Raw genomic sequence first — 144,179 nt, 5'->3', positions numbered from 1 at the left:
ATTGAAATTGTACAAGAAAAGGAATGACTTGCTGGAACAAGGTACTCTAAAATAGGGTTTCTTTCTTTTTCCACTCATGACCCTTTTTCACCTGAGAAATTTTTACATGCTCCCTTCTTGAATGTGAGTCAATGTGTTTCAGGTAGTGTTCATGCATGTACAATGCAAAATATGCATGTTGTATGTTCAGAACTTGCAGTGAAATTGCAAGATGAAATACAAGGTAGCACTACCAGAAACACCTTGGATTCATTATGAATTTGATTTTGAATTAATTGTTCATCATTGCATTCAGATTTTTTATGACCCTCACATTCCGTTAACATGGAGTTATGTTTGAAACTGGAAGGGGTTTTTAAAATCATTAGCCTAAGCCTTTTGAGAAAATTGAGAAGAGAGGTAAAATAAATACAACATCACATAACTAAATGACATAGTTGGGGATTTTATGTGAATCTTTAAGAGATGAAAAACCCAATAAGGAAAATTAGCTTTCAGAAAAAACTTGGAAAGACATACATGAAATGAGTGTCTGAGTGAAGTGAGCAGAACCAGGAGAACATTGCATACAGTAATAGCATGATTGTGTGATGATCAACTAGGACAGATATAGTTCTTCTCAGCAATATCTGAGATAATTCCAGTAGATTTGGGATAGAAAATGCCATCTGCATCCAGAGAAAGAACTATAAAAGCACATTATTTTCACTTGTTTGTGGTTTTCCCCTTTTGTTTTGATTTTTCTTTCACAATATGACTAATATGGAAATAAGTTTCAAATGACTGTAATTTAACCTATATTATATTGCTTAGGGAAGGGGGAGAAGAGGGGGAAAAGTTTTGAAACTCAAAATCTTACAAAAAATGAATGTTTAGAACTATCTTTATATGTAATTGGGAAAAATTACAATTAATTTGAAAGGAAGGGGAAGAAGAAGAAGAATTAGTCTTAGTCAAGATTAGGAATCTTCCTCTGTGAACCAATAGGAAAGAAGGAGGGATGATACTGAGAAGGGAGGGAAGTTTAGGGAGCTTCTTATAGATGACTTCCATCTTAGTTAAGTAGGATGCTCAATTATCTTCCTGTTAGTGCATCCCTATCTAAAGCATGGGGGTGGCAAAATGAATAAATAGAGTAATAGGGTTCATCTTCCTAAGTTCAAATTGGGTCCCAGATACTTAATAGCTGTGTGAAACTGGGAGGGTCATTTAATTCTGTTTGCCTCAATTTTCTCATCTGTAAAATGAGCTAGAGAAAGAAATGGCAAACCATTCCACTATCTTTGGGGTTATGAAAATGACTGAATATCATCATTGTTTTTACACATAGCAAGTGCTTAATATAAGCTTTTCATCCATTTGTTCTCTATATTAAGAGGTCAGATAGAGAACACAGTGGAGGCCTTGAGGACAGGAGAGGAACTTACAAGATAATAAATATAAAAGCCCTTTGTAATCTAAAACACTGTATAAATGTAAGCCCTTCATGACCTGTTATAGCTCGCTCATGGTTGGCTCATGTCTATTTGCAGTTAGCTACTGATTTCTTGTAAAAGAAATGAATTGTGAAACAGCCCTGAAGAAATAAGAGCACGGTGTTTTCCAAGTCAGAGATTGTACCTCCATTACCAAAGTAAGAACTTTCTTGGGTCTAGCCCTAGACCATGGGATAACACTCATTTCCTGAGCTATACATTGTAAGAGTATACACTGGGCAGGGCAGAGCATTTCCTTTACCTTACTGCAGTGGCTCATACGTTATTCATGAACTTCAGACTTTCATTGCTTTTTATGGCATCCCAGAGCTTATCTTTCCTGCTCTGCCATAGAGCCCTTTCCAAGACTGCAGTGGCTGCCTCTCGAGCAGTCAGCTGTCACACATTGATGCCTGATGAAGAAGCATATGGACTTGATGTCTGCCTGGAATTCACAGGGGATCAGCACCATCTCCCATTAGCTTTTTTCTTTAAGTTCCAGGCTTCTTACTAGAGCACTACTATTTTGTTATTCATTTGTTTGTTTGTTTATATTTCTATTTTTTTAGCTTTAATTAAACTACTAGTTTATTCAATTACTAGACCAAAGTGGGTTAGTGATAATTCCAACTAAAAGATGTGTAAACAGAATTCTTTGTTTCTGGCAAGTGGGATTAAAAAGAAACATGATTAAAAGTCTGGTATTCTCTGGAGCCAAGCTCAGCTGATTTAATTGTGTGTGTGTGTGTGGGGGGGGGTAGAGTGAGAGATGGGGGAGGTAGAAGAGGATAGGTTAAGGCTAATTTGTTTTTAGATGTCATTTTATCATCTCTTAAAGTCTTTGGTGAAATAATAGGCTTTTATCTAAATAGAAATGTTACTGGCATGCTGCTGCAGAGGGAGGCTGGAGTCCAGCCCTCTAGCCAAAAAGGGTGTTACTTTCTCATCTTAAGATGCAGACATGCATCCAGAATTCCATTCCAGTGTACAAGTTTCACTTTTCAGGACTTTAAGCCGAATCAGACATAACTGATTGAAGCAGACTTTTAGGCAGATTTCAGTGGGCATGAAGAGAAGGGGAGGAAGACAGGTGCCACAGGGCAGACAATAGTCCCATCACAAAGGATGCAGTGCATGGTTATATTGTGAGTGGACTGTCCCCTCTTTGAAAGTAGGTGCTTGGCCTCCAAAAGTCTGCAAGGAGAGCCTCAGGAATAATTTTTTTGAAGGGGGGAAGGAATTGAGAAGCAATCAGAATAAGCATGATTCTTCAGGTAAAAACAAACAAAAAAACCATGGAAATAAATTCCTCACCACTAGGAAGAAGGTTCTTACCTTTTCTAGCTTCCCCAACATATTGGCACATATTGGAGTAGAATATATACTATTCATGGAATGCTGTGCTAGTAAATAAGATATTTAGAAAAGTCAGTGCCATATAATCAGCTCTGGATTTGGAATCAAGAAAGATCTGAGTTAGAATTCTACCCCAATTACCTACTAGTGTGATTATGGCCAGGTCATTTCACTTTTCTGAGCCTCAAATTTCCCATCTGTAAAATGGAGATGATAATAATACTTGTGTATTGACATCCACACCATGTCAAGAGATCTACAAGGAAGTTTGGGTAGATCCTATTGATTATATAAGGAAGAACATATAAATTGCATAGAATGGCAGATATAGATGGATTGCAATTTGCATTATTGGATGGAATCAATGATGTCATCAACTTTAGAAGTTTCATCAAAATACCATCCTCCTGGGATTGTTGTGAATGAAGTGCTTTGTTAAGTATTGAAATACTATTATTAGAGTTGTTAGTGTTATTTAGTTGGGAGCATGTCATAATGTAATACCAGAGAAATAAAGGCAAGTAGAGATTGGTTTTTAATTTTTAATGTGGAGAGTTTGTTAACTAACCAAATGGGATTATTGTCCAAAGCAGATAAACAGAGGCAGAGAGCTTATTTAGGGTTTTAGCTAACAAGAGTTTGTAAACCGAATATATAACCTGAGCATACAATTTTATCTTAATATATAGCAGCTTTAGGGGAAACAAAGGCAGATGGGGGGGGAGGGCAAGGACACTGGGAAGATGGACCAGTCGTAATTCTAAGAAAGGATCATAACTTAAACCTGACTGGATAGGGATCAAGATAAGAAGGTCAAGGACAGGAGACAGCAGAGAATGGGGCAATTACTCAAAAGGAGGGGGAATTATCCTAGCAAGATCAAGATAATGCACCTGGACATTTACTATACAATGATATGTAAAGGAGAGGGGTTGGAGCTTCAAGATTTTCTGGGCTCTTTTTAAACTAAATTTTCTCAGTTCTAATTGCAAGGGGGGGTCGGCTATGGCTTATTATCCAGGGTTCAACAATAGTCTGATTCATAGATAACAATCTCTTAAGCCCTATATTGGGAGACAAATGCCTATGAGTAACACAAGGCTCCACTAAAGAAAGTGCTTAAGGTAAAGCTAAAGATCAAAAAAGAGAAAAGGGGAGAAAATAAAATGTAATATGAAATAAGAAATGGACAGCCCTCTGGGATTTCATTTGTTTGTTTTGGGAAAGGAAAAGACAACTGAGCTGGGAACCAATTCACTCTTACCGGTAACCTTCTGATCTTTGATTAATCAACCAATCATCAACAAGCATTCCTTAACTACCTGTTAAGCATCTTTAGGACTCCATGAATTGATTTTCAGGAGAGTGGAGACAAGTGACACAAATGGCTTGTAGCAAACATCCTTTGATTCTGGGAGTTCTAAGTCATTCATACCCCACTTCAACCCCACTCTCACTTTAATAGTTGCAAGTCTTCAAGGAAATGAAAATTAGGTCTCCTTCACAAAGTTTTAGGGGAAGGGGAAAAAATGGCTTACTTAACACCAAGGTAGATACCACAGAAAATAGTTGCAATGAATACTAATTGAAAATTCCAATTCTCAGAAGACAAAATTCAAACAAAAAAGTCATTAGTGAAATCAATGACTTAAAATCTCTTGGCACAAAAGCTCAACCTTAAATTACAGGATTAAGTAGAAATCTTGAATCAGAGAGGCAATTTTAATCTCATAGATATCACTGAGACTTTACTGGGAGGAAATCCATGGCAGGAATATGGAATAAGTTATATCTTATTCAAAAGAAACAGGTTAGATAAAAGGTGAATGGCATAGCATTTGTGTTTAGAAAGTATATTCATATAAAGCAAACTAGGAGCTTGGGTGAGGAATGGTGGAAAACTGTTGATCATAATAATAGAAGAAATAATGGAAGTATTGTTTGTTATTGGAGTATACTACAGACCACCCAGACAGAAAGATGATATAAGTGAAAAGTTCTAGGAAAAGAGGGAAAACTTAGAATGAAGGAATGATGTAGTAATGATGGGGGACCTAGTTATCCAGACAGCTCTTGGAGTTTAACAAAATCAGAATAGATGATTGTGTTTTGACTTAGCTTAAAGATGATTTTATTATTTTAAATGGAGAAGGACTAAGTAGGGATAGAGATGGGGTGGATTCCATTCTGGGACTGATGTTTACTTATTAGTTGCTGGGATGAAAAAGAAATGAGACTCTTAGAGGGAAGTGACTATTCTCTCCTAGAGTTTATGATTGAATCAGAGAATAAAGCCAGCCAAAATCAGACATGAGCATTAGACTTTTAGAGGACAGATATTGAAAGATTCAGGGGACGGATGGGTTTTAAATTCCAGGAGAAAAGGAGGTACTGAGAAACTTTCAGAATTAAATTTTGCTTAAACAATTAAGAGAACATGCAGTGAACAATTAAGACTACAGAGGACTGATGATAAAGCATACTACCTACCTCTTGAGAGTGGACTGAAGGTCCAAAGAGATAGAAATGAAGATTTTGAACATGGCAAATGAGTGGGTTGATTATGCTTGAATATGCTTATTTGTTTTAAGGATTTTTTTTCTTCTTTCTTTTTCTATTTTTCTTTTTTTTTTGGGGGGGGAGGGGGTAGAGGCTTGGGAAGGGAAAAAAGGAAGAAAAAGTTCTGCCAAAATAAAAGAATAAACAAAAGAGTATCATTGAAGCATTTTTCAAAATGCATAGAAGAGAACAGAGAGAAGTTCAGAGGAAAACAGATAAAAACAGCTTTGGATGTCAGATGTTGAATTTACTAAAATAGGGATTTGTGATTTCATCTGTAATCCTCTTTTTCCATTCTACTTTGTATATAGAAATATTTTCCTTTTTTTGGTATTTATTAGATTCATAATAAAAATTACCTTTTAAAAATATATGAAATTATGAAATCACAAAGGGAAACATCTGAAGAGAAAGAAATAGTAGTTGACTGATGAGTGTTGTGGATACATAAGGAACTCATCAACTAAGATAGGTTTTTAAAAGATATGTACAATGTTTAACATATATTGAATTTCTTGCCATCTAGGGGAGGGGGTGGGAAGGAGGGGAAAATCTGTATACATACACAAGTCTATGCAAGGGTCAATGTTGTCAAATTATCCATGCATATGTTTTGGAAATAAAAAAAACTTTATTAAAAATTTTAAAAAGAGAAAAGATAAGTACAAAGGATGGAAAAAAACAAGGAAAAATCATAAGTTGAATAAAAAAATATGTCATCATATTGGAAGAATAATATTGGAATATCAAAAAGGGAGAAGAAGTTGTCAACATTGTAACTTAGATTTTAGCAAAGCATTTAATAAGATATCTCAAACTAGAAGAATGATGGAGAGAACACTCATTAAAATACAGTTGAACGATACGGTTAGATAGAGTTGGAAGTAAATATTTAACTGAATTCACTCAGAGAATAGTTATTGATGATTTGATGTCACCTTGGCCAGAGATATTCATTGCAGTATCCATGGAATCTATGCTTGACCTTAGGTTGTTTAACATTTTTTTATTGATGACTTGGTCAAATTGCATAGATGGAATGTTTATTGATTTTTCAGAGGATATCAAGGTAGTGAGAATAGTCAGTATTGGATGGAATGAAAAAGAAATGAGATTCTTAGTCAGAATTCAAAAACATCATAACAGACTAGAGTAACAGACAGAATCTAGTAAGGTGAAAGTGAACATGAATACTCAAACTGGCTTGAAGACCTGATTGTTAAGTCAGCATTTATACCTTCAGGGCTTAATTTGTTGTCTCCTTAGATACCTAGATCAAAGCTTCTTAAACTGTGGGTTAAGACCCCATATGGGGTGGTATAACCAAATGTGAGGGTCACAAAGAATTTAACAGTAAAAGATTTTAGAATGCAATAAATAAAAAATTCAAAATCAAACACCTAATGAATCTGAGGTGTTTTTGGAAGTGCTTGCCTGTGTTTCTTTGGGCAATTTTCAGTGAAACTTTGATTCTGAACACACAACATGCACACTTGGCACTGTGAATGAATGGCACAAAGAATGCCATAAACACTTCAGCTCAGATTTGGACCAGGATCATGTAAAAGTTTCTCAGGGGAAAAGGGGTCATGAGTGGGAAAAGTTTAAGTATCTCTGGCCTAGATTTAAGAAAGTGCTAGGGAAATGTTAATAATGAAAATTAAATTTAAAAGTATGTCACATGTGTAGGAATATATAGATACATATGTACATGTGTGACCCATTATAAATACATAGATGTCTAGAGGTTTGCATTCAGCTCTGGGATCAACAGTTTAGAATAGACATTGTTAAGCTGGAAGAGATACAAAGGAGATCAATTAGGGTCCATACCATATTAGCAGTAGTTAAAGAAATTAGGAGTGTTAGGCTTAGAGAAAAGAAAATTCACTAGGGAGGGACATGATCACTTTCTTCTAGTATTTCACACAGATGGAACAATGAATGAAAGTTGAATAGCAGCAAATTTAGGCTTGATATAAAGAACAATTAGTTTTAACTGGTACCAAAATAAACTATCTTCTAAGGGAATAAAGTTTTAAAATTTCTTTTTAAAATTTTATTTTATTTTTAACTTGTGGAATAAAACAATCATTTCCATAACATTGTATAATAAAAAAGGTGATTGCTCATGCAACTGCAAATATATTATCTATCATTGCTTTTCCTTTTAAATATATAATAAACTTATCGTGTAAATTTCTTTTTTTCTTTTTTCCTTTCATTTTTTCCCTTTCCTTCTATTTTAAAGATGGCTACCAACCATTAAACACAAATAGGGGTATGTGTGTGCATGTTTGTATATATGTGTATGTATTTGTATAGATACATATACATATATTATTCCATATATACTTCTATTTATCAGTTCTTTCTCTGGATACAGTGTCTTTCTTCATATGTGTTTTATAGTTAATTTGGGCATTTATAATAGTCAAAATTACTTATTGCTCAAGTTTTTCGTGAAACAAACAATATTGCTGTATACATAAATATATATATATGTAAGTATATATATATATTTTTTTCTTGATTCTATTCATTTTGCTCTTCATTACTTTGGGCAAGTCTTTCCATGTTTTTCTTCTCATAGAATAGTAGTATTCCATCACAGTCATAAACCACAACTTGTTCAGTCATTCCCCAATTACAAATTTTTTTTTTAACACAGAAAATGGAAAATGCTGCTGTGGGCTGTGGGGATATCTTTATAGATACAGGTTGGACTAGAAGGTAGCTATGATCCCTCCAAACTGGAAGGAGAGGGTATCATTGGAAAGAGCAATTTGCTGGGAAAAGAAAACGTATCAATAATTATTTTTAAAATGGAAATAGAAAGGGCCTACCACCCAAAAAAAGTTTCACAAAAAATGCCATTTCTAGTAGAGCTCATTATAAGGCTCCTAGCTGTTACTAATGATTCCTTCTCAACTTGCCATTCACTTGCCTTGAGGAAATGGAATCCTTACCACAACCTACTTCTTTGTCCACTCCCAGTCTTTGCAAAGTAAATGTCCAACTGACAGTCAAATATACAGAAAGTGGTCAGTAAAGCTCATTGCATATTCTTTCCTGGGGCTCAATAGTCTTTTGAGTCAAGGCTATCAGAGACTGCATCTTAGCATGCATTTCTTCCCACACAAAAGCCTCTTGTTCTTCCAGTTTCAAGTTAACTTCTTTTATGATTCATAATAATCATAGAAAGAAAAAAATAGTAAAAAATAAAATTAGTCTATGTAGTCTTGAATCTGACTTTTGTAGGAAACATCAGCTGAGTTTTCTACTTGGGTTGAATCTTACAACCTGGAAAAATTCCCTGGCCCCAGAGCAGATTTTGTTCATTAGTGGAAGAAAAACAATTTCCTTTTTTCAGCCTGAGGCACTCCCCAACTTGAAAATGATGCCAAATAAACTTGCTCCAGCTTTATCTCCAAACATCAAGGTCCTCTGAGGCCCAACCTCCCAAGGGGTAGTTCAAATTTGACACTAGCATGGGTGAATGGGAAAGCAGATGGTGGGTAAGCAAATGGAATTATGTTATTTAAAATTGGTTTAAAAAACTCCATTCCCCTATTCTGAAGCAGAGTTCCCTGTCTAATTATAGAAAACAAATGAACAATAACCACAACATTTATTTTCAAACAATTTGGAAACCCTAAAATAGGGACTGTATCAGTTAATTATTAAGATGGCACAACTGAAAAAAGATTTCCACTTTTTTTTATCTTGAGAACTGAGTCCAATAAGTCTCTCCCCAAATATCATTTCCTTTAACTTCAAGTGAACTTCTATGCTAATTAATAAGAGGAGCACATTGTACCAATCAAATTCCCAAAAGAATATTTTATGGAGCTAGAAAAAATAGTGAAATTCATATGGAGGTTTAAAAGTTAAGAATCTCAATGATAATAATACAAAAGTAGAAAAGAGAGAAGTCTGCAGTAGCATATCTCAAACTGTCTACAAGGCAGTAATCATTAAAATGTTTTGAAAAATAGATATCAGTCGGTGGAGTGGATTAGGTATACAGCATACCAAAGTAAACAAACACATTAGTGTGGTATTTCATAATATTAAAGACCCCAGTCACTGGGGGGAAAGGATTCACTATTTATAATAACTCCTGTAAAACTAGATAGCAATCTGGCAGAAAATGGGTTTAAATCAGTATCTCATATCATATACCAAAAAGGGTATATGGTCTATATATAAAAGATCTTATCACAAACAAATTAAAGAAGGAAGAAATAATCGTTGGATATATGGATAGGGAATTAAATAAATGTGACTAAATAAATGATGGAGAGGGTCACACAAAATAAAACAGACAATTTTAATTATATAAAATTTTAAAATATTTGAGCAACCAAATATCATGTAGTAAAATTAAAAGAGAAACAGGCTTCTAAGGAAACACCGTTGCAACAACTTTTCTCTGATAGAGGTGTCATTTTCAAGGCACATAAGTAATAATTCAAATTTATAAGACCATTTTTTGTTTATTAATGTACTTGTTTCAGTCTTGTTAGAACCTAAGTATTTGAAATAAGATAAGATTTTGCCCTTTGTTTCATATGGGTTTTTTGGTTTGTGGTTTTAAATTTTGTACTTAAACAAAACAGTTTTAATAAGCTTCAATTATCTTAAGTATTAATTTATTGTAGAATAGCACTTATAACATCTTCGCCATTAACAAACAATACCTCCTGGAGAACCTTAATCAAATAGATATTAAAGGATACTACAAAAGATCAAAAAATTATCAAATATGTGAAATTGAAAAGCTTTTTGTGAACAAAGTTTTTTGGAACCAGGATGACGAGAAATTGTTGACTGGGAAAAATCAATTATCTAGGATAAGAATCTGATATCTGAAACATATCATTAATTAATACAAAATGAAGACCAAGAACTCTGATGACTAAATGGTTTAAAAAAACATGCATAAACAATTTTCAAAAGAAACTATTCCAAACTATTGACAACCATATGAAAAACTAAATTGCTACTAAATGAAAAATACACATCAAAACAACTCTGAGGTTTCACTTCAACCCAACATTTTGACAAAGATGATAAAAGATGGAAATAGTCAATCCTGGATATAGGCATACTCTTGATAAAATAAGTATTTATCCAATCATTCTGGAATTATTTGGAATTATGTGTTTTTAAAAAAAGAACCCAAATGTCCATACCCTTTTCAAAAGGATTCAAAGATAGACAGACAGATCCATATAAGGCAAGATACTCATGACTACACTTCTATGATAACAAAGAACTAGAAACAAAATGATATCCATGGATTGGGTATATGCAAATAATAGGAACTAAATAAAATGGAATATTATTGCATAATAAGAAAAAATAAATAGGAAGAATTTTAAGGGACATAGTTTCCTATATGAACTTATATGAATAGATCCAGAGTAAAATAAGAAAAATTGGGAATACAATACCTGCAATATTGCCTCTGTCTTCCCTCCAGGAACTTCTAAATAAGTCCTATGTGGTCTGGCAAAGAAATTAGCTAATGTTAATTTATTTCAAAACTTTGCTTTAATGATTGGTGTCCTCAGTGAATTTTCATTATTTTCAACTTCATTGAAGTCAAGATTAGCCAACATTCAAAAGTATAAAAAAGCTAATCAACATACCATAAAAGTTTTCTAAATTTTTAAAAAATGGTCTTGAAAAGCAAGAATCTCAAGTTGAAAATCTGATCAAATCAAATGTTTAAAGACTTTCCATTTAATAAAAGAAAAAATAGCAAACTTAATGCTTTTCCTAGCAACATATTGCTACAAAATGTAATTCAATACATGAACTTACATCTTTTATCAGACAGAAATAATGATGAAAATGTTTTTAAAGATCATTCTGATTTATGAGAAGCATCTACTTGGCCTTAGGAAAAACTAATTTCACCATAAATGGTAGTGAAAAAATATTTCATTAAAGTGAGTTTTAAAACATGAAATTATTTGAATGATTTTCAAGATTTTGTTAGTAATAACAACAAATACTTTTCCAATCCCTGAAACTATACAAAAATGTTAAAAAGATAGTCAGCACTATTAAGTTAGTATTGCCAAAACTGAAAGAAATTTCAGTGTAATGAAGATAATTTTTACTAGGGAAAGAAATAGTTTAAAAATAGATCACATATCAGATTTAATGATAGTACTTTAAAAAAAAGATGATGCAATTTTATTTGTCAAATAATTATTGAATTTCAACAAAAGCTTGGTTATGAATACCTCTATGTTTAAGTCCTTTGCCTTTTGCACTATCTCTAATACTGTCTTGCTAAGCTTCAATTGTGTTGATTGGATCCATAATAAATTTATGATTTTTATAATTTTGAAATGAGTTATCATCTCACTATGTAATTATAAATGAATTCTCACTGTAGCAAGGCAATTCGTTTATCATTTCCCAATCAATTTGCTATTCTCTTTACCATATTTTACCAATTTTTTTCATCTCTCCTCAATTCTACAGAATCTCTCGCTTTTGTTTTACTACACTGAAAAAAAAATGAGGTCATTTGTCAAGAATTTTTTCTTCTCTCTTCCTTATCTCATATCACTCAGATATCTTCTCCCACCATCTCTTCCTTCCCTCCAATATAATATAAAGAGATGGCTCTTTTCCTTCTTCAGCCAAACCCTTCAATTTATATCTGTACATTCTGTCCTCTTCTGTCTTTTCTTAGAGATTGCTATTATCTCCTCTCTCTCTTTCTCTGATCTTTAATCTCTCCCTATCTACTATGTCCTTCTCTACTACCTACAAATATACACATCTCCTTAATCCTTAAAAATAAAAATAAAAAATCCAACTCACTTCATCCAGCTATCAACCATTCCTACTGGCTGCCATCCTACACATCTCTTTTTCCCTTCTCAGCTAAATGTGAAAAAAATCAGTCTACTCTAAGAGCCTCTACTTTTCTCTTGATTTTAATCTCTTTGCAATCTGGCTTTAAACTGCATTACTCAACTGCAGCAATCTTCAATACTGCCAATGATCTCTTAATTGCCAGATCTAATCTCCTTTTCTGAATTTCCGTCCTTGATTTCTTTGTAAGTGGGGACTGTATTCCTATCTTTCTTTGTATCTTACTGCTTGATGATTTGACATAAAGTAAGGATTCACTAAATCCTTGGTTGATTGACTGAAAATTACTACACTATGTAAATGAAAAATATAACAACTAGAACCTCAAAATAAATGTTTTGAATTGTAATGGTTAAGGTTGCCCCTCACAGAAGAGATGAGAAAGTGTACCTTTGTTCCTAGAATGTAGAAGAACGTATGTGAGGGAAAGAGTGGAACTTTGAGTGTAGAATAGTACATAAAATGTCAAACATCAATAATGAATTGATTTTGCTTAACTTTTATTTCTCTGTTTTAATGATCTAGTGGGGATAGACCAGAAAGACTTATTCAGAAAAGAATGGTGTAAAAACAAAAGAAATCGATTGAAAAGATAAGACGAAATAAAAACAAACTTTTCAGTGCATGTATTTTTTTTCATACTTATATCTGAGAGCATTCACCTAAGAGACTATTGATATTATCTGGCTAGGCATTTTTCCATTCTGTTTTCATTTCATTTCACATATATCAGTCACATTTCATTAGCCTTATGTAACCTGAGAAGTTGTCTCTCTTGGCCCTGACATTCAAGGTCAAATATTCAGCAGGCTTACTCAAGGTTACTCTGCCTCTGTAATTAGGGTGCCTGAAGAATATGGCTTTGTCTATATGGAATCAATTCTAAAGACCTCAAAATTAAGTTCAAATGAACAATGATGGCAAATTAGATGAGGAGAATTAGTCACCAACTCCAACAGCTTATTACAAAGGCTTTTCAAAGATGAGTAAAGGGTGTTCCTTGGAGCAGAACCCAAGAAAATGCCATCCTTTAGAAGGAATGCTTTAGCCAAACAATGCTACCAGAAGTACAGTCTGAATGGGATGGGGCCCTTCAAAAACATTAGCCTTGGGGACTAGAAGTAAACTTATAGAGTTTTTCTCTCTTGATCAACAATTATTTGTTGGAGAAAATTATTTGAATGAGAGGCATGGTGTCCACAGTGAAAAAAAGGTAGATTTTAGAATCAGGAATACTTGAGATGACATCCTATCTCTGATATTGGCTATGTGATTGTGGCCAAGTCACTTAGCTGGCTGGCTCACCATGCTACTCTTTAACATTATAATTTACAGAGGAGTGGACAATCTATATCAAATGAAGTGGTTTCCACACTGTGGGTATACCACACCAGGGAAATCGTGTCTATGTCTCCCTAACCCTCTCCCTCAAATTGTGGTACATGCTTGGCATAGAGTAAGCATTTAACAAATGCTTTTTTTATTCATTCTTTTTTCACTTATTTAATACTAGTGTCATAAAATATCGTTCCTTAAAACCATATCTATTGAGCCTTGAACAGGAACTTGTGATAGGTATTATGACAAATGCAGATGACTATGGCTTCAAGTTTTCAAAATAAATGGATATACAAGAACACATAAATGTAAAGTTCCTTGATAATAAAAGACTAAAGAAGTTTGATAAATACTTAAGATCTTAACTTAAAAAGGCCAAGGTCTCCCGTTTCATCCAGGATCATCTCTAGTCTTCCTGATTTAGATCTGACCATTGGACCCAGATGCTCTGGTGGGGAAACTGAGGCAGATGACAGTGCCCAGCCTTCTCTCACTTAAATCCAGTTCACTTACTTATCATGGCATTCCCTTCCTGATGTTGTGCCCTCTTCCAGAATGAAGGGCAAACAACAATAAGGTGAGTCTCTGATACCAAGTCCTATGGGAGTGGTAAATCTTATGAATCTGGCAAGGTTTCATGGAAAAGGTGAAATTTACAACTCTATACCACTGGTACTTTATCATTTATACCATATTTAGCATTCTACTCACTAAAGTCCATGGTGTGGGGATCACTGAAATCTTGAGACCAAATGAGAGACTTATCCAGATATGTCTTTTACCTTATTTCTTCAGTATCAAGCAATATAAGAAGGTTACATGTGTGAAGAAAAGCCTATCCCCTATACCCTATATATGGGTATAGAAAGAATTAATATCAATGAGAGGAGTTCCTTTGCACTAGATTTACTTTGGTCCAAGTTTCTCTCTACTTGGTAGAGGATTTAAAAATTTTTAATTATACTACATAGCTCTCAGATTGACTAAGATGACAGGATAAGATACTAATGAATGTTGGAGGGGATGTGGGTGTAGTTATGAATAAAAAAAGCTTTAAAAATAAAAATATTAAATTATTCACATGTGGTATTTTATAAATATTACACATTGATAAATATATTTTTTCCTCATCCCATCAATATTCTTATCTTGAATAAAATTATCCACAAATTGAATAACCTGTAAATAATCCCCAAAGAAAACCACTTATATTTTAGGTGTGTTTAGATGTATAATAGATGTATAATAAGCATGTTATAATAAGTATATAAATGTGTTAATTTCACAAAATCAAAAAGCTTTTTAAAAACCATAGTTAAAAGAAAAAAAAACATCTTGTTCTGTCTTTCTACTATCCATGACAAATAATCTTTGTAAGGTTTCTTAGGTTCCATGGAGGCAATAGTCTCTCCCCCTTCCTGGCTACACTCCAGGACACTAAAGGAGCTGGAGTTCCTTTCATTTTTGTGATAGGTAGAAGAGCACACCTCACCTGAGATCTCCATTGGGATAGCTCTCTAACACATGATGTCTATTCTGCCACTAGAAGATTTTCTTTGAGCTTCCCTATTGTCTGTTCTTCTATGCATTCAGTTAAGGTTATGTACAGAATTATAAGAAGTCAATTTTAAGAAGTAGTAATTTAATTAATAAGAATAATCAAATGAAAAAAGAGCTGTCCTATTTAATGGGGGCATAAATACTTTTTTTACATCTCTCCATGGATATATCATACCCCTATTGGAAATATATAGGGAATGAAGTATATTGACTTTAGCAATTCCCACCTACCTAATTTACTTAAATGAGAAAGGGAATATGGGGGACCAAGTAAACTCTGGAGATATTCTGTATCTGTAGCTTCAATTTCCTTTTCTATCAAATTATGTTTTTGAAGGTCTCTTCTGCTCCTAACACTTAATTTAGAAAGGAATTAAATAAAGGTAGAGGGAAAAAACAAACTATTTCTTCCTAAATGTTTGTCTTTAGTGGATAGGAAACAGACTAGTATTGAAAACAGAGGGAACAAATATAATCTAATTTTTACAGGGATGAATAGTATATAAATTGCTACCGTACAAACTGTTACAAATGCTAATGACATTCCAGCTGTCTCTTCATCTCATAAACCTTTGGTGCCCTCCCTTCCTTGCCTCTATATTTGTAGTTTTTTATAGTTAGGAGGCTCTTCCTCCTTTTCAAAGTCATCCTCGGTACATGTGTCCTCCTGTCTTTTCTGGTAGATTGTCCCCTCAATTATCCTCTCTAATCTTTCATCTTTCTCAACTGCAATCTCTCTTTTGAACCTTGTTGTGCATTACTTCTTTTCTTAGACTTCCTTGTCCCTCTATCCTTCCCTCCATTCCTTATGCATGTCCCATCTCTGTACCTCTGTATTTCTATATTCACCCCAAATTTCTTTCCTCCTCACCTTTACCTCGTAGAATCTCTTCCCCCTTAAGATCCTGCCCAAGTACCACCTTTTGAACAAAACCTTTCCTGATTCCCCCAGATACTGGTGACTTCCCTCTTTAACTAGCTTGATTTAAGCATCTCTTTTAATTTGTATTCATTCTGTATACTCTTACATATCCAGCTTTTCTCTCTTTTGATAAAATGTAAAGATACATGAGAACTGAGGATGTTCTCTGTATCCTCGATGCTCTATACAGTGCTTGTAACGTTGTAGGGACTTAAAATACTTTCTGACTGATGTGTGTGCCTCTCTTTGAATGTTAGTAGGACTTAATATTTATATATTGCTGAATGTTTATCACTAACATAATACAAAGGACAGCTAGGTGACGCTATGGTACACAGAGTGCTGGACCTGAAGGAGGAAAACTCATCTTCATGAGTTCAAATCCAGCCTCGGATACTTACTAGTTGAGGGGTCCTGGACAAGTCACTTAACCTGGTTTGCCTCAGTTTCCTCATCTGTAAAATGAGCTGGAAAAGGAAATGGCAAACAAATTCAGTGTTGTTGTCAAGAAAATTCCAAATGGGGTCACAGAAGAGTCGGACATGACTGAGAACAACTGAATATTAACAACAAACATGGTACATGCCCCAGAGATGGGCTGGAGTCAAGTTTAAACCACCTCTCAAAAACTGATTGTTTAATATTCTGTGTGAGCATATACACTTAAGAAGCTGGCAAAGGACACAAATCAAGACTTGCTTTATTGTTTTGTTGATTTTTAGATTTAAGCAAATGATGGATAAGAAGTTAATAATATAGATTAAACTTTAAAATATGTTGTACACACATGTGGTTTTCCCCCCTCTGAAAGAGGAAGAATTTATATGTATTTATTTATATATTGATATCATTCATGTATTTCTATACTTGTGTATATCTGCCAGGAATTGTGCTAAGTGCCTTACAATTATTATTCATTTGATCTTCATAACAATCCTTTGAAGTAAGTGCTGTTTTATCCCTATTTTACAGTTGAAGAAACTGAGGAAAATAGGGGTATATGAGGTCAAATTTGAACTCAGGTTTTCTACACTCCAGGGCTTCCATCCACTATTCTACCAGTTGCCTCTGGAAAGTCAGTTGTTAAATTCCTCTACTTTTCCCAAGTCACATAATTTTGGTACCAATGGGCAAGCAAAAATGCTATTGTATGTGTATGTGGAGAGCACATTTATATAGATGTGGATATATAGTTACAAGTTTGAATTTACTTGTAGGTATCTTTATATAGTAACATCTATTTCCTTTCCTTCTAAAGTTTTAGGAAGGATGTGTTCAAGACCCACCTCGGACACAAACTTGACCCTGGTCAAGTCACTTAACTTTTTAATATCCCAGGCACTCTCCCAGATTATAAATTGCACTAAGAGAGGGAATTTTCTCACTTGGAGCTCCTAACACCAGTGAAATAACAGACCAAGAAAAGTATAATCAATATAATTCAATATGTAATCAATATAAGTATGATAAAATACAATGGAAATGTAATAAAATATCAGAATGATTTTTTCATTAGAATTCTTTGTGGCTTACCCAGAACCATGCAGCTAGTTAAATGTTTTAGAGGCAGGATTTGAATCCAGGCCTTCCTGATTTCAAGCTCTGGTCTCTACCGTATATATATAATATATGTGTGTAAAACCAAATTTCTTGTTGCATAGTAAGAATTAGATTCCGAAGGTATAAGTAACCTGGGTAGAAAGACAATAGTGCAAACATTTTACACTCATTTCCCAGTGTTCCTTCTCTGGGCATAGCTGTTTCTGTCCTTCATTGATCAACTGGAACTGAATTAGATCTCTATGTTGAAGATTTCCACTTCCATCAGAATACATCCTCATACAGTATTGTTGTTGAAGTGTACAGTGATCTTCTGGTTCTGCTCATTTCACTCGGCATCAGTTGATGTAAGTCTCTCCAAGCCTCTCTGTATTCCTCCTGCTGGTCATTTCTTACAGAGCAATAATATTCCATAGCCTTCATATACCACAATTTACCCAACCATTTTCCAATTGATGGACATCCATTCAACTTCCAGTTTCTAGCTACAACAAAAAGGGCTGCCATAAGAGATGATTTCTTAACCAAATAAGAGAGAGACAATTATGAAAGATACAATGAGATAAATTTGATTAGATGAAATTGAAAAGTTTTGTACAAACTAAATCAATGCATCTAAGATAGAAAAGAAAGCAATTGAGTAGGGAAAATCTTTATATAAAATATCTCTGATAAGGATTTGTGATCCAACACACACACACAACTAACAGAATTGTATAAATATAAATCCAAACTCCATTGCCCAATAGTGAAGTAGTCAAAAGATAAGAATGATCAGTTCTCAAAAGAATTAATAAACATGTGAAAGAACATATAGGTCACTGCTAAGAAGAAAAAATAAAAATAACTGTAGTGTTACATTGCATACTGAATATATTGGTAGAGATAATCAAAGATGGAAATTGTCCTGTTTGGAGGAATTGTGAAGAGACAAATACAAAATGCATTTTTGGAGTTATGAATTGATTTAATTTTTCTGAAAAGCCATTTGGAATTATGTATAATAAAAAAGTAATGAACATTTCTATACTCTTAGATACAGAGATCTAGGTATATAAAGAGATGGTCATCAAAAAGAAAAAAACACTTTTTACAACAAAATATTTTGCTTTTTCAGAAAGCAAGATAACATCATAGTGCATAAAGCACTGGATCTGGAGTCAGAAACATGTGAATTCAAATGTGAACTCAGACACTGTATGACCCTTGGCAAGTCACATAATCTCTGTCTGCCTTAGGAAAAAGAAAAGAAATCTACATTGTAATTTTATTAGGTATTTTGAAATAATAGAAAGTTATACATGATAGATTTACAGTTACATGTACAATCTTTTTTATTATACTGTGTTCTGGAAATGCTTGTTTTATTTAGAAAAAAATTTTAAAAAGGAACAACTATCACAAAATAATTGAAAATTAATGTTTTGAAATGATAAAAGAAAAAAACAAGTCCCATTAAAATATATAAGAGGATATCTCCCTACCACTCTTTTGCATAGATCACAGGCTATGGGTATGAAATATTGCATATATATGTAATATACACATAATATATATGTATATATACATATACATTAAATTTTTTAATGTGTTGGTTGATATTGCTGAATGTTTTTGTCTTCTTTTAAAAAATCTTTGTTGCAAAAGATGATTTTCTGGGAGAGGAAAGATAAAAAGATGATGATGATGTTAAAAACAAAACATAGCAATAAAATCTTATTTTACAAATTGTAAAAGACACAAAGGACTCACAGAAGCCCATAAACAAATCAAGAAGCATAAAATATTCATTCCATTATACTCCCCAGAAGGAATATACACTATAGAGGGCTGCTGAACTAATTCTTTCCAATCAATTAAAATCCATACTCTCTAAGTAACTCATGGCAATAATAGGAATGGGGTTAGAAAAGTTTATATTTTCTTTCCTTCTCATGGTATAGCTGTTGTTCAGCCCTTAGAATCATGTAGTTGGGAATTTTTTTCCCTTTTCAGGGCTGTTACCCAAATGTTCTACTTCAGCATCTCATAAACTTGTGAACACCCATGAGATAACTACAAAACTGGTGCTATGTAGTAAATATCCTTTCTCTGGCTAGAAAACTAGCTATATTCCAGGTCCATTCTGCTAAGGGAATCCAAATCCTCCCTCCCTTTACACAGGAGATTGATGTTCAGGATTAATTCCTTTTAATTCCCTTCTCAGACCATATATAATTTCATATCTACCACTGACATGTCTGTGTTAAGATACCATGATTGCTCTGTAGAGGAAAAGAAAACAAAATTCTCTCTCCCTTCCTCTACTCCAAAAGGCATAAGGGGAAGAAGGAGTTTTGAAAAGCAAAAGGGAGCAGTATCTGCTGATCTCTTGATTTAATAGACCATGGAGCAGAGTAGTCACTGAGTCTGTGTAGTTGGGTCTTGGTTTTTGGGACAAATCAAAGGAGTTCTTTGTTTCTTGTCGGCAAGGAGGCAGCGTGCCCATTTACTTCTTATGGAAAATGGCCTTTGGATGCCTGTAGACAAAGATCTATCCCTTGTAATCACATCAGGTTGATGGGGAAAATCATCCAATTAAAAAGAGGTTCCACTCTTACCAAAAAAAACACTGTAATTACTTATCTGTGTATATCCCTCTCTTCCCAAAAAGGCTGTGAGTTTTTGGAAACAGGAACTATTACTTTTGTCACTGTATTCCCTTTTCTATCACTGAACCTTGTATATAGTAAGCAATTAATTAATGTTAATTTAATTTAATGCATATAAGAGGTAGTTTAGTATAGCAAAATGCTGAACTTCAGCCAGGACCAGTTAGGCTTAAATTTGTATCTGAGTATGCAAGATGTATATATCTTTTTGTTTATCCTCCGTTCTAAAAGAGGACCAGACATCAAGGAGATGATTCTATGATACATAAGTGACTTGGATTTAAGTGAGTGAGGGCTGTGCAAGGTCCCCTGCTTCACTTTACCCTCCAGAACCATCTGGGTCCAGTGGCCAGATCAGAACAAATGGATGTTTACAAACTGGGATAGGCCACTTCTCTCTTGTTTCAGATGATTTTCTAAGACTTTCATCCCAAATTTAGACATATCTGGCATATAGTGAGTCCTTAATAAATGCTTCATCCATCTATTGATCTCCGACTATCTAGACATAAATGATTTGAGATATGATTTTGTAAAAGGAGTTCTTATATTATGAGATAAATACTTATGAGTGCTGAATTTAACACTTATCACATTCTGTTTTGTTATTTGTATCCATATCATCTTCCTAAGTTCAAGATCATATCTAGCAGGCAGGGAACACATTGGACACCCAATATTTGGGAAATAATTCAAAGAAGTGGAAAGTATACTAATCATCATGCTAATCTTGGAATTGGAAGAACTAAGACTGCAATTCTTTGTGGATGTGTGATGTAAACAAGCTGTTTGATTTCTAAGAGGCTTTATTTCCTCATTTGTAAAATGTGGATAATAACATTTGAATTACCTGCCTCACAGTCAAGTGCTTTTAAAAGTTATAGTGCTATAGAAATGAATTATTATTATTATTTGCATGTAGGTTTTTTTTTTTTTTTCTTAATGGTGATTCTAACCAAGGAGGAAACAAACCCTAGTGGAAATGGAGAGAAAAGAAGGCAGAACACTGAAGATACTTACTGGGATGTCAGTTTTTTTCCCCTTATTTTTATAAAACAATAAAGCTTTTTACCTTGCCTCCCTCTTCATTTCTGTTAAGTTGCTTTTTCTTTGTTCTGATATTACTGAAGATCTGAGGTACTTGGCCCAAGAGAATTTAATAGACCAGATGCTCATCTATCTAAGATGTTTTATGGCCTTGCTTGGAAATCTCCAGCTAGGATTCTGTGATTTGCATAATAAAGAGACTAAGGAGAAAAACCTGGCCCTAAGAGTGGGAGGGTGAAGGAAGCAAGGCTTTTTCCTTATTCCTGGCAGCTTTATTGTCTGGTCATTCATTTACAAGTGACGCCAGCTTTAGACAAATCTGCATTGTCATACCAGTTTCCAAAAAGAGGAAATATTGTTTTCTCTGCATATCAAGCCCAGTTTGGGTAGGAATGGTTTTTCTAGTCTTTAAAGTTACTTCTGGATTTGGGAGTAGTATTGTAGAGGAAATAATTACCCTAGATACTGACCTTCTTGCAGTCTGATGATGTCTATCCCACTTCTTGAGGGTGTAGAAAAGAAGTACTGAGTTTCATATAGTGAGAGATTATCTGCTTGTCAACTAAGGAAAGCAGAAACTCCAATACAAGCCACTTCTAGTTCAGGTAGCTGGTGATAATGAAAATTATGACAATTATAGGTTTCCTTTAAGCTCAGTTTTCGTAAGTCAGATCTGTGCTTTGAAGATACACTCTTTTTCTTGAGAAATCTTGTGACATGTCCTTCATGTGTTGCAATATTATCAGCTTGCTGTTAAAAATAATGATATCTCCCCCCTTGTTTAGTCGTCTCTCAGATCCTCAATCAAATTCCTGTTGAAATATAAATGTTATAAACAGTGGTTCAATTGGGAGGGGGAGGGAATTAGGCAGTTCTTGAAGACTATATGTGGTTCTGCATCAGCAGAGACAAACTGGGCATACATTTCTTGGATCACATAAAACACTTTAGAAAAATACTGTTATGTTATTGAATAGTCAGGGGTTTAAAGTTAAGAGAATAGATTGGGAAGACTTTGATAGACCAATCTTGTATTGACCTGCATCAAATCACTTGATCATATAGCAAGCAGTATTCTGAAAAGGAAATAGGTATCAGTGACTGAGTTTGCTTTTCCAATGCAATGTGCAGAATTGACAGAATGTTGAGCTGCAGTGATCTAGGGCAATTCTCTCATTTATACATGAAAAAACTCAGGAATCAAACCCAATTCTTCTGAAACCAAGTTTAATACTCACTAAAGAAGAAAAAGCAGAAAACTGAATGAAAATGAGAAAACATAATGATGATCATTTCTGAACAGGTAAAGAGTCACTGATGGCATAATTAATTATTCAGAATTCCTTTGTTTACTGTGGGTATTGAGATTCCCTTCTTTCTAGTAGTCTAGACCTAATACATAGATAAGACATTATTCAATTAGTGGTATCCTATGAGGAAATTTCACTAAATAAATAAATGAATAAATAAATAAAACAAATAAATGAAAATGCATTTGTTAAGCACTTATATTAAGTACAAATACAAAGTAACCTAGTAAATCCCTTTAGGGAGTTCATATTCTAATAGGGGAAGACAACCTTAGCAGTAGTGGACTGGTAAAAGTTGAAGTCTAGGGAGTCTTGTAGGATTGTGAGTTAATTCATAATGTAATCAATGACATACTTTTTCCAGGAATAATGGTAGCAAGATATTCCTAATTTGATTAATAAGTTCAGAGCAACAAATAAAAAGATGAGGGGAGGGGGTAAAGGAAAATATCATGCAGTGGTAGATGGTATGGGAAACATATTCTGGTCTCATAGTCTTGGTCTAGGGTCAAGACTTGGGATACAGTGGGCTAGTTGAATTTGCTTTACCATTCAAGCCCAGTCTCATGGTGATGTAAAACGATGGGATCAAACAAATAGTAAAGGATTCTTGCAGGTGGTATATTAAGTCAGAAAACCACATATTAGTGTTATCTGCATTGCATTTTATTTGTTTTTATTTTGCTAAAAATTTTCCAATAACATTTTAATTCGTTTTAGCCCTCCTGGGGAGTTTTTCTGATTACCTGAATTTGATCCCTCTGATATAAGAATGCCCACATCAACCACTTGATAAAGAAAATGTCAATAAATCATCACATATCTATTTTACCTTCAATAAAAAGGGAAGATTCTATGGCCAAAAAAAAATAAAGATGAATAGGGGTGGGAATTGAAGTATGGAAAGAATTTCATTTTTTAGAGAACAGAAAATGGCTATGATAGAACATTCCTTGTCCTTATTTTTTGAAAAATAACTCTGTACGTATTTATTCAGAGGAGATATGAAGTGGAAAGAGCATTGAAATGAGAACTAGAAGATGTAAATTCATCTCTTGTTTGATATAAATTTAAGGAGATTAGTTAGGCAGCTAGGTGGTGTAGTGTAGAGTGCCTGGCCCGTAGTCATGAAAACTCATCTTTCTGAGTTCAATCTGGTCTTACTAGCTACATGATCTTGAGCAAGTAACTTAACCCTGTTGGCCTCAGTTTCCTCATCTGTAAAATAAGATGGAAAAGAAAATGGCAAATCTCCAGCATCTTTACCAAGAAACCCCCAAATGGTTCCCAAAAAGTCAGGCGTAATTGAAAAATAAGTTAACAAGTGCCTCTGGTCAGGAGCTCTTAAATAGGGGTTAACAACACCCTAAAGTATCTATGAAGAGATTTCAAAGAGTCTGTGGAGCTGGATGGAAAAAACAAATCGTATGTTCATTTCAAAATCACTGATATCCTAAACATTTTATTTTATGTTTTTAAAAGCATGTTGTAGAGATCCATAGGCTTCTTTACATTACTCAACAGGTCTGTATCATGCATAGAATTTAAGAATTTTTAGTCTAAAGGATCTCTAAAGGCCCTTTTTGAATCAAACACCTTATGAAAATCAGAATTTCTCATTCTGACCTTGGTTCAATAACATCAAGAAAGCATTTTTCTTCTTGGTAGCTTAGAATCAATCTTTGCCCACATTCTAAAAGCCCTAAATCTTCTGAGCCCAGATTATTACCAAGATCATATTAAAAATATTCTTGGCATGTCCCTAGAAGAGGGAACTATAGAGTACTTGAACATGAGTAAAAATATTGCCCAATTTTGAAGTGTAGCTGGAATTAGTGCCCTCCCCAAATGGGTCACTGGTCTCCGCTCACAACCTGCCAGTTAGTTTGATTGGATAATGGGCCTGGCTTAGGTCAGGAGCTTTGAAAATCAAGAGGAAAGAAATAGGGATTGTCTAGGGTACTTTGACTGCAAGATAGGTAACTAGAAGTTTACCTAAGGTCAGCATAAGTCTGGTTTGAGGCTCAAGAGACCAAATCATCACTAGATTTTTGTCAGTGTAGGTTCAAATCTCAACTCTGTCACTATTTTTGTGACTGTGGCGGGGGGGGGGGGGTCTCCCACCTCATCTTCCTGTGTTTCAGTTTCCTCATCTATTAAATGAAAATGGGGGGACTAAATAAGACTCTAAGCGATGGACTAGCCTTAAAGTCTGTGATTCTGGATTTCCAGTGGTCCAACTGAAATAAAATTAAAGAAGTTTCAGTAGAGAAGAGAGGAAAGGAAGGGAGATAATGGTCTTATACTTTAAAGATATCACCATAATAAATAAAAATGAATGTTAAGGGCATAAAATTTCCAGGAATGCAGGTAGTTTAAATATTATGATCCTCATTTTAGAGATGAGGAAACTGATATTCAAGAAACATTCTGGTCCTTTGGATCATTTTAGTTTTCTCTTTCTGAACTGCTTCTAACTTGATTGTGTCTTTCTTGAGGTAGTGCAAAAAGAACTGTAGCCAGTTCATCATCAAATACTGTATGAAGAAATACTATCCACACAGTATATTTTTTAAAATTTAATCTAGAAATTGGTAAGACAATCTACTTAGGGATGTTTAATAATTCATTCATTCAACAAATGTTTATTAAGCAAGTACTTCTCTGAAGTATACTAACCACTGGACTCTTTAAGATTCTGATGAAAACATTTGGCTAACTCTCCATTAATTCATTTGATATGTGTAAAGTTTACATTTCAGGGCAATGTAACATTTGGGAATGTAACTTCCTTCTCAAAATGATTTTTATTTCTCCCTGAATGTCAACATTATGCAAATAATATATATACAAAGTGTATTTTGAAAGGATAAAGTTATTTCTACCAGCTGGGGAAGACAAATTGAGGGAAAAAGGAGAAGTAAAATTAGTCCTGAAATTGTGGTGAAACTAAGATTTTCAAAATTTCAAAAAACTTCTATAAATCATAAAGATTAAGGAATCTGGACATGTTTAGAATTTTAAGAACACCATGTATGGTGTTAAGATCATTGGACTTGGAATGGTCAAAAGTCATTTGCCAGCTGTCCCTTTTTAAACAATCAGAGGATCATAGAATCTTAGAATTGTAAGGGGTCTTAGAGGCTGTCTATTCCAAGATGAACACTGATCTTTTATGTAGTAGGTCTAATCAATGTTCAATCATTCTTTTTGTGAAGAACTATAGTGATAAGGAATTCACTACCCACTGAGACAGCCCATTTTACTTTGAGGCAGCTCTAATTATATGTAAGTTGTCCCTTATAAAATTCAAATTCTGTACCTTTAGGATTTCTGGTCATTGCTTCTAGTTTTGCCTTCTAGGTCGAGGTAAATAAATCCCTCTGAGAAAGTAGCTATGCTGCTAGATGCCAGATTGATGGGGGAAAGGAAGAGGAAAAAAATTATTTTTTCCAACTCCAATTTTAAGAGGGATAAGCAGTTGGGTTCTTCTTGAACTGCTGCCTCTCTCTTCAACTAACTCTAACTTTTAAATTTTCTCAACAATCCATATCTCCATCATTTGTGACTGTAGTAATTCTGCTGCAGCAAGGGAACCAGAAAGTCCCCTTGCCCTTTACACTTGAATATTATGGTTTTGAGTCCCCCTCATCTTATTGGTCATCTTCCTCTGTATATTACCTTGCTTTTCTTCTCTAAAATGTGCCTTTCATAATTAAACACCATATTAAAGATTTGACCTGAGACAACAATAAGATTGTCAACTCTCAATCTGTACATTATGTTTCTGTCAATGCAGCTAAAAATAGTGTTAATTTTGAGAGTCTTAATGTTGATTCACACTAAGCTCCTTATCTACTAAAACCTTGAAATCTTTTCACATATACTATTGTTTGGGTCCACCTCCTCCATCCTACATTTCTATAGTTGATTTGTAACCCAAGCATAAAATTTTGCAAATATTCATGTGAAACTTAATGTTAATAGATTTGTCCATTGTTTTAGTCTTTTAATTTGTTTTGGTAAGCTGATCTTGTCTATTGAGCTAATTATCAATTCCAGTTTAATTTCATCAAAACATTTGGTGAACATCCAATCTATGCCTTTACCAAAGATTGTATAATTAATACTAAACAATACAGGACAAAAGAAAAAAAAAAACCAGATTCCTGGAGTATTTCACTAGAGGTATCTTAGGTTTAACTATTAATCAAATTTTGGAGGTCTGGTCATCCAGCCAGGTGCCTCATCCAACTGTCTTGTCATCCAGTCTATATCTTGATGTGTTTTTTCTCAAGACTACCATAAAAGATGAGGGCATCTAGTTGGTTGTTGTCCTTTCTTCTTTTTTCCTGAGGCTGGGGTTAAGTGACTTGCCCAGGGTCACACGGCTAGGAAGTGTTAAGTGTCTGAGACCAGATTTGAACTTGGGTCCTCCTGAATTCAGGGCTGGTGTTCTATCCACTGCACCACCTAGCTGCCCCCTGTCCTTTGTTCTTAAAGAAGACCAAAATAACATCACAATGTTAGAGTCAACTATGTCCAGCTGAAGCTGATCAGACTTAACACTAGCTTGGAATATTTTGCCACAAGTGGGGTATAAATAGTTTATATGAGCAGTTGGAGTAGATACTCTAATTTTGCACATCACAGCAGTTTTTTTGGAATTACTTCAACTCTGTTTTGCTTATAGAGCACAGCATCTTCTCTGATGAGGGCATGTGTGCCATGCTGAGTGGTCTTGTGCCAGTGTCTCTCATGGCATACAATCAATTCTAAGTGGAAGCAAGTTTTTGTATAGTGTGTGTGTGTGTGTGTGTGTGTGTGTGTGTGTGTTGACTTCAGAGTGAGATCCCTGCTTGCTGCAATAACCAGGCCAAAGTTAGGTAAGCAGACAATTTTAAGGCACCTTTTTTAGCCCCTTCCTCACATCCAGGGATAAGCAGTGTGATGAATCCTTAAAAGGCTGCTCAGACACCTAGGTGACTACTGAGTCCCACTGCTGCTTTCAGTGAGAAGACAACTCTATGGTCTGATCCGCCTGTGTGCAGGGTTGTGACTCTAGCTCCCAGTGTATCTGCACCTGATGCTTCATCACTTGCCCATTGTCATAGGATTTTGAGATAGCTAGAAATGGTAAACTGGTGTGAGTGATGAGTGATGTCTTTTGATTTATGCCAAAAAATTCATGCAACTCTGCCTCACTAAGAGTATCTAGGTGACACAGAGCACTGGGTTTGGTGTCAGCAAGATCTGAGTTCAAATTCAGCCCTATATACATATTAGCTATGTGATCTTGGGCAAGTAAGTTCACCTTGTTTGCCTCAGTTTCCTCATTTGTAAAATGAACTGGAGAAGGAAATGGCAAACCACTACAATGTCTTTGCCAAGAAAATCCCAAATGGTGAGCCATGACTAAAGTGATTGAACAACAACCATAAAATATTAGAAATGTCTTGTTATATAATTTATCTATGGCATCCCCTAATCTAAATGTTTAGTAATGTGGTGAGGTGGGGGGAAGTGACAAGATTAGTTTGGTATCTCTTGTGACTGAATCCATACTAGCTCTTAATGATCTTTGCTCCCCAGTTTTTAAGGTTCTCACTAATCATTCTTAAGTTAAGCTTACTCACGAGTTTATATAGGTTTCAATTATTTACCAGTTTGGTTTATAATTCTCATTCTAAAAACCATTCTCTGCAGCAATAATAATTCAAGCAAACAAGCATTGAAAAGTTCTGTCTTTGGGGCAGCTAGGTGGCACAGTGGATAGAGCACCAGCCCTGAAGTCAGGAGAACCACAGTTCAATTCTGGTCCCAGACATTTAACACTTCCTAGCTGTGTGACCTTGGGCAAGTCACTTAACTTCAATTGCCTCAGGGGGGAAAAATTGTTATTTACCTTATAGAGAGAGCCATCTACACCCCAAAACAGGACTGTGGGGACTGAATGTAGATCACAACATAGTATTTTTACCCTTTTAGTTGTTGTTTGCTTGCTTTTTTCTTTCTCATTTTTTCCTTTTTGATCTGACTTTTTTTGTGCAGCATGATAAATGTGAAAATATGTATAGAAGAATTGTACATGTTTAACATATATTAGAGTACTTGTCTACTGGACAGTATAGGGAAAAGAAGGGAGAAAAAGTTGGAACACAAGGTTTTATAAGGGTGAATGTTGAAAACTATCTTTGAATAGTTTTTTGAAAATAAAAAGCTATTATTAAAAAAAAAAACTAATCCTCCCCCAAAAAGTTCTGTCTTCTGCCATTTATTCCTCCTAAGCATCAATCTTATGCCTTATTTGATCTCTCTTATCCTTGTATGATTGAAAAATTCCTTTTGTTAGCCTAATGTATTGTCAACTTAAGTTAATTTGGGGCCTTAGCATCCATTACATTATAATATTGGGCTGTTTTTAATCTTTCTTTTGCTTCTACCTTTTAAAGTTTTTTTTTCCTTTTTAAGTTTTTAAGAATCTAACTGGGTTAGTAATTTTTAAGAATCTAACTGGGTTATTGAATTCCCATTGTGTCTTTAGAAAGCTTCTGCTCTTTGGAGATCATTAGAGACATTTCTGTTCTTCTATTTGAAGAATTTTGTTCTTCAGAGTATTCCATCTTTTTGATTTTCCATTAATAATTTCAATCCATGGGATTCTACCTAGTCTTTCCCTGAAATCTTTGAAATCTGCCATTGCCAGATTTAGTGCATATGTCTAATTGTACATAGTCTTCTCTTCTCTATCATGAACGATAAGATTCTGTGATCACTTCTTCCCAAGAGACCTTCTATTTTCACTTTGGCAACCATTTCTTTCACAGTGGTCAGTATCAGGTTCAGAATAATTTTTCTCCTCATGGTTTGCCCAAGCTTTTGAATAATGAAACAATCATCAAGACAAGTCAAAAATTTATCAGCTCCTCTTTATTTTTAGAATTTTGATCTGCAATTAGCAAGCCATTTACAGACATGTAGTCTCATTTTCTGTAGATAAAAAAATGGAAATAATAGCATTATTTATTTTACCCAGAAGTTGTTAAAAGAATACTTTCTCAGTTTTAAACTTTTATGTAAATATGAACTATTTTTTCCCTGAAAGGTTTTGTGTGTATATATGTTGTGATCATATCTCATTCCTTCTAAATCAATCTTATTTTATTAAAAAAAAAAAACTCATTTTATTAGGTCTTTTTAAATGGGTCACTCATGATATTACTTAGTTTATATTCAAAACTCCAATTACTGTATATCTCAGAGTACAAATCACTTTGATTTATCAGACAACCTAAAATTTCCTCTATTGAAATTCAGCATTTGACCCACAGTTAATTCTTCAGTAGAGGGACCCTCAACAGCAGAATAACTGGTATTATTGAGGTTCCTCTTGCTTAACATATGGCTCAGCAGCTGGCCAGAAAAAAGCTCTATTAGCTACAATGACTATAATGTATATTGCATAGTTCTTTGTAGATTTGCTTGGGCTATCTCATTTGAGCTTCACAATAACCCTGCCACAGGCAGAGCAGATATCATAATCTTCCTTCTACAGGTAAAAACCAAAGCAAAGATAGATAATGTCATATGACAGAAGAACAGAATAGAATCCAGGTCTTTTCTCCCTTACTTCAGTCATTTGGTTCTATACTGCTTTCTGGAGGGAACTATATGAAAATGAGAGGTGGTTATTTGCTTCTATGTCCAATGTATTAAATCAACTCCAATATAAGAAAAGCTAAAAATAAAGACAAAATAAAACATGAGATTGAAATCAATTATTAACTGTCTCTTATATGGAAGGTACTGTGGTTGATGCGAAGGATGCAGAGAGAAAATGAAAGGTTGATTTATATGCTTTAATGTATGAGAACATACATGAAGCCTGAATATTGTAAATCAAAAACAGAATGGGCATTGTCTCCCCTGTTTTACTATAAATGAAGCTGTTGGTTTTTACTCTCCTGAGGACCAAAGGTCATCCATTGCACCCATCCCCCACCTCCAAGCCTCCATTCACTCTTGTTTCTCTTGACATTAATAGGAGCTGTAAGCACATAGTGAGGATGGAACCCTGCCGCTGGCATTTGGGAGTCAAGCTGGAGATGGGCAGCACTATTTCCAGTTGGACATCATTTAGGCAGCAGTCAAACAGACTTCCTTTATGTCTGCATGTGTTGTCGCTGAGAGTCAAACTCTGACTATCCCAGCGTATTTAGAGGCTGCCAAATATAAAATGGCTTTGCTAGGCAGAAAGGGCTATGCTTTCGTTAGGGTAAAATCATAGAATTTTAGTGCTGGAAAGAGCCCATGAGATCATCTAAGCCTCACTGCCCAGCAAGCACATCGAGGGCTCTGCACAAAATAGGCACTCACTAAATGTTTAATAATGATGTAAGATTGATCTTGTCTATTTTTCCCAACTTCTGCAGATAGGAAACTAAGGCTCAGAAAAAATTAAATGAGTTAACCAAAATGTAATGGAAAGAATACCAGATTTGAAATGAGAAAATATGGGTCTGAGTTCCCTTAGTAGCTAATCACTTAATAGCTACGTCAATCATTTAAATTCTCTGGACCTCATTTTCCTCCTCTGTAAAATGAGGGGGCTTAGATATTTTCTAAGGCTTCTTTTTCTCCGAATTGCCTATAAGAAGCATTATCATTATCATCACTAGTGCTTTAAGGACTGCAAAGCAAAAAAAAAAATAAATAAATAAAAAATAAAAAAGTTTATATATGTTATCTCATTTGATCTGTAAAACAATCTTGTAGGGTAGATTCTCATTTTACAAATATGGAAACTGAAGTGGAGAGAAGTTAAGTGACTTGCCTAGATTCACACATTTAGTAATTATCTGAGCTGGAATTTGATGTTATGTCTTCCTGCTTCCAATTCAAATACCACTGACTATGTATCAAGCTGCTATAGCATCAGCACTTGAATTCTGGTTCTCTAAAAATCTAATGATTTTTTTTCATACTCGTTTCCTTTTCAAAGGGAAACTGAACATTAATGAAGTGTTTTTCCCCCTTTTTCTTCTACTACAATCTTCTTCCCCCTTTAGGGTGCTGTCTGTGGCATTTTCTGCATTTTTTCCCATCTTAGGTCACTTTCAGATGCTCCTTTCTGGTTCACTATTTCTTTAGTTCTTGCCTGGGAAGACCCTGAGTGCTTCAGCAATAGTGAATGATTTTTGTTAACCTTACTCTGACCATAGCAGTGATCAATAGATGTCACTGACTGCTGAAAACTACAGGTGCAATGGGGTCCATTTTACATGTCAGGAGAACCACAATACATGGATCCAAGAGTTAGAGCTGGAAAAGGAGCTCCTAAATGGTGATCTTCATTTTTCTTTTTTAACAGTAAGAGACACTGAGGCCAAGAGAAGTAAAACTATTTGTCTGAAACCAGGTAACTCCTAAGTGAGAGGCAAGACTTCAATGTCGGTCCACGGATATCAAATCCAGGGGGTCACGCCATTTATATTCATAGTCGGAAAGAGAAAGTGAGGAAAACAGTCCTACTCTTTCCATATTAAAGCACACAAAGACCTATGCAAGTCAATTGCTTTATTTCCAGCTTCTCTATCTCAGGGGAATCGTTCTTTCTAGTTACTTTCAGGCATCAATTCAAAGACGGAAGGCTGAGTTACTGCTAAAGATCTCTCTCTTTCCCCGGCGGCCTACTTGTTCCATAAGTACGCCGAGGATCCCCCAAGTTCAAAATTAAAGAACAGGATCCTAAGAAAACACATGTTTGGACTTTACCTAGGAAAGTTGATACTTATAGAAAAGGTCAGGAAATAACATAATAAGGTGACTGGTCCAAAAAGCTCCAAAACAGGAGCAACAGATATAAATTTGTGAAGTTGGGTAGGACGAGCAGTTCATATAAATTAATTAACTCACTGTGGAAGCCTAGTATTATTAATATTATCATTATTCTTGGAGCTTAAAGGGACCGAATCTGAATCCTCATATGGAAAGAAACATGCGGCATCCAAGAAAACTTAGGCAAACAGTTGCTATGGAGTTTTTTTATTCTGGATTATTCACAACACCTACAGTCAAAGCTATATTCAGGCAGCTTAGCACCAGATTGAGTACTGCAGGCACTGCCTTGACATTCAGAAAGAGGCTTCTATTTCTGGACGACTATTGGGTAGCTCAAAGTAGCTGCAAAGTCCCATGGTTTCAGGAAAGTACGTTTTCATTCTATGGAATTCTAGAATCTCAAGAGTCAGAAGGGTCCCTTAAAAGATCTATCCCAACCTTAACCTGCAGGCTAAATTTCCACGTCTTTTTTTGCATCTCCTTGGTTTTGTTTTCATAATATTTCTCTTTTCCCACAACCTCTAGGAAGCACCGGAGCCAAAAGTCATCGGTTTGCCTTAGACAGCTACTCTTTGGGAACCGTTTAATTTAAAACTCCAAGGCCTTCTGGCTTTCGACAGTGCTGGGGTTCCCAAAGTGAGGGAAAACGTAATCGGAACTGCTGGAGAGGAAACTGCACTGGAGACGACAGTCAGGGTTGAAAAACAGCAAGCGTCAGAGAAGCAGAGCTGGAATGTCGAACGCGTAGTTATCTTTAAGAGTTTTAAGTTCTGACATCAGAACCAAATTATGAAACCCTTTAGATCTCTCTTCATCCGGTTTGGAACTCTACGCCTGGGGTGGGATCTGGAAGTCAGAGGCGGATTCTAGGTGGTGTCTAGGTCCAGGACCGGCCCGGGGTGGGAACTAGGATGAAGGGGGGAGCTGCGTAGAGAGAAAGAATCTTGAAAGGGAGGGGCCCTGCAGAGAGGAGGGGAGAGGAGGAGGAAAGAAGGGGGATGAAGGAGAGAAAGGGGAGAAGGGCTTAAAGCTCATACTGGGACTTCCCTCTGACTGGGCGCACTGGGGAGGGAGGCAGGTAGCGAGCCTGAGGTGAGAAGAGAAAGAGCGAACACTTTGGGGGACGCTCCTCTGGACCCAAGAGGAGGTTTCAGTATCTGGAGCTGGAGGCGGGGGAAGTGTAGGGAGGGGAGGGGAGGGAAGGCAGGAGGAGGAGGAAGGAGGCTGGGAGGAGGAGCCGCTGCCTCCGCGTCAGAGAAGCCTCGCACTGCCCAATGGCTCAGACCCCAGAGTGAGCCGCTAGCAGAGGAGCGAAGCCGCGGACCTACGCCGCGACTGGCAGGGGAGCTTTCCGTTCCGGGCTGTGCGGGCCAGGCGCGACCATGTCGGAGAAAGAAGCCGGGAGCGATGCGGGGCCCAGAGGTGAGCTCCTCCGCCGCTCTCGTACTTGGCTGATGGGGAGAATCTCACCTAGGCGAGCGCTGCCGCAAGGGCACGGGTGGGTGGGAGGGAAGAACGGAGGGAGCAGCCTGCGGCCGGCCAGCCCTCAGGGGCGTAGTGGGTGGAGCTGGAGCATTGTCAGCATCCCCTTCGGACTGGAGGCCCCCACGTCCGCACCTCGGGGGTCCCTCACTCTTGCTCGCCAGCCTTCCATTCAGGTTGAAGGCTTGGAGAGGTTGTGGACGGGACTGGGGGCGGGAGCAGCCTATCCTAATTCAGGCTGGGGTCCCTGCTAGCGTGGGAAAATAGAAGCGTACCGTTATCCTCCTTTTCTATCCTGCCGCTCCCCGGGCTCTTCCTGGAGCCTGGACCTGGGAGGCGCGGAAAAAGGAGACGCTCAGGCCAGTCTTTGGGCTCTCCAAGCTTTGGGGCTGGGACGGGGGAGCCCGGCTCTGGGAGGCCGAGCCAGGTCTGTCAGGATCCCGGCCTGTCACGTGCTCGCTTCCCTTCTGAGGAGACTCTGCAGCAGGGACCGCAGTCCCCCACCCCGCCCCCCTCCTCCCACGCGAGAGCCCTGGGGCTTCCTCCCCGTGCACTCCTCCTCCCTGCCCTAGCCGGCTCCACTCGGCTTTTCCTGACGCCGCGGGATTGCACACAGCACATGCGACTCCCAAAGGGAGGCAATGCAGCAGACGAGCAGAGATCCAGGAGGAGGGGAAAATGAGGGAGGGAAGATCCCGCGCCCAGTTCCTCACCCCTGAGTCCGGGATGTTCCCGCGCGTCCTCCTGGGTGGGGGCTCGATTCCTGGCAAAGCACTAGCGCGAGTAGCGAACCTTGCCCCGAATGGGCGTTTGCAGTGATTCATGACAGCTCTCTTATCCACCCTTCACCCACCCCTACGCGCACCTCTGGGCTCCTTAACCTCCCGGGAGCCCGGGGAAGTGAGGAAAGACCCAATAATATACTCTCTCCCAGCCATCAATAACAGTTTGTAGCAAATTCTAGTTACCTTTAGCCACACTTTTTTTTTTTTTTTTTCCAGATCCATCTTCCAGAAGATTAAAAAAGGAGGACGGGGAGGGTAGTGCAGCAAGGGACAGTCAAGAAATGTTAGAAGTCTAACAGTGAAAGGAAAAGTGTATTACTCTACATCCCCTTTCCTTTGTAACACTTTCTTTCTTTTTTTCTCCCCTCACTTCCTCCCTTCATCCTTCCCCATGTACCTGCACACTTTGAGTGTACCAGAAATCTATTTCCAGATGTGTCTGATCTGTTCTGGGCAGTTCAGAGAACGTTGTAAGGACTTGACCCTTTCCTGATTAGGTCTAAGTGTGTGTGATGGGGGGAGGGGAGTCCTTGGGGTGAGGGTGGGACTATGGGACAAAGTGATTGCTGGACTGCAGTGCTCATTCAGCAAAAGAGGCAGATGGCTTCCATTTTGGAAAGATGATATACAGTGGAAGAGGTCTCTTGGCATAGTAGATGGAGAGCTACTCTCAAAGCCAGGAAGAGCAGGGTTCAAGATTAATCTCTTGACATATATTGGCTGCATTACCTTGGACAAATTACTTAGTCTCACAAGGCTCACTCGGGATTAAAAATTGCAATGAAGGTACTCACTTGCATTGGTAAAGGGAGTTCCTTCTCAGTTAACATTAAAATCACAGGTACCAATCTTTGTCTCCTAATGAATACCACATTTTATTGGGGAGATGATTAAAATCGGTGAGGACTAGGAATTTTTTTCTTTTAGCTTACTGTATTCAAAGTGAAGTCTTACTCTTTGGGAATACTTGGACAGAAATTAGAATTGGATATTAGCCTTTATGTAAATATATTTAAATATATCTTTACATATATGTATGTATTTAAATAGTTTTCAGGGGAAGAAAACTCATTTCAGATCTCATGCTTGAAATCAGTCTTTTTGACTTGACATACCTATCAAAATGCAAAGTAACTAAGTTTTCTTTTCTTTCCTTCCTTCCTTCCTTCCTTCCTTCCTTCCTCCCTTCCCTCCTCCCTTCCTTCCTCCCTTCCTCCTTTCCTTCCTCCTTTCCTTCCTTCTTTTCTTCCTTCCTTCCTTCCTTCTTTCCTTCCTTCCTTCTTTCCTTCTTTCCCTCCTTCTTTCCTTCCTTCCTTCCTTCCTTCCTTCCTTCCTTCCTTCCTTCCTTCCTTCCTTCCTTCCTTCCTTCCTTCCTTCCTTCCTTCCTTCCTTCTTTCCTTCCTCCTTGCCTTCCTTCCTTCCTTCCTTCCTTCCTTCCCTCCTTCCTTCCTTCCCTCCTTCCTTCCTTCCTTTCTTCCTTCTTTCCTTCCTCCTTGCCTTCCTTCCTTCCTTCCTCCCTTCCTTTCTTTCTGGAGAAAAAAACAACTATCCAGATGCTTCATGGTAGGGATAGTGCATATTTTTATACAGTTAATTACAAGTTTATTATCGTGTAATGATGAAATTAAATGACTATGATTTAAAGAAAATCCAACTAGGACATAGTTATACTTTAAAAGGACATGCAATACCAAGGAAATGACAGATCTGTCAAACTCCCAAATGCTGTCATCTTTCCTATTCTCCCAGGAGCACTCAACCTGTCAGGGAGATAGGAGGTTGAAGGAAATAGATTAATATCCTGACTTAATGATTGGTTAACAGCAGAGAACACCTTCAATCTATAAATAAAACCTCATGGCAGACATTCTGCCTACCCCAAGCTTGCTCACACCTGCCACCCTAGCCCATTGTTCCTGCAAATGGAAGAAGTAGCACAGCATTGCAGTAGCTGATGTAGTAGGAATGGGAGGATCCCGGCACCAACTCTGATGAGAAATAGTTTGCATAGAGCAGACTGGAATTTGGTCCAAAGAAAAAACATCCCAGAAATCCATTGCTCTGCACAAACTAAGTGCTTGTTGAACTTAATTTAACTAACCTGAGTTCTCTACAGAGTGTTATTTTATTCTTCAACTCCAGTTCAAATGGAAAGGAATATAGTTGAGGCAATATACCAAGTTGTGTTTGCCTGAACAGCACTAAAAACTAGTTTGGGAAATTTTCCCTCAACTTCCTTTTGACTGAACAAGCTGATTTGGGAGAAGTCATATACAAATAACTTGAATTTTCATATGTGAAAAAATTTTTGTCTTGCTTATAAGCTCCCTTTACCAATGATGAATATTATAAAGACATGAAAGGCATGATATATAGCCATTGTTTTTCCTTGCATATAATTTTGCAATGTGTAACAGATTCCATCCATTCCAGAATCTGACTGCCTTTAGGTTCTTTGAATCATAAATTTTTGAGCTTATAGATTAAGAAAGGTCCTCAAAGGCCATTTAGTTAAACCTCTTGATTTTGAAGATTAGGTTATTGATGCCAAGAAAAGGTAAATGACCTGACCAGTGTCACATTGGTGGTAAACATCTGTGATAGAATTTGAATCCAGATCCTCTTGACTCCAAAGCCCCAGTGTTCTTTCTGCTGTGCTAGAGTCATGAGATAGATATGCCAGGAAAAAAATAATACCCCTTAAGCATTTTTCATATCATTTAATATCCAGTGGTGTCTAAAGAATCTTCACAAAGGTATCATTTATTTCCTCGTCAGATTTCCTAGCACTCTCTGCTGCTTGTTAAACTTTTTCATATTCCAGTTTGTAGAGGTTATGTGTTTGTGATTTTTCTTTACTTGCTCATAAGCTCTTCAAGGACAGTCTTTTGTATATTTGTATTCACCTTCAGTACATAGCCCAATGAGTTCATGGTGAGCACTTAAATGCTTATTGAATGAGTGGGTGAGTGTTTAGATGAAGATAAATAAAGTAGTGGGCATGAACAAAGAAAATGGCTTATAAGATGGCTCTTACAAATCAGGTATCAAGTCGATATTAGTAATAATAACTTTTAGAATAGAGGCTGTTGTATAAGTAGAGCTAGGATTGAAGTAATTGAATGAAGGGAAAGGAATAATAACTATAAATTTTGAGGACAATGGAAGGATGAGTTTGTTGGGCAAAGAAATGGTTCTTTAATGGGCTGAAGGTGTGAAGGAAAAGAAGGAATATGGGATAGAGCCTAGCGGTGAGGAAGCAAACTGACTGTCCAGAAAAGGCTTGTGCTAAGTGTTCTAAGAATATAAGCCAACTGGAATGGTGGATGGGGGACCACAACTCACACCAATTCAAGTCAACAATGGAAGTGGAAGGGATGTCAACACCACTCAACTATTGCAAATTATACCTCTAGTTGTAGTTGTTTATTCACTCCCTGCCAACCTATGGCTTAGTTACATCATTTAGAATTAGAAACATCTAAGGAAACACTGTGGTAGGATTGAGAAATCATTATCCCTTGACTTCTCTGTTTCTACAGTCTATGTTCATTTAATAAACAAAGTTTATTAAGAACTACTGCTACAGAACACTTGTGTGCACTTTGAGGAATACTTTGATAAATCAGGAATCCTTTTCATCAAGGAGTCTATAGAATAGCTGAGGAGGATCATGCATTCTACTTTGAAAAGTTAAGCAATAATAAGTTGGTATGTGAGAATTATCCAATGAATAGTTTTTAGAGGAGGAAAGTATTGCTCTTGCCAAGTTTATCCATACCTATGTTTAGGATCATTGGAAGAGACTTTAGAGATGATCCAGAATGAACCACTCATTTAACAGATGAGTAAACTGAACCTTGGGACTTGCTTGAAGTCACATAGGTAGTGAGCTGCAGAGTTGGGATATACGTTAGGTTCCCTGAATTCAATTCCAGTGTTCTTTTCAATTCATGAACAAAAGGTATGGTTTGAGCTGAAATTTAAAGACATGAAAATGTTTGAATTGGGGATAGTGAGGGAAGATGGACACTTTAGATAGTAGAAACAACATGATCATTGAAGTTGAGAATAAGTAAAAATAATCTAGGAAAATATATTCAACAATCTTACTGCAGCGGAGGGTTCATTTAAGATGGTAGTTGAAGATAAAGTTAGAAAGATAGGTGAATATAAAGTGATTGTGGTCTTGAAAATCAGAAATAGGAGGTTAGACTTTATATTGATAATTGGGCTGCCATTGAAGATTTCTATGCAGAGAAGTGATGTGAGGTAAGCAATATTTTAGGAAGCTTATTTAGTGATGGTGTACAAGTCAAGGAGTCAGAGCATGTGGTTAGGAGGCTTCTTTGGGTGTAAGATTAAGGATAGGATGAGGGTGAGAAAGTGAGAATAGAAAGAAAAAATGAATATGGAAGACAGTAAGAAGAAATAGGCAACATTTGTTTATATTGACTATGTGAAGAGAATAAAAGGAAAATTAAGTAAATCTGTAAGACTCTGCTTAGAAAGTGGTGGTGTCATTAAATGAAATATGGGTAATAGGAGAGAAAGTTAGTTATAGAAAGAGATAATGTGTTCCATGCCAGACCTGTTAAATTTGAATTGACTTTTGAATACCCAGTTAGGTCCTGCAAGCAGTCAGAAATGCAAAATTAGAGCAAGTTCTAGATTCAAAACTGGGACATCATTAATATAGGTAGGATAGATAGCTATAATAGGGGCTTTTCATGACAGTATATAATAAGAACAGCAGAAGAGAGAACAATGAAACTTGACACATCCATCATGAGGAGGATGAAGGAAACTACTGGAACATTTTCACAAAGTTGCATTTATCTGGAAACATATTTCAGTTTATCAGGATTTTTTATCCCTCCATTAGTGACCTGCAGACCAACTCCTAGCCACTTAAATGTTCTGCGGCTACATCACTACTGGGTCAGAGAGAAATGACAGACCTTTAGACTATGGTCAAACTAACCTGTAATTTCTGTAAATTCAGGCACTTAGGAATTGACATTGTTTTTGGCAAAGAATAGCTATGGTACTAAAACTCATGTGTATCAGTAATTCTTTAGGAGATGCTATTTTGATTCCAAATGTGCTTAAGTGAAAACTTCAAACTCAGTAAGGCAAAATGTACCCTTCTATTTATTAAAGCTGCAAATAATTAAGATCACAGAGTTGAGTAAGTAACTCTTAATGAAGTAATGTCATAGCTGAGTGTTCTTTCCAAGTGTAATCTTAATATGCTAGTGATTGTGGCAGTAGTTCAGTTGATGGGTTAGACCATTAGAGGGTTGAGAATGAAAAGATTAAGGAAGTCAAGAACAAAGTTTAGAAATAAAACTGATCATATTGAAATGTGTATGGCTCTTTCTTATTTTTTTCTACAAGTTCCTTCAATTCTTTGATTTAGAGAATTACAAAATTTCAGAGTTAGAAAGGACCTTAGAGAGTCTATTGAGTCCCACTCATACTTGTTTGAATACTTTCTGTATCCCCAAGTAGTTCTCTATCCTTCCTTTGAAGACATCTAGTGAGAAAGAACACATTACCTCCTAAGGTAGCCATGCCACTTTTGAAAAACTCATAATTATTAATAAATATTTCATTATATCTAGTTGAAATCTATTTTTCTTCAACTTCTACCCTTTGATCTTAGTTCAGTCTTCAGGAGCCAAACAAAACAAATCTAGTCCCTCTTTCACGTGACAAACCTTCAATTACTTGAAGATATTTTCCTCATCTCACCTAAGTCTGCCTTCTTAAGGATAAAAAATCCCTAGTTCCTTTAATTGTTTCTTTTTTAAAACATAATCCTAAGGTCCTTCACCATTCTATATGTCTCCTGTTTGTCTTTGTTCCTCCAAAATTGTTCCAGACCAAAACATAGCACTACAGATGTGATTTGACCCAGGTTTATGATCATCCATTGTGTTCTGGACACTTTGACCTTCAATGTAGCCTAAGATTCCATTATCCTTTTTGGCTGCTATGTAGCACTGTTGATTTAAATTGAGCTTATTATACCCTGCCCCCAAACTCCAAGGTTGTTTTTAATATGAATTATTGCTTAATCATGACTCATTCATTATATTTGTGAAGTTGAATTTTTTGAACCCAAAGTATAAGATTTTTCATTTATTTCTTGTCGTTATAAGGTTTAAATTAAGATTCTTTCCTGTTGTCTTATTTATGAATTCAGCTTGTCAGCCAGCATTGGCTGCCCCTCCCAAATTTATCATATGCAAATTTGATAAGCACTTCCTTGACTGAAGTCATGGATAAAAATGTTAAACAACACAACAAAGGTAGGTGAACTCAACTTAAAAATATCATTTATATACATTTAAACTAGTTACTTAAAACTATAATTAGTTGGATAGCTCAGATTTCTGAGCCTATATTTATATGAATTATCCAGATAACTCTCGTTGCCTGAATTAATTTCCTTTGCCATTCAGAGTCATGAGGTAATACCCAATTCTGTTGACTTTGTATATTCATAAATAGCTTTGGTCTACTTTCTTTGGGAGAGTGCAAGTATAGGATACCATCTTCTCTTCTATCTCATGTCCTTCTCTGGAAGCTGCTTAATTGTGCATATGGATAATTTACTTGGATTTCTTATCATTACTCCTAAAAAGCATCGAAGTGATAGTTGGAGACTCACTCTATCATCTATAAGTGAATATCATAGAATTTCGTATGCCTGTTGAGAGCAGAAGTGAACAGAGAAAGAAGGGTACATGATTTTAGCCAAAGGCAACATAATGATCAACATTGTGGACTTAGAAACAGAAGGTGAATTCAAAGGACAGTATGCAGAACAGAGGTGGAAGACACTGTAATAAGAAATAAGTAGAGAAACATTGGCAGGAGGCAACACTGCAGAAGAATTCAGCTTAGTGTCCATCAAAACACACATCTGGCTTAATCCAAGAATGGTCTCTGACCACTGATGGTCTTAGCAATGACCCTCAGGTAGATGTGGTAAAATATTAATAGTTTTTCTATAATGGAATCATGCTTTGTGTGATATCAGTAATTTCCATGTGACATTTAAAACAGTGCAAATGCCACCTCATTAGAGGCTAACTAGAAGTCCTGTCAGGCTTTTCATAAATTCTGCTGGGTTTTTGTTTTTATTGTTTGTTTTTGCAGTGATATCTGGAAAAGGTTGACTTGGTAGGATTCACCAAGGTGAACAAAGTTCTCGCTGCTCAAGGAAAAAAATGAAGAGAATCTCTTGATCTTCACTACCTAGAAGAAAGGAGAGGAATATTGAAATAGTAAAAGATTCCACACCACAAAAATATAAGACTCTTGCCATCCTTTGGTTTTTAAGTGGATAATTATTGGTTGTCCACTTTAGCTTACAGAGAAGGAGAAGATTGTTTCTGGTGTTAAAATGATCTTTCTTGCTTTAGGTAAACAGCTAATCTCAGTTTAACTGAGGCAATACTCAATCATTGATAAAAGATAGGTAAGAAATAAGGCAGAGAATGACCTCTTTTACCTAGTCAAGAAAGGAATGACTGATTTGAACTAGAATATAGTTCATTCATTCAGAATCTAGCCCTTTATCCAACATACCATGCATGCTGCATGAATCAATCATGGAGTTTTCTGAAACAATTCAACAATAATATCCACTGACATATCACTTTCTTGTGTGCATAGCACTAGACCCTTATTACTGGGTAGCAAGTGGTATAGTAGATAAAAGAGTAGGGACTGGAGTCAGGAAGAACTGAATTTAAATTTGACCTCATACATTTACTAGCTGTATGACTCTGGACAAGTTACTTATCCCTGTTTGCCTCAGTTTCCTCATCTGCAAAATAAGATGAAGAAGAAAATGGCAATATTCAGTATCTTTGCCAATAAAATCCCAAATAGGGTCACGAAGATTTGGACGTGACTGAACAACAAATGCATTCATCATCTTTTTGAGCATCACAACAATCTTATGAAATAATCACTGTATACAGATATTATTATCTCTATTTTACAGATGAGAATATGGAGGCTCAGGAACGTTCCATGACTTACAAACTAATCCAAACTAATAAATATGACAGGTGAGATGATAAATAAACTCAGGTTGCTACTATTTCCAAGTCTCAGCCCCTAGTATCAAGAATTAGAAATACTCTAGATATTTCTCTCTCTTCCCTCCCAAACCCAGGGTATTTATTCCCCCAACATAAACCCATATAATAATAAACTAAATAGATTAGCTAGAAGTTATCTAGACCAGCATCTCACCACATGAAGGGCTTCTTTCCTAGTTATTCAGGGTCTGTCTGAATAGTGAAATGGACCAGTCATTTATTTCTTTGGACAGCTCTAATTGCTAGAAATTATACTAAGTCTTATATTGAGCTGAATTCTGCCATCCTGAAACTTTGATTAATTTCTCTTACTTCTTCCCTCTGTAGCTGTACAAAGTATGTTTCATTCCTCTTCCTCACTTGGGCAGTCCTTAACTAGCTGAAGACACATTGATCATGGTTCTGCCTCAGTTTTTTCTTTTCCAAGCCAATCATCTCCAATTCCTCAGAAATTGCTCACATTGTGCTTTTTATCTTTCAGAAGAGTGTTCTCTGAATTTCTTCCTTGTCAGATATTTCCAGCTCTGTCACATCTGCTCACACTTCCTGCCTTTAAAGTGAAATGAGGTCTTGGTGCAGCTGTAGAGCATGGAATGTTTGCCAGACATTTTCTGTGTGTTTCTCATCAGGGAACCTCTAAATACAGCTGAAGTTTGAACCTTCATCCTCCATCTCCTTCTCGTCTCTTTCTCATAATCATAAAATCCTCAAGTGGGATGATAACTGCAGGGATCATGTTGGGCATTCTTGACCCAGACAGATAAGTATTGAGCTCTATCTTAGACATCTTCATTTAATTCTTTAGTTTCCCTTAACCTGTTTCAGGCTTGGAAAAGTTCTTTTTTTCATATTTGCTGTACTTCATCCAGTTACCAAGTTCAATTTCTTCAAGAGTTATAAAATTTTCAATTGTCTTTCTCCCATAATGATTCCTTCTTGTTTCAATCTTTTTTAAGAACTTCACTTGCTGGGTGGTTAGTTTATTATCCTTTATCAGAATTTCCCTATCTGAATGAAAAGGAAAATCTACCTTTCCCTCAAAAGGTACTTAAATGATTTTATTCATATATATACATATATACAAATATTCATTATTCATACATATATATGTATACCTACATACACACATATTTGTATATTGTCTTCCTTTATATTATGTAAGATCATTAATAGTAGCCACTGTTTTTTACTTTTCTTTGCATTCCCAGCACTTCCTCCATCGTATGCAACTTAATTAAGTACCTATTGATTGACTGACTAATTCATGTCTTAGTGTCTTTGTACATTACCAAGTTCTTTTCTTCCTCTCCTTTTTCTTCTTCTCCCTTTTCTACCTCCTTTTTTTCTTCCTCTTCCTCCTCCTCTTTCTTCTCAATAGCTTTGCCTTGCTTAAGATAGTTAGCAGTTTATTGATATGTTGATTCATATTCTCCAAATTGATTTAAAAGTCATTATTTGAAAATGCAGCTTATTATATAAATTATTTATGTATGTATGTATATGGAACATTAGAGATGTAAGGCACCACAGAAGTCAGGATTCTAGTCTAACCTTTCGATTTAAAAATTAAGAAATCAAGATCCAGAGCAATGTGATTTACTAAAGCTAGACTTTATATAGCACTTTAAGGTCTTCAGAGTGCTATACATAGGAAAGAGGGAAGAAATAGAGGAAGGAGAAAGGAAGAAAGGGATGAGAAGAAGGCAGAAAGAAGGAAGGAAAAGAGGAAAGAAGGAAAGAGAGGAAGGCAGGAAATAAGAGGGAGGAAAGAGGGAATAAAGGATAAAGGAAGGGAGAATAGAAGTAAAGGAATAATGAGGAGGGACAGAGAGGAAAGAGGATAGACAGAGAGGAAGGAGAGAGTGGAAAAGGAAGGAAGGAAAGAAGGAAGGAAGGAAGAATAGAATGAAGGAAGAAAGGAAGAAGAGGAAAAGACTGATTATGTGCCCATTATGTGCTAGATTTTGTACATAGCACTTTACAAATATTTTAATTAATCCTCACAACAAGCATGAAATAGATACTATTATACCCATTTGCAGATGAGTCAACTGAGGCTAGGAGAAGTTGAATGGCTTACCTAGGGTCACACAGCTCATAAGAGTCTGAGGTAGCATTTGCACACAGGTCTCCTGGATTCCAAGTCTAGCATTCTATCCACTGCCCTGTTTACTACCCAGCTCTCCTGACCCCCCCAGTGCATTGTTCTTCCCACAGCCCTAGACTGTCTCTTCTTTATCACTCATAAAGCTGGATTGGTTTCCTTTCATTTTGACTGCTACAGTGGTAGTTCTTGTTTCCTGTATCCTGATACATGGTAAAATGTCTATTTTTAAAATGACAATAATAGTATCAGAGTCACTTTTATGCACATATATATGGTGAGTGAAAAATCATGTCCAAATTCTTACTCAAGCATTTTTAATGTAAGAAAGTGTTTCTGACCAAACTTATTTTTTATTAAAGCTTTTTATTTTCAAAACATATATGTAGAAAATTTTCAACAAATTTTATCTGGGGTCTCAGAAGTAGTTATGAAGCAAATGCAAATATAGGTAATTTAAGAATATATTTAGCCAGATACAAATGGAATAATAATCTCAAATTTGTCTTTATGATGATAATGTTATATAAATGATTCTCCTCATTTTGTTTACTTAACTCTGAATCAATTCATTCAGGCCTTTGCAGATTTTTCTGAAGCTGTTCCTTTCATTGTTTCTAATTGCATATTGGTATTCTATTAGATTATATGCTATAATTTGTTCAACCATTTCCTCATTGAGGGATGCCTCCCCCACCCTTCTAGTTTCCAGATCTTTGCCACTGCAAAAAGAGATGCTATAGCCATTTTTTAAGCATATGGGTGTTTTTCCCTCTGTCTTTAGGATTTAAGCCTAGTGATATTATTTTTAAGTAAAGAATATTCAAAGTTTAATAATTTTTAAAATACCCTCAAATATGGGACCTTCATTAAGTTGTGAGTTCCCCATCATTAGAAGTGTTCAAAGAGAGTGGATTATCAGTTGTTAGAGATGGTGCAAAAGGTTAGATGCATAGGCTAATCTTTCACCTCCTAGTGCTGGAACTCTATCTTTCCAGAAATCAGCAAGAGTCAGGATCACTAAACGTCTTTATTCTAGATCTTTACCTTCGCCTCCAACGCCCGGTCACGAGTGCAAGTGAGCGTGAGTTCCACCACCCAAGTTTCTCTTGCTCCTCCCACACAAGTCACTTCCCTCTCTTTGTCTCACCAATCAAGTCAGCACAGAACAGCTGGGGAGGGTCAACCTTAAACAAGTTAATAGGGAACCGTCCAATTGGCAATTAGTCTCACGTGCTTCATCATCCAAGTGCATTGCTCAGTTCTAGCCCTTTACATCTCCCGCTTTCTTTTGTTTTAGATCACAGGAGGTCGCGCCATCCCTGACCTTTCAGGGAGATGAGAACCCCAAAAAGGACGTGATCACGCCCCCCCTGACTTCTCAGGAGGGGAGATGAAAGCACTAAAAAGGAGATAATCACGCCCTCCCTGACATCTCAGGAAGGGAGATGAGAAGCACCAAAGAGAAGTGGGGATTTGCTAGCGGGTTTCTGGATTGAAGGGCCTTATTAGAGACAAGTATGCACAAACCCATCAGCATGGGAGTTATTACACAAGCACATAGCAATAACGCAGAGGCTATTAGTGGTGACTCTCCCCACAGTCAGTGCAGACTCGATGTGGTGTAACAAACAGGAATTGTACATGCAAATAGTGACATAACAAACAATATAAATCAACATGGTATTGTAAGAGATTTCCAGAAGTCCTAGAAGGAGGGTATGTAGACACCAGACACACATACCCCTTCTTCAGCAACCAAGAAATAGTCCAAAACCAATCTATTGTCCATTGCTTCACTGTTAGGGAATCCAATGATCCCCACAAGTTTTTGAAATCCCACATCAGTCTTTTTATATGTTAGGGAATCCAATGATCCCCACAAGTTTTTGAAGTCCAGCAACAGTCTTATGATGCCTCAGAGAATCCAATGATTCCTGAGGACTTTCATTCCTACAATAGTCTTATGATGCCTCAGAGAATCCAATGATTCCTGAGGACTTTCATTCCTACAATAGTCTTATGATGTCTCAGAGAATCCAATGATTCCTGAGGACTTTCATTCCTACAATAGTCTTATGATGCCTCAGAGAATCCAATGATTCCTGAGGACTTTCAGTCCTACAATAGTCTTATGATGTCTCAGAGAATCCAATGATTCCTGAGACTTTCAAGTCCTACAATAGTCTTATGATGTCTCAGAGAATCCAATGATTCCTGAGACTTTCAAGTCCTACAATAGTCTTATGATGTCTCAGAGAATCCAATGATTTCTGAGGATTTTCAAGTCCAACAGTTTTTGATGTCCATGGGTCAAACGCCATAACTGCCAGGTTCTTTCAGTGGTGGGCACAGTCAGCAACGGAACCACCCGATGTTTCTTGGGCCTTCTCCTTCGTTTCAAGGGTCTGCTCTGTCTCTCTCCGATGGACAAGGCGAATACGGCTCGTTGGCACCCATCTGATTCCTTCTCCATCTGTAGAGATACAAGCAAACCCTCTCCCCCAAGCAGTTAACCTATCTGGTCCCTTCCATTCACCACTTTCTGGGTCTCTCCACATCACTTGGCGATTATCTAAAGACAGTGGAGCTGCTCGCACTGGACACTGCCCTTCCGGTGAGTTATAAAACCTGTCTGCTGGAGCCAGTGCATCTTTGTCAAAAATTAAAAAATTAATGGTATAGAGAACTAAATTTAGAAGTTCTCTAGGGTTACCCGTGGCTCCCCCTTTCTTTTGTTTTTGGAGGAGTGTCTTAATATCTCTGTTTCTTCTCTCTACTATTGCCTGCCCTTGAGGATTAAAGGGTATGCCCGTGGTGTGTAAAATCTTATACTGTGCACAAAAGTGTGTAAAATGTTTAGATGTATATGCAGGTCCATTGTCTGTTTTTATTGCTTGTGGCACGCCCATAATTGCAAATGCTTGTATAAGGAATTCAGTGACCACTCGGGCTGTCTCTTTTGCTGCTGGTATTGCAAATGTGAATCCTGAAAAGGTGTCTACCACGACATGGATAAAAGATAGACGACCAAAAGATTTATAATGGGTCACATCCATTTGCCAAATTTCATTAGGTCTCAAACCACGAGGGTTCTTCCCTGGAGGGAGTGTAGGAGCATGGAAAGGAAGGCAAGCTGTACAGGCTTTTACTATGCTCCTAGCTTCTTCTCTTGTTATTCCAAACTGCAAACGTAAAGCTCGGGCAGCCTGATGATATTTAGAATGAGACTCTTGTGCTTCTTGAAATAAAGGAGTACTGGCCAGCATGGTTAGAAGGCTATCTGCCTTTGAATTACCATCAAAAATAGGACCTGGAAGTCCACTATGGGAATGGACATGCAAAATATAAATCTTACCTGGATGCTTTCTCACTTGCTCTTGAAGCTCTTTAAAGAGCTGATATATATTGGAGGCTACAAATTTTATTTGGGCTGTGGCAATTCTTTGTACCACACCTACTGAATAGGCTGAATCAGATATTATATTTATGTCTCCCGGATAATAAGCAAGAGCTAGAATGATTGCATACAATTCATTCTGCTGAGTGGACTGAAAAGGAGTTCTGATTACTCTCTTTATAGTTAAGTCACGAGAATACACAGCGCAAATATTATGTTTGGATGCATCTGTAAAGATAGTTGGTCCTTTAAGAGGAACTTTAGAAACCTTTTCTTCAAGAATCCATTGCCAATTATTTAGCAGTCTGGTTATCTTTAATGGAGACCCGTGTGCAAAATTTGGAGCCATGGCTAATAAAATTTGCCACTCTGGGATGGTTTCGCAGCACACATTAACTTGTGCATTAGTATAAAAGGTATATATCTTATCAGGTCTTGTCCCAGATAATTGTACTGCTCGTTTAATGGCCTTTAATAAAATTCTAGCCACAAGCACTGGGTAAGGAATAAGGCTTTGTTCTGGTTGTGCTGGGAGGTTCACCCACTCTATCACACTGTCTCCTTGATGAAGGACTGCTGTGGGGGCCTCTTGTGTAGCAAAAACTGATATTTCCAAGGGTTTTTGAGTGACTCTTTCAACCACATTGGATAAAGCCAGTTCAACTTGTCTCAAAGCCTCTTGAGCTTCTTTTGTAAGCTGGCGTGGTGAATTTAAAGCACTGTCTCCCCTTAAAATGTCATATAATGGTTGCAATTGACAGGTAGTCAAGCCTAGCACGGGACGCATCCATTGGATATCTCCTATCAATTTCTGGAAGTCATTTAAGGTGTTTAGCTTCTCTGTTCTTAAGGAGAGTTTTTGTACTGTAAGCACCTTAGGATATACTTCATATCCTAAATATTGAAAAGGAGCATGTCTTTGAATCTTTTCTGGAGCTATGTGCAATTTATAATTCCTTAGTGTTTCTATGGTTTTTTGTAGACATGCTTCTAACATTTGTTCCTCAGGTACACATCCCAATGTATCATCCATGTAATGTAATAACATTACTTTTGGAAATGCTTTTCTTACTGGAGTAAGAGCAGCAGCAACATACATTTGACACATAGTAGGGCTGTTTTTCATTCCCTGTGGCAAAACTGTCCATTCATATCTTTTATAAGGCTCAGCTAAGTTAACGCTGGGCACTGAAAAGGCAAATCTTTTCATATCCTCCTTATCTAGAGGGATAGAATAGAAATCCTTAATGTCTATAACCCACAGAGGCCATTCTCTAGGCAACTGAGTAGGAGATGGAAGTCCAGGTTGAAGAGTTCCCATAGTTTCCATCTGTTCATTTACCTTTCTTAAATCAGTCAACATCCTCCATTTTCCAGATTTCTTTTTTACAACAAATACTGGGGAATTCCAAGGACTTAGAGAAGGTTGTAAGTGTCCTTGATCAAGTTGTTCCTGTACTATATCTAGTAAGGCCTGAATTTTATTGTTATCTAAGGGCCACTGTTCTATCCACACTGGTGTATCAGTTTTCCACTGGATAGGAACAGGTGAAAGTGTTGGCAGGCCTTCAACAGCAGCCCTGCCTAAAAAACCGAAGTACTCATTTTTAACCCTAATTGTTGTAAAATGTCTCTTCCCCACAGATTGATGGGGATTTTTTCAACTATAAAAGGAGTAAAAACTCCTGTTTCACCTTCAAATACCCATCTTAAAGGGGTAGCACTAACTTCAGCTGCTATTGATCCTCCTACCCCAGACATGTAGGTATCTGCCTTAGTCTTTGGCCAGTGACTGGGCCAGTTGGCACCTCTAATGACTGTGCGATCTGCACCTGTGTCCACCAGTCCTTCTAATGCTATGCCATTTATATAGATGGTGAGCATAGGTCGGTCAGCTGTCACAGCTGCTGTCCAGTATATTCCTGGGTTTTTCTGCTTGGAGTCCGAACATGGGTGACTGTCACCAGGTTGCTTATTAGGAGTCTGTATCAATAAACCCGATGCTACTACTTCCCCTGGTTGATAAGTCACACATTGTCTCCCTGTGTTAGTGACTGGGATATTATCTACACATTCCCCAGTTTCCCACATCAGTGTATGAATGAACACTGTCTTGTAAGTACTCTCAGGAGGTGAAATAGTCAAGCCTACTGTGCCTGGAGGCAAGGGATCCATAGGTTGGAGAGGAACAGATTTCACCTCTCCAGGGGGTATCTCAATTGTCCCAGCTGCATACAACTCTATCCTCCCTAATTGTAGTCCCTTTCTCCCATCATGTTGCTTCCTGGCTGACTGATTGTGTAATCCCTTTCTCCCCTCAGATGGCTTCCTGGCTGATTGATCATGTCTGGGTATTGGACTTGGAGGCACTCTCTGGGTGTGGCATCGGCTGCCATCATGCCCCAAGTGTTTTTTGCTTGGGGCCCTGGAGCTGGGCCCCTCATCCCGTTTCCCTGAATCAGTCTACACTCTGAGGCCCAATGGAGTCCTCTGTTGCATTTTGGACATGGGGTTTTGGGTCTTGTTCTCCCAGCCTGTCTTCTCACTCTGTCTCTGTGCCAACATTGAGCTTTCAGATGGCCTACTTTACCGCATTGAAAGCATTGACGAGTCTCTCGGGAAACCCCTTGCCAAAAGGGATCCTGTCTCCCCATGTTGGGATCTTGGGAAGTCTGCACCATAGCCTGGCTATAAAAGGTATTTGTGCCCATTGCGGCACAGCGTCTTATGATCTCCTCTAAAGGAGCATCCTTACGTAGTCCTAGTATAATCCTTCTACAAACCTCATTGGCATTGTCTCTAGCAAGTTGCCTCACCAAAGTGTCTGTTACTTCATTTTCACCATTTGCCTGTATGACAGCTGTCTGCAAACGTGCCACAAAATCAGCAAAAGGTTCATTTGGTCCCTGTACAATTTTTGTGTAGGTCTCACCCTTGTAGTTTTTACTGGGGAGAGAAGCCCATGCTTTGATAGCAGCAGCAGAAATTTGCTCAAATGCTGTTATGGAGTAATTAATCTGTACCAAAGCGTCTGCATAAGAACCTATACCCATTAGTAGGTCATAGGTGATGGAAGTATTAGCTGCATTTTGACTATTTTGTTGGGCTTGAATCCTACAGAGCTCAGTAAATTCAGAAAGCCACAACAAATTTTGTCCAGGTTCTAAGCACACTTTTGCAATGACTTTCCAGTCACTAGGGGTTAAGGTTTCATAAGCCAAATTGTGTATTAACATTTTAACATAATCTGATGTAGCCCCAAAGACAGTGCAAGATTTTTTCAGGTTTTTAAGGACATCCATATTAAAAGGAGCATATCTTCTACTCTCTTGACCTGCAGAATTACGCTGTTGAATCACGGGAAAAATTTGAAGTTTGAAATCATTATCTACTTCTTTTCCATTTTCAATTGCTTCAATAAGCCCTCTTTCTAATCTACTTACAGGAGTGGGCAGTTGTTGGGAGGGGGGGCTCTGTGTGGGAGGAGGGGGGGGCGCTGATGAGGTCACCGCCCCTCCCACTACTCCTCCTCCCTCCGTCCCTGAAGGTGGAGTGGATGTGGGCTGATCAATAATCTGCTCTCTAGGTGGGGTTGAAATTTCTTCAGGACAATCAGAGTCTACACCCTCAGATTCCTCATTCAAATCCCCTTGCCCTCTGGCAATGTCCTGAGTTTGCCTATCTTCTATCTTTTGTTCCTCACGCTTCCTTCTCTGAGCCTTTTTAGAACTCTTCCTTCTTCTAAACTCTTCTTGATAGCTTAAGTCTAATAGAATCAAGTTGTATAGGTAAAATACCTCTGGGAAAATTTGACAATTCCCATTTTTTGAGTAAAATTCTTTCATTTCAAGTCCCACTAGCTTCCATTTATCTATACGTAGTTTTTCTTCATTTAAGAACCAAGGGGACGTGCGAATCAATGAGTGTATGAGATTATTCATTTGTGGGATGGGAACAAGTAAACTTTTCTCATCAATTATCTTAATTATATCCTCTATAGCATTGCTAGATGAGGCAGGGGCTGGGGTTGGAGCAGGGTCAGCTGAGGCCCAGGATTTACCTAACATCTGCCCCATCTCAGTTACTAGAGATTGCTGATTTAGTCCTTAACAAGGTAAGTTCCTTATTTCTATTAGAATACTCACCTAATCTCCTGGTCACAGGAGGACTTCGGTGGAAGTAGGGTGCCAGCCACACGTTGGACGCCAAATGCTGGAACTCTATCTTTCCAGAAATCAGCAAGAGTCAGGATCACTAAACGTCTTTATTCTAGATCTTTACCTTCGCCTCCAACGCCCGGTCACGAGTGCAAGTGAGCGTGAGTTCCACCACCCAAGTTTCTCTTGCTCCTCCCACACAAGTCACTTCCCTCTCTTTGTCTCACCAATCAAGTCAGCACAGAACAGCTGGGGAGGGTCAACCTTAAACAAGTTAATAGGGAACCGTCCAATTGGCAATTAGTCTCACGTGCTTCATCATCCAAGTGCATTGCTCAGTTCTAGCCCTTTACATCCTAGGTTTCTTTTAATTTTCTGAAACAATATCTATGGATGCTTTAGGGTGGTTACAGCCCTGTTTATCCAATATGTCACATTTCTAGCGTATAGCAAGATATGCATTTTACTAACAAAAGAATACAAAATAAAGTTTCAAAATAAATTCTAACTGCAACTAAATAACTGAAGATTATTTTAGTAGGTGACTAGAGCATAGATTACATAGTTTGTTTTGTATGTGTGTGTGTGTGTGTATGTCAAGAGTTAAATGCAGTTTTCATGCCTTTTCCATACTCTAATATTACTATTACAATATTTTGATCATTGGAAAAAACCTCCACCCCCTCACCTCCTTTCCCTACATAGATTCCTGCTAGTCTTTCAACAGGGAATATTTTCCTTTGTTTTTTTGGTGTACTAGTCATAAATTCCATTTCAATTCAATTCAGTTCAACATTTGTTAAATGCCAACTATGTGCAAAGCCCTGGAGTTGGGCAGGAGACAGGAGACTGCAATGATGAATAAGAAACTCTGCTCTCAAGCAGTCAATGTTCTAGTAGGCCTGATTACCAGTGAAGACTTTATCTTTTACTGGGGCTGACAGGAAATCAGTGAGAAGTTGTCTGGGTTATATAGGTCTTTGGGACTTGTTTTTGTTAGGCAGTACAGGAAATAGACCCTGTTCTTCCAAACTGGAGATTGCATCAGTGTTCAGGATTTGCAATATTTTCCTTGAAAATGAGAGTAGTTTATATTCACTTATAAACATAAAGTGGGGAATTAAGGAGAGAAAATATCAATCCATTTTCCTCTGATTTTTACTTCTCATTCTTTCCCTCTTGAATTCCTTCACATCCTTTAAAGATTGTAGTAAGCTTTCTCTTAGGCAGCTAGGTGGCTCAGTGAATAGATCTCTGGGCCTGGAATCAGGAAGGTATGAGTTCTGATTCAGCCTTAGACATTTACTAGCTAGGAAAGACACTTAATCCTGTTTACCTCAGTTTCCTCATCTGCAAAATGGACTGGAGAAGGAAATGGCAAACCACTTTAGGATTTTTGCCAAGAAAACCCCAAATGGGATCATGAAGAGGCAGGCACAATTGAACAATAACAAAGCCGTCTCTTACGCACTTTTCTCCTTGTATCTCAGATGGCACTTTATTTGGCTCCTTCATAAAGTGCTTATCATTTGTCATAGTTATTTCTGACTTTGTATCTTAAATCCTAGTAGACTAGAAGCTACCTAAAGGCAGGAATTATATTTTATCTAAACTTCGTATCTAGAACAATGTGTACCCTGGGACTTATACATGTTTGTTGAATGAATAAATGGATGAAAGAATAAAAATTGGGGCAGAAGACTATTTTGCTTTTTACTCACTATTAATGACTTTGTTTAAACAAATCTTTTTTTTCTCTGTATGTATAGTATGCTCTTTTGTATGGGTGCAGAAGAGCCAATCTTATGATTTGGTAGGATAGATGGTTACTATTGTGATATAATTTTGAAGGGTAGACAATTAAAGGATAAAAATTTTTCTTTTGCCCACATGATTTTAGAGGATAGTCATTCATTTAGGATATTTAAAAAAATATACATTTCCTTCTTCATAGAATTTAAAACTGGAAAAGACTTCAGAGATCATCTACTATCACTGTTCTCAAAGTGCAATCTACCCTCTGCAGGGAGGTCTCCAAGTCTCATTGAGGAGGTGGGAGGCCGTCACCTGCCAACTAGTGTATATTAAATGCCTCATTCAGGAGATCTGTGATGTCAAAACTATTTCATAACAGCACTTTAATGTTATTTTCCTATTAAAATGCTCCTCAATTTCTCAAATACATATCTCTGTGAAGCCGGATTTCCTTTTATATTTCAAGCAAAACAACATACCACAACATATTGAATGCAGAAGTAGATATGAGAATTCAGCTGTCTTCAATTAAGCATTAAAGAGATTTGCAAAAGTATATATAAGAATCATACTTTTCTTGCTAAAACTTTTTTCCAGAAAATGTAGTAATTTTTCATAAATATTATCATGTTGTGGGTTTATTATTTTAAAATAAATTATTTAAGATATTTAAGTTTTAGTTTCTAATAAGATAAACCATTTGTATATTATATATGATTTATGCACATATATATGCCATATAAAAGCCTTTGAGGACCTGAAAAATTTTTAAGAGTATAAAAGGATCCCAAGACAAGAAGTCTAGGAATAGTGGACATATCCAACTCCATCATTTAAGAGATAGAAGCCCAGAAAAGTCCAGATTAACAAGTAACAGAGTCCACACTTGAAGTTGGTTCCTTTGACTTGATTCATTACTCTTTTCATGGGCTCTTAACTTTCCCTGGGCTCTGTGAACTTCAATGGGGAAAAATCACATATTATTTCAATATAATTGGTTTCCTTTATAAATTTATATAATTTACTTTCTACACTTAAAAACATTTTTTCCAAGAAGAGGTCCCTCAGTATTAGACTTAATGAGATTGCTAAGTAGTCTATATCAGGAAAAAGATTAAGAAATGCCCGGAACCATTGGTGTCCTCTTTAAAAATGCAAATACAATGGGAGGGGATAACACTTTAAGCTTTTAAGGGCTTGGTGTGAAATAGTCTTTATCTCAGTGTGAAGTAGAATCCCATAGGAACCAAAATGTGGAAAAGATCTCTGGAGATCCACCCTCCTTATTTCAGGAGAGAGCCCTGAATTGAAGTTGAGGATTTTTGCCCAGAAGAGCAGGATTAGAAACTGAGGCATTTTCTAAACTGTCTCCCAGCCCAGGGTTTGTTTTATTAGGTTGCTTTTTAGCTGAGTTTTTGGCACCAAGGGAATAGAACGTTTTTATTCGGAAGGCAGGAGGACAGGGACGGTGTATGTTGGGGGGAGGGGTGGGTGGCAGTGCCCAGACATTAACCAGAAATGGTAAATGTCAGGAAGGGGACAGAGAAGTGGGGGTGCTCTGGGCAGCCTGAGCTGCCAGGGTTAAGAAGATGAAGTATTATGGGGAGCTGGGAGGACTTCACCTGCCGAGTAGTATATGTTAAATGCTTATGATGAGCCATGCACTGTGCAGTCTCTCACATTTTTACCTGGGACAGAATCCACTGCCCCACCTTATCTTTATAAATAATTATTCAGAATAGTTACTTAAAATTAAAATAATAATTTAATTAATTTAAATTTTAATTTAAAATTAAAAAAAAAAAAGCTTAAAATAGAAAGAAGGCAGTGAACCTCACCCCATCTTCATTTTCTGCAGCTCTTTCTGGGCTTACTTAGCATATCAGGCAGCTAGGTTGTACTATGGATAGAGTGCAGATCCTGGAGCCAGGAAGACTCATTTCACTGTATAGAGACACTTACAAATTGTATGCCCTTGGACAAGTCACCTAACCGTATATGCCTTAGTTTCCTTATGTGTAAAATGATCTGGAGAAGGAAATGGCAAATCATTTCACAATCCCCCAAATGGGATCATGAAGGGCACAAGCATGTGCCATGTCTCAGAACGAGGTGGTTCAGCCTCAAGAAGCTACCAGTTTGTCAGTTTTCTATATGACAGTGTTTGTCCATTTGGGACTTTAGAGATGATCAGATCCAGTCTCCTAATTTTACAGATGCAGAATCTGATTCTCTGGCTTATCTAACATCACAGCTAGTGAACAGTATAGTTCTCCATGCTTCGTTATACGCTGCTCTCTACCCACCCCTAATTTGGTAAGAGTTTTCCAAAATGTGGCCTCTTTCTCTCCAATTAAGAGAGGCCCTTTCAGGGAGGACATGAAGCATTGGCCAAAATTATTGGATATTTTCCAAGTACTGTTCCAACATAAATACATAGACTTTTTAGATCAAAGGCAACAAAAGCAAAACTAACACAGGGAGTTTGCTCTGACCAGATGGGGATAGAAGAAGGGGAGCAGAGGGCCCTGAGCAGGCAGCAGAATAAAGATTGATCACTGGCCATTCCTCCCTCATCTTCCCGCCAGTACTCACACACACACACACACACACACACACACACACACATTCTCTCTTCTTTTTCTTCTTTTATTTTTCCTCTTCCTTTTTCTTCTTTTTGTTCTCCTCCTCTTCCTCCTCCTCCTCCTCCTCCTCCTCCTCCTCCTCCTCCTCCTCTTCCTCCTCCTCTTTCTTCTTCTTCTTCTTCTTCTTCTTCTTCTTCTTCTTCTTCTTCTTCTTCTTCTTCTTCTTCTTCTTCTTCTTCTTCTTCTTCTTCTTCTTCTTCTTCTTCTTCTTCTTCTTCTTCTTCTTCTTCTTCTTCTTCTTCTTCCTCTTCTTCTTCCTCTTCTTGTTCTTGTTTTGTTTTTCTCCTCTTCTTGCTCCTCCTTCTCCTCTTCCTCCTTCCCTTCCTCTTCCTCCTTCTCCTTGCCATCATCCTCTTCCTTTTCCTTCTGCTCTTCCTCCTTTCCTCTTTCTCCTCTTCCTTCCTTTCCTCCTTCTTTTCCTTCTCTCTTCCTCTTTTTCCTCCTCCTCCTCTTCGTCCTTTTCTTTCCCTCTCCCCTTTCTCTTTCTCAACACTTTTCTCTTCCTGTTATTCTACAGGGGTCTTGGTCCCAGAAAGAACACTTAACTTCATTCCTACTACTAAATGTCTGAGGTATCCCGATGAAGTGGCTTGGGAGAGCTTACTGATCACTATCTTGTCCCCTTTGACCTTCTGATTTAATGGAAAAATATATTAAACTTGGAAGCATACCATTTACATGTATGACATTGGACAAGTGACTTGATCTCTAGAAGACTCAATTTTCCAGAATGTAAAAGAAAGAGATTCTTTGATATAATAGAGATAATGCTGGATTTGGAGCTCCAGTTTTCTCAGCTATGAAATGAAAGAGGGAGTAAGGAACAAGTTAGATTACCCTATGTAAACTAATGTTCAAATGTGTGATACTAGATAATTTTGAAGATTTCTTCCTTCTCTAAATCTATTACCCTATGATTTTATGATCGCAATTTATGACAGCAACTGTTTTATGCATTGATTTGTTACTTAAAATTGGTTTGTTTTTATGAAAGTGTACATTTTTTGAAAATTTTATTTGAATAAAATTCAAACTAAGAAAAGTATTTTTGAACCCATCCCTGAAATCTGTGGACCTCTTATCTAGACATTTGGCTTGTTCTCTTTTCCTGCCTGTTATCATGTTTCACATTTGTTTCAGCTGAGTCCATTGCATTTGGCATTCCTGAGTGTCACTGTTTGACTGACTTACTTTGGCTTGATTGAAAATCTAACCTTTTCCATGTTTTGCTGACTCAGGAAGCTGGCTTGGTTTGCAGATGATTGCTATCCAGTACACTCCCTCTCCCACCCCATTGACAAGGAAGCAACTGTGGTCTGATGCAGAAAGTAATCTTTAAATGACCATGGCTGACCCACCTTCTTCCTGATCTGGTTGGACCACCAGCTTGTATGAGTTCCTGTTAACCACACTAATCATATCTTTCCCTTATGTTTTTTGGTTCCTTTGACCTTGCCCCAGAATATTCATTTTCCTCTTTTCTTAAGTTAAAATATAAATTATTTTTTGTAGATTGTTTTATGAAAAATAGGAATATGTGACTTTGGAGGGAGGTGTAAAAAATTATTGCTATATAAAATTTGGAGATGATTGCATCTGATCTTTCAGATGTCCTTTTCTGTTACTCATTTAAATGCAAAATCCATGAAAGTGCGTAGCCATCATGTTTTCTTAATCATGTTGTCTAGTTCCATGAACATGGGTGTTCCTTAAGAAATTCCTTTAGCATTTATCAAGCACCTACTAATGTTAGACATTTAGTAGAAACAGAGGAAGGTGACAGTGGATAAAAAGCCATACTCTGGCTTAGGAAGACCTGAGTCCAACTTCAAGTCAACTTTTCTTCTAAGGCCTCCGCCAGTAACTCTCTGACACTCTGTCTTGCAGAATAGTTGTTAAAGTGTGTGGTAGAATTCATAGGAATTCCTAACTCCAATCAATGACAATAATAACAACGATGATAATAATGATCTGATGATGATGTTAATGCTGATGCCAGGAATTATATTTGGTCATTGGGGATACAAAGATAAAAATGAAAGATACTTCCATTTGATAGAGAATAAAATTTTTAAATTTTAAGCTCAGGGACAAATGTTACAGTTGTCCCCCAAAATAAAAATCCAAGAGGAGATAGTAAGTATATAATCTCTTCCTCAGAAATCAGGTATTCTTGAGAATACAAGGGAAGAGAAACACTTATTCTTACTTATTGGATATATTCCTGGAAGGGGGGGGATTGTATTAGGTAAAAATTTACATATAAATTGCCTGTTTTTCATTGCCTTACATTATGAAAATAGGGTGTATCCCATTAGAGAAACTGATCACAAGATGTTTGTGAATGCAGCAAAACTTCAAAAAAAAATTAAAGCAAAATAAAGCTTCTCGTCAAATAAAATAACTTGAGTGATACAATTTAAAAATGAAAATTCTTAGGTTGAAAACATGTAGTACAAATTTCTGTAGCAAGAGGACCACCTATCTCATACTGTGAAAAACACCCTGGATTTTTCAAAGAGGCATCCCCAAATAGCAGCCTCTTTGTGCTTCCTCTTTTCCCTAGAGAGTTTCCTCTAGAACTAATCACAGCATTAGCTTTTTGGAAAAACTATTTATGTTCACAACTGGGACATTTTCAGTAAGCATTGGCAGATATGGCTGCTATTGCTAATATGCATTAAATAAGTCATGCTAATGTTATTTCAAATTTATTCCACATTTTGAAAATGTGTAAATCTGAAAGCTTTTTTATACAATTTAGAAAAATTAGAATCAGAAAGGTCTTTTTAAGAGATTAAGTAGTTCAAACTACTCATTTTATGCATGAAGAAGGTGAGATCCAGAGATGAAAAGAGATTTTTTTCCTCTTAAAGTTATACAGTTAATACCAGTATTATGTAGCTATATAAGATCTACAAGGCATTTTCCATATATCATCTCATTTGAACTTCACAGCAACCCATTGGGATAGTTTGGAGAGTATCATGATTCCATTTTGTAGAGGAAGAAGCTGAGATTTAGAGATACTAAAGAACTTGTTCACAGTCACACAGTGAGAGATTAGTGTGGGGAGGATCTTTTCTCTATCAGTGCTGGCCTGATAGAGGAACTGGACTTTAAAAGAATGAAAAGATTTCAGGAAGGGAGTGCATGTCACAGAAAGAATGTTATACATGGAGACACAGAGATAAGAAAGGACAGGAGGAGACTTCATACAATCCAGTTTCATGGAATAAAGACTAAGAAATAATTCTGGAAAGGAAGTCTGGAACTACATCCTTTTGCTGTCCAGTTTTCAGTAATGTCTACCTCTTTATAACCCCATTTGGGGCTGGCAGAGATACTGGAGTGGTTTATCGTTTCCTTCTCTGGCTTATTTTAGAGATGAGGAAACTGAGGCAAGCAGGGTGAAGTGACTTGCCCAGAGTCACACAACTAGAACTAGATTATGGAGGACTTTAAATGCCATAATAAAGAATCTATTTTTAAAAAAGTTTCTCAATCGTATTTTTCTCAAATACATGTGAAATTATTTTCATCATTCATTTTTGTAAGATTTTATGTTTCAATTTTTCTCCCTTCCTCCCTTACCTCCCCCCTCTCTAAGACAGCAAGTTATGTATTATAGATTAACATGACTTTTTTCTCCCTAAAAACAAGAAGCACTAAAGATTTTTATGTGGATTAGATTTGTTCCTTAGGAAAAAAATACTTTGACAGTAATAGATTGAAGGTAAATGAATGAAGGAATGAGTGAATGAATGAATGAAAAAGCACTTATTAAAAACATATATGTGTGTGTACATATTATACACACACACACACACACATATGTGTGTATGTATCTAAATATAAAGGGAGTTTTCATCTGAGATGTCACAGTGATAGTGATGATGATGGTTTGACCCATAAGGCAATCTACTGACACATCCTTTCCAGAATCGGTGGTAGCTTTACACAGAACAAGAAGTGGAAATTGGGGGATGGGAAAGTAGTATGCTGGCCACATAGGAAGTAAATCATGGTCAGAGCTAGAGAGAGCTGGATTCAATGAACTAGCTGAGTTTGCATTCCGTCACTCACTATTCAAGACAGCTGAGCCCCAAAGACAATAGATTAAAGATAGAAAAGTCTGGTGGAGGTAGGGAGAACAAATTTAATGATGGGGGGATGGTAGGGAGGGAGATATACAACATAGGAAGAATATGTGCAAAGGAAACTATATACAGGATTAACAGGAAATAATTAACAGAGGGAAGGTATCATAATTAAGAGGCACAGGGAAATCTTGTAAAAGATGAGATTTTAGTTGGGACTTTTGGAAGCTAGGGAAACCTCTAGGCAGAGAAGGGGTGGGAGAACATCATACTGCATGTAGGGGACAGCCAGAGAAAGCATCCGGAACCAAGAGATGGAGTGACTTGTTTGTGGAAAAGCCAGGAGGCCAGTGCTATTGATGATCATCAAAGAGTATGTTTCAAGGAATAAGGTGCAAGAAAACAAAAAAAAATGGTAGGAGAGGGCTGGGTTATGAAGGGCTTTGAGTGTCAAACAGCATTTTGCATTGCTTCTGGAAGTCACAATAGTTTATTGAATTAGGATGGTGACAGAGTTGGACCTATGCTTTGGGAAACTCACATTAATGGCTGAACGAAAGATGGATTGGAGTAGAGGCAGGCAGGTCCCCTTCCCCCTCACTAAGCCAGGATATTGCAGTAATCAAGATAAGAGATGATGAAGGTCTGGACTGGAAGGATAGCAGTGTAAGAGGAGAGAAGAGGGTATATTCAAGAGATGTTGCAGAGGTAAAAATCAACAATCTTTGGCAATTGCTTGGATATGGGAATGAAAGATGGTGAGAAGTCCAGGATGACTGCTAGGTTGCAAGCCTGAGGGGTTGGAAGGATGGTGTTGCCTTCTATAGTAATGGAGAAGATAAAAGGAATGGAGGATTTGGGGGGAAGGATAGTGAGATAATAATTCAGTTTAAAATGTCTTTTGAACAGTTTGAGATATCTGAAAGACACTTGAAGATGTGAGAATAGAGGTAAACAGAAAATTTGGGGCTTAATTAGTAGATTTTGGAATCATCAGCATAGAGATGGTTCCAAGGGAATTAGTGAAACTATCAAGTGAAGTATTACAATTGGAGAAGAGAAGAGGTTTCAAGATGGAAACCTAAAGGACTACCCTGTAGTTCAGAAGGTGTGATCTGTATGAGCATCCAGCAAAGAAACAGAAGGAAAGGTAGGAGGGGTAAGAGTAGAATGAGAAGAATTAATATCCTGGAAACCTAGAGAGAGGAAAGTATCAAAAAGAAAGAGATCAAAGAGAATGAGAATCAAGAAAAGATCATTGGATTTGGAAACTAAGAGATTGTGAGCAGTTATGTGGGCCAAGAATCAATAAGGCCTGAGTTCAAATGCAGGCAGAGGAATAATTGGAGAAGACAGGGGAGAAATCAATTGGAGGAGGAAACATGTTGGAATCTCTCAAGCAAGTAGAGGTGAAAGGCTACACCGTACCATCTGAGATGGGGATGAAGGAGGAGATAGTAGCACAAGGCATTGAGTGATAATTGAAGATGAGGAGAAGGGGAGAAGATGGAGCTCACAACAAAGAATGTATTTTTAGTGTAATATATGAGGCAAAATTTTCAGCTGAGAAGATAGGGGGTGGGGAAGAAAAGTCATGGGAAGTTTGAGGAGGGATGAAAAAACTCCATTGTCTTTAATGGAGAAAAGAATATTATAAATATTTGCACATCTTCTCTATCTTTGATCTGTTAGCTCTTAAGGTTGGCTTTGCTTACTTGGACCTCTTGGCTAAATTTTCTTCGAACTGTTTCTGTATTAGGAAGCAAAACTTCTCATAATCACTTCTCTGTCAAATTTTACAAAGAAGTTGATGTTACAAATTTGTGTTGCCTTTGCTGTAATTTTATCCTTGGCAATTAACTCATGTGTTTGCTGAACAATATGGTTTGGAGACTTTTTGCTTTCCTCATTATAGCAAATGATATTGTATAAAATATTTGTAATTTTTATTGCTTTTTTTTATCAATTTTTGATTTTCAAGAACAAAAAACTATTTAAATAAGTCATTGGAGTTGTTTTAATAGTATGCCATAGCTTTTTCTTATTTTTATTCTTTTTTCTGACTTTGTATTAATTTTTTATTTGCTTTAACAGATCAGTGGTCCAACTGAACATAGGCAGCTGATTCACATTATTAGCATATCACTTGTTATCTTTAAAAAATATAATTTAATATTTTGGTTAGTAAAAAATCTAGTTTTTTCACCTGTCTTGAAACATCTACATATATTTATAATTATATATATGTGTGTATGTGTGCATGTATATGCATACATATATGTACATGTGTGCATATATATACATATATGTATGTAAAATAAAGACATATCCACATATTGTAATATGTACAATATTGTAACAAATAGGTACATTCAAATTCCTGCACTGACCCAGTCAAAAAATGTCTCAGTCTATAGTATCATTTATCAGGATGTTTCATGTTTCATCATGTTTTATCACGGTTCCTGAGGAATTGTGGATAGTAATTGTCTTGCATTAAGTAATTGTCTTGGTTAAAGACTTCAAAAATCTTTTAAAAGTTATTTGTTTTTACAATATTGTTATTGGATATATTCCTCTACTTTTTTACATCAGTTTACATAAATCATCCCAAATTTCTCTGAAATCATCTTTTTCTTCATTTCTTATAACACAGAATTATTATATTACAACCATTTACCATAATTTATTCAACAGTTTCCATACTAATGGGAACCCTTTAGTTTTCTTGTTATTTTTTCCCCACACAACAAGGGTTATGGGTCATTTTCCTTTTTCTTTGATCTCTTTGGAGTGTCTAAATAAGGATTTCATTGGGTTAAAGAGTATTCATTGTATAGTAACTTTTGGGGCATTGTCTTAAATAACTTTCCAGAATGTCTAGACCAATTCACAACATCATCCACAGTATATAATATATCTACTTTCTCTCAATCTATCCAACGGTTGTCATTTTCCTTTTTCTTCAACTTAGCCAACCTGATAGATGGAACCTCAGTTTAATTCAAATTAAGTTTGAATTTCATTAATTATTAATGATTTGGCACATTTTTTTTCTCATGGATATTTATAATTTCAGTATTTTTCTTTGAAAGCTGTCAGTTCATATATAGACCATGTGTCAACTGGAAAATGAGTCTTCTTATAAATTTGAATCTATTATTTTTATAACTAAAATCTTCATCAGAGAAACTTGTTTCAAAGATTCTTTTCCAAAGAATTGTTTTCCCCTTAAATTTAGCTTTATTGGTTCTAATAGTGCAAAACAAATTTTGTAAACTCAAAGTTGTCTCTTTTATTTCCTGTGATCTTCTCTAACTCCCGTTTATTTGGTAATGACTTTTTCCCCTATCCATAGATCTGAAAGAGGATCTTCCTTACTTCTCCAATTTATTTATTTTTTCACCTTTTATGTTTGTCATGTTTCCATTCATAACTTATCTGGGTATATTTAGTGAGATATTGATTTATACCTCATTTATACCAACTATCTATTGAAATTGATTTCTTCTTTTTTGCAATGTTATTTGATATTTGCCATGTCCAGGGTATTCTGATTTTTCTTTTTTTTTTTCCCCAAAGAAAGTATTCATAACTTCTAAGTGTAAGGCTTCTGTGTAGTCATTGGATTTTGGTCCTCTCTCACATCCTAGCCCAGAATCCTATTTTCAAGCATATTTTTGTCAACTGCCTATTTTTACCTTGCTTTAAAAGTCAGGATGGAGGATTTTATTGAGTTCTTTTTATAATTCATCTATTTTTGTGCTCTCTAGTAGATGTTGGTTCTTAGACTATTTTCATGGGTATCCCTTTTTGCATATACTTATCATAAGCTGTACAATATAAGATGGTCAAATGTTCCATGAGATGACGTCTTTTGTTGACCTTGGCTGCATGTTCAAAGCCAACCAAAGCCATTATTTATGTCTCCAAATAGAGCTTGTCAGTTATCTATCCATTTCACTCTAACTTCCTTCCCTGATGCTGAGAATGTCAAGGCTGATATAATTCCATTCTTTCAGTAATAAGTATTCATGTTGGTCATTGGATAAAAGTCTTCCATTTAGAGTATATCAGTAGCTAAGTTGAATTTTTAAAGTAAATCTAAAATTTCACAAATTGACTGACAAGGCAATAACTTTGAATGAAAAATAAAAGAGATTTGGGAAAGTTTTAGTGATCTACAAGCTTAATAAAACTCTATAGTGTGATGATACTGAAGTTGAGAAAGCTATATTTTCTAGACTTAAGTGGAAGAATTTATGTTCTATTTTATTTCCTATCTATTTGCATAATCATTTTACTAGGTTAAAAATTCCTTAAAGATAAAAACTGATCCTTCTTTGTATCTATCATAGAGCCTTGCACATAATTGTTGTTCAGTCATGTCCTACTCTTCGTGACTCCATTTAGGGTTTTCTTGGCAAAGATAGTAGAATGGTTTGCCATTTTTTCAGCTTATTTTACAGATAAAGAATCTGAGTTAAACAGTGTTATCATACAGCTAGACTTGTCTGAGGCCATTTTTGAATTCAGGTCTTCCTAATTCCAGGCCCAACATTCTATGTTTTTTAGTTGGCCTACTTAGCTGCCCTTCCACATAATAGGTATTAATCAATGTTGAATGAGTGAATGAATCACAAAAACATGACCCTGAAAAAATACCAAGAGCTAGTACCATACCTACCCATAGAAATATTAAAAAAAAGAACTTTTCAAAATTGCCCAAATAATTTAAAAGAAAAGTTCTTTGAGATCATTTGAGTCTATGACTTCAAATTAATATGATTACTCAATTATTTGGATAGATGTCCTTATTTTGGCAAACAAATGGTTGCTACTAAGGAAGCTTTTTGGTTGTGAAATAAAAAATCCAGTGTTGAGTCATAATGGAATCTGTAACTATATGTTATACTCTAGTAGTTTGCTAATCAAATCCCTTCATAGAGGATTGCTGTTATATCTAGTTGTAATATGGATGATAAAGCTCAAACTGCCATCCCTGTTCTTTGGTGTGCTAGACTATAAAAAACCTCAGAGGGAAAACTGGAAGTGAAAGTATAGCTTTTTCTTTCTGGGTATGTCCTCAAGAATGGTTCAGCTCTCCTCAGTTCAGAGAACTGTAACTAAGCATCTATTATGTACCAGGGACTGTCTTAAAGGGCTGGAGACACAAATACAGTAGTGAGATAGTCAAAGAACTTATATTTTATTCAGGTCTGTGAAGTTAAAACATTTTTATATTACTTACAGACTGTGAAGTTAAGACATTTTTTACATTTGACAATATTTTAATGATCATTTTTCAGTATATTGTTTCTTTTGTAATCTTGCAGTCTGTGAAGTTAAAACATTTTTACATTTGACAATATTTTAACAATCATTTTTCAGTATATTTAGTTTCCTTTGTAATCTAGGTTTCACTAGAATGTCAGAGGGGTCTGGGATAGAAAAGAGAATTATTGTACTGCTGAATTGTGTTTAATTCTTTATGACCCCATTTGGAGTTTTCTTGGCAGACATAATGGAGTGGTTTTGTTTGCCATTTCTTTCTCCAGCTTATTTTTATGGATGAGCAACCTGAGGCAAATAGAGTGCCTTGACTTGATCAGGGTTACAGAGCTATTAAGTATGTAAGACTGGATTTGAAAGCTCATGAAGAGTTCTTCCAAGCCTAATGCTCTATCCACAGAGCCACTTAGTTACCCATTCTTTTACTAAGGGGATGCATAATGTTCACAGATAATATGAGATATTTACAAAATAAAAGCAGGTAGTGAGGGAAGAACACTGTTGAGAGATTAGGAAAAATCTCTTGAAAGAGAGAGCTGATAAATGTACATAGATAAAGGCACAGGCATATTTATAAGGCCTTCAGTGTGTATCTCTCTCAGTGTGTCGATGTCCCTTTTTCCCTTCAGTCTCTGTCTTGTCTGTACATCACGTATATACATATGGTATTCTAAAAATCTTAGTGAATTATAAACTATTAAAAGTTATACTATCACATCAAATCATAATGGGGTCTAAAACTAGGTCTAATAGTCCAGTATTTTACTATTTAAATCTTATCATACAGGAATATTATAATTGCCTGGTTATATAGGTGATAAAGCTCTAATTGCTATCTCATTTATCCATATGGTTTGCCAGACTGTAAAACACTATTCTAACCATTAAACTATTAAATCTTAAACCTACACTAAAACTTTTGGAACGTCCTATACATATATATTTAATATTTTAAAATCCAGCTAGACTTTTGGAATATCCTATATAAACAGACACATATAGATATATGTATATATTTCTTTACACACATGCCTACCTATGCACATACATACAGTGCTGCTTACATGTACATATGTATAGAGAGAGGGAGTGGAGGAGAGAAGGAAGGAAGAGAAAGAAAGATAGGAAAGGAGGAGAGAAAAAGGGAAGAAGGATGGAAAAGGCATAGAAAAGGGGAGGAGGGAGAGAAACAGAAAACTGAACTTAAAGAGCCTTTAAAGGCCATGAAATCAATCCCCTCTTTTTACAAATGAGAAACTGAGGTGCAGAAAGGCTGAATAACTTACCCAAACTCACACGGCTTGTAACCATCAAAGGTGAAACGTGAACCAAGTCCAACACTCATCCCTGACACATCAATACTTCTTTATGCAGGTGACTCTCAAATCCACTCATCTGCCTAGCTGTCATCTGTCTCCTGAGCTATAGTCCCAAACTCTGCCTACTGCATCACTACCTAGATTTTCTACTTATTATCTTTCCCCCTAAATCCACCCCTTCTTTTCACTTTTTAAACTTCTAGAAGTTATATGAATTTTTCCTTTACACTTTTCCCCCTTCTACTCTACCCCATATCCATTCTGCTTCTGCTAAGTCATATCAATTCCCTCATTTCAGTATCTCTCACCTCCATCCTTTTGTCTCTTAACTCTCATCATATCCTGCCTAAGTTCAATGTTATCATCTCTCTGCACTAGTTTCTTTTCTTTTTTCTTTTACTCCCCCCCTCATTTTATTTTATTTTATTTTTATTTTTTATGTACAAAACATACGCAGGGGCAATTTTTCAATATTGACTCTTGCAAAATTTTGTGTTCCAAATTTTCCCCTTCTTCCCCCTATCCCCTCCCCTAGATGGCAGGTAATCCAAGACATGTTAAATATGTTAAAATATATGTTAAATCTAATATATATATATATATATATACATATTTATATAGTTATCTTGCTGCAGAAGAAAAATTGGATCAAGAAGGGAAAAAAAAACTAAGAAAGAAAACAAAACTGTACTAGTTTCTTATTCTGTGATGGCTTCTGAAGTCTCTCCCAGCTTTAAATCTACTATCTGCTTCTTGCCCCATATCTCATCCTTTAACTACGTTTATAAAACTAGATTGGGATTTAAAGGATCAAATTTCTGATTAGTCAAATTATGGTGAGTCCCTTTTATTGACAGAGCACCAATAATAGTCTGTTAAGCTCTGGGGATACACACAAAAAAGTGGAGATGGTCCCTGCTCTCAAAAAAAATCAGATCAGAATCCAATTAATGGTCAGGTGGTGGTGGTGATTTGATTTGCCTAGTACCTGATGCCCCCTGTATCTTTGGCAGTGTGCCTTATTGCTCCAGCTATGCTGGATTACTCATTCTGTAGCTGACTATTATAGGCCAGCAGTTGGCAAAGAAGCTGGCTCCTTCTCCCAAGGGGTTGCTTCTTTGATAGAACATTATGGGGTCTGGACTAGAATAGGACAGTGGTGGGGGAGGGAAGGTGCTGCTATTCCCTTGGTAGCAGCTGGTCTGCAGTTGGTATTAGTTTTGGTCAGGATGGACTCCTCTTCTCCACAGGGGTTACTCTACTAGTGATGACTGCTTATGGAAGAACTGGATGATAATGTTGTTCTCAAGCTAATTGGGCCCAGAGTCCTGCACCATCTTTGTTGGAATCTGAGTGGAAGTTATGTTGGTGATGGTAATTTGACTCATCCAGCACATGCAGTGTATTGTCTCTCTATAGGATACCTTTCTGCTTTGATTGGGTCAGCTTGCTGCCCTCTAAGTGATATTTGGGAAATACAATGGGAGTAGAGTATGGAGGAAAGGAAAGATTAATAATAGAAGATTCAATTTCAAAGCATTCAGGGAAGGTCTATCTTAAATGCTGCCTCCTCTAGAAATAATTCCCTGATTTCCCTAAAGTAGAAATTATTTCTCCCTCACCTGATTGAAAAAACCCAAAATATTATATTCTTCTTTACTTATCATCTTCTACCTTCTACCTATTTATTTATACCCATTTTACATTTTCCTTTTATATTAGAAATTCTTTGAGCTGATATGCTGGATCTTATCTGTTTCTCCACTCAAATCTACCTTACATACAGTAAGCAGTTAAATGTTTGCTGAATGAAGGAATAAATGAATGACTGTTGGTATTCCATTGCACGTAATCAAAGCAATGATACATAATTAAGCAATAGTGTTTTGTAATACACCATCTAGTTTTGCCATTGGAGATCAATTTTCTATGTCCTATGATTGGACCACTGAGATTCAGGACCACCAATATAATCTTGGCTCTTAAAGTCATCATGGTAGTCCCAATTGATTATCATGTTTCCATGTCACATAGGCTCCATAGACACAGCATTCCTCTTTCTAGTTCCCATGGATACCTTAATGGAATGAACACACTGTAATCCAAACAGCAGGAAGAGCAGTTTATTCAAAGCTTCTGGGACTGTCCAATTCAAGAGAGCTACACCCAGGGGAAAGATGTCCTAATAATAGCACCTCACATTAACCCTTTTGTTTCTTTCCCTTTTCCTGGTGTTGTCAAACTGTCTTATCAATATTGGGCTGTTTGCTTTATGTTCTGGATGCCATCAAGACACTATCTACTAAAAAGCAATTTTTGCTTTGCAAAGCATTGATCTGAGCATGATGAATAACTATTTTGCTAGTAGTGAGCATGGATGGAGCCAGATTTGCCTCTGCCTGCACAGCTAATGTTTACATAGAACCAAGTCCAAGGGATAAAAGCTGTTCCCATTCTTCTATGTTTTTATTTTTTTAAATCCATGCAAAGAAATCTGGCTATTTTCTACTGGAAAGTATCCTTCCTATGACAGGCATACCCCAATATGGGACATATTGTGGTTAGTCATACTCAAGCTTAGTGGAAATTTGGGGTTATGCAGTGATTCATGCCTTCTTACACAGATCTAACCATTATAGTTGTATACATGGAGGTTCACAAAGATGAGTTAAAAGGGCTGGTATTCCTCAAGTGTAATTGATAATAAATTATTGGGAAAATTCTGCTTTGGGATTAAGGAGAAATGAGATTGGAGGGGTTTGGTAGTGACAGTGAGTGGACCATAGAGAGAGAACTTTGAAAGCTGTATTGAAAGCTCTAGTTAGTGTGAGGGGAATTGGAGAGTGGCTACAAGTTCTTGAGGATGGGAATAAAATCATTCTACTGATGGCTTGAGGAGCAGAAAATCCGGAAATAGTGTTTACAGAAGAAGGGAGGAGGAGAAAGATTAGAGATAGAGAGAACAGCCTATTGAGGAATTTTGACTTGATTCAGTGAATAACTAGACTGGGGTACAGGAATCTGTTTAGCCTTGTGTTGTTGAGTATTTTTCTCAATGACTTGTATAAAGGAATTGATGGCATTCTCATATCTGAAGATGACGTAATTATGAGGAATAGCTAACCCAGTGGGGTCTCAGAGTCATGATTAAAAGGATTTTGCTGGTTAGAGCACTGGGATCAATCTAACAAGCAGAAATAAATTAGGTATTACAGTTGGGCCAAAAAACAATTTCACAAGAAAGTGAGAATTCTTCATTTATCTGAATTTTAACTTTGGCCCTTCTTGTTGTTTTTTTGTTGTTTTTTTGTTTCTTTTTGGTTGATTGGTTTCTTTCTCACAGTCAAAAATGGCCCCTGAAATGGCCACAATCCTTTTCCTACATGGATAGTTTCTCCACTTCACAGACTGTGGGTTTTTGATTATTTATTCCTGACTCCCTGAAATGCCTTTTCATTAATCTGTAGCATCAGATTTGCTTTTTTGACCTCTAAGAGAATTTAACTTTTTCATTAGAAACTTCTACAGAACAGTGTATGACAAAAGTAATGGATTTCTAGCTATGTAGTCTTAGGTAAGTAATCCATCCTCTTGAATTCTATTTCATTATTTGTAAAAAGGGGCTAATAATTCCTACTCCACAAACCTCATCAGGGTATGTGTGTGTGTGTGTGTGTGTGTGTGTGTGTGTGTGTGTGTGTGTGCAGTTCAAGTAAGCTAATGTACATGAATATGCTTTCTAAACTATAAAACATTCTACAAAGAGAAGGCATTTTATCCATATATGTATATGTATATATTTTTATATATACATATAAATACATATGCAATGCATATCCATGATTTAGATATCCTCATTCTGAAAACATACATGCAAATAATATAATAATGCATTCTTTGCCTTCTATAGCGTTTTGCAATTTACAGTGCCCTTTCACATATTTCACACAAACACATGTTTGATACTTGCACAGTAAACCTAAGAGATATGTGGATTAGGGGCAGCTAGGTGGCCCAGTGGATAGAACACCAGTCCTGAAGTCAGGAGGACCCGAGTTCAAATCTGCCCTCTGACACTTAGCATGTCCTAGCTGTGTGACCCTGGGCAAGTCACTTAACCCCAATTGCCTCAGCAAAAAAGGAGAGTGAGAGAGAGCGAGAGAGAGCGAGAGAGAGCGAGAGAGAGAGAGAGAGAGAGAGAGAGAGAGAGAGAGAGAGAGGGAGGGAGAGAGGTGGATTAGATGTCATTCATTATATATGTACATGTATATATACATGTAGTACCCACCTGAGGCTGTACTCCATTAGCATGATGTTCAAAAAACCCATGATTTCTTTCTCACCACTATGTGATGCTAAAGGGGCATAGAAACATAGATTTAGAGCTGGAAAAGATTTTAGATTTGAACATTCCTTTTGCAGATGAAGAAACTGAAATCCAGAGAAGTCATCTGCTCAAGATTACATAGCTAAGAAGTGTCTAAAGCACAAGTTGAGTCTTCCTGACTCCTAACATTCTCTTTTGCACCGCAATGCGAGTATAAAAAAAACAACAACATAGACTCATATCATTGTGTGCTGACACATTGCCTAGCACGTTCCAATCACTTTGCAAGGGTAGAGGGAGCTTTCTCACTGGGAATTCTCTAAACCCTTGAAAAGGTCTGGTATATATATATAATAGATTTTGTTGTTCATTGGATTAGTTGTCTCTGAGTCTTTGTGACAAAGAGTTTGAATAGTGCACATTCGTAGAAACTATTTTTAAGTTATACAAAGAACTTTATATCAAAATGTCTCATGCCATCCTCAGAGGCATTCTCTGAAGAAGGAACCATTGTTACTCCCATTTTATAGGTAAATGATTATTAAATATATCCGGGAAAGGTTTTGGACTTGGGTCTTTCAGAATCCCAAATTTGGAACTCTATTCATTATTTATAGGATAGATAGATAGGTAAACACATATACACATTCTTATATGCATATATGTATATACTGCGAATGCATATACATGTGTGTACATCTATAGATCTATGTGTACATTATACATGCTCATATATGTATGTGTGAAATGAGAGAGAACCATATAGTATATCTGGTCATCTCTCCACATACACTTGGTACCTTTTTTTATTTTTCCAAGTTTTTACTCTTTTCAGTAAATCAAATGTCACAGAAATAGCCAAAAGGCATCCAGATGCAGCTCTGTCAAATCGTATTGCTCTCAATCTTAAGACATTACAAGTTCAGTTTAGACAGAACCTACAAGCCATCAAGGGCAGTCAGGGTCTGTTTGTTGTGTCCCAGACTTGAAGAAGCTGTCAAGCTGATTAATCGAATCCTCACTGATGCAGTTAGCAAGAACAATAAAGTCAGAAACTTTCCTTGCCCTCAGGTAAGCTTAATGAAGCCCTCTAGACACAGCTCACACACAGTGATAGAAGCCTGGAGCTGGTACTGCAAGAAGTCACAGGCTAAGGGTTGATTCCAGGCAAGGCTCCTTTGTGACTTGTTGAAGATTGTAACGATATACTTCACTGGTTGTAGTGATCATTGGGACAGTCGGTAGTCCATTTGAGGAAGAGAAATCCTTTTAATTGACATCATCCTGAGATATTCCAACAAAGCACTGCAGGGATTGTGGTGCTCAAGGTCGAGCTAGAAGTTCTTATGTGAGAATGTTTCCTTAAGTCCAATGACAGCCAAACCACCCTCACACCCCATACATTATCCAGAATGTGTCAAGCACAAACATTTATAAAGCTGTGGCCATCTGTGCAGTTTCTGTTATAGTAAACACTGCATTTCCTGTGGAACAAATGGGTGAGACCTGCAGGTTGCTGGCTCTGCTTTCAGAAGTTTGGCGTAGGGAAGAAGATAAAATTTTATTTAGGCAAAGGCTGGGGTGAAGATTTTTTTTTTAGCTCTTTTACACTTTTTATAATTTAAAAAAAATTAAAATAGGAAGTTTTTTCATCCTTTTCCAAATTTTCATACACCAAAGCAAAACAAAACAAAACAAAATACCATGTAGTTGATTTTCTCCCTAAGAATGGGTAGGTGGGATTTTGATCTTGGAGAAATTGTGCTCTTTGCTTTTATTATATTCTAGCCCTAGGTCTTAAGGTTTCTGTATATTACTTTAATGGGTGTTCATTCCTTGCCAAATGGACTCATGAGGAAAGAAGGTAAACTTCTTTTATTGTAATTTCCTCAGGAGGAGGGCATTGTCCAAGTTCAGAGTTCACAGAGAATTCATACTTAACAAAAACCATAAAGGATCATTAGCTTAGGAGCAAGTACAAATTGTTTTTATTTTTCTTTTAAACATTTAAGACCTCTACTCTGGATATGGGCATTAGATATGAAGATTTGGGCAGCTAGCATGCTCTTAGTCAGAATCATTTATACTATAAATCAAATAATGACCCTTAAAATGTATCCAATGTATTCAAATAAAAACTTGGCCTTGAATGGCAGTGAAAAATCCATTACCCATCCCTAACTATAAGTATAATAATCCAAGGGGAGAAACTGATATGAAAATCTACAACAAAATCCTTCTTTCCATTAATTTGAGGGAGAGAAATTCTGGACTTGTGACTTTACCTCCTCAGCTGTAAAGGGGAAACTACCAAAGAGAATGAGTGACTTTTAATTTTAGAAAGCTTCCTGGGGCACTGAAAAATAGTTAATTTGGGGTCATATAGCCAGAATTCAGCAGAGGAACTTGAACCAGGTATTCATGTCTAGTAGTGGTGTTTTTAGGTCAAAGTATATACATGAATTTGCAGCTCTTTGGGCACATATCATATCTTTTGATTATCAATTGGGGCATGGCTCTTATTTTTTATAAATTTGATTCAGTTCCCTCTCTGTTTGAGCAATGAGACCTTATTAGAGAAACTTGCTTTGATTTTTAAAAAAATTACTGTTGCTAATTGTATTTCCCCCCATTCATTCTCTTTCCTTTTACCCTGTCCCTCCTCAAAAGTGTTTTGGTACTGAGCATTCCCTCCCTGAATATGCCCTCTTTTTATCACCCTCCTCCCTTTCCATATCCTGTACTCCTATTTTCCTACAGGATAAGGTTGATTTCTACACACCCGATTAGTATATATGTTATTTCCTATTTAAGCCAATTCTGATGAGAGTAAAGTTCACTCACTAATCCTCTCCTCTCTTTTTCCCCCTCCACTGTAAAAGCTTGTTCTTGTCTCTTTTTTATGGCACTTCCTCTCTTATACCTTAATAGAGTGGGGAGAGAAGAATTAAAGTAATTGATAGTTAAAAAAAAAATAGGAAATGGCTGGACTTATGAACATTTGGGATTCAAACTACAGCTATGTGACTTTGGACAAGACATATCAGCTTTCAGTGTGTTAGGGAAAGGGAGAAAGTGCTCTCAGTGTCTTAGTTTCATCTGAAAAATGAGGAATTTGGACAAAATGTGTTCTGAGCTCCCTTCTTTATGATGATTATCTTCAAAGACTGTGATGACATTTTTTTTCCTAAATATCTTCAGTGTTGGCAAGTATTTATCATCTGAAAATAGATTTGATTTTTGAAAAGAGTCAATTCAGTTCAAGCAAGCTTGGGTACAATCACTTTAAGATATAAGATGAGGCAGCTATGAATTCATAGGGCTGATAGTCTTATGTGACTTATAAATTAGCTCTTAATGGATATCTAAAAGAGGAGTTCAGTAATGTTCTGAGTGAGGGCAAGATTTTTGGAAGACCTATCATTGTGGATAAGGTTAGGGTATTTATTTTTAATGGCTCCTGCTCTCAAGTAGCTCAGAGTCTGTTACAAAAATAAGGTGAATAGATAAAAATATGCTTAATAATCTAAAAAGAAGAAGAGATAGTGCCTCTGGAGTTTAAAATAGAAGAATTCATAACAGGCTTGGGTGGTCAGGGTGTGCCTCATCTTGTATTTCCTATTCCCTTCAGAGTGCAAGCCTTTGAGAGGAGAAGCTGTCTTTTTGGGTTTTTTGCTAGTATTTCTATTTCCAGCATTTAGCACAGTGTCTAGCATATAGTTAATACTTAATAAATGTTAGTTCTCTCTGTATCTCTCTGTGTTTTTCTTTCTCTGTCTCTGTCTTGGTCTGTGTGTGTCTATCTCCTTCTCTCCTTCTCCCCACTCCTTGCTGTCTCACTTTGAACCTTTGTATCTACCTATTTATCGTCTCAATCATTTGGATTAAGAAAGGAGCTTAATAATAATATGGATAATGAAGGTTCATAGCTTATCCCTAGATTCAATCCTTTTGTCCTCTCTTCTACCAAATCTTTTAGCAGAGCAAGGCTTTCTATTTACACTTTGCTGTTCTTTTATGTTTTTGTTTCTTGATGGAAGAGTTGATCCAACATTTAGATGTATTAGTTAGGCACAAGAGAGGAATAGATGAAAGCAAGAGGCTTATATAATCCATGACTTAGATTTAATAAACACCAGGTCGTGAAGATCCATAAACTACAAGTACTCTGGATAAAGAATCTTGTTTTTAATAGAATGGACATTGAATTAATAGACAGAAAGACTGAGTTCTAGTCTTGGCTTTGCTGCTAAACTTCTGTATGACAATGTACAAGTCAATTGATCTTTCTATTCTCAACTTCCCAATCTTAAATGAAAGGAAAGAAGTAAAAAATGTTCTGAGGTCCTTTTCAAAAAATCTGACATTAACAGTTCTGTGAGGAAATGAGGTCCCAAGAAACATTACACCTGTGATGGTAGTTTGGACAGCAGAGTGGTACAGTGAAAAGACTTTTATTTTTGAAGCAAGAGATTGTTCAATCAGTGTACAACTCTTCATGACCCTATTTGGAGTTTACTTAGCAAAGAGACTGGTGTAATTTGCATTTCCTTCTCCAGATCATTTTAAAGATGAAGAAACTAAAAACATGGTTAAATGACTTATCCAGGTTACACAGCTAGGAAGTGTCCAAGGCCAGATTTAACTCAAGAAGGTTCTGGACACCAGGCCTGAAACTTTTATCTATTGTTTGACCTACTTGTTGCATTAAAACAAGAGAATCTGAGTTCAAATCCCAGCTCTACCATTTGCTACATGTGTGATTTTGAGTGAATGACTCAACCTTTCTGTGGCTTAGGGTTTCTGGGCCTTTAAAATGAGCAGTAGTATTAAATAGAAACGAAGGTCAATAATCTGTAATGTAAAGTTCTCTACAAGTGCATATTGACTTAGAAAATCGTTTATTCCAGAAAAGGACTGGGAAATGAATGTAAACTGTTATTTTTACCTTCTGAATCCAATTCTTCCTGTGCAACAAAAAATTCGGTTCTACACACATATATTGTATCTAAATTATACTGTAATATATTTAACATATATAAGACTGCTTGCCATCAGGGGGAGGGGGTTGGGGGAGGAAGGGAAAAAATCTGAATAGAAGTAAGTGCAAGGGATAATGTTGTAAAAAATTACCCATGCATATGTACTGTCAAAAAATGTTATAATTATAAAATAAAATAAAAAATTAAAAAAAAAAAAAGAAAATCGTTTATTATCTATATTTTATTGTATTTTATTTATTTTGTTAAATGTTTTTCATTACATTTTGATCTGGTTTGGGTCTCACTCAAAAGTTTTGTGGGACACAATATAGTCAGTGGACTGTGTATTTGACACCTCTGAACATGATTGACTTCTGAGACCCAAAATATGTTTCCCTCATTTCTTTTTTTTTCCTGAGGCAATTGAGGTTAAGTGACTTGCTCAGGGTCTCACAGCTAGAAAGTAGTTTGTGTCTGAGTGTCTGAGATCAGATTTGAACTCAGGTCCTGACTTTAGGCTGGTGCTCTATCCACTGTGCTATCTAGCTACCCCTATGCTTCCCCCATTTCTAAGAGCTTTGTAGAAAGCTGCCGTAATCATGCCATCTATACAATTTGCCTGCCTGCTTTGTTACTTGTGCGTAGTCGTTCTAATACCATCTGCTTCCCTATTTGCAGGCAGGAATTGGTAATGTTATCTTTCCTCTTATTTGGGTTGCCCAGTCCCTTAGCTCTCATTTTTCCTCATGGTCCTAATAATAGGTTTTTGGCTCCTGTTATTCTCTCTGGGATGAGAAATAAAAGTTAAAAGAGTGAAATGAAAGGATCCAAATTAAAGGAAAATTGCTATGCTTTCCTGGTGAAGGAAATAGAAGAGCCAGTGCTTTCAGGTCACTGAGACTTTACTTCATGCTCTGGTGGAACCAGTTCAACTCTGGACAGCTCCCTCAGTATGTAGTTTCTTCCCCTGAAAATTCATATATATTCTGGTTTGTAGGCTCATAGACTAGCCAAAAGATTAAGTTAAGTTCCTTCATTTTACTAGTAAGGATCCTGGACCCAGACTTGTCTAAATTCACAAAACTGTAAAGGAAAAGCCATCATTTGAATTAGGTCCTCTGACTCTAAATCTGACGTTTTATACCATGCCTCTCATTCAAATTTCTCTCTATCCAGGGTAATGACATTCTTCCTATTACTAGAGTTCATGATCTTGGAGTTATTTTTTTCCTCACTTCTTACATCCAATCATTTGCCAAATCTTATTGAATTTATCTCCCTCCTAATTATCACTCTTATCTATTTTATTCTCTCCATTTACATGGTCTCTATCGTGATTCTGACCTTTATCACCTCTGGCTTAGTTTACTATAACAGCTTCATCATTGGTCTCCTAGCTTCTAGACTTTTCACTCTCCAATCCATTTTCCACACAACTGCCAAAATAATATTCTTAGTGCATTGGTCTGACCTTGTTAATACCCTGCCTCCCAATTGTTCATTGTTTCCTTATTTTAGCATGAAATGCATATTCTTTAGCCCACTATTTGAAATCGCCCTGTTTATATCACCATCTGGATGGTACCTATCCTAAAAGTTTTGTTTTCTATTATCTCCCTTCAGAATCTCCATTCTGGCCTATTTGCCATTCCCTTGATGCAACATTCCACTTTTGGTCTCCTTACTTTTACCTAACCTGCCCCTCTTATCTGAAAGGCTTCTCTCCATTCCCATCTCTCAAAATCTTTACCTTCCTTCAAGAATCAGCAGCCTCACCTGTGTGAAGCTATTCCTTTACTTCTCTTCCTCAACCCTCCAAGTTTCTATGATCATAGATTTAGAGGTAAACAAAAGTTATCAAATTCTAACTCTCTCATTTTATAGATGAGGAAACTGAAGTTATGCAAGTAGCAGGTGAATTCTAGATGCCTTTGACTAAAATGATCATAAAATTATTTTCTGTTGACATGTATTATGCTAGAAGCAGAATACTATAGTGGAAAGATTACTGGATTTGGGATCAGAGGGTATGGGCCCAGACTCTGCTTCTGCTGCTCATTGCTTATTACTTGGACACATCATTTTCCTTTGGGGGTCTTCATAAGCATATATAGAAGGACTGGCCTTTCAGGTCCTATCTATTACTATCCCCCACCCCCATGAAGTACTTACTATTGGTCTTTGCACTGTGCCATGTTGAGGATACAAATACAAAAGCAACAACCAGTTCTACCTTCAAGGAACTTATGTTCTAATGGGAGAAAGAATTCATATGGATAATGGTGGCCAGGAAGAATCCCTCTGAAAAGTTAAATGAAAGGTGAAGAAAGGGAGTAGATTGGCAGACTCCATCCAGGTACAATAGTAGAATTGATTTGATTATGAGAAATGGGGAGGGAGGAGGAGAAGAAGATAAGGGCTCCATAGTAATTTAGCATTCCTTACATTAGAATATAAGCTCCTTGAGGTCCAAAATTATTTTTGGTTTTGTTTTTGTATTCCAGGCATCTAACATAATGCCTTACCTAGTAGGGGCTTAATAAAGGGTTGATGAATGAATGAATAAATTTGTATACTTTCAACTTTTCTTCTTTTTCTTTGGAAGTAGTAATTTCTCAGGTTCATGCCTTGAGCAAAGAATGAAAATCAGACAGTCCAGATACATCTGTCCAGTCTCAATCTAGAATATAAAAAGGAACAGATAAAATAGTAAAGTGTTAATATCCATTATTCCAGATTGAGAGATATTATTTATAGTTGTAAAATTATAAGCCATTTTATTATGGGATTTCTTAGTATGTGTCAAGAAATGCTATATTCAGGGAAATCTGTAGGCATCAACAAATACTCATTCAGTTTGTCTGCCATAAGCTATTTTGCTTTTAATAGGAACCAGGATACCAGGGCTAGCTAGAACTGGGTATATAAACTCAGCCCATCTACCTGAAAGTTAAAATCCCATCAATGGACTTGGAGGTCTTGCTGACATGATACCAAACATCTTGAAGTTTCTAAAAATATAGGCTCCCTCCTTGAGGGGAAACTAAGTTATTTATATCTGGCTGACTAGATACATGGAGGTGTTTAAACCTTCTTTCTGAAGATCTATGGAAAATTATTGTGTTCTTTAAAGTAAATGTGTAGTGAGATATATGTGGTCTGTCCACCTCCCTCCACTGCAGTGAAGAAGTAGTTTCCAGTAGCATTTTTTAATTAGATGCTGTGAGAAGAGCAGTCATCTGGGAATCAGGACACCCAGGTCCTAGGCTCAGCTTGGTCTAATGTACCACCAACTAGCTGTGAATCCTTGGAAAGTTAGCTTTCCATTTTGAAACCTCAAATGAAGAGGTTAGATTATCAGAAGTCAGCTCTCTGTTAAGAATAAGTGAAATCTGGTCTATTGTTCTTAGTCTTGTACAATCTTTTATCTAAGAATGATTTTTATTTTTTTAGATAAAATCATTTAAAATATTTAAATTTTTTTAAAGGTGAAGCCATTGTCAGCTTTTGAGACATATTAAAAAATAGTAAATCAGATTTGGCCTGTAAGCTATAGTTTGCTAATGTCTAGATTAGATGATTTCTGAGCTTTTGTCTATTTTGAACATTATTTGGTTCTAGGAATTTGCTTATTTTGCTACAAATTGCCAATCAGTTACTAAAACCCAGTTGTTGTTTTTTCCAGGGAGGAGAGCTGTTTTTTTTTTCCTATATGGAGAACATTTTGTCCAGGAGCATTTTAAACATTTATGCACTTATTCTTACATTAACAAGTGCTGATTTTTCTAACAAGATCAAGCAGATATCTCATAAGAAGTGGAATTGTATCCTCCATACCAATTTGCCTTTGACTTTATATACTTCTAAAATTGTAGCTTCCCAGAGTTGGAAGGATTCTCAGCCATAATTTGGGGTTACCAGAGTCTTGGCTGAGAATAGAGCCCTTTTGTATTATTCGAAATACCAGTGATGATCTAGCTTCTGCTTGAAGACCTCAACTGATGAGAACCTCATTACCTACAGAGGCAGCTCATCCTACTTTAGAATTCCTTGGATATGTTTCCTTGCCGTCATCTGGCTTTTAGCAAATTGTTTTAATCTCTATTTTCTGAAGCCAAGAAAAACAGATTTATTTTATTGTCTGTGACATCCTTCAAATACTTGGAGACCTCTCTATGCTGGTTTCCTCCAAATCTTTTCTTTCCCAAGATCAACATTCCCAATTGGATCAAGTGATTTCCCAAATTTCAGTTTCTAATTCCTTCACAATGTTGGTTACTTCTTCTGTATTTTGCTTAGATTTCTGCTTGTTTCAAGCTTTTGGGGAAGCATGCATAAGATACATTAAGCTATCCATGCAAATTCACCACCCTCTCCCTCTTAACAGATGGCATATATCAATGACATAGCATGTTTTTCTCTTTGTGAAGTTAACTGGCCTGAACAGAGATTGACCCTTTGACTTTGTCCTTAATACCACTGGTTATACTGTTAAAAAGAAGTATGAACAGAATTTTCATAATTAAAATTATGAAACATTGAAATAATTTTATTACAGTCTAGGATAAGTGTGTTATCTCTTACTGTTAGAAGAAAATAGTTTTGATTTTATTTTTTTTTCTAAAAAAGTTCTTAATTTATAATACCAGGCAGGTAGAATTAGGGCAAACTCCAAATAAACATAAAATTAACCATCAGAAAAATTCTGAGGAAAATCTCATGGCTTCCAAATTTCTTTTCATTTTTTTTTCTCTGAAAAAATTATCCTAGAATTGCCAGAACATCACATAAAAGAAATCAAGACAGAGTTCAAACTTTCAAACTATATTCTACTGACAAGAATATCCTTTGAAGTTTTCTATCACCAAGATTTTTCTTTTCATGAAAGGCTTGGTATGCCAAGTTTCTGACCAAAGGATATTTTATTTTCAATGTAAAAAATTCAGGAAACTAAGTTTCAGAGAAAATGCATTAGCTGACCCTTGGACATAGATGAGGCCGTTGCTGTTTGTTTTGGTAAAGAGCCATAGCTTTTGCTGAAGGTGCCCTAGTTTTCAGAACATTAGTCAGATTTAGTTTCCTTGGATTTATGAAGTGATGATTTTCAAACAAGAAAGTTGTGTTCTTTGTAGACTTGGAGGACTACGGATGGAAGAAATATTTTTAAATTACTGTCGTTTCTGCTCTTTTCAAAATTATATTAAGTTTTTTTCTTTATAATTATTAACATTGTCTTTGAGATTTCATCAGTTTAGGGGATAAGGTTTGGGGAATTCATGTAATTTCTTGATTATATGAATACAAAATAGGTAGGGCATGAAAGGACTGGAATCCTACCCTGAGGTTTCAGCCTGAGACCAGTAGAATGAACAACATTGAGAAACTGTGCCCAAATCCATACAGCAGATACTACATCAGAAATCTCTGGCCATATATCCTAACCTTTACTCCAGACTGATAAGGCCAAATTTCATTTTCATAAGCCTGAGAATTAGGCCTCTGTGAATGATATTTATAAACAAAATTCAACTTCAAGATGATTTTTTACATACCTTGCCTTGTTCAGATTAACAGCTTGATTTGTATATTACTAAATTTTAGAGAGACAAGCTAGATACTGGGCCTGAGATTGTGGTCCATTTGTTTCCCCAATGGCATGTCTTTTTATCTCTTGATGCTTCCCATTTTATATTATACTTTCTTTCCCTGTACTACTACTTTTCACACTTTTCCTCCCCTTCAGCCCTTCTTACCTAACTAGATTACTACATTTCATCACTGTGTTATTCTAAACCAGAACCAAAGACAGATTATACCTCCTTTCCCAGTCCCCTCCCACTCTATAAGCAAACTGTAGATTCATAGAAATTGAGTCTATAAACAACAGACATTAGTCAATGCTTGGTGTGTTGAGCATTCTTCCCCTGCTATGGAGAACTAAATTGATTTTGTTAACTATGAGGGGGATTACAAATGTTTCATTTTGCTCTAATTTTGGATGTAAACTACAAGGGTACCAGCCTGAGTCAGGCCCAGTCTGTCTCAAGGAGCAAAATGACATGTCCTTTTGAGTACAGAAGAGAGAGAGAAGGCTTCTCTCAGATCAAAATAAGAAAGAGCTTAATAAAAAATCAGGGCTTTTCTGTAACAAAATAGCATATACTCTGACCAAGTGGGCTTCCCATCACTAGAAGTGCTCAAGAGGAGACTGGATGAGATTATGAAGAGGATTCCAATATCAGATAGGAGACTGGATTCAATGATCTCTGAAGATTTCTTCAAGATGCAGAGGTGAGAAAGTCAGGAGGATCAGCCTTGGCTGGTGTATGAAGATGAAAGAAGGAATACCTTGTTCAGGGATGACAAGAACATTATGAAAAATAAAAGTGTGAAAAGAAAAATGAAGACTGGAAAGGGAGGGTGGAACCAGGTTCCAAAGCTGTTCAAATGTCGAACAGAGGAGTTTGGATTTGGTTCTAGAGATAATAAAAAGATATAGAAGTTTATTGAGTTGGAGAATGACTTAAGGCAGAGACAACTAATAGTTTAGTAGATAAAGTGCTTAGTTTGAGTCTAGGCAACTCACTTGATTCTGTTTGCCTTAGTTTTCTTAATTATGAATTGGGAATTTGGCTATACAACTTTGTGTGGTGGAGACAGTTGGACTGAATGTATTGTTTTCTGTTATATTCTACTCTTTGTGAACCCATTTATGGTTTTCTTTGCAAAGTTACTAGAAGGGTTTACCATTTTATTCTACATATTTTTTTTACAGATGAGGAAATGGAGGCAAACACGTTTAAGTGACTTGTCTCAGTCACTTATTTGCCAAGGCCATATTTGAATTCAGGATACGTCTTTCTGATTCCAGGCTTGGCACACTATCCACTTTGCCACATAACTGTTCTCTACAACAAACTATGTACAGAATAACTGGGAAATAATCGAGGGAAAGTACTGGAATTAAGAAGGGTTATGAAAGACTTCGTGTAGAAGATGGATTTTAGTTGGGACTTAAAGGAAATCGGGGAGGGGGGGGAATTAGTGGTCCAAAAAGAAAAGTCAGAATGTTCCAGATCTGAGGGACAGTCAGAGAATGTGGGGGCAATAGATAGAATGTCTGATTCTTGGAACAGTCAGGAGCTGGATTAAAGAGAACAAATTGGGGAATAAAGTGTGAAAAGACTGGAAAGACATTGGTGTGACTTGTATGACTTCAAGATAGCCCTTCTGTTCCTTTTTGATGAAGGGAATTCTTTGATTGACTATAGTGATGACCAAAAAATATCTTTGTATTATTATTTTTTAAATGACCATACCAGGTCTGTTTTCAGAAACCTCCTACCTATACATATTCTAAGCCTGTTGCTAATTTGGAATATTTGAGGACTTGAAAGGTAGGAGGAGGCTGTGTTATAAAGGACTTTGGATGCTAGTATTTGCTCCTGAAGGCAATAAGGAGTTACTAGAATATATTGAGCAAGGAGTGACATGATCATGCCTGAAGTATAGAAAAAAAAAATAACTCAACCTCTCTAGTCCTCTTCCCTCATCTGTAAATATAAGGGATTGGACTCAGTAGACTCCAACTCCAAATCTAGGATCCTATGAACTTTTAGACATCTTCATAGTTTTGTTTTCTTTTTAATTCTTAGCATGCACAAATTCTCTGCTTTTCCCTTCTTCTAATTGGTTTCCCTGCCTCGAATCTCTTTAATGGGGAAGATGGCTTAGAAAGTAGAGACTTGAGACAGGAAGGTCATATGGGAGGCTTAGCTATCACAGTCCAGGCAAGGAGTGAGGAGACCCTAAGTTGAAGTTGTGACTATGGGTTCAGACAAAGGAATGACATGAAAGATACTGTAGAAATAGAATCAATAAACTTGGCAACTGGTTGACTCTCCAGAGTGAGAAAGAGTGAAAAGAGAAGCTGGTGGGGATGCTGAAGGGTCTGCTCCTCTGTTATAAATTGTAGTTAAAGAGCAAATGATATCAATTAGTCATTCAAGTGTTAAACTCCTGTTATGTGCCAGGCACTGTGCTTTGTATTAGGATTACAAATTTTTTAAAAAAGGGAACAATCCCAAGGAACATGCATTCCAATGGGAGAGACCATAAGTTTTATATATTTGTATGTGTATATGTTTGTATAAAATATACACATTATGTATATACATCAAAACTGTAAAGGAAACAAATATATGAAAAGTAGTTAAATGTAAGATAGTTTGAGGAGAATACTGTATTTATGAGGATCAGGAAAGGCTTCTTGCAGATGACAGTGATTAAGCTCTCTTAAATATAAGTATTCACCCTGTGAGACAGGTATAGAGAGAGCATAGTCCAGGCATGGAAATATGGAATGAGTGAGGAGCAATGATTCATTTCCAAAATTGTCCTATTTCAGCTTTAGTGTTTTATTAAGAGATTCTAACTCATTGATGATGTAGGTCAGATTTACATTCCATATCCATAGGTGAATATGCTGAACTTTTCCCAAAGTGATTAAAATGAAAATTTTCATAGCTAGCAACCTGTGGCCTTGTACAAGAACACATTCTGCCTGCTTTTAGGCAGGATGAAAACAAGTGCTCATCTAGAACAAAAGGTCATAGGGTGAAATTTGACATCAGGTTTTAGGTATTTTCCCCAACATTAATAGTGAGGCAAGGATTGAGGAACAGAAGATTTGTTTGGAGAGACATGTATTCATACATACATACATTCAAATTACGAATAAAAAATTTAAGCATTCAATTTTTTTTAATTGAGTTCTAAATTCTTCTCCTCCTTTCTGCCCCTCCCTCTCAATGAGAAGGCAAGAACTATTATATTTTGAGAAGTCATGCAAAATATTATCTTTCCACACTAGCCATGGGTGCAAAAGAAAACACACACACATGCAAACTCTTTCTTTCTCTTTCTCTCTCTTTATCTCTCTCTCTCTCTCTCTCTCTCTCTCTCTCTCTCTCTCTCTCTCTCTCTCTCTCCACAAAAAAATTGAGTAAATAACTATGCTTCAGTCTTTTGGAATTGTCCTAGATCATTATCCTAATCAGAGTAGCTAAATTTTTCACAATTGATCATTGTAATGCATTATAATATTACTGCTACTGTATCTTTTATAAATTCTACTTAATTGAGATTTCTCTCTCATTGAAAGAGTTGGATATTATGGCAAACCACAGAGAAGGAAATTCAGGATTTTTTAAGTCTTTAAAATGGTAATAGACTTTATAGCATGCATTCCTTTTCTCTAAGAAGCTGAACAGGAACATAGCAGATGGGTATTGATATTAAGAACAGGCATATACCTTCATTGACATTGGTGTGTCATTCTTCTGTGACTTTAAGATAACCCTTCTATTCCTTTTTGACGAAGTGAGACTTGGACTATGATGATGACCAAAAAAAATCTTTGTATCATTATTTTCTGAAATGACTATACCAGGTTTATATTCAGAAACTTCCTTACCTAAATATATTCTAGATCTATGTTAATTTAGCTAAGGGATATTTGAGGGCTTGAAATATTTTTTGAATCCATGAATATTGTTCCAAAGGATATGTCTTTCTGGCTGATTCAAACTTGTCTTAAATTGTTCTCCACAATTGGGTTGAATATGTTGGATATGGCCACAGTTCCCATTTAGACTCTATTATGTATACAAATGTTCTCTTAATTAAGGCAACATGGTTAATATCTTCCCTCTTTTCTTTTTATTTGTTCATCAATTTTAAGTAACATTTTGTTTGTACTTACCTAATGCCTTCATCATTATTTCCTATTATGGCTTTTATATATGCTCTATATGTTCCCCTCCCTGCCAGAAGAATACAAATTCATTAATAGTAGGAAGAGTTTCATTTCTTTCTTTGTTTCCCTATTGCCTTGTGCATAGTAGGCCTAAAATAAATGGTTATTGAATGAATTGAGTCAGAAACCATATCTTATGAAAACTTCATGCCTCATTTAGCACCTAGCTCAGTGTTTTGTTCACAGTAGGTATTTTGGAAATATTTGCCAAGTTAAATTGAACTGATAAGAAATGATTGAATGTTCAACAATGAAACTTTCAGTCAGTGGTATTAGTGATGTAGGAACTTTTTCCTTCTATCGACAATAGATACCTAGCAAATATATCTGTTTATAGTAGTTAAAAATCTGTCTCCCTAAACAGGACTGGAGATAGGAAACTGAAAGGGATGATGAAATATCATTTCATTGAAGTATCAATAAGAAATTTTATTCTTCAAAGAAAAATCTCTACTCTCCTAAATTACTGGCTCATAGGATTTAGATATGGATTGTACTTTAAAAGTTATTTAAATCAAACCCCTCATTTTGCATATGACAAAATTAAGATCTAGAGAGGTTAAATGATGTTTTGGTGACTCAGCACTCTGTGTTTCCTTTGGGATATAGAGCTGTAGTTGGTTCATTTTCACTGATACCCATTACTGGAACTGTTAGAGCAATCAATAATTTAAAAAATGATGGACAGTATCAGGAAGGGCTTAATGTTGTTCTTGACCCCTGGCCTTACTTTTGAAGCTGTAATTTTATAGAATAAGAAATGATCATCTCACCTACTAGTATTTAACATTTGGAGAGAAGTCATTTTATAGTCTCCATGTTCTTTGCATTAAGAAAAGTCTTTTCTGGTTCATGCCAATAAAATTTCCATTTGCTCCCTTCTCCAACCAGACTGATTTTAAAACCCTATAAATTATTTACTGAAATGCAAGTTCAGCTTACAGTAATGATCAAATTAGTTTAATAAGATATGAATACTCTTATTGGGTAATAAAACATTTTTATTTTCTCTGTTAAAAATGTTAATTCTAACCTCCATGTGCCCTTGATTTAATTTATTTTCAAAGAAGAAAGCTCAGAGGAGCATAAGAAAATAAATTTAATCTATCCCAAATAGTTTAGCATTAGAATTTTCAAATATTTTGACTAATGTCTAGAAGGAGAAAAACATTAATATGTGTTTTGTATTTATTTCATCATGATGACATTTGGGCATAAAACTCCCCCTTTCTACTGAGAGTTGTTTCTATATCAACCTATAAATTTGAAGGTTATAAATAAATTCCTTTCATTCATTCACTCAGAATCTGTTATAAGAAACTATGTGCAAAAACACTGTACTTAGAGTTGAAGGAGTGAGAAAGATGTTTTTTAAAGAATTCTTGACCTGAAGGATCTTATATTCCAGTGGAGGATAATAGAATCTATACAACTTCCAATGCTTCAAGGGGCTTGATATCATTAATATAGTATTTCTCTATGAAAAATTTAGTAAGTTTAATCAACATAATGACCTATCACAATTCCAAAGAATTTCCAGATAGAGAGAACTGATGGTCTCAGAGTAAAATTGAAGCATATTTTTCCTTTCTTTATTTTTCTTGTCTCCTCCTTGCCCAGAATATGACTAATGTGAAAATATGTTTTGCATGACTTCATATGTATGTTGGGTATTTTATTTCTTGCTTTCTCAATGGATTGAAAGGGTGTAAAAGATGGGAGAGAGTGAAAATGAAAATAAAAAATTTTAAATCAAAATTTTTTCATTAAAATGTAGGGATTCTTTCCAACCATGTAGCTAGCAGATTGCCACCCATCTATGCCTACAATTTTTTTATTTATAAATACAAAAAAATAAAGGGACAGAAACAGTGAGACAGAGATGGAGACCTAGAGACAGAGACAGAAAAAGAGACAGGCAGAGAATATTTAATAAACACTTAATATGTGTAAGGCTCATGTAGCATGGCATCTATTCATTGGTTTTCTTTCACTCTCATTCCATGACTAACCTATTTTTAAGATAATACTATTCTTATTAGATTGCATCCTTTATAATGCTTCCTCATAATTCCTTGTTTGTGCTGTAGCCTGCATATGACCATTATGTACTTCTCCGTTATCAATTGGCTAATTTTATACTCAATAAACCCCAGTGGTTCCCTATTACCTCCAGGATCAAATAGAAATAAATGCATAAAACAAAGCATTGTGAGCTCAGATGAAGAGATTATATCCATATTGAAGAATTAGAGAAGATTTCATAGAGTGACATCTTATTCAGGCCTTGAAAGTTGGCTGTAGGATATGAAATGATAGGAATGAATACTGGAAGAAGGCATGTCAGGTGAAGGGAAAATGAAAGGTTAACTTTTTTTAGGGAAATACGTTACAAGGAAATACAACATTGTTAATGGAATAGACTACTATAGCCTACAGTAATCATAACATTCTCCTGTTCTCCTCACCTTCAAGAGTCGCATATACATTCTAACAATACATATTCAACTTACCTGGCAGGGGTGATTCCATGATCACAATACATATTCAACATGAAGTACACATCTATGGGAGGAAAGAATAGTTAGAAAGTTCATTAATCATGGTTCTATTTATATTTCTGTTATATTAATAATTTTAGCACATTATATTTTATTGTATACTTTATAAGGTGAGTTTCTAAATTTTAGGTTTGATCATGTCAGACTCACATACACTCCCACCCTTGCTCAATAAATCTCAGTGGCTCATCTTTACCTTTAGGAACAAGTACATAGTCTTTTTTGGCATTTAAGGGTTCTTCACCACAAGTGCCTTTATATCCTTCCAATATTTTTAGACTTTTCTCTCCTCTACGTATTCTCTAGGTCAATCATACTGGTCAATTTGCCATTCCTTTTCACATGATGCTTCATCACTCATCTCCATGCCTTTGCACTAGTCTTTTAGAATCCCTTCCTTTCTTTAAGACTCAGCTCAAACATCATCCTCTGCAGAAGGCTTTTCATATTCCTAAAACTAAGATTATCTTCCATTCATTTTATATGTAGCTTCTTTGTGTCCACTTAGGTACACAATATTTTCTCAGTTAGGATGTAGACTCCTTTCTAGTGCTAGCATTGTGCACAGAATATCGTAAAAGCTTATTGAATTCTTGTTGATTAATTTATTACCTCATTTGATTTTCTCAAATAAGATAATTAGGTATATTCTGAGGTGTTGATTGTCCATGGTCACACAATAGTAAGTGTCGAAGTCAAGACTGCATCTATGCACATTTTTCCTAAATCTAAGATTCAACTATACCACTACTGGACATTTTCAGAGTTAATATGGCAGAGTAGAAAGAAGCTAGACTTGAAGAAAGGAAAGCTTGCATTGAAATAATTTCTGACATCTACTTGCTCTGTCTCAATATCTTCACATGTAAAATGAAGATGATAAGCTTCTGATGAATAAGGATTTTATACTTAGATACATTTGGTATCCCAAAATCTAGCATAATGCCTGGCACAGGCACTTAATAAATGTTTATTGATTAATTGATAAATAATATCCAACTCACAGAATTATTGTAAGGACCAAATGAAATAGAGTATGTATATAAATGTCAGCTATTTTTTAAAATTCTGGGTCAGATTTGCAAGTTCTATGTTGTGAATAAATTCAAAATGCATGTGAATTGAATTTTATAGATCTTTAACTTCTCAGTGGGGATTCCAACTAAAACAATACTTTTATTGTGATACTTCTAATCAAAACATAGGGTGGTAAATTAATAAATAATTAGCCTTAACAATAAGAGTTCAGAGTCATAATTTATGAAATATTCTGCTTCTTCTTTTCTCTTTTCTTTATTTTGGTAATAGCTTTTTATTTTGAAAATACATACAAAGATAGCTTTCATCATTTAACCTTGTAAAATTTTCTCCCTCCTTTCCCCCCCCTCTCCTCCTTTAGATAGCAAATAATCCAATATAGGTTAAACATGTGCAATTTTTCTAAACACATTTCCATATTTATCATGCTGCACAAGAAAAATCAAATCAAATGGAGGAAAAATGAGAAAGAAAAAAAAAAGCAAACCAACAACCAAACAGGTGAAAATACTATGTTACAATTCACATTCAGTACCTATAGTCCTCTCTCTGGTTGCAGATGGATCTTTCCATCACAAGTCTGTTGAAATTGCCTTGAATCATCTCATTGTTGAAAAGAACCAAGTCCATCACAGATGATCATTGCATAATCTTGTTTCTGTGTACAATGTTTTCTTGGTTCTACTTATTTTATTTCTGCTTGTTGTTTTCTGCCCCAAAGATCAACAACTATGGATTTTAGTCATTTTTATTTGTTTTTGGCTTTTTGAAAGGCAGTTGAAGTTAAGTAACTTACCCAGCATCACACAGATAGCAAATATCAAGTTGTCTGAGTCAGGGCTTCAGATCCTCCCAATTCCAGGTCTGATACTCTATCCACTGTATTTCCTGTCTGATTTCAGCCATAATTTACCTATTAAGCACATGCATGACAAACACAACATATTTTTTCTATTATCTATTCAATGAAAAATCAACAAATGAAGCTAATTTAGTATCTATAAATTCCACTTTTATGTTCCAAATCTTTGTAATGAGGGAAAAAATGGCAATCATATATATTAAAAAACAAACAAACAAACATGTTTTCCCAAGACCTTTGGATTTGATTTTTACTGAAGGAATTTCATGAAGTTGCTGCTAGCCCTGGCTAACTAGTCAATCCATCAATCAGAAATTTGTCAATGCCTCCTCAGTTTTTAGTGTAGTGCTATGCATTATGGGACAAAAAATAAATTTAAAAAATGTTGGATATGGTCCCTGCCCTCAAGAAGTGTACAGCCTCTCATTAGGGAAAGAAGATATTCATGCAGCATCTTTTAAAACATATGTTGTTCATCTGTCGATGCCATGACCTTCTGTGGAAGGTAGAGTGAAAAGATAATTAGAAGGAAACAGACAGTAGGGTGGATGGCATGAAGCCTGATAATGGCTTGTTTGTTAATTGCCAATCCCTAATTTTCTGGGCAATTAGTCACCTACTTTCCTCTTAGATTCTTTTGTTCAAATCTGGACAAATGGCCTCCATCCTTCTCTGCAGCAGGTGGGCTGGGATACACTGAATATTTGGATGGCATCTTTCTCCCTAGGAATTGGGTTTTCCTGGCGGTGCTCACTCTCATCTCCAGCCGGTATAAGGACCATCTGGTTGGCTACCTTGGACAGCGACACATTTTTCACCTTGCCATTTTCTTATTGACTTTGCTCTTTGTTTGAGAGCTTAGGTGCAGGATACAATGAGAAACAAATTTTGTTTTACTGGAACACTAGATCAGCCTTTTTGTGCAATTGGCTTCCTAGAGTGAAGGCAATGTTAGTCACTATGATTAGAATTTGGAAACATCTTCTCTCCAAAGAAGTTAAATTTTATCTATCATTCATTATCTGATCCTATACTCTGCCCTAAACTAAGCCTTTACATTAGGCAAGAAATTATAAAGATGTAAAGTGATAATGATATAACATATCCCATTTGAGATAGCACAAATCCTTCTTTATAATTATCTGCTTATCAATGCTTTTCACAGTCTCTGTTTTATCACTCATTTCCTCATCTATTCTGCAGGAAAAGTTGTTGAACCCTCTAGGCTTAATTTAAAGAAAATGATAATTTTAAAAAGAGGCAGTAAAATTCTCCAATCCATTTGGAAATCTGATTAATTTGGATGTATTGCTAGAGGCAGATGTGGGGTTTCTGTAGTGATTCAACCACTTTTGTTTTATTTATAAAGAAGTATTTTGTTAATTTGTGTTTTGGCAAATTGCCTGCTTTCTCCCATCTTAGAGACCATGTACTATTCCTTCCCCCTTACTCCATCCCAAAGCAGCCAATAGCAAAAAGAAAGGAGTTTTTGTTGTTGTTGTTGTTTTTTGCCTCTCCCCCTTCCCCCATTGCAGCCTAATCTTTTGCTTCCAGGGCATTCTCTGTATTATGTGGTGTCAAAGTATTCTTTCCTTGGACACAAATGACACTTTTTGAACTTCCCAGCAGGATCTAACCCCAAACAGCCCTGTTCATGGAAATGTGTATTCTCCTTATGTGTGGAGCCTAGAAAAACCAAAAAGAATTGAGTTCTGGGAAAGTTTTAGAGTAAACACCAATGGCAGAATAATTGCAACTTGCTACTGTGTAATTGTCAAAATGAGAGTAGCTGCTGCCTTAACTATTGAAAGTAATGTTGTTTGATCTTGTATCTTTTGTTATGGCCCTGTGTCCCTGGGAACTTCCAAACTCTAATTTTAAACTATTAGCATAAGTATACTTCCTTCCTGCTGGGTCTGTCTGCTGTGGGTTTTTGAATCTCAGAAAACCATTAGAAAATATGTATGAGGGAGGTGGAGTTAACCATTTGGGGTCAAATTACCTTTCTGGGCTAATTCAAGATTATAAAGAAGGGCTAGTGAAGACCCTATGGGAGAGAGTTACTCTAAGAATCACAGTTCACAACTAACTTCCTCTCGTCAGTGAATATTGAGGTAGAATTAGAAGGTTCTTGGCACACATTCTGCATCAACAGTGACAAGAATGAGTTACTTAAAATTAAAAAAAATTAAGAGCATATGTTTGTAAGAAAATTGGTGGCTATTTTAAGGAAAAGGATGCTGAGTTTTGTTTGTTTTAAATATCAAATATAAGATCATAGAAGAAAAAATATGGGTTTTTATTAATATCATGTTGATCAAGCTATCAGGATGTCATAATAAAGTTAGAGATAAATGTAAAGTTCTTTATTTGGATTAAAAAATCAACTATAGATCAATAAATGCCATTTCTAAAGATGGTAAATTTTCTTTTTCAGAAACAGCCCCTACATCAACATACGCATCTCCTGCAAGAAGTTTGGGAGAAACAGGAATAACACCACTATCTCCTTCCCATATTGTGGTAAGAAATGCCCTCTTTCTCAGGGTTTTAAATGATTGTTTTCTGTATCTTTCACTTCTCTATGATTTCATTTCTTTATTTCTAAGATGAAAGGATTGGACTAACTGAACTCTAGGATCTTTCAAAAATGTAAAACACTATAACTTTCTAATTCTAAGTATTAGCACCTAACCCTTTTACTTTATTTTTTTGGAGGGAGAATACTATGTGGGAGTATTGCAAATAATTTGTGCATATGAACATTCTATATCTTTTAGGGGTCTAGAATGTTAAAAATATATAAATTTAAATTTTTTTAAAAATTCATAATTTCCATAGACCTAAAGCCCTCAGAGAAGATTTTTTGCTTCTCCTGCACACATTTATTTGACCAACAAGAATTGAGCTAGGCACTGGACTTGTAATTTCATTGGTAGAGGGCAATCCCAAGTGAAAAAATTCCCTCTACTAATGTGGATTGGCAACTTCTTTGCAATTTATAGTCTTTGGTAGCTACCCAAATCACTGAGAAGTTAAATGGTCTTCCTGGGGTTAAGGTGTAACAGTGTGTTTTAGTAACAGGGCTTGAACCCAGGTCTTGTTGGTTCCAAAATCAGCTCTGTTTGCAGTAAATAAAACAGAGATTGGCGAAATATATGAACAAAATTGAACCAGTTAAATTACAAAGTCCTCTTAATATCTCTGTCCTACATTCAACAATATCCCTGAGCAATTGACAAAAAGTACCTAGCTTGATGGCCGGTTAAGGTTCCATCTTATTCACTGTCAATTGCAGTTAATTGCATATTTTTTGGGGAAATAGTAGGGAGAGATTGTATCATGGTCAAAATAGATTGCTGGTAGATTATATTCAGTGATCTATTTTCCATGAGAGTGACAGAACAATTGTGTCTCTTCTGAATTCTCCATTGACTTTGTGCTATAATAGGCAAGCAAAATCTTTTCAATAACCCCCTTTTTAAAAGTTTTTTGGACATATGAGGGATGTAAAAAAGGAATGCTCATGTTATTAAGAACCTGAGAAAATGATAATTTTTTTAATGCTAAGAACAAAACTGGAAGGGACTTCAAGGATAATTTCCTAAATTTATTAAAAAAAAGAAAGAAAGAAAGAAAGAAAGAAAGAAAGAAAGAAAGAAAGAAAGAAAGAAAGAAAGAAAGAAAGAAAGAAAGAAAGAAAGAAAGAAAGAAAGAAAGAAAGAAAGAAAGAAAGAAAGAAAGAAAGAAAGAAAGAAATTGAGTGGCAAAAAAGTGAAAAAATTTTGAACAAGGTTGGATAGCTAGTTAGTGGAAGAATTTGGACAAGAATTTATTTTGACCTTTTCAGTAATTTCCTCTTTCCACTATACTTGTCCAAACACTTTGAATAATGATGGGAAACAGTGAAGTTCAGTCTTGGCATTATTATTAATGCAATGTCTTAACAACTCAGTCCATGCTTGGCTTCCTGATTTGTCAGAGACAAAAATTCCAGTTTACCTGACAGGAGCAAGAAATAGCATGTATCCATGTGTGTGTATATATGTATGTGTATATATATATATGCACACATATATGTACACAAGTCTACATCCATATGTATATTGAATGATATACAGACACATGCTATATATTGTAGTCTGTCACTAATGTACCTAATACACACACAGTTATATATGGATAGTATATATGATATGTATATGTACACATGCATTTACATAGACACAATATATGTATAGTATAAATGTGTATATATGTACATATATATTTTACCTGCATATATACATATATATATATATACTTATATCATAAGTATATCCATGCACATATATACTTCCATATATGTGTATATTATATATGATATATATATATATCTGATATGTAAATACAAATGTATATGAATATCTTATATTATACAGTATATTCATAATACATGTGTATCTATACACATAGGTATATGCATGTATATATTCACATACATATGAATATACATACGTACTAGGAATTATAAAGTACTGGATAGATGCAAGATACTAATACTTTCAATATATTGGATTCTGTCTTCTGTGGAATTAAATAAGATTTAGCAGGTAAAAGGGGATATGTATGTACAAATTAAAATGTGCACAGAAAAGGAAATTTAAAACTATTTGGAAATTAATCTTTGTTTCAAGCATTTTGATAATTAGCCATACTCAAGTGGAGCTTTTAATTGGAGTAAGCCAGAAAGCCAGCTCTCCTAATTAAGTCTGGCAAAATGACCTCATTTACTATTCTTTGGGTGGCCCTTCTTAAAGCTTTATACTTGACTCACACTGATGATCCATTAGACCAGGTCACTACCCCTAGTGTGGGGCTAGTAAGAATACTTAATGGGGGTTAGATTTTATCGCTGACCCTTCCTGATCTTTCCTTGTAGTGTTTCCAGAGCAGCCTTCCTAGCAGTGAATGGACCCTTAAGAAATGCAGAGCATGTAGCAAGGAGCATTCCTCAGCCAAGTGGTCTCTCCCTCTCTTTCTTTCCAGAATGACTCAGATGCAAACGTCTCTGAAGAGCAGTCATTTCTCGTGGTCGTTGCTATCGATTTTGGCACTACTTCCAGTGGCTATGCCTACAGCTTCACAAAGGAGCCAGAATGCATTCATGTCATGAGGTATGAACTTGGGTGCCTTCTCGTCACACCTTTCTAAAGTGACTGGATAATGACAGGTCACTTAGAGTAATTGGAAAGGCACTTTTAATGGCCCTGAGCACATACAAAAGACAGCATATAGTGGCCACTTGGGAAATGGGTTGGGATATTAAATAACTACATGGAAGTAATAAAAGCAGTGAACTGGCCTTGGACTTAAATCTAAAGAAAACATCTATAATCAGTGAAATGTGTTCTGATTTTAACTTTGTTAAATGAAAGTATGTAACTATCACTATCCTCTCATCTCCTCCTCAGCCTGTTTTGTCATTATTGAAAACAAAATCTGCTGTGTGAAAGGAGAAAAAAAGAGTAAAGATGATTTAGTATGAAGGGAAGGAAGAAATAAGCATTTATTAATTATTTACTATATGCCAGACACTGTGCTAAGCCCTATAAATATAAAAGATACAGACGTAGCTATAGATATACATACTTACATATACATAAACACACACATATAACATTATATAAATGCTAGTGGTGATCTTGCTGTTGATTATGGTGATGATGATGTAAAGTGCTGGTTATAGGCATATGTAAATTAGACATAGTTTAGAAGATGCTGAAATTCTTCTTAGATCCCTCCTGAGATCCTTGATTCTATCACTTAACTCTAGGGATAGGGACTAGCCCTGTGGTTTCATTGGTGTAGGGAACTCATAAGTGAAGAAATTCCCTTGGTCAATGCAGGTCAATATTGTCTCTGTGATCCATTATGCTCTTATTAGAGATTTGCTTAGATCACTGAAAGGTTAAGCCCCATGCCCCTGGTCATGCAGTATGTATCTGAGGCAAATGTTGAAACCTAGTCTTCTTTGCTCTAAAGATAGATCTCTATGTACTATGTCACACTGCTTTTCAGCTTAGCTATGTCCTCCTAAATGAGATTTTAGAGACATATTAATTAAATGGATATTTTCTCAAATTCTAGATTGTTCTGATGTTGGCTAATATTTTTTCTTTATAATAGTAAATTAATTTAGTATGATGGCATATATGATCTAGATTACAATATAGCATTTTCCAAGGTGAAATTTTGGATGAAACATTAGATTTGGAGAGAGGAAGACCTGAGTTCAAAACCCATATCAGATAGTTATTAGATCTATAATTTTGTGCAAGTCAAAACTTCTCTGGGTTTCAGTTTCTATAAAATGGAGACAAGTCCTTAATAATCACTTGTTTTCTTATTTTCTTCACAGTATATCCAAGTCATTGTGAAGCTCAAATGAGATAATGCACACGAACTGCCTTGCACTTTAAAGAATCAAATAAATGGTAGTTAATATAATTTGCCCAGAAAAAGTGAAAATCCTATTTTCAAAGAGAAATTAGGTTTTAACAAGTAATGCTATATTGCTAAGAAAACAGTCAAGTTATCTAAATAAATGTTATATTAGTTTTACTGCTGACATGTTTACAACATGGATGGAAAACTAGAAACTGTGTAGCTGTACTTAAGTTAATTTTTATTAAAGTTGGTTTAAATATTTTTTAATTTTCCAGGTGGTACTTATTTTAAAACAAAGCACTATTTTCACAGTATACACTAAAACAAAGGACAGGACACTAAGAGGGAAATAACATAAATTGCTTTAAGAAGAAAAAGTCTAAAACATGTTCTTGGCCACTTTTGGCTCCACATAGTTATTTTTCTAGATCTCTTCATCTTGGAGATAAGTCTATAACTGAATTTTATTCCAATAAGAAATATTTTTGGTAATCAACATATTGAATTATAAAGGTAAAAGTGAGAATGACATCTTGGGGCAGCTAGTATTCACAGTTGATGTAAAAATGATTGGAGAATGGTATGTGATATTTGTTAATGTAAAATTTGTTAATTTGTTAATATAATAATATTAATTGCTTTTGTTAATGTAATTAATAATTGTTAAGGTAGAACATGAAAAGGAAGAGCAACAGGAAAAGTCACTTGCAAACACTTTATTAATAAGCATTCACTAGGTAGGTATGCTAAGCTCTAAAAATGGCATAGTCCCTGATTTTAGAGAACTTAGTTGATTACATGGGGATATCTCTCACACAGAGATAAGTTAAATAAAAGCTAAGATGTCATGGGTCAAAGAAAAGTGCCAGACAAAATGCTTTAGGAAAATTAGGGGAGGGGAAAGAATTGTAGATGGGAAGAAAGAAAATGAGAACAAACTGCTGTCAATCTACAGCTGAACCTAGCTAAAAAAATAATAATAAAATAAATAAAAACAATAATAATCCAAACAGTTTACCTTTTCTCATGTTTTGCTCTTGCAATCTAGTCTCATGCATCTTCTCTATGTTGTTTCCTACTTATGTTTCCTTTGATGAAATGCATATACTTTCATACAGAGAGCCAAAAAATTTATGACAACAGCATAAGCCAACAGCCTCCCATACTGCATTGCATTGCATCACAGATGTACAATGCTTCAATTAAATGCACCCAGACTCCCACACCAGCTCTACCATTTGCTAAATAGCATATTAGCATTTCAGCCTCTAAAGGTAAAGAGATTTTTAGTCTGAATCATTTATGGAAAGCTGTTTTAATAAGTTGGGGACTTTGGATATACTACAAAGAGTGATGTCTTTTTTCACTATTTTTAAAAGGATCAGTTCAATTTCAACAAATGTTTGTCAGTCTATGAAGGATTCGTTTGAAGAAACTGGGGATATTTAGCGTAGAGAAGGGATGTTTTGCAGGGAATATGATATTTATGTTAAAGTATTTTATAGCTGTAGTGTGGGAAAAGGCTTAAAATTGTTTTGTGTGACCTGAGAGAACAGAACTAGTAATAAAAAGTAGAAAGTACAGACTGGCCATTTTAGGCTTAAAATTTCCCAAGAATTAAGCTGTCAAGTAGTGATATAGACTTCCTCAGAAGGAGTTGTGTTCCCCTCACTTAGAAGTTTTTGAGCAAAAGTGATAGACTAGTACTTCTTTAGGAAGTACTCTAAATACATTTTTCTAAATACAAAATGAATTTCTCGACAGAATATGTAGAAAAATTTTTATTCAGGTGTGAGTTGAATTAAATGATTTCTTGGATCTCTTCTAATGCTAAGACTCTGAAATTATGGGATGAAAAATATACAAAGAGTTTAAATAATATTTGTTTATAAATATTGGTGGCCTGATTCTCTAAGAATTTACTTAAATCAGCTGTATTTTTATTAAGTTCAGTTTGCTATTTTTTATTGTTCCTAGCAAAAAGCATAGTGCTTGGGAAATAGGCAGAATGGAAGTTCCCTGAGGACAAAACTGTTTTGTTTTAGCTCTTATTGTCTCCAATTTCTTGACTTAATATATGTTTATATAGTTTGAGATGATAGCATTAGACACTGTTGATTAACAATAGACAATTGATAGCTTTACAAACATTAGTAATTATTTTTTGGGCTTTTTGTGGGGATGCAAGCACCAAAGCACATTAGCATGTATATTATTAGCATTTACAGACTAGAGCTTATGTAGTAAAGAGAATATTGGCTTGGAAGTGAGAAATTGTGGATTTTAGGTCTAGTCTTGCTATTAGAGCCAGCTTCTGTAAAGTCATACAAATAGTAAAATGTGTGACTCTGGGGAAATTAACTTCATTTCCATAGTGTTCTGTTTCTCCATTTGTTTAAAAAAGAGCAGAAAGGGAATTGGATTGTTCATTCTAGTTCTGTAATAAGGCATGGTCCCTGCTTTCAAGGAATGGGGACTCATAGATCAGAAGTATATTATGAAATGTTTGGGAAGCCACTCCTACTTATTTTAATTTTTACCTAAAGTAGATGAATTTAGGCATATGACAGAAGCCAATAGTAATGAGAATTTATTTGATAAAAATTATCCCTTTTTTGAAAATATGATATCAAATTTGATAGCCAAAAGGTTAAAATGTGTCTTCCTTTATTTCCTAGGCGATGGGAAGGTGGAGATCCTGGTGTGTCTAATCAGAAAACACCAACTACAATTTTATTGACTCCAGAGAGGAAATTTCATAGCTTTGGCTATGCAGCCAGAGATTTTTACCACGATCTAGACCCAACTGAGGCCAAGCAATGGCTTTACTTGGAAAAATTCAAAATGAAACTCCATACCACTGGTGTAAGTAATAATAGCTCTTTCATGCATTAGAATTAATAATTTTTAATTAAACCAAAGAAGAGGGAGTTACTGGTTCCTTCGAATAATAGTTCTCAAGCCATAATGAATCTGGTTTTCTTAAAGAGCAGCACAGAAGAAAAAAATATTCACCTCAAATTTAATATTCATTCCCTTAAATTTCAAATAAATGTGTTCTATACCACAGAGGAAATTTATTATGGGATATGTTGAGCAGATTATTAAATATGACAGGCAGTAGATTACCCACCTAATTGAGTGGATTCCATAGGATTCCATTGCAAGTTAGAAGCTCCAAAACTCAGTAAATTGAGCCAATGGTCTGGATTATCTGAACAGAAATGGGAATGGTGAGCACAGGATTGTTAATACTGATGTCAGGTTCAGTAAAAAGTGATGACAGATAACTTCTAAGCACTCTTGAATACCCAAGTCTGTTTGATATTAAATAATATTGTTTGTATTTTCATATATATATAAATGAGGGTGATGAGAATAGTGGAAAGAGATTACATAAGATATTTGAAAGAATCAATCATGATTTGAATCCAGAATTAGTACTTAACTATCTGTGTGACTTTGAATAACTCTGGATTTCAATTGCTTTATTTTTAAAAGAGGGAACAGCTAATTTTAAAGATCCCCTTCTTCTTCCTAGAGTCCATAAAAAGTAGATTCTTTGATTTCAGGGAATTCAGTCAATGAGAGGATATCACAACCTCATTCCCTCCCACCCCAACCAAAGTTGAGAATGGCGCTTCTAAAAACACAAAGACTGAAGTGCGCAGAAAACAAATTATTTCAGCTCAGTGTAGGAGGTGATGGTATGATGCTGAATGTACCTCGGAGTGTAATATGTAACACTCCAGGCCATGTGGGATGCCAGTCATTGAAATTCTTTCAAACATGAATGGCAAACATTAATTAGAAAGCTCAAATCAATCATGAATCCCCACTGATTTTATCAGCTGTAACAGGTCCATTTGTTAAGTGGGATTTCTGCTTTCTTTTGTTTCTCTCCACTCCTATCCTCCAAGGAATTTCACCATCATTTTTTAATGACCATTGTCCACCCCCATCATTTGATACAAAACCTTTTACATGCCAACAAAGCTTCCTATGACTTAATAATGCTTCCTGTTGCTCTAGAGCTCTGGCAGGGAAAGTGATGCTACTTTTACCCCTGGGCTCTCAACAAATTACACAGCTTCAAGCCTTAAAATAACTGCCTTTTTATTTCAGTTCCTGAATTTGTCACTCAGTTTGAATGGAAATCTCATGTCCACACAGAAGGCATACTCTAGCATATTTGCATTATTAAGGATTATTGTTCTCTTTGTCTAGTCTCCACCCCTCACCCCCTGGGATTTTACCAAGAGCTGAGTCAAGTTGTATTAAGTGTGAAGATTGCATGCGCAGTTACATTTCAAAACTGTAACTAGAAAGCATATAACTATATAATATGCATTTTTCTTTTTTAATTGTTGTTAAAATGTTACTATTATTACCTTTCAAAATTTCTTTTTTAATTATTGCTTTCTTTGGTGCTCTTTCTCAGACTCCTCTTCCTACTCTTTCACCATGGGCCTATGTTATGGAATTATGAATCTTAAAATGGCCATGGGTCTGAAAGGTTAGAGTACCAATCCTTACTGGAAATATGAATCTTCTATAAATGTCTTTTGATCTGCAAAAGATGGGCATACAAATAATCAGAAGAGATGCATCCAGATCAACAAAAGCTACCAGACAAAAAGCACAGTTGCTAAAGACTTCCATAGCAGTTTGAAGAATATCCAGCTTTTAAAAAATAATTTACCTATTCCTTCAATACAAGGATGTAGGGGGAAGGAGGGAAAGCAAAAGAAAACATATCCTGAATTCCCTCATTTCATTTTCTTTATATTCTGAGGTTTTTATTATGTAGAATAAATTTTACAAGACCCAAAAAGCACATATTTCCTTTATTTCATTTTTTCAATAAAATTTTCTTGCCTTTTTCTAGAATCTCACCATGGAGACAGAACTGACAGCAGCAAATGGGAAGAAAATCAAAGCACTTGAAATCTTTGCTTATGCCCTACAGTACTTTAAGGAACAAGCACTGAAGGTAAGACTGAATGCTAGTATAATCTACCACATTGTATTTGTCAGGAAAGTACATGATGGCCTGAAATAAGTTAAAGATTAGAAAGGGCTGTGCTTGAGATTAACCATGTCATCTTCTGTAAGAACTTTAAACCATTTAGAATGCTGAAATGCTCCAATCAATTCTAGGTATTTTTTTCTTATGTTAAAATTAAGGAATTTGTCCATTGTGAATCATTGCTAATATTCCAAGAGGAGTGTAACTACCTCTACCTACTTCCTTTCTTTATAAGAACAAATGGAAGTGATTGTTGCATGCATTTTAGATTCTTTGATGATTCATCCTAAAGGAGAAAATTGTGATGATTGGCTGCTTGGAAACGAAGGGAATGAGAGAAAGGCAGGAGATAATGGAGAAGTACACTTTAAATATTGCATTAGTCCAAGAAACATTTGTGAGGTACCTTTAAGCAACTTATGGTCCAGTAGAAGAATTAAAGCATATAAACAAATAATAGTTATTCAAAAAAGTATTTCATATTATCATTCCTAATTGGATTTATCATGGAAGACTTTGCTGATCTTTGGACTCAACTTTTAAGAATAAGTAAAATTTTAATAGAGAGCACATCTTATGTTGGACAGAAGCAACATTACAAGAAAGTTTATGACATATTTGGAGAAATAGCTTCCTTTGTCTGCAAATTCATATTACTCATAGGATTATGGGACCTAAAGTTGGATTTGACAGAAAGGGACATAATTCTGTCATTTTAATGTTAAGGAAATTTAAGTTGAGAGAAGTTAGTCAACCAAAAAGAGGACAGATTAATGTTTGGCATGACTGAACATTTATAAACTAAGGTATTCATTAGCTCAAAGGGTGATTGAATGATAACCAGCTTAGGTTTGAGTCAGCATTTACAATATCCAGATAGAATAAACAGAGTAAAGAAAGCATTCATGTTTTCTGTGTAGAAAATTGTGGCCCAAATTATGACTGGTAATTTGATTATAAATCTTATTATTGCTCAATTAATTGTTTTCCAAATTGTGTAACATCTGAATGATCATAAAACACCAACAAAAGGCATTTCTAAATAGCTTTCCTTGAAGCTTAAGAATTTTTTTTCTTTACATCCATAAACTCTTCCTGTTTAACTAGAGTTTTATATAAAATATAAGGTAATAACAGTTTTCTTGGATCTACTCCTAAAACATGTCACATATTTCACCTGATTTCAAAACACAGAGCAGGCTTTATAAAAGGAAAAATTTTACAAAATGAAGAACTTTAATGACAGCTTAATATTGGCTTAATGCAGACATTTCCAAAATGTTTTTAAGGGGGAAGGATTGGCAAATGCCAAGCATTGAAAGTAAATTAATTCAGTGGGAAGGTAGAACAAGCATAATACATCTATTTAAATTATTGAGTAATATGAGATACTTGGCAGGAAAATAAATATTTGCCAATTTATTAATCATTTGAAATGTATTTTATAGCAACTAGAAGCCGAAAACAAAATTGACTGAAGAGATAAGTTAATATTTGTAATTTGTCTACATATATGGCAATAAAACATGTCCAAGGACCATTACAGCCTTAGCTTTTGATGAAACTGATCAGCATGACTTGTCGAACACGAGGATTTTTGTTAAAATAATGTATACTTTTGGATCTCTGTCAGTCACACAAATGGATTGCCAGACCATCTTGATTATCTTAATTTTAACCTAAAGTTCAATTCAGTGGCACAAGCATGTTCAAGGCACTATGGTAAACTCTGAGTATAAAAGGACAAAAAACAAAATTTTCCTGATGTCCTGATAGAACTTGCATTCTATTTATTACACAAGTAAGAAAATTCAAATATACAAATCAATACAAGGTTATTTCAAGAGGGAGAAAGTGTTATTAAAATGGGCATTGGAATAGGCTTGATATAGGAGATGACACCTGGGTCATGCTGTGAAGGAATCTAAAGAAGTCTATTTTTTCTTTTGCTTGATTATTTTTCTTCCTCATGTTTCTTTTTGCCAGGAAATCCTTCTTAGCATATTGTTGAATGTTGTGAATTTTTACCTTGCTGAGAGTCCCATACACACACTTATTGCCTGACTGACATGTGTTATCATCTCCTACCTCACAGTCTTATTAGATGCTTTTGTCCTTATCATTAGGTCTCACCATCCAGATGTTCTTATTTTACCAAAAATAAATAAATTTTGGCATCAGTCTTTGGTGATGTTATTAATGTTAGGTTCAGGCTAGATTGTGAAACAAGTACAACATGAGTCTTGAATATTTCAGATTGTAGTGGTCAAAAGAAAAATACTCTACAGAGATGACTTTTGTTCATTTTATGTTACTTTTTTCTTTTGGTTTAGGAGCTGAGTGATCAAGCGGGCTCTGAGTTTGAAAATTCTGATGTCAGATGGGTCATCACAGTACCTGCTATTTGGAAACAGCCTGCCAAACAGTTCATGAGACAGGCTGCCTACCAGGTAAGGTGGTGGAATGAGAAGAAGGAAGGGGGAAAGAGAAGTCAGATCCTGGAAATAGTGACATTATAATCTGTGATTATAACATTTCCCTTAGAGCAATGATCTAAAACATTATCCTCCATGGAATCTAGAACTCTTCAAAGACTATTGCATTAAATCATTTTCTTAAGGCAAAAGAAAAATTGGAATAGCTGCTGAGCCAACCAGTGATGGCTACTTTCAGTGATGTGAAAAAGTTAGCATTTGGATCATCAGGAACAACAGAAAAAGAATCATGCTTAGTTAAAATTTTTTGTTGCGCATAGTAATTTTTAAAATTTTTATTTTTAGCTACTTTAGTCATTTTAGTCATGTTTCATCATAGATGGTTTGAGAACAAAATTCTGAAAAGAGAATTGGAGACTTTCTGTATCAGACTGATTAGATGGGTTCTACTTATGAAAAAGACTGGTGAAATTGGAACATCTGGATGGTGAGATCTAAGGATAAGGGCAAAAGTAATCTAAATAAGTCTGATGTGGGTGATGATAGCACATGTCAGTCAGCCAATAAACATTTATTAAGCACTACTACTATGTGCCAGGAACGGTGCTAAGTGTTGGAGATACAAAGAAACGTAAAAGACAGTCTTCATTCACTCTCAAGGAGTTCTCATACTTTAATGGGGGGATACAGCATGCAAACACAACAAACAAGATATATTCTGAACAAATGGAAATAATCAGCAGAGGGAAAACACTAGAAACTTGAAGGATGAGATTTTAGCTGGGATGAGATTTAGGAAGCCAAGAAGCAGAAATCAGAAAGGAGAATACTCCAGGTATTAAAAATATTCTTTGTCATCATAATGTTTTTATTTTGGTCAGTTGAAGTTTAAGATGAAAAATGTTTGGTTTTTAAATTTCATTAGGACTTCAGATTCTGGGCATGTTTTTGAATGCATTACATTGCTCCCTCTTTGTTAACTCCAGTTCTCCGATGTTCATGGCCGTTTGAGATCTTGAGCCCAAAGAAGCTGTCCAGTAGGTGAGACAGTAGTGATTGATGAACTGGGATAATCAGGAAATGGCTATCTGGGAAAGCAATAGCAAAAATCATAGGAAACAAAAGTTATCCTTCTGACTTTCATTTTCCAGATGATGAGACAACTATAAACTTTAGCCAGTAAAAATGTAATTTCCCATTTTTAGCCTTGGTGAATTAGGTAAGAACAGATGGGTAAGTGCCTGTTGTTTCCCACTAAGTCATCTCTGGACAATAGTCCTGGAAAAGTACATCCTATCCTAAAGAGAGGGCTTAGAGGGTGCTCTGTGGAGTGTAGATTGAATAGAAACAGGAAACCAAACACAATGGATGCATCTGGAAGGAAACTGGCAGAGCTTTCCAGATGTAGTAGCTCTAGTGAGAATGCCATTACAGAAAGCAAGGTGGGGCTTCTTAACCTCTTTTGTTATCTTGGCACCTTTGCCAGTCTGGTGAAGGCTATGGACCACTTCTCAGAATTATGTTTTTAAATGTATAAAGCAAAATGCATAGGATTTCAAAGAATAGCAATTGTATTGAAATACATGTCAAAAATGTTTTTAAAAAGCAAAATCCTGGGTTAAAAACTTTTGCTCAAAGCCATTTGCATCTACCATATGTACATGGGGGATAGTTTCTAAAGAACAGAATCAGATTTATAGGCACATATAATAAACACTCCCTTGATTCAGAATGCTTCTTCAACATGTATTTTTTAGGCTGAACTCCAGGCAGTGTGATTTAATGTCAATGTGTGCTATAGAACCATTGGCAAGCGCTATTCAGTTATTCTGCTGTGAAAATGGAGATAATTAAATGTCTGTCTCAATTCAAGAAGATGAAAAAGCTCCATTAAAAACTAATTTTAAAACATTTGGGGGGGCAGCTAGATGGCGCGATGGGTAGAGCACCAGCCCTCGAGTTTGGAAGACTCGAGTTCAAATCTTATCTTAACTTAATACTTCCTAGCTGTGTGACTCTGGGCAAGTCACTTAATCCCAATTGCCTCAGAAAAAAAAATGTTTTTTATAGATTAGATTAGATTTTTATCCTACCAGTATGGTGGGAAAAGTATATCAAAAGTGATATGAAAGTGAATGTCACTTTTCTATGGAAAAAATACTATCTGTCTTTCACTTATTGTATAAGAACTGGTGAGACATTTAATTAAATGAACAAAAAAACCAAATCTGAACTTAGACCTTCCTGGGGGTGAGCCTCTCATCATGAATCAGTGACACATGCTTGTATGGGATGCATGTGGATAAAATGAAAGAATGAGATGGTAGGTGAATTTGGAACAGGTTGAATGGCCAGATGCCAAAGAGTAGTCATCAATAGTTTAAGGTCACCTTGGAAGGTGACACATCTGATAAAATGCCCAAAGGTTATATGTCTGACCCTCCATTGTTAGACATGTTTTTTAACTGAATGACTCAGAACAAGTCAGAGATGACTTGCTTATCAAATTTGTAGATGATGCAAAACTGCGAGGGATTATTGCTAACATACTTGATGACATTCTGGATACTGAAAGTAGTAGTAGTTGTTATTTATCCCTCCTTCCTGAAGAGAATCAATGACATCAGAAAGGTGATGTCTTGACTTGCAAGTGAATTGAGTTTAAGTGAGGAAGGGCTGTACAAGATCACAAACTTCACTTTCTCCTCCAGAGGCAGCTGAATCCAGTGGTAAGATATAGATCAGGATGATTGGAGATGGCCCCAGATATAACATGTCACCTTGACTTTTTAAGCTAAGGTCTTTCCCAAGTCTCTGTCTGAGGCAAGGTCCATTCAGTGATTAAAACTAGGTAAAAATGGGGGCAGCTAGGTGGCGCAGTGGATAGAGCACCAGCCCTGAATTCAGGAGGACCCGAGTTCAAATCAGACACTTAACACTTCCTAGCTGTGTGACCCTGGGCAAGTCACTTAACCCCAGCCTCAGGGGAAAAAAAAAAAAAAAAACCCTAGGTAAAAATGAGATAAAGAGAGGCATTTATTGACTAATCCAAAAAATCAGTCTGGGAAGCCTAACTCTCTGTTGGTTATCTTTTGAGTTTTGTTGGTTCAGAGTGAATGTAAATAGCAATTATTTCTGTTCTGGCCAGAAATGCTAAGATTCTTCCCCATCAAAAGTTAGTGAGAAGCTAAAGTAATAGTTTGATTTGAATAAACTAAAATTTTAAGTAATAAAGTTTTGTACTTAGATTCCAAGAATAAACTTCAGAAATCCAGAGAAATGGTGTCAATTAACTCTGAAAAAAAATCTTCAAGCTCGCTATTTGTATTGTTCTGGTCATGGATAAATTGAGATCAAGAGCATAGTGTATCATTCTGGTCATCACATATTAGGAAAAGCCTAGAAAGGCTAGAGCAAGGCCAAAATATGATGACTAATAGGGAAGGGGAAGGGAACTGTTGAACATGCTATTTCAGCATCAGTTGAAGGATTTGGAGATTATTAGCCTGGAAATGAGGGGGGAGTGGGATGGATGTGAATTAGATATATTCAGGTTTTTGACGGGCTAATATATTAGACTTAAAGGGTTTATTTTAAGAACAATTGGATAGAAACTGCATAGAAGCAGATTTAGATGATGGAGGAGGAAAATGTAAAAAAAATTACAGCTATTGAAAGGTGTTATAATCTGTTTTCAGAGGAAAGAAGTTTCCTTTTCACTGGAGGTCTTTGAGCAAAGGCAAAAACCATCACTCCTTGGGTTGGTTGTTGGATACAGGCTGACCATAGTGTCAGCTGAGCTTTTAGATCCCATGTTACTATGAGAATTTGACTATAAGAGGCCATTTCTGTACTAAATGATGTACTTCATTTTAAAGAGAGCAAGTCCTTACTAAAACATTCTGCCTTGGAACAGATGATTGAGTCTGCTGCTTTTAAATTTTCACCTCTACCTGACTTCAATACTGAAGAAAAGTCCTTAAACCAAGTATATGATTTGGAAATTAGTCATTCTCCCAGCCTCTTTTCATCACTTGAGCAAAGTCATTTATTAAATGAGTCTTATGCTTATAAACCTTAGAAATCATCTGTCTTAATTCCCTTACTTTACAAAAAAGGAAAAAAAAAACAAAAAAGAGAAGAAAAGCAGCTCACCCAAGATTAAACCATGCTCTGTGGCAGAGCCACACTGAATTCACAGTCTAGCCAGATTGAGATTAGGTGAGATGGATCCAGACTTTACCCACTGAGGATCCAGTTAGGCTTTGGAAAATCTCTGAGGTGAAGTGCCAAGATATGAAATGAGTTAATTCTGTATCAATTATACATACTCATTAGGATTCTTTAGCTCCTTCAAGAATGCTTCCTATTATATATACTGTAATATAGAATGTTGTATAGAAAAGGAGAAGAAAAAAACAAATCACCATTTGAGGCCCTTAAAGACTAAAACTGGCAGGCAGTTCCTATTATACTAAGATGCCATCAAGACGTATCTCCAGTAAAAAAACAAACAAACAAACAAATAAATAAATAAATAACATTGTGACCTAAAATGCTCTCTATGTGTGAGTCCTGTCGATGACAGAATGTGCAGACAATCCCTAGCTGTTGGTCTCCTTTTCAATGAATGGTATTGTAGACAATGGGGATTAGTGATTCCTCTTTGTACAGTGATCTCATCTACCATACAGACACGGTTTGCATCAGCTTTCCTTTCGGAATTAGCTGCAGAGGAAAAAAAAAAAAAAAATTAACATACTGGGAGACAGAACTTGTGCTAATGCAATCTTTTTTTTTTCCCAATAGCTCGAAGGCATGCCAGCCTAACACTTAACTCCCTCTGGCTGGCTGGTTGTTTTTTTTTTTGTTTTTTTTTTTTTGGTTTTGGGTTTTTTTTCCCCCTCAGCCTTAGAAACATTAACCATCATTGATTTACTGGCAATCTGTGGCAATTTGCAGGCCTCAGGGAAGTAGAGAAGGGAATGGAGCAGTCTTTGTAAATATTCCCTTGCCCTTTTTGAATGTTGTTTCTCTACCCACTTTACTCCTTCCCAAATTAGAACTCAGTAATAACAAAAAAAAAGTTTTTAAAAACTACTAAGGTGTTAACTTTTCGCTGTCCCAGATTTCTGAAGGAGTCAAACATGTGGCAACGCATTTTTTTTTGCTTTGACATCTGTTTATAAAGTCACTAGGTCATATTTGTGGAGTTCTTAGGTTCAACAGAGAAATGGCTGAAGATTTTCAGAGTAGTAGTGATAAAAAAAAATAATAGCTAGCATCAGCCTAAATGATACTAATTTGAATCACGTAGACAACTGGATATTTCTGTGTTAAGTCTTGGGATACTGCTCAATAGAATTTTTGGTCATTTTAAGGCCATTGTGGAATTGATAAAAATGAGTGATGAAAATGTGTTTATCCTGAAGCAGTACACTTTTCCTCACATTGTGTTTCTCAATGGAATGTTAATAGCATCTCCTTATTTTAGTACCAATTGATGATCTTTGTACTTCCTTCTTTTCTTTGCATCCACAGACAATAGAGAAAATATAATTTGTGTTATTTACTCCATGTGAGATCCTGGAAGGAAAATACTCTGTAAAACTCAGAATACTACATAAATATGAGATATGATGAGAAATAGGGTGGTTTTATTGAAAGAAGATGAAACCTGAATCAGAAATTCTGGATATGAATCCCAAATCCGAAATCCCTGCTCTGTGGCCATGGGCATGACAATTAGTCTTAGGGGATTCATTTTCCTATAAATCACTGAGTCATGGTAATTGAAATACTTTATAAGTCTGAAAGTGCTAGTCTAGTAATATGAATTGTCATTCCGAATGCCCTAGTCCCCTTATCATACTCCAGAAAAATCTATTTAATAATATGAAATTCCAAAGGGGTACAGTATAAGGGAAGGCAAGAAACCTAATTAAGAATTTAATGAGGAAAGCTTTTTTTTTCCCTTCTCTTTTTTCTTCCTTATTGCTGTAGTGTACTTTGAGATTTGATGAGAACTGCTTGAATTTCATTTCAGATAGCTGTATTCCATTGTAATAAGGGAGTGTTGTGGGTAGGGCACTGGGCTTAGAAAGTCGGGAAGATTTCTCTCCATCTCCTTTTCTCTGAGGTTCTTCCAGCTCTAAATCTATGATTCCTCCACTTCAGACAACAAAATGGCATTTCTTACACTTCATTTGGTTTGCAGAACATTTCCCATATAGTGCCCTTGAGCACATGCAGATGTTTCAACTGGCCAGAAAATGCAGCCATGGGACATAATTTGTTGTATTTTTTTTCCTTGCCTGTTTGTGGTTTTTAAAAAGTTTGACCTTTCACACATCAGGAACTAAGTAGCTGTTTCTTTCTGGCTGTTATGAATTTTTACTGAAGTTTGCCAGAGTTTCTGCTCTCCAAATAAAGGAAAGCAGGATTGGGGAAGGACACGGGGATCCTAGACCTTTTAAGGTGTTGCTACAGCCTTGCAAAGCAAACTTTCCCCAACCCCTCATCTAGTGCTATGTGTGACTTTTCATGGTTGGCTTGAAGTCAGCTCACTTTCCTTTGTTTTACTGAGACTTCAGTGGGGAGTGGAAGGAGATCTTTCAGCTGATAATTTGTGCCAATGAGCATTCAATACAGTTCCTACACTAATATTTCACCAATCAAAACTTTGAGTTCCTGCCCATCATTTCAGTTAATATGTAAATCAAGGCATAGTTGAGTTAATTTGCAGCTGTTCATTGACCTGATGTATTTATTCATCTCTGAAAGACCCATTTCCCAAATGTTCTTTTTGTTTTCTGCGTGTGGATAGTGGTCTCCACAAATTACTAGTGATTTATTTTTATCTGCTGGCATATTTTTCTGTATCTCATACTTAGTGCTGTCAAGTTGGGGTCTGCCAGTTACCATTATCATCTTTCTCTAGCACCTCTAATTTAACAAATAAATGAAGACAAAACTTGTTAGTGAGGGGTCACTTTCCAAGCACATTTTGCTTCAATTTGTTTTTACTGTTTCTTCCAGAAACATCAACGATCAATCTCTTTTATAGGTTTACCATTCTAGGATGTTGGACAATCCCAAGGGTAATTCATAATATTTATACTGATCTTAGAATCCTTTAGTCATCTATTTTCAAAGCAGACTTAATGTGTCTTGTTTGAGGAAGGGAATACTAGAGGGGGCTTTTAATAGCTCAAAGAGGGAATAAGAATTATAGTTAATGCAAAAGAGAAGGGGCATTCTAGCTTCTGGCTTGGAATAGTCCAGAGTAATAAGCAAAACATGACATACAGATGAGGAAAAGAGAATTATTGCATGATTTCCTAAAGCACAGAAGGGTAGATCTTACACTCTTAAATCTAAAGTTGGAAGGGGAGAGTGTTGAAAAAAAAAGGCAAAGGTATTTATTAAGCACCTATAATATGCCAATCAGGGGAAGTTAGTAGACACAGTGGATAGGATCCTAGGCCTGGAGTAAGAAAGACAACTTCCTTAGTTAAAATCTGGCCTCAGACACAACTAGCTGGGCAAGTCATTTAACCCCATTTGCCTCAGTGTCCTCATCTGTAAAAATGAGCTGGAGAAGGAAACAACAAACTACTCCAATATCTTTGCCAAGAAAACCCTAAATGGTGTCACACAGAGTGAACAACACCTGCAAAAATATTCTAGGCACTGTGCCAAGGGCTTTACAAATATATTATTGATCCTCACAACAACCCTCTGATTTAGTTGCTATTTATAGTTGAGGAAAATGAGGTAATCAGAGGTTAAGTGATTTGTTTAAGGTTACACAGTTAATAAGTGTTTGAGGCTGGATTTGAATTTAGGTCTTCCTGATTTGAAGTTTAGGGCTCTCTCCACTGTGCCATTTGTTTGCCTCAAAGTACAACTACTACATATCCTTCCTTCTCCACTTCTTCAAGAAAAGAAACCTTAGGTCCAGGGAAGTTAGGCTATAACTAACAGAACTAGGATTCTACTCCAAGAGTTCTAATTCTATTGGCATATCACTTTCTAGTACAGAACACTTATACTTAAGAAGGTGATGTACATTAATTGTGAAGGGATCAGAAGAGAGCTGGATTTTGTTTTGTTTTTTCTTTCTATCAGCTTTCTGCTTTCTAAAGGGAGTCCAGAAAGGTGTATACCTTTGGTTATCTAGCATTGACATAATAATTTGTATGTGCAAAGTAATTTAAAATTCTTACTTACATGCTAGTATGATCTTTTTAAAAAATGTAACTTTTTCTTTTAAATTTAAAAAAATTTAATAATCTAAAATATTTTAAAATTAATTTTGTTTTTTTTTCTTTCTCTGGCTCCCTTCCTCTAATTTCAAAAAGAAAGAAAGAAAGAAGAAAAAAACTTTGCAAAATATACGCATAGGCAAACAAAACAAATTCCTGGTAGTCTTGTCTGAAAAAAATTCATGTTATTCCATATCTTGAATCCATCACTTATTTGTTAGCAGCTGATGCTATTATAATTTTTCAGAAATGCTTATTTGGTTGTGTTAGTTAATTAGTCAATAAAAATATATTAAAGCATCTGCTATGTACCAGGCAATGTAATAGATGGGATCCAAACAATAAAGAGAACTTTGAACTTGGAGTTACACCAAATTATAGATTTAGAGCTGATCCAAAATTTTCATTTTATAAATGAGAATACTGCGTCCAGAGAAAAGTGACTTTGCCCAAAGGCACAAAATCAATAAATAGCATGGGATTCAAAGGCAGTCTGTGTACCTCTAAATTCAAAGTATTCCCATCCACCTCCCCATGCTGTTCTTCTATTATGTTGAGGAAGGGGGAAGAGGTCAGATGGCCCAACAGAGTGGAAAGAGGAAAGTGAAGGATAAGGCCTAATTAGTGATTTTTTTTTTTTTTTACTTTCAGTCAAAGTAAAAAACTTTATCACTGTTAATAATAGTTTGGAGAGAATTTGTTAGGTTTTGCTCTATTACTCTGCCTTTTTTTTACAAAGACGTTTCATCACGTCATTCTCAATATCCTACTGTTGCTAGTGAAAATTTATTAAGTATTTGTCATATGCTGGTTCTGGTCTTATCTATAATCCTGGTATAGATAATTGTGACACTTTTTTTTTGTTAAATTTAACTGTTTCTAATGTTTTGTGTATTTGAAGATCACAGTTAATTTATATGAGGAAGATTTTTGTCTTTGTAGAGATTAGAGTCTGAACACTTAGACTGCCCAATATTAAGTGGGTAGCTAGAGGGCACAGAGTGGTTGGTCCTGGAATAAAGAAGAATCATCATCCTGAGTTCAAATCTGGCCTCAGATATTTCCTAGCTATTTAACCCTGAGCAAACCACTGAACCCTGTTTGCCTCAGTTTCTCATCTATAAAATGGCAAACCATTCACTATCTTTGCCAAGAAAACCTCAAATGGGGTCACAAAGAATCAGGCCTGAAATGACTCAATAACAAAAGTTGAGAATAAGGCAGAGACAACCCCGATGCTGTTATACCTAGCTATCTAAGGCAGACGGATATATCTCAACATATAAATATCTGCTTTTTTTTATTCCTTAAGTCTTTAATTTTGAATTTTATTTTTTTAAACTCAAGAATAGTGCCAGATACCCTATGAATATTCAGTAATCATGGAGACATCATTTTCCTGGCAGGAAAGTCGTTATCTTAAAATAGATGAGACATCTAGATGGAAGCAATTATTTAAATTTCAGTACTCCAGGATGCTTGAAGACATTTAGAAGAAGTATCATGTAAGAATGGAAAGGTCTGGATGTCGCAGAGGAGGTTTTGTGAACAGGCTTTCTATAATCTTAAGCAGGAAGAACTAAAATGTAAAAGATGATACAAAGAGCCTACTTTCCATCTCTATGGAAGAAGACTATATAAGAAGAGAGGAGCTCTAATTATAACCCAGGAACTGTGCTACAGTTTAAAAAATAGGGGCAGAGGGAGAAAGCAGCAGTCTCTCTGCTTGATCTGGCTTCATGGGATTTCTGCACCTTTGATGAGTCCTCAGCTTCCTGGAAGCAGCTAGGTGATTCTGTGACCTGAAATCAGGAAGTCCTGAATTCAAATCCAGCTTCAGACACTTATTAGCTGTAGATCTTAGGCAAGTCATTTAACCTCCATTTGCTTTAATCTCTTGGAAAAGGAAATCGCAGCCCACTCCAATATCTTTGCCAAGAAAACCACATAAACAGTGTTTGCATGCCATGGTTTATGGGGTCAAAAAGAGTCAGATAAAACTGAACAGCATTGTTGATCCAGAAATTCTAATTCATTTGTTCACTCAGGGATGATCAGATACTAGAGAACCAATTCACACTAATGAACAAACTCCAAAGAAACTGGTTTATATAGTTTAGAATTAGAATACTTAACAAGATAACTGGTCCTGTTCTCTGTATGGATGAGCTTATTTAAGTAAGCACATTTTGGATTGGCAAATTGCTTATTGAACACAGAATTACTACAAATGGAGTTAATGGGACTTAAAGAATATTTCAATCAACCAAAACTTTCATGATGAATTTTTCTTTTCCATTTTAGGATTTTTTTCCCTATATGACTGATACCAGGCATTAAAATGAGCATTCCCTCTTTCTGGGTGCATAGAGATGACATAGGCAAATTCTGTTTTTTCAACTGTATCACCCTTCTATTGTGGTAGTAATATCTGGTAATTATAATTGTGAAGATTGCTATTTATAATACACTCATCACTTTCATAAATTAGTGGGTTGATGAGATAGGAACACACCATGTCTCAACATATCTCTATGGGGTAACTAAGTGGTGTAATAGATAATTTAGATCTGATCTCAGATATTTAGTCTTGGCAAGCCATTTAACTGCTATTTGTCTCAGTTCTTCATCCATGAAATAAGGACACACTGAAGAAGAAAATGGCAAACCACTCCAGTGTCCAGTATCCAGTATTCCGTGGATAAAAATCCATGAGGTCACATAAAGTCAAACCTGACTGAACAATAACAACAGTGTCTCAACAGCAACTTGTTTATAAACCATCTTTTTGAGTGTGTTACTTCTGCAGGTGACCAGTTACACATCTTTGAGAACGTTTCCGAAATTGATTCCATTGGGATGTTGACACTTTTAGGGGGCCTTAATCCCTATATTCTGGGGGTATACCATATTTCAACCCTTCATCGACTGAAACATATAGAATAAATAGGAAGTAGAACTTTCTGATTCAAAAAAAATCTTTACAAATAATAGAACTTGGGACTTGCTACTGAGATATAAAATAGAAATTTTAAAGAGATAATCATTTAACTTAGATTTCTATTGCAAATGAAGGCAGAAAAATATACCAGTTGAATCTCCACACAACACACACACACACACACACACCCTTTCCTTCTGAAACGCTAGGTATTCTTTCTTGTGTGGCAAGAGTATTCTAAAATAAAGTGACTTCCCAGTGTTTTCTCTTTGACTTTCATTTATTCAGAATTCTAAAAAATTTGAACACACATGAAGGGAAGCATAGAAATAATTTTTTCTGTTTGAGTTTCAAATAGTTTATAGGAATTTTCTTTGTGTTTGTAGTGTGTGAAAAAGAGCATTAAAACTTCAGTTGCCTAATATAGAACTTGATCATTCTTGGGTCCTTTTTTCAGAAGTTGGAATGTTATGAATGGGAGCAGTTTAGGAAAATGTCAACTGGGACAACAAATAAATGACTGGCCCAATTAATTTTTCTACTCACCAACAGATTTTCAACAAAGTTAATTCTGGTAAACAACCTCAATTAGAAAGCTTTGCTCTATGTTTAGATACTCATAGTGGAGGGAGGAAAGAAAAGAGAGGTTGAGAAATAGAGAAAGAGAGAGAGAGATAGAAAGAGAGGGAGAGAAACAGAGACAGAGAGAGAGAGAAGACAGAGAGTTAGAGATAGAAGGAAAAAGAAACAGGAGAGGAAGAAAGAGAGAGAGGGAGGCATGGAGGGAGAGACAGAGGGGGAGAGAGAAGGAGAGAGAGACAAAGGAATAGATAGATACAGAAAAAGAGAGGATAGAGACACACACATACAGAGAGAGGCGGGGAGGGAGGAGGAAAGAGAAGAGAGATCAGTTTGGTTATGGATGGTCCTTGAATCCCATACATTTACTTTAAGAACTGATAGATGATTCTTAATTCTTTTAAGGCGGAAGTAAAAAGCATTTCAAGTAGAAGTTTCTTAATCTGACTGCTGAAGGGAACAGAATGTCAAAAGGAAATGATTGTTTGACTAAGGGATCAAGGAGGGGAAAAATCTGTAATTGAAAATACCTCTACTCAAACAGGGTAATTATGAAATGTTCCCTTTAAGGTAGGAGTCGTTATGAGGATCAAATGAGAATAATATTTTAAAGGACTTAGCATAATGCTTGGCACATTATAGAAATAATTATTTCATCATTCCATCCAGCATTCTCCATAGAGTCTTCAAATAATTTTGATATTTCGGATGTACTTCTTCTCTTCCATGGAGCTCATGTTCGTATCTCATTACTGGTATGGAAAGGTCAAATACTTTCTTCCACTGAAGGTCTGGAGATGACAGAACAAAGTCCTTTGCAACAAAAATTTCTGAATTAAAAAAAATTCCCAATTTCAGTTGACCCATTTTTTCCAGGCAATATTCAATATGAAGAAGATGCCAGAGCAACAAAAGGATGCAGATTATGCCCTCAGAAATTGTTGGAAATGAAAAAACTACCATTGGTTTCCCACTCTGCTATTTGGTGTCTGTTACTTTGGGCAAGTTTATTAACCTATTTGAGCCTCAGTTTCTTCATCAGTCAAGTGGTACAGTAGATAGAACATCAAACCTGGAGTCACACATATCCTGACTCACAGACTTACTAGCTGTGTGACCCTGGATAGATTTAATTTCTGCCTCACTTTCCCTAACGAGAATGATAACAATATTGGCATATAATTCCTAGAGAATTGTGAAGGCAACATAAAATAATATTTTAAAGCACTTTATAAACCTTAAAATGCTATATAATTGCTATATAAGATTAGAAATTGGACTATGTCACCTCTAAGGCTCTCACTGTTTTGTTTTGTTTTTTCAAAAATCACTAAAGTACAAAAGTTATTTATCTATTTGTAGACTCGATCTGCATTTACAAATTTCATTCTTGACCTAGTTGGGACTTTAAAATTCATAGATTAAAAGAACACAAGAATGTTTTGCACAAAATCTGTTGCACTCCATATGTAAACTCCAAGGAATGAAAGGGAAAAAAAAAGAAATAGGAAGCGTATATAGTATGTATTTGTCCACTTTTGAATTGCCTGGCTCAGGACCCTGACTTCAGCGCTGCCAGAGGCTTTTTCTGCATCCACTCTGGGGAGGCTTTGTAAGGAGTTTCCAAAGAAGCTATCTTGGGGGAAAAGCATGCAGTATGCCCCATCACCCAATCCAGCATCAGTGTCAGTGCCAAAGATAGGCAATGAAGTTGGTTGCCACTGATTCCCTTAATTGGCTCTTTTCTTCAGGCAGGGATGGCCACCCCTGAAAACCCAGAACAGCTAATAATTGCCCTGGAACCTGAAGCAGCCTCCATCTACTGCAGGAAACTTCGCCTCCACCAGATGATAGACCTGAGCAGCAAAGCAGCTGTCAATGGTTACACCTCCAGTGACACTGTAGGAGCTGGGTTTGCACAGGGTACCTCTCTCTCTCTGTCTCTCCCTCTCCCTCTCTCTCTCTCCTCTGGCACTCTCTTTCTTTCTCTCTGTCTGCCTTCCTCTGCCTTTTTGATTTTTATTTATTAATTCATCAAGGGCTCCCTGAAATCAAGATATTCCATTAGAACAAGGAGCATTTTCTTTAGTGATCAACCAGAATCTGCTTCCATCCTTTTATTTTTTTCCTATTTTGTATCCATGGAGGGACCAAATGGACTCATTTTCAGCATTTTCCAAAATAGTTATTATAACAGACAAATGGAAAGGAATATTTCATGGACACTGCTTCAGAGTTCCATGAGAGTTCTAAATTCTATATTACACTTGACTATTAATCTTGTCTTTTAACTGATTTATAATCTAACAAAATTGGCCTGTTTTAATTCATCTATTAGAATTATTTACTTATATCTGAACTATTTTACATGTTATTGGTCTAAAACACACATTATTGGAAAATCTAGTTAAACTAGGAGGAAAAAAAATTTTTAAAAATAGAAAACAAAGCATGCAGTTATGGGGAATGTAGAATCATGTTTGAGATGAACAATTCTTTTTTTTTTTTAATAGTTACCTGCCTTCACGTCAATTAGATACTTATTTTTTATCCTTAAAGTTTCTCTTTCTTCATCAAGGGTTCTTGAGGACTACAAAGTTTGATAAGGAGGTTTCTTTCCTTAAGCAGCCAGTGTGGATGTGAAAACTATTTAAAAGAGTTTCAGGGAAATGAATGACTTTGTGTAAACAGTCTTAAATTTTTAAATGAACACATAGCATGCAAGAGGAAACCCATTGAGTCCATCTCAGCCATTCCTCTCATATACTGGAGAGAATTAAGCCTGTCCTAAAAAGTACAATTCCATTCCAGACTACATTCATAAGGGTTGGGGGAGAAAGCAGAGAAGATAGAACTTATTATGAAGAGTTTCCACAACACAATCTCTTTGGCTGACCATGCTCCCCCAAGTCATCTTAAGGACTTTGAATTTTGTTCAAGCAAATAAATAAATAAATAAAATTGATGGTGGAGATTAAGGAGAAATCATTCTTAGCACTTTGGCTAAACTAGCCTGTGTAGTTACTTCTAGTGTATTCCTATTCCTTTTCAAAGAGGTAGCTGAAATGAATATTGATGCAAAAATCTTAAATAAAATATTAGCAAAGATTACAGCAACTTATCACCAGGGTAAAACACTATGGCCAAGTGGGATTTATATCAGGAATATAGAACTAGTTCAATATCAGGAAAACAGCATAATGAACCAATTGACCAAATGAACAGAAATCATAAGATTATATCAATAGATGCAGAAAAAGCATTTGAAAAAATACAATACCCATTTCTATTAAAAACACTAGAAAACATAGGAATAAATTAAGTTTTCTTTAAAATGATAAGCAGCATTTAGATAAAACCATCAGCAAGTATCATATATAATGGGGATAAAGTGTAAGCATTTCCAATAAGATCAGGGTGCCTCCTATTCAAAGAGATAGGTGGGCCTGTCCTGCCTCCATCTTTATTTTGTATCAGATGTCTAACATTATGAAAAAAATGGCACAGTACATAAAAGTACATTTAATTTATAAATATTGTTAGCATTTGTTTCTCATCACAAACATCAAATTTTGGCTGGGCTTTTCTAGAGTTTTAACAACACATATAAGCATCTTTATATTTATGTGACTTTGAAACATTATTTAGTCAAAATTAATCAAAATAGGTTTCTGATTAAGTAAGAAATTCTGGTTTAGAAGTTAGTAATAAAGGACAAATGCTAAAAAGCATTCCAGAAGCTTCTTTCTCTAAATATAAGAAGAAATGAATGTATTGTCAAAATAGCGTGCCATGAACAGCCTAGATATTTATGAAACCACACTAAATTATTTTTTAAAATTACAGTGCTGATTTATTAAATAGTCACTTTAGCAAGTTGTTCTTTAGCATAAATTTATACTATATCAAAGTAATTTTGATGCAGTGCTTCTGAAAATAAATCCACAAAATAGCAGGAAAAACCCTCTATTTTCTGTTTATTTTTCACTTTCACTTTGTACTTCTTGGGTTCTATTTCTGTACCTTGTGGTATATTAAATTTTGGAATAACCACATTTGTTCAGAGCACCTTTTCATGTTTCTCATCTCCAGACAGGAGGCCTTCGGTGGCCCAATAAATGACATCTTAAGAGTTTAAGAGGCATTTTCATAACATTTATTTTCACATAATACTATTTTCCCCAGAAGTCATTTTGTCTTATATCACACTGGTTCTTTATTATAAACATGTAAGCAGAGATTAAGATTACCTGAAACTTAAGGATCTAAATGTACCCATTTACAATGATCCTGATAAAACCAAGTTTATTGGCATTTAAGTTTCCTCATTTATGAAGTGAGCCAATTGGACTTGATGGCCTTTCAGGGCTCTTTCAGCTCTAAATTTGGATTTTATAAATAGAAAGCACAATGGATAGAGTTCTGGGCCTACAGTTAAGAAGATGAATCTTCCTTTTTTCAAATTTGACCTCAGATACTTATTAGTTATGTAATTCTGGGTAAGCCACTAACCCTATTTGCCTGTTTCCTTATCTCTAAAATGAACTGGAGAAGGAAACAACAAACCACTATAGTAACTCTTCCAAGAAAACTCCAATAGGGCCTTGAAGATTCAAACACTACTAAAAATGACTGAACAAAAACAATTGCAGTAAATATTATCTTTTTAATTGTTCTAGCTTTATTCAAACTTAAAAGAAAAGTTCAGCTTGATTCTCAAAGAGCGAGCAAGGGATATAGAAAAAAATACACTGGATGGACAATCAGGAGACCTAGATTCTATTTGGGGTCATATCACTAACCAATTATATGGCCTTTAACAAATTACCAACTCTCTAATTCCATCTATAAGGTAGGGAACTTAATATTTACCCATACCTGTTTCAAAAGTTTTGCTGGAATTCACTACAGATAATAGAGAGGGAAATGTTTCTATGAAAATATAAGGAGTTGTTATAGTTCATAACCCAACAGATGAACTAATATTGAGCTCTGTCTTTTCCTTGAGTTTTCATTGAAAAGCAAAACCTGAGTCTGGGCAAGCATTAGATGTGCCACCTAGTGGTTAAAGGCAGTGGACAATGGGTCTGTTAGTGCAGGAAAATGACCAGGAGACAATGTGACACGAGCTTTATTTCATTCCAGAGCTAGTCTTGAAAAACCCATTTCTTCTTACTTCTCCAAACATAACCAATTGAGGTGAAGTTACCTAATTGCAGGCACAGCAGGGCTGATTTACAGACAGTGTTATCTGAGTTTACTTAGTACAACAATGCCAGGAAAAGAGCTATTTTTCAGTGTCTCAAAAGTACCCAGTCAAACATGCAGAAGCCAATTTTTTAACAAGGATGAAGACTTTAATTATAAGCTAGATGAATAGCATAAGAGTGAAGGAAATAATGGCTTTATCTAAAAGGAACTGGTTTTATAATTCTCTATTTATTTTGATAAAATGTTACATAAAATGTTACATCTCTAAACTTTCTTGTGCTACTAGTCTATACTTAGTATAGGGAACTCTTATCACCTTTTTCATGCCTTCTCATACATAGTTATTTTCTTTCTATCTACAACTAGCTAAGGAACACATCCGTCGTAATCGGCAGAGCCGGACCTTTATGGTGGAAAATGTCATAGGAGAGATCTGGTCTGAATTGGAGGAAGGTAGAGTCCTTGAATGTCCTTTACTCTTATTGGTTTGCTGCTTCTGGCAAAATGCATTCCTTTGTTTTGCATTTACAGAAGAAAAAAGACAAAATAAATTGAGATTATAGACTGCCTTTTGGGGGGAGATAAGGGAGGAGGGTATGACTGCATGTTATAAAAAACATAACAATCCAGGATATTGAGGAAACGATAAAGACCTGAATTTCTTCAGATGATCCAGAACATCATAATCTCAGTACAGGACCTTTGTTTCAGTAAGCACTAAACATTTCAGCAGCATTAACCTAGAAATAAATTTCCTGAATGTGTATAGAAATTGCATATGATTTTGCTTAATAATAATGCTGCATTCTTTCTCTTCCTTTTCTTTCCATTAATTTCTACCATTTGGTAGATATTATTGAAAACACTCTAATCGTGAATAATCTAAATATGAGCTACTAAATATAAAACCTTTTGTTGCTAATCATTTAATATTCCCATGAATTTCTGTTAGAGTATCAGGCTCATCTCCCTTCAGTGGGCTGCCAAGTGTATTCTAATCATGATACCCATGTGAAAAGTGGATATTTCTTTTTTATAACAGGTGACAGGTATGTGGTTGTGGACAGTGGAGGAGGCACAGTGGACCTCACTGTCCATCAGATCAGATTACCTGAGGGACATCTTAAAGAATTGTACAAGTCAACAGGTAAGCTACTTACCCCTTAGCAAATGATTTTCTAAACTCCATTTATAGCTTTAATTCTCCTAAGATTGAAATGCTACCTAATATATTAAATAAGCTTATTTTCAGATGTGTCCTTAATAAGAGATTCATATTTATTTGAATGACAACATGTGGGATTAGGCTCATTACCAGCAGGGATTAGTCATGTCCATTTAGAAGAGGTAACTATCACTTACTGGCTACAAGAACTGGAGTTAAAGACTTCTCATTTCAGGATCTCAGTCTTACTATTTATAAATGATTTTATATATTTAAAATTAACAGACTCTGGTATACTTCTATATTAAATGAGACCATTTGAAAAACAAAAACTGTTCCTGATTTTCTGAAATCATAGTCTCAGATTTTAGAACTGGAAGAAATCTCAAGAGATGATCTTGGGAATTAAGGAATGGTGTTATAATTTGCTAACTAAAGGGGCTTCTGGCATTGTTTGTTTTAAAAATGTGCCAAAGATAGAATTGCTTACCCATCCAAAGTCCTGTTGATCACAGTTTTCTAGAACAGCATCTTGATGGTCATAATTCTGATTGAGAAATACTGAGCCAAAAAAGATCCATTGTGCTTATTGTTTGCTCACTAATCTTTGCAAGGGCATTTTTTTTTTTTTTTTTTACTTAGGTGGACCATATGGTTCCTTGGGAGTAGATTATGAATTTGAAAAGCTTCTGTGTAAAATATTTGGAGAAGATTTTATTGAACAATTTAAAATTAAACGTCCAGCAGCCTGGGTAGACTTAATGATTGCTTTTGAGTCCCGCAAACGGGCTGCTGCCCCAGACAGAACCAATCCCTTAAATATCAACCTGCCTTTCTCCTTCATTGACTACTATAAGAAGTTTCGAGGTCACAGTGTGGAACACGCTTTGAGAAAAAGCAAGTAAGTAAATAGATCCTTTTTAGACAGATAAACAAGTTAGCTATTCAGTGCTTTACTGAAAAACAATTCAGAATTAGACAGGGGAATAAGGTGGGAAATATTCTGTGGCAGCCTCAGAAGAATCATGATGGATATGAAGATAAGCTGCTTGCTGTGAATGGATAAGACAGAGAATGAGAAAAGCAAGGAAATAAAGTACTGGAAAATGATACACAGATGTTATCTTCTGTCTAACTTAGTCAAATTTTTCCATCTAAGTTGAACTATATCCTTGCTAGACTAAGGCTTCCCCAAAGGCAAGAAATTGCATTTTGGGGAGAAAATTTAGACAACTTTTCCCCAACAATCTGCTAGGTTTTTGTGGTAGCTTCTATTTCCTAGAGATTCTGAGTATGTTTATAATAGGCAACTGGGAAGGTAGGGGATGAAGTCCTGTGGTACAGAGTGAACTTATCTTGAGTTTTAAAAACTTAACTAAAAAGGAATAGACAAGCTATATTTCATTCTTTTGTTTTTTCAATATTTCATATTTTCCCCAGTTACATTTAAAACAATTTTTTACATTTGTTTTCTAAAACTTTTGAGTTCCAGATTTTCTCCCTTATTGCTAGCACCCATTAAGAAACCACATGTGAAGTTAGACAAAACATTTCCATAAAAGTCAAGTTGTGAAAGAAAACATAGATTTCCCACTCTAAAAAAAACCCTCAAGAAAAATGAAGTTTAAAAAAAAATGAGAGCATATGATTCAATCTGTATTTAGACACAGTCAATTCCTTCTCTGAGTATGTATAGGATTTTTCATCACTGTAGTCTCAAATCATTGTACTGCTGATAATAGCAAAGGCATTTACATCCCAGAACATTGCTATTATTTTGTACACAATACATTTCACTTTGCTTGAGTTCATGGAGGACTTTTTTTTTCCAGTTTTTTTCTGAGAGCATCCTGATCATCATTTCCCATAGAACAATAATATTCCATCATAATCATATACCACAATTTCTTCTGTCATTCCCCATTCTATTATCTTTAGACTTGCTCCCTGTTTTATAAACTGGTTAGACCCCTGAGGGCAGAATCAGAAACAGTGAGTGGAAATTTCAAAAATCCATTAGATTTGAGGTCAGAGAGGTGTCCTAACAATTGGAGCTATCGGAAAACAGAATGAGTTACCTTAACAGGTGGTATGTTTTCCCCTCTTTGAAGGCCTTCAGACAGACCATTATGTCTGGCACATGTTTGAGTGAAGATTCCTTTCATATATGGGTTGACCAAGATGGCCATTGAAGTCCCTTCCATCTTAAAATCTGTGATTCTTTAAGACTCATTCGCTGGCCTATTGGCAAATAGATTATCCACCTCACAGGGTGATTGTGGTTGTTAGGGACATATTTTGTAAGCCTTATACAAATATATAAATAAAATATGCTATCACTAGGTAGTCTATTAGCCTATGCAGGATGATACTAAATATGCTTCCCATTGACTGGTACATGTCTTGATTCTTAAATATAGACCAGTTATGTCTAAGATATTTTATATTTTTCTCTCAAAGTAATTGATGGTAAGCTATGGTGCATTTCTATGTGGGGTTTTCAATTATAAATTTAATTAAGAAGAGCAAGAGAGAAGAAAAATTAAGAGGCCTGGAAATATTCTTAATGTCTTGAGTCTCAGGAACAGGTTTGCAAGGACACTTTTCTTGAGTGTGGCAAGGAACTCAATGTAGTTGACTGCTTTGAACTATGAGACAGGAATGGTGCCTAAATTCGAACTTGTCATATATTAATTTGCAAGATAATGTATGCAAAGTATTATAGAAATATAAATTATTGTATGATAAAATTTGTGATTTCATTCTTATTCTGTATGATGTGGCTGCAGTGTAGACTTTGTGAAGTGGTCATCCCAAGGAATGCTAAGGATGAGCCCAGATGCAATGAATGCCCTTTTTAAGCCAACAATTGACAACATCATCGATCATCTCCGTAAGTAAAGATTCATTTATTTAACACAGTGGGAAATAGACTGGTTTTTGTTCTATGCAGTAAAACTAACCAGCCCAGTTAGAGGCTTCATATGGGGAGGGGCTCTTGAGCTAGGACTTAAAGGAGGATAGGAATTCTAAAAGGCAGAAATGAGGAGAGAATATATATTTTTAAACAAGTAGGTATAGCCCATACAGAATATTTCATGTGAAGAAGAATAGCAAAAGGTCAGTTTGGCTGAATTGTAGAATATGTGAAGGAAAATGGCATATAATTTGGAAGCTTTTTTCAAATCTCACATCAAAAATTTACTGACCATTTGATCAATGACAAGTCATTAAATTTCTCAGTTTCCTCATCTGTAATCCTTTTACTATCTACTTCCTAAGCTTATTTTAAGTAGGAAAAAATGTGGCAATCTTTAACATAGTAGGAAAATGTGAGTTGTTAAAAAGTCTTTATAATCCATAGAAAGAAAAGTTTTACTCTCTTCACCATTCTTCCATGCCTTTCTGGATTCCCCCAAATTCTCAGTGAGCTGCATTTCTCCTGGACAGTTAACCATCTTTTAACTGAAATTATATTTGTGTATATATTTCATTACACTACTATATTGTAAAGTCCTTGAGAGCAGAGATGGTTTATTCCCCCCCCCCCTTTTTTTTTTATCCTTTGTGCATGGCCATAAGTAGAGACTGGACTTTCAATTTTATTGGCCTGGGGGGAGATTAAAGAGGGAACAAGCATTTATTAAGCAGGCAGACCATACTGTGCTAACAGCTTTACCATTATAATCTCATTTGATCTTTACAGGTAGATGCTATTATCTCCATTTTACAGATAAGGAAAGTAAGGCAAAATGGGATTAAATGATTTGCCTGGGGCCTTACAATTAAGTGTCTGAAGCTGGATTTGAACTCAGGTCTTTGTTACTCAAGGCCTGGCACTCTAGCCATTTTGCCACTTAGCTGAAAAGGTAAAGATGGTACTAGTTTAGGGAGAATGTTGAATGTCTAACAGAGGAGTTTGAATTTTTCTAATTTCTTCTATCCTAATTGTAATAAATGCTATCTTCATATACAAAGTAGAACAGAAGATTACATGTGAAACTGAAAAACACTATTATGTACACATATCTTTTTAAAAGTATATAATTCTATGTTTCTTTTCTTTTTTTAAAAACATGCTACTTTCAAAGTTGTCTGGTTTGTCTATGTTTCCTGCTTTACTTATATTCTTCCAACCTTCCTTTTTAAGTCCCAACTAACTTCTCACCTTTTGCAGAAAGTCTTTTCCAACCCCTCTTAATTCTAGTACCTTCTCTCTGTTAGTTATTTTTTATATTTCCTGTAGATAATTTGCTTTGTATATATTTATTTACATGTTGTTTCCACTATTAGACTGTAAACTTCTTGAGGGCAGGGGATATCTTTTTCCCCTTTTTGTATTCCCAGTGTTTAATACTGCCTTTCACATAGTAGCTACTTAATCAGTGTTTATTGGTTGATTGATTGAATATTTAAAAGCACACTTTAATGGCCTGGGGTTTTTTTGTCTTTTTTTTTTTTGGGGGGGGAGCAAAACTATTACTAGCACCCTCTTCCCCCAAAATGAAAAAACACAATCCTTACATAGTCAAACAAAATAAATTCGCACATTTGTCATCTTCAAAAATGTCTCATTCTTCCCCTGAATCCATCACCTCTCTATCAGAATGGGTGACCCCTTCATCATTTGTCTTCTGAAATCTGATCTTTTTTCTTGAAAATCATTTTGTAGATAAGACTTTTCCCTAACTCTATTAGTTTGTACATTTTAATAACTGGTCTCCATTCCTCCTGATTCTTAATTTTCAGTGTTTTATGAGATCAAGTCTCCCCTTACTCAGGTGGACCACCTGAGGATGTTCTCTTCTCCTTGAACCAGCATACTGTGTTTTTTCCCTTTCAGGGGACCTGTTCGAGAAGCCTGAGGTGTCGGATGTCAAATTTCTCTTCCTGGTGGGTGGCTTTGCAGAGGCTCCTCTCCTGCAGCAGGCAGTCCAGTCAGCCTTTGGGAACAAGTGCAGAATCATCATTCCTCAGGATGTGGGGCTCACCATCCTCAAAGGAGCAGTCCTGTTTGGGCTGGACCCTGCTGTCATAAAGGTGCGGCGCTCGCCTCTGACCTACGGGGTAGGAGTCCTAAACCGATACGTGGAAGGGAAGCACCCACCGGACAAATTGCTGGTCAAAGACGGCACCCGATGGTGCACCGATGTCTTTGATAAATTCATTTCAGCAGATCAGTCTGTGGCCCTGGGAGAAACCGTGAAACGTAGCTATACCCCTGCCAAGCCCTCCCAGATGCTCATCGTGATCAACATCTACAGTGCTGAACAAGACAACGTCAACTTCATCACCGATCCCGGGGTGAAGAAGTGCGGCACTCTCCGCCTGGATCTCACCGGTACCAACGATACCCCCCTGCCCACTCGGAGGGAGATCCAAACATTCATGCAGTTTGGGGACACTGAAATCAAAGCCATTGCCATTGATATTCCCACCTCTAAGAGTGTCAAAGCTGGGATAGATTTCTTAAATTACTAACGCTCACCCTTCATCCCTCCCATCTCTCATTCCCCCCCCCCCCCCCTTAACTCACTTACCTGCAATGCTTTGGTTTTGAGGGCTCCATTCTTTACTTTTCACACTTGCCATCACACCCACTTGAATTTCAGCAGGATAGATGGAAACAGAAAGAACCAAGAGACATTGGGAATTTGGAGGGGCGGGCTGAAATATGGTTTAGTAAGGATTTTGCCACCATAAGATTGTCAGAAATTAAGTATGATCTATAGAAGTGAACAAATTCAGGGATAGTCAGAGAAGGGTAGCTGGTTCTCACATAAATAGAAGTGGCCAAACACTCCTTCAGACAATGAAAAAAAATTTTTTTTTTTTTTTTGCAGCATTAGTTTATCTTTTAACAGATCTAAGTTAAGTAGAACTAAAGCACTTTTATTATAGTATTTTTAGATTTAATGAGATTCCAGATCCCAAGGGATTCTCTGACATCTATTATCATATTTGTAATTTTTTAAAAATGTCTTGAAAGATAAATATAAAAAGAATTACAAGTCTGTAGGTATTCTCTTTCTTTGTCATCATGGTTTTTTTTAAAGTGGTGCTTAATTGGAAGCTTGAAGTGTTTCATAACCAATAAGAAAAACTGCCTATACTGTGCACTGATATTCCAAGTTCAACACAAGATTTTAAATTTCACATGAACAAAAAGCCTTTAATTTAACAAACTGTATATCATGGACTCTTCTAATTCAGAAATAATAGGATAGGTGATGTTAAACCTCAGACTAATTCGGCAGTCAAAGCTTGCTCTTATGTATATGGATTGAGCTGCTAATATGCCCAAACAAAATTCAGAGGTAATACCAGTGAGCTGCTGGTACCTCTGACATACACAATTTGAATGTTGATGTTAAATAACATCATATTAGTAACATAAGTAACTCATATTAGAGTCCTGATGAATTTCAGTAGAAAATGCTTGTGATGTTTCACAGGATTAATTAATCCTAGCACTTTTAAAGTGTATAACATTTGATAAAAAATAAATTTTGGGTCTAAACTTTGCCATGAAAGTGTTGGCCATTATTTTCCCCATTTAGAGAAGGAATAAAATAAGTACACAGTAAGCGACATGTAAGAACTGAAGCTCTCCTTTGAAATGTTTCATGAAGTTCTTTAGTTAAAAATGTTTTTCTACCTTACTGAAGGGGGCTTTCTGAATATATACATGATGGATTAAATTGTAGACTGAATACAAAGGTGCTCTATAAAATAGACCCCTAGGTCTCTTTTTCTGTGGAGGTTAAAAGCTTTTAGAAGCAGGGTATACAAAATTTTAAAAGAAGGGAGGGAGGGAAGAAAGGAGGAAAAGAGGAATGGAAGGAGGGAGGGAGGGAGGAAGGGAGGAAGGAAGGAAGGAAGGAAAGAAGGAAGGAAAGAAGGAAGGAAGGAAGGAAGGAAGGAAGAAAGGAAAGAAGGAAGGAAGGAAGGAAGGAAGGAAGGAAGGAAGGAAGGAAGGAAGGAAGGAAGGAAGGAAGGAAGGAAGGAAGGAAGGAAGGAAGGAAGGAAGGAAGGAAGGAAGGAAGGAAGGAAAGAAAGAAGGAAGGAAGGAAGGAAGGAAAGAAGGAAGGAAGGAAGGAAGGAAAGAAGGAAGGAAAGAAAGAAAGAAGGAAGGAACGAAAGAAGGAAGGAACGAAAGAAGGAAGGAAGGAAGGAAGGAAGGAAGGAAGGAAGGAAGGAAGGAAGGAAGGAAGGAAGGAAGGAAGGAAAGGAAGAGAGGGAGGGAGGGAGGGAAAGAAGGAAGGGGGAAAGGGAGGAAGGAAGGAAGGGAAGAAAGGGAGGGAGAGGGAGGGAGGGAGAAAGAAAAAAAAAGAGAAAAGGTCATTATCATGAAGACCTGTTGGGATCAGACTCTGCCTTGAGTTTTCACCTTACCTTTAGTCTTTAGTACATACACTAAGGAACAAGGAAAGAAAAGAATTAGGGACAAAAACATATGACAAATTGGTCATTCTCACCAAATACATTTGTGATTTAAGATTTTTTTTTGAAAAATTTACATGTTCCTTCATGATTTCTCCAAAGGTACTCTCATACAAAATCTAGGACCAAACCTCCAAAATGATTAACCTGAGTCACAATCCATCTGACTTTTTCAAAGCTGTATTTTCTACCTGATGGAATTCATTAAGCTTTAAAGCTGCTGGAGGTTTCATGAATGAATAGAAAATTTTATTTAAATGCAATTTGAAACTACAAACCTATTATCATTGCTAATAGATCTTCTAAATGACATTTCAAAATTTCATTGAACATTTTACATTTTGTCCTTGTTTTCACTTTAACATCTTTTTGTAGAATTCCTACATAGAATGTGAAACATGAAATACTAGTAATAAATAAGAATGCTAGTCACATAACTCAGCATAAAGGTTTCTTCTACAATTACAGAGGTATGCTTGCTAGCATTCAATTTCTTGCTGCCTGCTATGCTTAAAAAGCTAAATATTACAGGTTTTTCTTTGGTATTACCAACCAGAGTTTACAAATAAGGAAGACTTTGCAATTTAGCCATGAACAATATAATTTTATGTACATAAATATTTGAATAATGTACAGAATCTTTATTTCTACAAGGCTTCTTTCTTGTATAAAAATGCTCTTTGCTTTTTGTTGAATGCATTCCACTCCAAATTGTTACGGATATCATTTCAATCATTCTAGTTAATAACAGGCTTTTAAAACTGTAAACAATGCAATATTTATGGAAGGAAAGCTGACCAAAGAAATGAGAGACATGGTAGGGCTAAATATTGTTGTGAATGAATTGTACCCATCAGTGATCAGCACACAGGTCAGAGACAGCAGCAACCTACATTCTTTCAAACACTTCACTGTTTTCTTTTAAAAGAATGAGAACTAATCTCAGATGACTACTTCTGTCACATACTTGAAAGCTTAGCATTCTGATGTCTGTAGGCAGTCTGACTTTACATATAAAATAAAACCTATTTTTCAGCTCCTGGGTTAACATGGGAAACTTTGATGATCCTTGAAGCCCCTGCTTATTGGCTGAAAAAGTAAAAATCCAGTCCATGCAAGTGGCATTTTCAGTGTGTTAGCATGTAAAGGAGGGGAAAGAAAGGTGGATTGCTCCATCTTTTCTTCAGTTAAAGTATGAATAAATTATTCAAAAGTGGGATTGCCTTTTGAAGGGACTTTCCCTCTATCCAGACAGACCTTTCTCCTTTTCCTATTGTCAATATTCTCTTGCCTTGCATTCAAGATATTTCTCTTTAAATCAGGTAGATTAGATCACAAACCCCATGAATTGTAGTATGGGCAAATGTGATTGAATAGGACCTAAAATTCTATTGGACTCTGGAAATGCAACCCTATTAGACAAACTCATTATGAATTTTCATATATCTAGTAGGTTTTTAAAAATTCATATTGAAACTTCCTAGAACTAGATCACTATACTTTAATGATACATGTTCTGATCTTATAGAAAGTTTTGAAAAAGATGTGTCTTCTTGACCCACTTTTTGAATTGCCCCCCTAACTGTCATCTGGGTAATTGAATCTTAAGTATCTTGAAGGTAGGGAGCATGGAATTTTCTTTGCAACTTCCCCACTCCGCACACACAAAGCATGAATAAATGTTGTTGGATGAGTATACAAATAACACTGATAGAAAATGTTAAGGTATATTTCAACTTGAGTGGAAGTTGGCATAAAATGTTCAAGTCAACTTTGCAGTGATGACTGTGAGAAAAGACTACAAATAGACTCTATCCCTTCAATATTTAGGTCAAGTTTAGCTGTTAAGGGTCCAGGTCCAGATTAGGCTGCTTATTGTCAATATGTTAAGGAATTGTATGCACCAATATAAACTGGAATCAATAATGTTCATATGGGAAGGTTGGACTTCACGTTGCAAAGACTTAGAGGCTATACAACACTGGTGGTTCATGCTAGAAATGGCTTAAGCAGATGACTGGTAGAAAGAGTTGTTGAGCATAATGTAAGACTACCCACCTGCTTGGAGTACTAAACAATATAATAAAATATCAGTCATTGTGCACAAGGGAAATGTGAATCTCACTTGGCAGCAACTCACAACTTGTCAGGACTGTATCTGCAAACTCTTATGTCTTCACAGATGTCTAATAAAGCAAAGTAAAGCTCTTGATTTTGTATGTCCCAAAATGTGTATTTATTGCTCTTTTCCAGAATTTCAAAGTCAAATTAGTAACATCAATAATAACTACCATTTACATAGTTTGCAAAGTTCTTTACAAAGGTCTTATTTTATTTTTACAGCCGTTCTGGGAGGTAAGTATTATTATTATTCTCATTTTATAAATGAGGAAGCTGAGGCAAACTGAGGTTAAGGGACTTGCCAAGGATAACACATTAAGTGTCTGAGGCAGAATTCAAACTCAGATCTTCCTAGTTCCAAGTCCAGTGCTCTTTCCATTGTGCCACAATGATGTTCACATCGTTACCAGTGAACCTCCTGTTCCAGATCATGTTGTCCAGAAAACAGGATTTTAAGAATATGAGTGGATTTGGTATTTTTTAACACTGACATCATAGATTTTAAAATTTTAGAGCAAAACAGAATTAACTTTGCAATTTATCCTACTGCATTTAAGATAGACAAAGATACATCCTTAAAGATTTTCCTTGCTTCAATGAAACAGCTAGATGGTATAATGATTAGTGTATTGGGCTAAGAGTTAGCAAGACCTGAGTTCTCATCCTGCCATTTACTGTAATGTGACCCTAGGCAAAATACTTAACTCCTTCAAGCCTCAGTTTCCTCATTTGCAAAATGAAAAGGGTAGAATTGATGGCTTCTTAGAATCATTTATATCTTGAACTCTGATTTTCTGATCATAAAAATACTTGAAGGTTGGGCACATCTCTTCAATCTGCTTTCAGAGAGGAAAAAAAATACCCAAAATGAAGTGTGAAAGTAAATAATGCTCCCTTGTAACCAAAATCAGTCCTCCATATATACATATATATATATGTATGTATATAGATAGATAGATAATGTATAGATATGTATATATGTGTGTATGTTTCTATACACACACACACACACACACACACACACATATATATATATATATATATACACACACACACAGAAAGGGGAAGAGAGTTCTTCAATACTAACAGCCCAGTTCCCTACATGTCAAAACATGGAATCACCATGGATACAGATGTTTAGAACTGTTGGGATACAGTATATGACTCTCAATTGATGTTTCCTGGCCAGAAATACACTCTGAGCATATAACTGTGCAATGTCACTATTCAGCTTTGATTAATAGTATATAACAGTGCTTGTCAAAGTGTCAGTGAATTTTTGTTGATCCAAATTTGAAATTGATCTTCATATACATTAATTATCATTAAAAACATTTTTCAATGGTAATTCACTTCAAAGCCAAGGTTTCTAAGTTATGGTCAGGCAATGAGATTCACTCTTAACAAGTCTTCTACTTGGCCAATGTAATTGTACCTTAGTGGTTATCAGTCTTGTGGTAGAATGGTACCTGAGACCTTTAGATTAGTAAAGATATATAACACCAAGACTTTATATATTCATCCTAATAATGACTAAATGGTTTTGCAAATTAAGGCAGATTATCCTCTCTTTAACCTTCTGCTTTAATTTCTTCCCAAACATATGAGATTTAGCAATGAGGGAATAGGTTTTTATTAATAATAGCCACCAAATCCTGTAGGATGAAAAAGTTTTCAGTTTACAAAAACATAATAATAAAATTGGACAATTACAGTAAAAAGCACATATTCTTAGGGTTAGTACTCATTCCCTGCTGGAGAAACTCTTATGATCCATGAATGTGATGAAAGTCTTTCAGGATTGGTATGTACCTTTTTTAAAAAGTGTTTTTTTTTTGTTTTGTTTTGTTTTGTAGTGCATCTTTCTATTTTTAAATCACACCATTAAGGATGCCTTTTTCCTGGAGAATGGAACCTTTCCTAAGAAACAAGAAAAATAATTGGGGCAAAAAGGGGTACTTACTGTGTTTGACAATATAAGCACCATTCTGTACTCATAGTATACCATACCTCTCTTCTGAGAAATTGAGGTGCATTTCATTTATAAGGTCCAAGATTTCACTCTGCATCTGTTCATACAAACTTGTCCAGGTTTCTCTGAATTCACTACTTTACTTTTTTTCTTAGTAAACATAATATTCGTCCATCCATATTTGAATATTTATAAGAGTTAGATGACAATAGTGAAAAGAACACCAGATTTGAATCAAAGGATCTGGTTTTAATCTTTAATCTAAACCTATTCACCACCTTCAGGACATCTGGTAAATTAAATGCTTTGGGTCTCAATTTCATCATTGAAAAAAGTAAAAGACTGTCTTAAGATGTCCTCAGAGCTATTTTACAGCAGAACTGGTACCTGTTAATTGGAAACTTTTGACCAATAATTTCTTGTCACTCTAATTCTTTCAGTAAGCTCATCTGTTGTTCTTCCAATGTCTTTCCAAATATGAGTAGCATCATGGTGCAGTGAAAAGAATACTGTCTCTAGAGTTATTGTTGAAGAGTTCAAATTCTACCTAATCCTTACTACCTAAGTAACCTTGAACAAACCACTTACTTCCTCAATCCTCAGTTTCCTCCATGCAGAGGTTGAAAAAGATTAATTCTGAAATCCTTGTAGTTCTGTTATCTATAATTCTGTGGTGAGATTATTTAGATACTGCAACATGTCCAATTCATTTATGTCACCAATTATTTTTTCCAAAAGTTTTTGAAAAGTAGTAGATGTTATTAATATAATGTCAAAAAGTTACACACCATGTTATTTAGCATATTAATAAAGAAATAAAATCAAATTATAGCAAAAAGTCTACAATAATATGCCCCCAAAATGATTCACTCTAAATTGAATTTATACTGTAATGAAAAGAGGGTTCAAAATTAGGAAACTATTATTATATTAATCATATTAAAATCATATTAAAAAACTAAAAACATCTAAAGCAATATGATCATATCAACAGTTGATTAAAAAAATCTTTTGACCCATTGCAAAACTTCTAAAAAACTTTCTACAGTATAAGCACAAAAAGGCCCTTTTAAAATTCTAAATTTGTGTCTATAGATAATCAAAAATTAGTTGTGGGAAAACCATGAAGATTTCCTAGTAAATATAAGTGTCAATCAAGGATGCCCTTTACTCACTATTATTTGGCAAAGTGCCAGGAATACTGGAAACAATAATAAGGCAAGAGAAATACACTAAAGGCATAACCATTACCAAAGAGACAAAACTATCCCTATTTGCTGATGACACATTGTTTTATATAGCAAATAAGCTTAAATGATACCATTAATAGCTTTAGCAGGCATAGATACAAAACAAATTCACATAAAACATCAAATCCTCTCTAAATAATAGCAATTTAGAAGGAAACAAGAAAAAATATCCATTCAAAGTAACTACAAGGTGTATAAGGTATTTTGGAGGCAAATTATCAACACATTCAGAAGTTATAAAAATAGTTATATAAAACACTTTAAAGAAATAAGGAATGGTAAATTGGAGAGACTTTTATTTTTTACAATTGGATTGTGGCAATATAACAAAATTGTGATACTTCCAAAGTTAACTTACATATTTAGTGCTTTTGCCAAATTATTTTATCATCTGAATAAAGTAACATGTTAAAAAATAATGGAACAAAATTATGTTTTTAAAACTTTTTTTTTTTTTTATGAGAAAGAGGTCTATAAAGCTTCAGCAGATTTCCAAAAGGATCCATGACACACAATAGGTTAAGAATAACTGGTTTAGAATTTGAAGGGAATAAAAAATGTTTAAATAGGGATGAATGCTGAATAATAATTTCAAACATCAAATTATACTATAAAGCAGTAATAAATAAAATCATTTATTGCCATTAAAAATACAAAAGCAGATTAGTAGGTCAAATAAGAATCAAATATAATTTAACTCAAAAAAGTCCAATAAACCTAAGAACATAAAGTGTTTGGGAAAGAATTCTCAGTTTTACTAAAACTATTATGAAAATAGAAAAGATATTTGATTTAGACCAGCATCTTACAATCAATATGGTAATACGCAATGCCAGTAATATAGGAGTAAATCGAGGATGCCCCTTTTCTCACTATTATTTGATATAGTGCCAAGCATACTAGAAACAGTAAAATAAGAGAAAGAAATTAAAAGCATAAAAATCATCAAAGAGATAAAATTCTTTATTTGCTTATTACAATTCACAGAATTTTCTAAGTAAACTAACCTGTAATAAACAGGTTGATAAATAATATTTAATAATAAAAGTTTACTTAGAAAATTCTGAGAATCGGCAAATAAATTAAATTAAACCAAATATGTACATGATCAGAATATTAAATATTACAACATCAAAAAATTGAAGAGTAAGATTATACACCTTTTTCAGTTATGGCTAAGAGGTGAATTTTTAACCAAATGAGATATAAAAATGATCACAAAAAATACAAGTGATAATTCTGAGCATAAAAATTGAAAAGATTTTACAGGAACAAAATCAGTGAAGAAGAAAAGCTGTCAAATGGGGAAATGATTTTTCTTTTTAAAAAATTACTGCTCTTCTTGATTTGTTTTTTTAATAATTTTTAATAAGCTTTTTATTTTCCAAAAAAATGCATAGTTTTCAACATTCACCCTTGCAAAACCTTGTATTCCAAATGTTTTCTCCCTCTCTTCTCCCTTCCCTTCCCTTAGATGGCAAGTTATCCAATATATGTTAAACATGTGCAATTCTTCTATGCATAGAAAATATATAATTTTTGACTATCTCTGGAAGTCTGATCATCAAAATGTAATGGTACCATGAAACCTTGGAGCATGTTCAAACTGGCTAACAGAGAGCCACCCTTCTTTTATGCACCCTCCTTTTGACCACCTATATAACTAGAGTAGAGTATGCCATACATTCTTTTAACTTTCAGATGAAACCTCAGAACCAGGATGCCAGGTGAGATGTTGCAGCCCAGTCTGCCTGGCAGAGAAACTCAGAGAAGCCAAGATACCTGAAAGAAATTTTTTTTGTTTGTTTTGTTTTTTTTTTTTTTTTTTTTATCCTTGTAATAGTATTTTATTTTTCCAAATACTTCTGTATTTTTCCAAATACAAATATTTTCCAAATACTCACTTTTCTCACTTTTTCAAGACTTTGTATTCTAAATATTTCCCTCCCTCCCTTACTTTCCCCTTCCCCAAGCAAGCAATCTGATATATGTTAAATATGTGCAATTCTTTTAAACATGTAAACATATTAAACATAAACATATTTTACATATTTGTCATGTTGTGCAAGAAAAAATAAACAAAAAGAGGAAACATCCATGAGAAAGAAAAAAACACAAAAAGTTGAAAATATGTTTCCATCCATATTCAGTGTCCATAGATCTTTCTCTGAATGCAAGATGGCATTTTCCACCCCATTTATTGGAATTGCCTTGAATCACCGAATTGTTGAGAACAGCCAAGTCCATCACAGTTGATTATAACAAAATCTTATTACTGTCTACCACATTCTACTGGTTCTGCTCACTTCACTCACCATCAGTTCATGTAAGTCTTTCCAGGTTTTTCTGAAATCATCCAGCTTATCATTTCTTATGGAATAATAATATACCATTATATTCATAGATACATAATTTATTTATCCATTTCCCAATCAATGGGCATCCACTCAATTTCCAGTGCCTTGACACAACAAAAAAAGCAACTACAAATATTTTTGCACATTTGGGTCCTTTCCCCTTTTTTATTACCAAGGATATGGTATTGTGTTCTATGGGAACTGAACTAAGTGATGATCCTAAGTCATACTTGTTGGAATAAGTTTATATGTTTTGATTACATCTTTGAAGTAAATATTTCTTTGTAAAAGCTAATCCAATCTTAGTGGTTCAATGGAAGTAGGATGCAGGGAATGATTTCTTACACTTGAAGGAACACTCAGTATGGGAACTGGAGTCTGGCAAAGAGCCAAGATGTCCATAGTCCCTATAAGGGAATCAAAGAAGCTGGGGGGAAGGGATGAAATGTAACAATTGGTTTTTTGGCAGTAGGAAGCCAGGGTAGTCTGTATTACATAAATATCCAGGGAATTAATACACATATGACTGAAATATCAACATGCATGGCATAAAACTATAAGAAAAGTTCTCCTTCCCCCCCCAAAAAAGCCAACTTTAATGGACCTTTGCTTTGCTGGAGAATATAGTCTTATCAATTGATAATTATTCTTGATCTAGATCTGTGTTGGGGGTGAGCTTTTAATTTGAGAATGCATATACCTAAGAATCCCCTGTCTCTCCCTCTGATTGAAGGCTGGAGTCCTCCTTCCAGAATCCTCATTTCAGGAGGGCATCCAGGCCAAATATCTTTTCATTTACCATCAAAATTTCACATCTTTGGGATTCCTGATAATATTCCTGTGGAAGGTATTTTATCTCTTCCCACCTCTCTTTCCTCCCTTCTTTTCAGCTTCCTTTTAAATACTGTGTTTCTTACAATAATGTAAGAATCTCTTTGAGGGCATCTTAGCATCGTCCTTGGCATAAAGTAAGTGCTTAATAAATCCTTGTTGACTGACCGGCCTCCACCAACATGTAATACTGGACCGATCAAAGCTCTAGCTCTGGAGTCCCTTGCTACTTTTCTCATTTTAACTGTGAAACAGAAAGTAATAAGTTTTGCAAATCATAGGTTAAGCCAATATCAACTTAAGACTTAACTTATTTAAAGATTGCAGGATCCATGACTCTAGTATCAAAAGCATTTATTGCACACATAAAATGAATATAAATAATAAAAGACATAATTAAGTACATTACCTATAGGTTGTAGAAAACTGTCATCTAATTTTTTTCCCCTTTACTTCATATTCTTATTAATGTTCCAGCCAAAACATATTGTGATAGGGACTTGATATCACATAGGAACTCATACAATTCAGTGGTAAAATACCCCAGGACAAAGGTTTCAATGGACTATGAACTTGGATGGGGTGAGGATGGGACATGCGCTTTTACTTTCATTGATCTTTCATTTCTTCTTGTAATTCTGTGTGTCTATATGATACATTTTAAAATATTATTCTGTGTTCATAAACTTTGCCATATTATCAAAAATGTCAATGATACAAAAAGCTGGAGACTCTCTAGACCCAAATTTTGGATATCAATACCTAGCCATATGTTCCTTTTGATGCCTCTATTGCTTTTTAAGCCTCCCACCTATCAAAGATTCCCCATCAATCAGAGTCTTTACTAGATGATCCTTGCCTTCTGGGAAATGTACTCCAAGAAGTAAGCGGCTTTTCTCCCAAGTATTTTATGTGTGAAGCAGAAGATATGTGAGATACAAACTTCAGAACAACATATAAAATGAGTTGCTTTTATTGGATTGTTTCTTTGATTATATCTCCAGAGCCTTGCACAGTGATTAATAAATGCCAATTGATTATTCCACTAATCTTTATGTCCATCCCACTTCATGCCACTTCCTCAGTCTTAAAGTTCATAAATTTAGGGCTGAAAAGGGAAGCTAGAGATTATCAGTTACAATGCACTCATTTTTTTTTTTTTCTTTTCAAATTTGGAAACTAAAACACAGTGAAGGTTAAATGACTGGTCCAAATAAGACCTGAGTTCAAATCCTTCTTCAGATATCTCCTTAGCTGTTGGATAAGTCAAGCTCTCTCAGATTTCTTCCTCTATAAAATCATAGCAATATCCTATACAGAAAGGGTCATAATGAGATAACATATGTTTAATGCTTTGCAAACCTTAAAAGCCTGGGATAAATGATAGGCAACTATTATTAACGGCAGAGACAGCAGCTTTCAGACTCCAAGCCCGTGATCCCAGGGTCAGGACTCTGTTCAGTGCATACTTTGCATCCCTTCATAATCCAGATATTGCAACCCTTTTCTCAAGAGCTGAACAAGGAGGAACCTGTATGTTAAGTAGTCCTCCAAATCGTACATCCAATGCAGCCGGGCTTCCCTCGAAGCTTGGAGCTGGCCCTAGCAAACCGAGCAAGGTAATATCCAGTCTAGTCCCAAAGCATTCAGGCCCTCCCGGGGCTGCTTGCTCCACCTGGCCAGGCTGTGAAAATGGAAGGGTATTCTTTTTCGAATTCCACCCAGAAACCTAGATTGGAATTTCCAACCTTGGGGGTGTATGCAAGACTTGGTGAATCCCAACAAAAGCAGAAGTGCCCCAGAACCTTCATCTCAAAGTATCAGGGAGTGATGGGGCTAAGGATGCACTGAGCACACAATGTTGGGGAGGGGTCAGGGGGTGAGGGGCGGGGTGTGTCTGTGGGCTTACTCTGCAGGCCCTGGCCGGGACCCCGGAGAGCAGCGCCATCTCTACTGCAGCGTGGCAGCTATTTGCTGCTAGCTCGGGGAACCCGGTGGGTGAGCCTCCCCCATCACCTCTGTCCTGATTTTGCATCCTTTCCTCGCCCTGCCCTGGGACGCCTGAACCTTTACCTTCCCTGTCCGCTGCCTTAGGACCCCCTTCCTCGCTTCCCCATCTCCATCCCTACCCCACCCTATTTTCACTTCTCTCCCTCCCCCAATCCTCCTAATTCTCGCTCGCTCTAGTAGAGCTTTACGGGAATCTTTCCTTTTAGAGAAGGCTTTCTCCGTTTCAGCTCCCGCCCCACGCACGTGGGGGAAGGTGTCCATGAATTCCTGACCTTGCTTGAAAGGATGTAGAACAATAGAGGTTTTGTGCTCTCACATCCATTAATTCATTTGATCCTCAAACAGCCTGGTGAGTTAGTCAGGAAAGATGATATACATCCTCATTTTACTGGCGAGGAAAAAAAGCCTTAGGAGAGGTGAGGTGTTTTGCGCAAGGTCACACCGCAAGTAAGAATAGGAGCCCAGCCTTGAAGCCAGGTGCTGTGAGTTTTGGGGAGAAGACCTTTATAAGCGAAGGACTGACTGTTTGAACGAGAGCCGCATAGTCTTGGACATTGGCCAAGTTAGTTCCTCTTTTTGCACTTCATTATAGGATCTTAGATTTAGAGCCCCAGATTCCAGAGGCCATCTGGTATAACCCCGTCATTTTTACAGATGCACAGAGATTAAGTGATTTGCCCAATTGATAAAATAAAAAGTATCCGAATCGGGATCAAATTTTCAGGCTTTAGGCAATTGCACAACCTTGCCCCCTCTCTGTAAAATGAAAATATTGGTCTCTAAGATCCTTTCAAGCTGTGATAGATGCTTCTTTGCAAGGTTTGGGCAGGGGACAGGGATAACCATGGAGATGGAAGCAGAGACTCAGAGATGTGTTTTTAAAGCAGAGGCTGAATGACTGACTACTACTTACTTGAGAATTCGTGCTTCAGTAAGGAGTTTCGACCAGATAACTTCAGTTAAGAGAATGTCATTCTAATGAATCCAAGTGTTTTCCTATGATGATTTAGCCCTTCACTCTTTGCAGAGCAAGCACTTTTACATTCATGATGTCACTTAATTTTTCTATAATAAATATGCTGAGAGAAAGATCTCTTAAGCTAATTGGGGTTAGCTACAGCCATGCTGATTTACTGTGGTAAACTTGTGTTGTGACATCAGATGGTGCTCTAAACAGAACAAAGCCCTGGTATTAAACAGTACTTACAATCAGAAAACTCAAATAACATTCAGCACAACTGAATAATTTTATCCCAAGCACATTTTTATTCATTGTCAATAAATAGATGATCCCCTCCACTCCACTTCCCCAAAGAAGCTATAATGTCAGCCTTGGAAATCAAGAAAATCTGGCTTCAAGTTTTACTGGTTATATGACTATGGGAGAATCACTTAGTTGTCTAGTCTCCTCCCTCCCCCCCCCCCCATCCCTAAAAGACAATAAATTCAAATTGTTCATCTGCATCATAGTTAAGTTACTACATTGACAGTAACACTCATTCGTGGTATTGAAGAGTTATTACACTGACAGTTGCTCTCACTCATGGTATCACCAGGAAAAAAAAAAAAGGATAATCAGGGACTTATTTTTGGCATTTCTTTTGTGTTTGGAATGACTTATTATCCCTTGCCCATGTTTTTTCCACCTCTTCCCCCACTTCAATTGCTATAGATGTTCATTTTAACCAGATGTCACCTAGAAACAATTATAAAAACATAATTATATGTAGCCCCACTCATCTTGATTTATTCCACTAATATATTTTCTTGTTATTAAAGCAGCAAACCACTTGGGTACTTGGGAGATATGGCCCATCTGGGAGGATGCCGGACAGCCAACTAGGACTCCCCCCATCCCAATTTTATATTCTTCACAATTATTTCTAAAACCCCAATGGCATGTAAACATAAGACCTATAAAATCATCAAATATTAGAGCTAGCAGGCACCTTAGGTACTGTCTTGTTCAGTTTGCTAAGCAGAAAATAGTGAGAAGGATGTTTACCTGAAGTCACATATTAACTCAGTGGCAGAGCTGGGACTAGAATCCAGATCTCCTGACTCCTATTCAGATGCTCTTTATTAAGGTTTCCATTCATGACTCTTTCATATTTACTGTATAGTTTTTTGTTTAGGTTCCTCATGTAAAATGGAGATAATAAAGTGTATACTACCTATCTCTCAGGGCTGTGTGAGGTTCAAATAAGATAACTTATATAAAATTTTTGGAGGAAAGGAAGATACTGCAAAAGCGCTAGTTATTATTGTTATTGTTATTCTAGGGCTGCTAACTTTAAAAGAAATGGATGTGATATGCATTGAAATTATTAAAAGCCCAGTTCTCCCAGTCTCCTAAAAGACAGAAAGGTAAGTAAGGTATCTAGAGGTGATATGCTGTGAGCCAGTAGGATACAGTGATAATCTTTTGTTTCCTGTAGCTTTGTAGAACTTGTCTGTCTTAATATGTGGTGGCTCCTATATATGTTTTGAATTATGAATTTATTAATTAACCTGCTGCTTTAAAATGAAGTTTTTATTAAATTTGCTAAGAGAAGCCAGCAACCAGTTAAACCTTTATGTAAAGATTCTTATCTCCTAACTTTTATAGGCATAAATGATCATAAGAGACCAGGTTCATAACTGTACAAATCATGGCTGATTAATCTTTGTGGACCCCATCATGAAGCATAGGGCCTTGTAGAGAGTAGGTGATCATGTTTAGTGAATTAATTTAAAATATGTTCATTTTCTTTTTTCCTTGGTAACAAAGAAAACATGGAAATATCAGAAAACATGGAACCAACACGAGTTTTTATGAGAAACCTTCCAATTACACCAGGATATGGAGGTAAATGATGTCTTCCTTTTA

At 35.9% G+C, this 144,179-nt stretch overlaps 2 protein-coding genes across 3 annotated transcripts in view; both read left to right on the top strand.

Moving 5' to 3' along the window:
• Positions 1 to 33,768: 33,768 nt before the first annotated feature.
• HSPA12A (heat shock protein family A (Hsp70) member 12A) lies at positions 33,769 to 130,335 on the top strand. Its single transcript, XM_074295701.1, has 12 exons — positions 33,769 to 33,943; positions 93,708 to 93,793; positions 96,299 to 96,426; positions 100,378 to 100,564; positions 102,588 to 102,692; positions 105,062 to 105,178; positions 118,702 to 118,873; positions 122,528 to 122,614; positions 123,204 to 123,308; positions 123,969 to 124,227; positions 126,116 to 126,219; positions 128,170 to 130,335. The coding sequence occupies exons 1-12, from the start codon at positions 33,904 to 33,906 to the stop codon at positions 128,805 to 128,807; spliced, it is 2,028 nt and encodes a 675-aa protein (XP_074151802.1). The 5' UTR covers positions 33,769 to 33,903; the 3' UTR covers positions 128,808 to 130,335.
• A 10,869-nt stretch (positions 130,336 to 141,204) lies between these two features.
• The window catches only part of SPMIP5 (sperm microtubule inner protein 5), a 15,400-nt gene continuing 12,425 nt past the window's right edge, over positions 141,205 to 144,179 (top strand). The window contains exons 1-4 of one of the 2 annotated variants that reach the window (XM_074295700.1): positions 141,205 to 141,294; positions 141,656 to 141,872; positions 143,593 to 143,677; positions 144,081 to 144,158. In XM_074295700.1, coding sequence (XP_074151801.1) covers positions 144,086 to 144,158 — 73 coding nt within the window. In that variant the 5' untranslated portion in view covers positions 141,205 to 141,294; positions 141,656 to 141,872; positions 143,593 to 143,677; positions 144,081 to 144,085. The remainder of the gene's footprint in view (positions 141,295 to 141,655; positions 141,873 to 143,592; positions 143,678 to 144,080; positions 144,159 to 144,179) is intronic. The other variant, XM_074295699.1, reaches the window with a different exon arrangement.

This window comes from Sminthopsis crassicaudata, chromosome 2, assembly GCF_048593235.1.
Source record: "Sminthopsis crassicaudata isolate SCR6 chromosome 2, ASM4859323v1, whole genome shotgun sequence".
NCBI classification, from domain to species: Eukaryota; Metazoa; Chordata; class Mammalia; order Dasyuromorphia; family Dasyuridae; genus Sminthopsis; species Sminthopsis crassicaudata.
This window is presented reverse-complemented; position numbering and strand designations above follow the sequence as displayed.

What these genes read in the sequence shown, in the direction of transcription:
- HSPA12A (XM_074295701.1), top strand. Translation starts at nt 33,904, where the DNA reads ATGTCGGAGAAAGAAGCCGGGAGCGATGCGGGGCCCAGAG. An exon ending in GAGCGATGCGGGGCCCAGAG is followed by an intron (nt 33,944 to 93,707) that starts GTGAGCTCCTCC and finishes TTTCTTTTTCAG; the next exon opens with AAACAGCCCCTACATCAACA. An exon ending in CACGCTTTGAGAAAAAGCAA is followed by an intron (nt 124,228 to 126,115) that starts GTAAGTAAATAG and finishes ATGTGGCTGCAG; the next exon opens with TGTAGACTTTGTGAAGTGGT.